The sequence below is a fragment of the Schistocerca nitens genome, chromosome 2, assembly GCF_023898315.1.
Source record: "Schistocerca nitens isolate TAMUIC-IGC-003100 chromosome 2, iqSchNite1.1, whole genome shotgun sequence".
In the NCBI taxonomy this organism is placed as follows: domain Eukaryota; kingdom Metazoa; phylum Arthropoda; class Insecta; order Orthoptera; family Acrididae; genus Schistocerca; species Schistocerca nitens.
Window position 1 is genome coordinate 557,434,793 of NC_064615.1, and position 144,179 is coordinate 557,578,971.

The window sequence follows — 144,179 nt, forward strand, 5'->3', positions numbered from 1 at the left end:
CAGTTATTGAACATTTCTGTACCATGTATGTAGTACTACAGAATAAAATTCATGAGTTGTTTTACAGAGAACATTTGCAGTCATTGCCTAATTATAAACCATCAGAAGTCATCATTGGAAACAGGAGCTAATAAATGACATAGTATTACAGAATAATGTACATAAATCGTTTTACACAGAACATTGGCACTCATTGCCTAATTATAAACCATCAGAAGTCATCATTGAAAACAAGAGCTAATAAATAACATAGTATTACAGAATAATGTTCATGATTCATTTTACAGAGAACATTGGCACTCATTGCCTAATTATAAACCATCAGAGGTCATCATTGAAAACAGGATCTAATAAATGACATAGTATTACAGAATAATGTACATAAATCGTTTTACACAGAACATTGGCACTCATTGCCTAATTATAAACCTTCAGAAGTCATCACTGAAAACAAGAGCTAGTAAATAACATAGTATTACAGAATAATGTTCATGATTCGTTTTACACAGAACATTGGCACTCATTGCCTAATTACAAACCATCATATATATATGTATATATTTTTTAAGCAATGCATTGCGTTGGGTAATTACTGAAGAATGAAAACATTTGCTTTTGAGTTGTTGCTGCAAATGAAGATGTATAACGTCATTCGTCATGAGTCAGCTGTAGCAAGATTATGAAACAATTAGAGTATATGTAATGACATTCATAAATGACATAGGTTTAATGAACAATTGCTTATAGCACATTAATTTTATAAATAATTTCTCCTGCAAAATACAAAAATGGATTATTAAACTGAAACAAGAAACGCATTTTATGCTGAAAAGTAGTGAATTTCGAATTAACAGGTAGTGAAAAGTGTATAAAAAATTGTGTTCCCTAGCTGTCCTTTTCAAAACCTTCAGTCAACGTACTATGCAATATAACACATACTGTCAAAATGAACTGCAACAAATACTAAAATAACTACATAGCATAAATACATAACTTCAACATTATCCTCATCTGTAAAGAAAAAAAAACTTCATTATTCATCACTTCATTATTTATATTATCATAACTCCATTATTATCATCATCTGTAAAGAAAAACTTCATTATCCATAGTAGCATATTCTTCATCATTATTCATCACCATTCATTATCATCTGCAAAAAAAAAGTCACTTCATTACTCATTACACAACTATTCCTTATTTCTAGCATATTTCATCACTAAAACTAAGATGTGTAGTTCTGTCTGACAGCCTGCATCAATCGCCATGTATTCTGAAAGAAAAAATTAGTTAAGACTGCTATTCTACGATGTGTATAGTATATTCTTGTTAATGCTTGTTAATCCTGATCCATTTACTCTTCATCACGAGGTATTGCATCCTCTTTCGTTCATTCCGAAGGTGAAATTCCCATTTCTGTTTAATTTATTTCGTTTACACGTTATTTCTTTCTGAAAATGATGAACAAAGATTAATGTCTTGCATTTAATTCATATACCCATTAGATAAAAACTGGTTTATAGTAACATAATTGAGCATACAGCATAGCATGACAGAAAACGTAATATGTCAAAAACATAGTGTTCAGAGGCAAAAATGTACCCAGTGTATCACAATGTAGCAGCAAAAAAAAAGAAAAATGTAAGGCAAAAATGTCAAAGTCAACTGGTGTTTGCTATATCTTAACTATTTCGTAGTGCATACAAACAAAACATGAAACAATCGTACATACATAAAAAAAAATGGAAAATATGCACTGTCTGATGTGTAACGACAAGAAGAGCGACCTGCTAACCTTACCTTGTCGGGCACTTGCCAAGAAAAAATACGAGTCATCAGTAAGTAGTCACATAAATATAATTGCATAATTGGTCATAAAATGTGTAAGTTCATCTGAAAAAATACGCACGGTCTGATGTGTAACGACAAGAAGAGCGACCTGCTAACCTTACCTTGCCGGCCACTTGCCAAGAAAAAATACGATAATCATCAGTAAGTGTTCATGTGAATATAATTGCATAAGTGGTCATAAAAAAATTAGGAAATGGCATTACAGTGTTATAAATCATAAAGTATGTTCATTCAATAAAAGCTTTGACGTTGGATACGTGGTGGTTCCCTTTGGTTTTTCTGGTTTTCAAAGTTTCGACGTGTACAACATTGGGGTGAGGAATGCTGCGAATCCGATATGGACCTGCGTATAGAAGTTCAAATTTATTGCACCCACCTTTTATTCTGTTGGATAAATAGTGTGTACGTACTAATATCTTCTGTCCAACGTGAAAGTCACGTCGTGTACAAACCTGTTTTTGCTGTCTTCTCCGGCGCTCTGCGGCGCGTTTGATGTTGTTCAGCGCAATGTCAATTATTTCATGGTGTCGTAGTCGACGAGATGTAGGAAAGTTTACTAATTCTTTAATTTTGTTAGTTGGTTCAACATTTTTCAGTATAACAGACGGAGATAGCATAGTAGATTCATTTGGTATAGAATTAATTACATCCTGGAATGAGAGTACGTGTGTGTCCCAAATTCTATCTGACGTGTTATTATTTTCAGGAGGATGTTGTGGCATTTCCACTATTTGTACTGTTCTGTTATTTCTTCCTGACGTATTACGCTATGGATGATACCTACTGTCTGGTTCATTCATGAGAATATGTTGTTGCTGATCATTTTGCTGCTGGTAAGACCGACTGTTATTAAACGTATGTTGATAAATGTGCTCATTGTTTTTACGTCTGTCGTGATAGTTATTTCTATACGGCGCATTGCGATAGGAATTGAAATAATGTGTTTTCTGTATGTAGTTATTTCCTTGCTGCTGTGCGTTACTATTTATTGGAGCTGAGACTATACGTGCACGCGGCGAAACATTAAAGCTTGGTTGACCTTGCACACTGCATTGTTGGTAAGGTATGCTAACCGGCTGACTTTCATGCTGTTGCGGAGAAAAACATTTATTGTTACTAAAATGTGGTTGCGACTGCTGAAAATTTTACACATACTGATGATTAAAATTTTATCTGTTATTAAAGTTACGCTGGTAGTTGTCATTTCGTGAGTGTCTAAAGAGAACTGTCACTTTCGGTAAAACTTGTCATATCAGATTTTCATTACACGTTTCTTAATACTAGATAGAGCAATAGTTAAAGAGCTGTTTTGATAGATATAAAGGATAGTAGAAGAGAAGGCAGCAGTGCAGAAAACTAAAGATGAAACAGCACTACTACGGCTCGGGGCCCTGTGCACACTACGGCACATATTCATTAAAGCGTAATGAATCCCCTGAGGTCAATCGCGCTGCAAATACATTTTAGTTTTTTCGTTACAGGCAATGCCGTTAAAAATTCAGAAGCAAATTGCTGTATCCATGCTAATGCTAATTGTAGTTTCTGTATTACAGGCAATGGTATTAAAAATACAAAAATAAATTGACGTATCCAGTTCAAAACGTGTACCTGTTTTCTGTCATTATTAAATTCCTTAGATTTTATTGCAGATAAAAATTGCTCGTAATCAACGTTATCGTCTCTGAATTTGAGAACACGTTCACGTTTGTGTGAGAATCTGTTTGTCTGTGTCATTTCAGATTTTAAGTCGCGTATCTTTTCGGATTTTAAGTCGCGTAGTCTCTGTAAATTGCTTAAGTTACACTGGCTGTGTGAGTGTGGCAAATGCTCGCAACGTGGCGTATTCTGTGACGTGTTAGTGACTGAAACATTTTTCATTTCTGTCGCTTTAATACGTTCGTCAATTTGGTTGATCCGTTGTTCACATTTCTTATCGACTTCCGTATCCACAGTGTATGAAAGTTCTGGTGACTTAAAATTAAACTCGTCGCGTATCTGTGTTGCGTTTTCTGAACATTGTTCAGTGACTTCATTAATTTCATCTCTAACTGATTCTTTGGTCGCTAAGGCAAAAACATTTTTTTATTTCTGTTACTTTAATACGTTCGTCACTGTGGCTGATCTGTTGTTCAAATTTCTTATCGACTTCCGTATTCAGAGTACGTAAAAGTTCTGGTGACTTTAAATTAAACTGGTCGCGTATCTGTGTTGCGTTTTTAGGACATTGTTCAGCGACTGCACTAATTTCGTCTCTATGCGATTCTGTTGTGCCTACACGTGTACTACTTAATTCCTGTACAACAAATGTAATTTCTTCATTACTGTTCCTAGCATGAGCCTTACTTTCTTCACATGATTATTCTTTCGTGTCGTGACGTTGCACGGTAGCAGCTGTAATCTGTTCACTAACTTGTTTGTTCTGTTCGTTAAGGTTGTCGTGTTTTTCGTTCGGCTGTTTAAGACTTTCATAAAATTGTTTTTTCTGTTCTCTAAATTGTTTGTTATGGTTGTCGGAACTTTCATTAAGTTGTTTGTAATGGTTGTTAAGTTGTTGTTTCAAATCTTCACTAACTTCTCGTATGAGATTTTCACTAAGTTGTTTAATCGACCTGTCATATTCTTCATTGAATTGTTTGAAATGGTTGTTTAGTTCTTCACTGAATTGTAGTAAAAATGCGATAACTTGATCCACAGTAACATTACCTACTCTATTCTCTGTGCTATTTGATGACGTACCTGCAATTGTCACGTTTTGTGTAACCATTTGGTTATTCTGTGATTCTTGAAAATGTTTGCCAATCGGATGTGCACTGTTAGTCACTACACCGGAATTAAATAAATCTGTCGTACTCCGATTACACTGTTCATTTTCATTAGAAAAATTTGCCTGTTCATTACGTAAATTATGCAAACCGGGTGTATCAAGCTGGGCAGCGTTCATTGTAAAAGAACGTCCCGCGTCATCAATTGTCGTCAAATTAACAGAGGATACAATTGAATTCGTTTGTTCACCGTTAAGATAATAATCATTATTAATGGTCGGTACGCACTGATTGTCAGTAAACGGAGGATTGTCATCATTACACTGTGTGTCACAAGTACTATCGTTCAAATTATTAGAATCGGCTATTTCATTCATTACACATCGCGATGTACTGTTAACAGTTTTTCGCGGCATTTTTACATAAATCACAATTATTCACAAATGAAACAAAGACAATGCAAAATCCAACAAACACAAATACAACAGAGAGCAACGAATTGCCGATGATCTGTGAAAGAAAGAGTGACAAATTAGTAAATGCGTTGCGCCAAATGCTAGTTACATTTAAGTAATTAAGAGCAGATATATGACTACTTCTCAGAAGATTCACAAAGAAATACGATCCTGGTCCGGATGTCGCCAAGTGTAACCTCCCAGCAAAAATAAGAGACAATGATAATGAAAATGTGAGCCAAGTGTAACCTCCCCGTAAAATTTATTGAAAAATCAATACTAGTGAAATTGTCCCAGATGTTGTCTTCCCACAAAATATCGTTAAGGAATGCAGATTGAGCATAAACCCACACAATAATATTAATTAACTAATGAACCATGTAGGAAATGTAACTTCGTAACAGAAATAATAATATCTGGTAAATTTTATAAGGACAGCAACGCTGACCTTCGGCCCTGTGAAATAATTGAACCTGATAAATTTTATAAGGACATCAGCGCTGACCTTCGGCCCTGTATTCTGAATAAAAAGCAAAAATTCTTACCTCAATAAAAACTGCATCTATATCTGCTCTTATCTATCGACACAGCTTCGTGCAATGCTGGTGTATATTTAATTTTGATTCTTGGAGGAAATGCATAGGAAATATTCTTTAAATTGGAATGAATGTTTTTCTTTAATAGAGTTACTTTATAAAAAATTATTATTGGGGCATTTTTGAACAAATTAATTACAATTAACATACATTATTAGATTTGCGCAATGCTGCGTCTTTACCTTCTACAACAATACATATCGTCCCGAATCGTGACCAGAGTCGCGAAAAGAACACGCCGCCGACGCATGCCGACTTCTGCTCAGTACTACCGTCCACTCGCTACTACTGTCGACTGACTACTACTGCAGACTCGCGCAGACTGACTTCTACTGCCGACTCGCTACATAGTACTACTGTTCCTGCCGACTCGCTACACAACTACTGACGACTCGCTACACACTACTCTGTCGACTCGCGCGGTCAAGCGCAGACTAGCAATGATAAATAACTCTCCGGTCAGAGATTCTGTCATGCCTCGCCATCGCTGGTAATGAATACATACGTCTTTCAAGATCTGCTGAAAAGTTTGAGTTCAGCTACTTATGCTATTAGGGTCATTGCAAATTTTGGCGATATACATCTCAGTAAATTAGCTTACCGTACCTATTTTCATTCTCTGCTTTCGTATGGCATCATATTCTGGGGTAACTCATCATTGAGTAAAACAGTGTTCATTGCACAAAAGCGTGTAATCAGAATAATTGCTGGAGCTCATCCAAGATCATCCTGCAGACACTTATTTAAAGAGCTAGGGATCTTCACTGTAGCCGCACAATATATATATTCACTTATGAAATTTGTTATTAACAGCCCGAACGAATTCAAAAGCAATTGCAGTGTGCAGGGCTACAACACTAGGAGAAAGGATGATCTTCACTACTCAAGGTTAAATCTAACTTTGGCTCAGAAAGCTGCCACAAAAGTCTTTGGTTACTTACCTAATAGCATCAAAAGTCTGACAGATAACCATATAGCATTTAAAAGGAAATTAAAAGAATTTCTGAATGGCAACTCCTACCCATTAGATGAATTTTTGGATATAATAAGTGAGTAATTTCCGCACCCCCACAAAAAAAATTTTAAGTGTCATGTAATATTTTGTGTAATGTAATATCTTGTATAGACACCTTTTATTAACCTGACACGTTCCACATCGTTACGAAGTGTCATATTCATGATGTATGGAACAAGTACTAATCTAATCTCTCTAACCTACAGTTGGGTATGATTTGTAATTTCTTCTGTCACTAATTCATAATAGCTGAACTAATCCAAGATGGGAAAGAGTTGGTGTAACATACTCTGAGTCTGCAAAATGCATCCTAGTTGGCAAAATGAAAAGCAGATAACCTTATGATTTATAACTCATAAATGAAGGCTTTTGAGGTTTTAGGAAAAAAGTTGTTAATAAAGAGCGTACCTGGATTCTTGTTTCACTTAGATGAAGAAAAAAATCACGTTCTTATTCCTGATACAGGTATTACCGAAAATGTTTCATATAAATTATCAGTGAGCTATTCATTCATTTACTATGATGCTGTTCTCCATAGGAAACATGTCTAATAGGATACACCAGATTTTGGCTGCCTACAACAACACTATTGAAATTTTAAATCTAAATAGTATAACCAGATAAGCTTCTGTTCCTTCATATGTAACAGTAGCTCTCATTCAGAACAGTAATTCATATCATAGTAAAATATTGGTTGTCACTGTAAGGGCTTAACATGATTAATAAGTATATATTCATCTCTCACCTCCTTCCTCCCCCCTCCCCCCCCTCCCCCCCTCCTCCCCCCTCCCCCCCCCTCCACACACACAGACACACCATCAGAAAATAAGAAAGCCTAGCCTAACCAAAACACTGAAAGAATATTTCTTATTAATTTCGTGTTAAGTCACCTCTGACTTGGCTGCTTGGTTCTCTAAAATTCTAGTCATCAGCATAAATGAGTCACAAACACAACAAAAAATACTTTGGGTATAACAGGTGATTGTTTACATTATTTGGTTGTTAAGACAGAACTACACTGTGAAGAGACTTTTTATTTGATCAACTTATACATAGAAGTGATTCCAAACTGTGTAACTAACAGCACTGTTCACGATGTATCACTATTAATATTTTCACACACTTGATCCCCTTCTAGATCAGACACTATTCTGTAAATTTCGTCTTTAGCTTGTATTTGCCGCAATGGGGACAATCTTTTTATACTGGCACGTATCCCTGAAAGAAGACTGTCAATGTGATCTCCCTTTGGCTGTGTCGCTAGAATATAATTCATCAGAGAAGCAGATGCAGAGTCTGTAGTTCTCCTCTTATTGCCACTTTGACTACGCTTTTGCATGACAGGCCTGCTTGTATCTGACCTCAAATCACTGTTATTTTCAATGTCCGGAATAGGTGATGACATCTCACTGTTTGATTCATCCTCTGAACAAATATCAACAGTTATGTTAGAAACTGTTTCCCGCTCCAGCATGTATGGGCGCAGGAAAGCCATAATCTCCTCATACTTCCATGGCTTCTTGGGTATGGCAGCTTGTCCACTCTTTGTTTTTTTAATAACACATTTTCTAAATTGGTCTCGCAGTGACACCCATCGTCGCTTGCATTCAGGGCCTGAAATAAGACAACATATACAGCTGTTAATAGAGTGCATGGATTAGTCTAACGCTTTTTCAGAAAATAATTAGGGACTTCCCAAACTTTTAACGGGGACACAAACACGGTTTGCTTTCATTTATTTTTACAACAGCTTCCCAATAATATGAGGTACTTTTCATTTGCTATGCTGTTAATCAGCACATAGGCAATAGACACCATTTCTTGGAAATCATCCAGGTTTCTATAAAAACATACTTTTGTTCAAAAATTTTCATGAGTAAACACACTCTACAAAATGTTCAATTACAGCCTACACAAAACTGAAGAAACTTTGTAAGCCTTATCTAGTAATTTACAAAACTGCTAACAAACATATTTGTATCCTGTGATCTTTTTCTAGCTCCAAATATATATGAGAATAAGGTAAGAGATTCTTTACGTACTAGGTACAAGAATGTCTGTCCATTTATTTCCTTTTCACATGAATCAATGTAGTAAGTGATTGTATATTCTGTCATCCCATTTAAAGGTTTTTTGGTAATTACCCAGTCACAATGTGTCTGTTTTACATAAAAGAAGTGTTGTTTCATTCTGATCAAACGTATAGAGAAATAACACTTTTGTAATTTGAAGAATACGAGTGGCCCAAGTGCATTGCCAGATTTTCTATATGATGTGTTATTTACATAAATATTAAATTAGTGCAATATTTCGAAATTATAGCAACAGTGTTACATTAGATACGATGTATTTTACTTTGAGGCTTTATACACTGCACAGCACAAAAGTGTCTGCTAAATTACTTTGTGCTACTCAAAAAAAAAATGGTTCAAATGGCTCTGAGCACTATGGGACTCAACATCTTAGGTCATAAGTCCCCTAGAACTTAGAACTACTTAAACCTAACTAACCTAAGGACATCACACACACCCATGCCCGAGGCAGGATTCGAACCTGCGACCGTAGCAGCCCCGCGGTTCCGGACTGCAGCGCCAGAACCGCACGGCCACCGCGGCCGGCTTGTCCTACTCCCTCAGATAAATACTGGGAATATACAGCCCAATAAAACTGACTGGAACTATTCTCCGTTACGTGTATACAGCATCCACGTGCAGTACATAATTTAAAGATCCTGAAATGCTAGGTGCACGTCAATACAACATAAATTCGGACAACACCAATGTATTTACGTTGCTGGAGTTTGTAAGTTTTAAAAAACACCTTGTACAGTATATAATGTTTTTACCGTGGAACGCTGCACACGGTACTCCACTCAAATATTCATCGTTGTAGCGAAAACTTTCGCACATACTAACTACGTACCACTTAACAATCCTTAGTAGAAAGTAAAATTAAATTGCGTTTCATTTACCTGGACGCCCCACCTCTTCTCCAATTTCCTTCCACAGTGTTTCTTTCCAAACGGAATCACTATATCTCCTATCAGTCATATTATATAGCTCTGAATGAGAACGAACTAATTCAATCAAATACTCGTCGAACTCCATTATGTAAACAAAATAATAAATACAACAGAAAACACCGGAACTTACTTGTAATTAGAATAAATAATAAAGAGAAACTCGGAACTATAAAAAATTGATTCTTACATGTTAGGTACAAGCAAAGCTTTCGAACCACATCCACCTAACCTCACTCTTTCCAAAATATATAAACAGGGGCCGAGTAAAAACATGGAGGCAGTCCTTCGAAAACCAGAGATTTACATCACGTCAACTCACCGTCATGACGGGAAACATTCTCCGAAAGAATGCGTGACGTTGACGTGACGGAGACGTTCCGGGAAACTGACGTCGAGTGTGAACACAGCCATTAGAAACACAGGGAAGAATGAAACTTCCTGGCAGATTAAAACTGTGTGCCCGACCGAGATTCGAACTCGGGACTTTTGCCTTTCGCGGGCAGGTGCTCTACCATCTGAGCTACCGAAGCTCGACTCACCCCCGGTACTCACAGCTTTACTTCTGCCAGTATCTCGCCTCCTACCTTCCAAACTTTACAGAAGTCCTCCTGCGAACCTTGCAGAACTAGCACTCAGGATATAGCGGAGACATGGCTTAGCCACAGCCTGGGGGATGTTTCCAGAATGAGATTTTCACTCTGCAGCGGAGTGTGCGCTGGTATGAAACTTCCTGGCAGATTAAAACTGTGTGCCCGACCGAGATTCGAACTCGGGACTTTTGCCTTTCGCGGGCAAGTGCTCTACCATCTGAGCTACCGAAGCACGACTCACGCCCGGTACTCACAGCTTTACTTCTGCCAGTATCTCGCCTCCTACCTTCCAAACTTTACAGAAGTCCTCCTGCGAACCTTCCAGAACTAGCACTCCTGAAAGAAAGGATATAGCGGAGACATGGCTTAGCCACAGCCTGGGGGATGTTTCCAGAATGAGATTTTCACTCTGCAGCGGAGTGTGCGCTGGTATGAAACTTCCTGGCAGATTAAAACTGTGTGCCCGACCGAGATTCGAACTCGGGACTTTTGCCTTTCGCGGGCAAGTGCTCTACCATCTGAGCTACCGAAGCACGACTCACGCCCGGTACTCACAGCTTTACTTCTGCCAGTATCTCGCCTCCTACAGGGAAGAATGTTTTGACGTGACGGACGTGACGGAGACGTTCCGTTAAGTGTGAATCGACCTTAAAGGGACGAAGCGATCACTGGAGCGGCAGTCTTGCGGCTCACTCTGAAGATGGCTGAACGTTATACAGCCGAAATATTAGAAGAAGGAGATTTCTTGCAGCTGCACACCCGAAACTTAATGGAACAGTCTTTGCACCGCCAAAACCTGAAGATTCACAATCCATGCTCGATTTCGTCCTCTAATTTTTCCGAAACTATAGGTACAGTATTGTTACTTGAATGTTAAACTCTTCTGTCTTTGTGTAGCTTCCTATTTCGCATACAACGTCAGTTCATGTCTGTTCGTCTGTTCATAGCCTTAGGGTTCCTTACTGCAATCGTAATAAAAATGGTTCAAATGGCTCTGAGCAATATGGGACTTAACTTCTGAGGTCATCAGTCCCCTAGAACTTAGAACTACTTAAACCTAACTAACCTAAGGACATCACACACATCCATGCCCGAGGCAGGGTTCGAACATGCGACCGCAGCGGCCGTGCGATTCCAGACTTTAGCGCCTAGAACCTCTCGGCCACTCCGGCCGGCAATCGTAATAGGAAAAGGCAAACTCTATTTGCAACCTTTGGTTGATTTGATCAACAAAATTCTTTTCGTGACTTATCTTTGTTTATTCCGATTTGTTTTCATTTTAAAAGCAGTCCCTGGCAGTATTGCCAATTATTCGTGAGTTTTTATTCTCCCAAGTATGAGCCTAATTAATTAGTGAACATCGATACATCTGTGAATTATTCTTTCCATATTGGACTGCTCTTTAGAAATCGGTGACAGCTCTAAGATTACATAAAATATCTGTCCACGCCAAACGTGCGCTGCTTGATAATTGCTAAGGAGCAACTGGCACTCGCCGAGGATCAACTACTAATTGCTGCAGAACAATCGACACTTGCTATGGAACACCCGACAAATATAGTAAAAGGAAATATAGACGGCGGGATTTGTTAACTGCAGTGAAGCCTGGACACGAATGCGTTATATGCGTTCGACAGTTCACGGTGTTTGACGAGGGTTGTTGTGGAATAGATTAGTGTGTCATTCCCTACGGTACGCCAACTGTCTGTTAGACATCATTTGATAGCTTACGTTCGTGGATGAACAGTTCGATGGCTCGAAACCGGCGTAAGTGTCACTGCAGTGGCAACAGTAAGGGGTGTGTTCAAAAGTGTCTTTCCGTGATTAAAAAAGACTGCTGAAGGTGGAAAAGCAATGTGAAAGCGTGCCGGTGGTAGCAGACAGACTACATCACAAGAGGATCCATGCATTGTCCTCGTGGCGAAAAGGAACAAACATCTCACTTCTAGGCAGATCGTTGCACACCTTGTAACCGGTACCGGTACACGCCTCTCTGCCAGAAGTATTTTGCTACGATTAAACCAGGCTGCTTTGTATGCGTGGAAGCATTTTAAATGCATCCCACTTCAACCACATCAGTGTCGAGAAAGAGTTCGCTATTATATGGAGAATGTTGGTTAGGATAAGTGGAGAGTGATGTTCTTCGATGACTCCTGCTTCACTGTGGGAAATGGTTCTGCCCACCAGTTAGTCCGGAGAGATGGGTGAACACGTTACCCACCACAGAATGTTCATGGACGTCATCATTATGGCCTAAACATTATATTGTGGGCAGGCATTATGTACAATGGCCGAATACCGTTGCATAGTTTTGCGCGACGATCCATTACAGCGTAGCGCTATTCCAGGGAGATTATTCTGGATCACGTGCTTCTGTTTATGGGTGCGGCAGGTCATGACTCTTTGTTTATGGACGACATTGCCCTCAAACCCAGGACCGCTGAGGTGTCGGACAAACTGGAAGGTGAAGATACTGAACGTACGGAATGGTCTACATACTTTCCGGACCTAAACTCTTTACAGCATTCCTGGGATACACTTGGGAGAAGTGTTTCTCAACCTCTCAGCGAATGTCTCCTTCCCGAACCGTGAAAGAACTGCAAACAGCCTTGAAAGAGTGGGACAACAAATCCCAAGGACTCCTCAACAGTTTGGTAGCCGGCACGAATGACCGGTGCAAAATGTTCATTATGCTTGAGAGGACGTAGTCCTTACTGAGAGCCGATATTGATCTTTATTTTGGGAGTATGACCTGTGTCAAACATGAAAGTTATTTATGTCTGTTATCCTGCTTTCACATGTGATAAGCCTGCCTTTGTGGCCGAGCGGTTCTAGGCGCTTCAGTCCGGAACCGCGCTGCTGCTACGGTGGCAGGTTCGACTCCCTCTCTGGCTCTGAGCACTATGGGACTCAACATATGAGGTCATCAGTCCCCTAGAACATAGAACTACTTAAACCTAACTAACCTAAGGACATCACACACATCCATGCCCGAGGCAGGATTCGAACCTGCGACCCTACCGGTCGCGCGGATCCAGACTAAAGCGCCTAAAAAAACCTCTCGGCCACAGCGGCCGGCGCTCGCAGGTTCGAATCCTGCCTCGGGCACGGATGTGTGTGATGTCCTTAGGTTAGTGAGGTTTAAGTAGTTTTAAGTCTAGGGGACTGATGACCTCAAATGTTAAACCCCATAGTGCTTAGAGCCATTTGAACCATGTGATAAAATCTGTATCATTTTTTTTTTAAGTATACCGTTCCATCTCTATTAACGTATCTTCTTTGTTTCATGTCGTCCATTATTACCTGTGATAACTCCTGTCCAACAGTGTCTCTTTTCCTTAGCATCTGTCAAGCAATGTGAAGTTTTTAGCAATATACGAGACGTGCTCCAAGGCTTACGCCCACCTTGAAGTTGTCGCAAGACTGCTGATGTGCTCAAAATTTTATGTTTCCAATGGACAATCCGGTTGTCCACAGTTCATTTAATTTTGCTGTAAAATAGTAAGTACATCTCTCATAGCACCCAGAATATGGAACTGAAGCGATGTACGTCAAATACTTGGTAATTTCTCCATCTTTTCGTAGAGTATTTTGCTGCAGCACCATAGCTTGCTTAGCCTCGTGATGACTGGGTGTTGTGTGATGTCCTTAGGTTAGTTAGGTTTAAGTAGTTCTAAGTTCTAGGGGACTGATGACCATAGATGTTAAGTCCCATAGTGCTCAGAGCCATAGCTTGCTTATCTCTTCCACTACTACAGTATATTTCTTTATTTATTCAGTCATAACTACACTGACAGAAAATCCAATATGATCCTAAACTTCAGACGTAAACCTCTTAAATTGTTTTCGCGGTTTCGTGAAGAATGTCACATGCATAAAGCAAATTTGCGTAACAAAGTTTTGCTTGTAGTAGCAAGGGAGGATTAACACGTCATTATCTCCCGTGAACTGAAATAGTCACTGTAGAAATCGTAGAATGTATTTCCTATTAAAAGTTGTACAAGTATCAGTTAATGCTTTATCTCGTGAAAGACGTTAATTTGTAGTTAAATCTTCATTTTTAATGTGAATAGGAAGTAAATGTTAATAGCCTAACTGACAGATCTTGGAAATCGTTCGCTTGTATGTTACGCGCAGATGTTAACCTGTGATTTGTCTGTCTGCAAGAGCTCCTGAATACGGGAAAGGAAGCGAGCGGCTCACCAGTCAATAATGTGTCTGACTTATTCACGAGCGCCATTGTTGTTGGGCAGGGCTCTCTCCTCGTTACTTGGTCTACAGGTTCATGGATAACCACCCGAATAAACCAATGGTCGTCCTTAAGACCATTGTATCTTTGTGTCTTTATGCTGACTAGGGCTTACTCTTTGTTCATATTTTTTACAGGTACGTTTAATAATGGAAATTTTAAAAGCACTATTTTGCTTCCATATATGTTATTATTATACTAGCTTAGCGCCCGCTGCTTCGTTCGCGTGACTGCATGAAAGGCGGAGATTTTTTTAAATTATTTAATCGAATTTTTATGTTGTTTACAAATTTCAATAGCTTGTAAGCTTTTCGCACTAATTAAGGCCAAACAAGGGTGGTCTTTTCCGAATGTACTACTGACCAACAAGCGATTCTGGTATCTAGTGTCCCAAGTTCTTGTTAATGATGCCTTTCGCATTCTTTTGTAGATATTTCCGTAGCAACTTTCATCCCCTAACAAATATTTCCTTATATCTAACTGAGAAGTAAAATGTAAATTTTCATAAATTTAGCTTTAATCTTTTTTGATGTAATGAAATATTTTCTTAAAATTTTTTATCCCTTATTGCACTCATTTAGGAGTTGAATTTCCTGGTACACTGAAACACGTATTTTTTGTTTTGTTTGTAACCGCAAAGTCAAATACCAATGTTCATAGATGTAGCTCTAAAAATACTTCAGTAGTTCTCTAATAATGATATGTTTTCAAAAAAGGCTGTCACCTACTATTTCACCGCAAAAGGATTAAATTCCCAAAAATGCTGAAACACGTATTTCTTCATTTCTGACAAAGAAACCACGTACCAATTTTCGTAGGTCTAGCTTCAAAATTATCTTAACAGCGACATTTTTCAAAAATCCCTTCATCCACCGCCATAGGGTTGGAATTTCGAAAAATGACTTCTTAAACGACGTCTACGGTATAAGATCCACACCTTTTTTAAATTTCAAGTTTGTGTCCTTAGCGGTTTGGCCTGGATGATGATGTGTCAGTCAGCCTGTCAGTCAGCCAGGACAGCCATTTGTTTAAAGAGACGAAGGTAACATCTAAAAATATGTAATAATGTTTATTTAGCATTAACATGTACTTTGGTTTTTACCGTTTATCTAAATCCACATCTACTCTCTGCAAACTACTGTGAAGTGCTTGGCAGAAAGTATTTCTCAGTCTACCGGTAATTACTTCTTCGTGTTTCATTCACGTATGTAGCTGGGGATGAATGTTTGCTTAAACGCCTCTGAGAGGGCTGTAACTAGTCTACGACCCGTACGGGAGCGATATGTAGGGGGCTGTAGTATATTCCTAGATCTTTCATTTAAAGCTGGTTTTTGAAACTCTGTTAGTCGGCTCTCGCGGAATAATGTGCGACCATCTTCAAGCGTCTGCCAGTTCAGTTTTCCCAGCATCTCTGTGACACTCTCTCTCTCTGGTCGAACAAACCTGTGACCAATCGTGCTGCCCTTCTTTGTATACGTCAATAGTCCTTGTTATTCCTATTCGGTACGAGTGTCACGCACTTGAACAATATTCTAGGATGTGTCGCACGAGTGTTTTGTAAGCAATCTCCTTTATAGACAGCATTTTCTTAGTTTACGGTACAGCCAATGAAACGAAGTCGGTCAGTTTCTTAACATACGAATGAGCCTAAGTAATCGTTCCATTCCATATCGCTAAAAATTTTTACACTAAGTGTATGTATGAGTAAACCGTTTCCAAATGCGACTTATTGATGCTTTAGTTACAAGGTATTGTGTTTTCTTTCTCGTCTTGTGAAGTGCACAGATTTACTTTTATGAACATTTAAAGCGAGTTGTCAATATCTGAAATTTTATCAAGATTTGGCTGAATATCTGTGCAGCTTTTTACAGACAGTACTTTATTGTACCCTGTCCAGTCACGTTAATGTGACCACCTGCGAGGGTGTGCAGGATTAGAGTCATTGGGGTTGAGGAAGGTACCGACAGGGATGTGGGGCCTTGCCGACTCCAGTACCGTGGCAAGCAACTGTAGATTTCTCGGTCGAGGATCCAAGGCGCGAACAGCCAAATCGTGGTTGTCTAACATATTTTCTATTGAATTTAAATCCGGGGGAGTTTGGTGGCTAGGGGGCTACGGTACACGCATCCTGGTGCTCTTCAAACCACACACGTACTCTAGGAACTGTGTCGCACGTTGCGTTATCAAATGGTTCAAATGGTTCTAGGCACTATGGGACTTAACATCTGAGGTCATCAGTCCCCTAGAACTTAGAACTACTTAAACCTAACTAACCTAAGGACATCACACACATCCATGCCCGAGGCAGGATTCGAACCTGCGACCGCAGCAGCCGCGTGGTTCCAGACTGAAGCGCCTAGAACCGCTCGGCCACAGCGGCCGGCGTTGCGTCATCCTGCTCGTAGATGCCATCGTGCAGAGGAAAAAAAACGAATTGTATATAGGGGTGGACATGGTTCCAAACAATACAAGAGATCTTGTGTTGATCTAGTGTGCCTTCCAGAATGTCATCCAGAGAATGCCGTGAAAACTTTGCCCACTTCATAACGTTCCCCCCTCTGGGCTGGAACCTTCCGACGAGTATAGCAGGGCCGTACGCGTCAATGGCCATTTGTCCAATGGTGCCGAAAACTTGATTCAACTGAAAAGGTAACCTGCCGCCAGTAACTGGACGTCCGCGCTACTGACGTGCAAAATCCAGCCTTCGTGGCTGGTGATGAACAGAAGTCAGCATTTATGCATGAACCAGATGCCTGCTGCGGAGGCCCATATGCAGCAACGTTCGCTGAACGATCGTTGAAGAGAAACTGTTAATAGCCCCTTGGTTCATCTTGGCGGTCAGTTACTCACCAGTTGCACGTCTGTTCGCCAGCACACATCTCCTCACCCCTGTCATCTATAGCCTGTGTTGCACCACAGCTGCCTCGTCGCCATGTTTTCACAGCTCCATTTTGCCAAGCACCGTATACTTAAACTACGGCCTCACGTGAACACTTTACAGCCAGAAAGGCAACGGTAACGTCCTTTTGGGACGTCAGATAAATAGCATAGTTTCAGCATTACGACAACGACTGCACTGTTTTCCGCGTCCCCTCGACACGCTTTATTACCCTCCACTGCTTGTGCTGCCTCCTGCCGTCAATGAGTAGTGGCTGGACCATGTAGATAACTGCGTTACCGGCGAAAAATCTGAGGATTTATTGAGATTGCCTGCATGATCCTTAACATACAAAATGAACAGCTACGGTCCCGACACCCTTGCCTGGGGAACACCAGAAGTTGCTTCTACATTAATATATAGGAGTATCGACCACATTTCATCCAAGATAACACGTTGCGTCCTCCCTAGCAAGAAATCCTCAGTCCAGTGAATAATATTGTTTGATTCCTCATGCAATCGTATTTTTGTTAATAAGCGTTGGTGCAGTACCGAGTTAGATCCCTTTCGGAAGTTAAGAAACACTGTAGGTACCTGGCTGCCTTGATCCATGATTTTCAGGATGTCTTATGAGAAAAGGTCAAATTGACTTCATGACGTTTGCGGATTCATGCTAACTGGCATGGATGTGTCATTCTCTTCGACATGCCTCATTATATTTGAATTAGGATATCTTCTAATATTCTAAAACAGTTGTATGTCAAAGATATTGTACAGTTGGTTTGTAGATCACTTCTGCTGCCCTTCGTGTAGACGGTGTCACCTTTGCTTTCTTTTACTCGCGATACATCTTTTTGCTCAAGGAACCTACGGAATATTATGATTAAAGTTGGCCGCAAATTCCGTATAGAATCTGATAGGGATCCATCGTGTCTTGGGGCTTTCTTCAATTTTATCAATTTCAGCTGTTCTTCAACGCCACTTTCTCTAATACCTATTTCATTCATCTTAGCAGTCTTGCCATAATTAAACTGATTCATCCTTTATTAAGGCTTCATGCATTGCCCTGATGACAGCCGAACACGTACACTATGTGATCAAAAGTATCCAGACACCTGGCTGGAAATTACTTACAAGTTCGTGGTGCCATCCATCAGTAATGATGGAATTCAATATGGTGTTGGCCCACCCTTAGCCTTGATGACAGCTTCCACTCTCGCAGGCATACGTTCAGTCAGGTGCTGGAAGGTTTCTTGGGGAATAGCAACCCATTCTTCACGGAGTGCTGCACTGAGGAGAGGTATCGATGTCGGTCGGTGAGGCCTGCCACGAAGTCGGCGTTCCAAAACATCCAAAAGATGTTCTGTAGGATTCAGGTCGGGACTCTGTGCAGGCACGTCCATTACAGGGATATTATTGTCGTGTAACCACTCCACCACAGGCTGTTTATTATGAACAGGTGCTCGATCGTGTTGAAAGATGCAGTCGCCATTCCCGAATTGCTCTTCAACAATGGAAAGTAAGAAGCTGCTTAAAACATCAATGTAGGTCTGTGCTGTGATAGTGCCACGCAAACCAAAAAGGAGTGCAAGCCCCCTCCATGAAAAACACGTCCCCACCATAAAACCACCGCCTTCGAATTTTACTGTTGGCACTACACTCGCTGGCAGATGACGTTCACTGGGCATTCTCCATACACACACCCTGTCGTCGGATCGCCACATTGTGTACCGTGATTCGTCACTCCACACAACGTTTTTCCACTGTTCAATCGTCCAATGCTTACGCTCTTTATACCAAGCGAGGCGTCGTTAGGCATTAACCGGCGTGATGTGTGGCTTATGAGCAGCTGCTCGACCATGAAATCCAAGTTTTCTCACCTCTCGCGTAACTGTCATAGTACTTGCAGTGGATCCTGATGCAGTTTCGAATTTCTGTGTGATAGTCTGGATAGATGTCTGCCTATTACACATTACGACCCTCTTCAACTGTCGGCAGTCTCTGTCGGTCAATAGACGAGGTCGGCCTGTACGCTTTTGTGCTGTAAGTGTCCCTTCACGTTTCCACTACACTGTCACATCGGAAACAGTGGACCTAGGGATCTTTATTAGTGTGGAAATCTCGCGTACAGACGTATGACACAAGTGACACCCAATCACATGACCACGTTCGAAGTCTGTGAGTTTAGCGGAGCGCCCCATTCTGCTCTCTCACGATGTCTGATGACAACTGAGGTCGCTGATATGGAGTACCTGGCAGTAGGTGGCAGCACAATGCACCTAATATGAAAAACGTATGTTTTTGGGGTGTCCGGATACTTTTGATGACATAGTGTATTAATTCAGCATCTCTGCACCTGTTGCCCTACACTTTGTTTTATACCTGTTATGCAGTAGCCTCTGTTTTTTAAAAGTTTCATTATAGTGAATGTACACCTCCCATCATGAACTATTCTTCAAGTACATGTCTGTCCAGTGCATGGTCAACTATTCTTTGACACTTGAGCCACACCTATACTACGGGCTCCTGTCCAGTTTTAAGAGCTTCAAATTCCTCATTGATGTATGATCTACTGCCCCTTTATCTAGTTTGCTGAACATATAAATCTTTTTAGTTACCCCTTTGTTCTTCGGTAATCATTGTTGCTACAGCTGCAACATTTTCACTGAAGCCAGTTTTTACGTGGACGTCCTCGAAGAGAACAGGTCTATTTGTTGTTATTAGTTCGAATATATTTCTCTCGTTAGCAGTCTTCCGAACTTCCTGTTTTCAGAGAATACATTTAGTATAAGGCATTTAGTATTGTTCTGGAGAAAGTCTTGCCGATCCACCAAATACCGAACTGTAATCATCCCAACTGCTTGTTGGATGACTAAAGTTTTCTTTGATGATTACAATATGATTAGGGAACATGCGTCCTGGCGAATTGCAGTTTCCATTAATTTTTCAGTTAAATCACGAGGTGCGTATGGTCGTTGATTGAAAGATGTAATTACATGTTTATGCTCGCCCTTGATACTGAGTCTTGTTCAATTAGTTTCGCATGCAGCGTGGATTCCTATGTTGGCGAGTTTTAGTTGCTTGTCTGTTGCCACAAATGCACCACCTGCATTACCCATTAGCCTATCCTTTCGATATACACTTTGATTTTTCTTGAAAATTTCGCTGCTATCAGTTTCGGATTGTAAACATCTTTCTGTGTTTGGTGTTGTATGAGGTCCATTTATTTTTAGGATCGCTTGGTATAGACGTTGCTAAGAAAAGAGAAACGAATATGGGTAAATTTTATGGCTCTGAGCACCATGGGACTTAACATCGGGGGTCATCCGTCCCCTAAAACTTAGAACTACTTAAACCTAACTAACCTAAGGACATCACACACATCCATGCCCGAGGCAGGATTCGAACCTGCGACCGTAGCGGTCGCACGGTTCCAGACTGAAGCGCCTAGAACCGCTCGGCCACACGGGCCGGCCGGTAAATTTTATCTTTGTGTTGCTGTGGAGACGGGAGTTAGAGTACCCTGAATCATTTTCTCTGCTGTAATGGCTATTCGGACACTACAAGTTTTGTATAATACAGAGGAGTAATAAAAGGGTGCTCACAAAGGGAGAGTATTACGTGAGATTCAATCTTGAACATTATTCTTGAACGTTATTAATAATAGTAAGAACCAATTTCAGAATTTCTACGCCGATACAGCTTGGGAGGGACAAAAATTTGGAAGACATCGCAACATATCGAAATTGTAAGGGTTTGCGGCCTTGTGGAGCGTTTCCAAACAGCTGTCTGAAGGTTATGGGTGACCAATACAATTAACCTGTTCGACAGTGATGGGGTAGCAGATGTCTAGCATCACACAAAGACTCCCTCAAACTAGTGTTGTGTCTGATAATATGATATGGACACCGAACGAAACGGGATCTGTATTCCCAGTCAAGGGAGCGGCGTTACTGGCATTCCGATAAGACGAATTCGATGGCTAATGAGTGTTCATCAAACGGTAGTCAGTCACATGGGTAATGATCGATGTGTTTGTGTGGATTGATGGATATCTAAAATGTAATGAAAAGTGCTAAAGCGCTGTTTACTAACATCGACTGGAACAAGCATGCACATTTACTATAAGGGCCTGACTCTGTTCATTACAGCAACATGGCGCTGCACTGCTAGTGGAATAGGAGGAGCGAACTTATTCAGACTAGGGATGGCGTCATCTCCTGAGACGGAGAGGCGCCCAGCGCGTCTTCAGACCGAATGACCTACCAATCGTCTGAAACGGAATCCGACAGTTGGTATACACTGAGATACTTTTGAGAGTGTAAATATAAAGTTAAATTCTCTCTCTGACTACAACGGCGACCAGTTGGTGAAGCGAACTTGCTGTCACCGCAATAAACTCTATTACGTCCCAAATACAGAGTATGCGTATTAATGTCGGTATAGCAGCTGAGAGTGGCATCACAGCTATAGTGAAAATTGAGAATGTATAGTGAGGTACGAGGGAGGACACCATTCAAATAGATCTGGAGAAGCTGTGAGGCAATCTGACATAAATATCGAAGGCAGCTGACGGCTGACTGCGACACATTCTCTCTCGGCACTCCCGTCTTCGGCAGCAGCAGTGTTAGTGCAGTATTTACTCATTGTGCTTGCTACGATGAATTTAACAGCTCAAGAGGCATCACATGACGTATTTCTAAAGCATCAGAGGCACATGCTCCGCAGTGATGTACTGTGTTGTAAGGGACTGGTCTTGTAGAAGAAGTTAGGTATGTAAGAGCGAGGTAAAAAAAAAATAAAAATTTTTTCTATAAAAAATATACTCCATTACATCTATTTTTATTACCTCGTATAACAGTTCTACATCATTATCCTCTTCCTCATCCTGCCCCTCCTCCTCAGGCATTAAGTACCATCTTGGTGGTGTTCCCTACGGTGGTGGTGGCGACGGTGATGCCGGCCTATCCGGTAACGCTTCCGTAAAGTAATAAAAATGAAATCAGCTCTACGGATCACACGTATACAAACACACACACACACACACACACACACACATACATACATACATGGGCGCGCGCGCGTGCACAAAATGCATCAGCTATGTACTGAAATGGTATTTTCTGCGTATTAGCAAACCTCACCTCAGACACCTGGTCATAACGAGTCAGACAATATCACTTTTATAATGGATCTCACATGTAGTAATCGGTAATCGTAATTGCACGAGCATTAATCAACAAGGGGTACGCAGAATCAGGAGACATCGATTGCGGCACGAATTATAACGAGCAGAGAGAGGAATGCTATCATAATACGTGAACCCGAAAATTGAAGTACAGATTTTTAATATTAATTATACAAGGAGGCCACTAAACGTATAGTATTAGAAACATACCTTACCATGTACGTGTACAAAGAAAAAAATGTTTGTACGTAGCTGTTAAGAGTCGTAAAAGGAAATAGGTGCATTCATATTTACAATTCTGATAATACCTTCTCTATGATGCATTGAAATCACCAATACGTGAACATCGGAAACTCCCCTGTCGCGCACTTCTGTGGTTGAAATGACACACGAAAGTAACAACGGTCATTGAAATCGAAACATAGGGACGTCCATGTTTACTTGATTCATGTGCAGTAACACATGCCTACCGGGCAGTTACAGTGCATCATCTGTTAGCTTTATGAAGTTTCAACGTTGGAAATAAAAATGTCGTAGTAACGAACGCGTCCCAGGCAGTAAACGTACTGAAACTTCCTGGTAGATTAAAACTGTGTGCCGGACCGAGACTCGAACTCTGGACCTTTGCCTTTCGCGGGCAAGTGCTCTACCATCTGAGCTACCCAACCACGACTCACGCCCCGTCCTCAGAGCTTTACTTCTGCCAGTACCTCGTCTCCTACCTTCCAAACTTTACAGAAGCTCTCCTTGTAGGACTATCACTCCTGAAAGAAAGGATATTGCGGAGACATGGCTTAGCCACAGCCTGGGGGATGTTTCCAGAATGAGATTTTCACTCTGCAGCGGAGTGTGCGCTGATATGAAACTTCCTGGCAGATTAAAGCTGTGTGCCGGACCCAGACTCGAACTCGGGACCTTTGCCTTTCGTGGGCAAGTGCTCTACCATCTGAGCTACCCAAGCACGACTCACGCCCCGTCCTCACAGGTCCCGAGTTCGATTCTCGGTCAGGCACACAGTTTTAATCTGCCAGGAAGTTTCATATCAGCGCACACTCCGCTGCAAAGTGAAAATCTCATTCTGGAGTAAACGTACTATTTATTATCGTCATTTTTCACTTGCTTTACTGTAGGAGTTGTTTTGCGCTCATTTACCTCCGTTACCACAAAATTTTAAGTAAGTTGACAATTTTCAGTTCGTTTACTTTGAATAGCCACGTCCTTCTCTCTTATATGGCAACGATGTTTGTTTTAGGTTATGCCTCGAAGAAGAAGACTAACATGTTGACTGAAAGACGAAGACTTAATGATGCACACTTTTGTGCAGACATAGTAGTAGGAGTAATGTGGTTGTTGATAATAATAATTCCATTGCTGTAATGAAAGATAAATTTAAATGACCACCTCACGTAATTCCAAATAATTTGAGGGTAATAACTGTGATTTGACGAATTTATAGTGAAACCTTACCGTCTCCTCTATATCTCGTTTTGTAGTCAAACCTTCCCGTCTCCTCTATATCTCTTTTGTTCCCTTCTACAATAACCTATGAAACCTTCCCTTAGGATTTCTATCTCTTGCTTAATAATAACAAATGAAATCTTCCCTTTGAAATTAATTCTCTTTCTAATCTTCGCATACAAATTTAAATGCTGCTTATTAAAAGTGATTTGCTGATTATTTCGACGAAACATAGAATTTGTCGTCGTCGTGGCCCTCAGTCGTTATCTGCAATAACCCAAAACTGTTCCTTACCTTTTTTACTGTTACTGGATCGCCATCTGACTGCTACATCGAACTGCGACATGAATTACTTACTCTGCTTTACTATAATCTGTTAACTGCTAGTGGGCTGTCATAATATGTGGCTGTATTTATTACCAAAGTTGACGTTATTCTTTAATAGAAAAGCTGACGTTATTCTTTAATAGCAAAGCTGACGTTATTCTTTAATTAATTTCACTTTTTCTTGACAACAATAAAATTTTGCAAAGTTTTACGTTGATGGTTTTTGGGATGGATTATAATCAGTAATGCAATATTGCTGGCAAAAATTAATTATATTCGGAATGAAACGATTTTACAAACGTTCAAATGGGACTTACTTTTTACAATAATCTTACAACTAGGATTGCGCAAACATACCTTCAGTAGTCTTGAGTTTCTCAAAAAAATAATTCAATAATATTAGTTCCTCTTACGATAATAGTTAACTGATGTCTCTGTACAACATACAATGCATACATTGACTTCGATCAAATTGAGAAGCGTATGATCGTGATACCTACATGTAGAATGAGAATCTGCGGTTAGGGGCTGCTGCAAACCGTCCTACTTAACTCGACATTAGAGCTACTTGTAATTGACGAACGCTCCATAACAAATTAATTTGCTCGATCTTGCAGAAGCATTGAGAATAGCGTTGATTAACAGCGGAAGTTGCATATTTCATCAGCGATGTAGTCTCGTTACTTATATACTTCTACATGTACGGATATCAACGCAGTGTTTCTGTGGTGAATTTCCTTTAGTACTGAAAATATGTTTATCAGTGGAGGTGTTTGAGTCACTTATATATATATATATATATATATATATATATATATATATATATATATATATATATATATATATATACTTGTAGGGTTTGAGTCGCTTACACACTGTGGACGCATCTTGTGTGTTTTGAGGAGGGGCGGGGGGGGGGGGGGGGGAGGAGGACGCCTGCAGCCCACTCATTCTTAAGGGCGCACACACACACACACTCCCATAGGAGCCCACCAATTATAGACAACAAGAGAAGTGTCGCTTCTACATGTGAGGCCGCCAAATAAGAAACAAAGAGCCACAGCTGCATTAGTCCACCGAAAATGAGTCCAATGCCTCGCTCGAGGAAAACATTGTTTGGCTGGTGTCAGATCATGGTAGAGAGGTCCACTTGTGATTCTCCACAGCTGACCAGAACAAACAGACGTCGTTTCGGTGCTCACCCGCAGAGCCATGTGGAGAGTGTACTGCGGGCATCCGCGCTGGTCGTTAACAAAGACAGAGAAATGCAACTCCCTACGTCTATTGCCTACTTCCTATGACAACAGCAATATTCCCCCCTTCCCCATGTAAAGACAGAGATATGCGCTCGTAACTCCCTACGTCCATTGCCTGCTTCCTATGACAACAGCAATATCCGCCCCCCCCCCCCCCCCCTGTAAGAGTCTGTATTTGGGATGTAATAAGTTTTTTATGGTGACAGCGAGTTCACTTCACCAACTAATCGGCGTCTGTATACCAACCATCGGATCTCGTGTCAGAAGATTCGTATGTCACTTATTGTGAAGACGCTGGGTCCTTGGTCTGAATAAGTTCGCTCCTCCTATTTCACTACGAGTGCAGCGCCATGTTGCTGTAATGAACAATCACACCGGTATAGTAAATGTGTGTGATCATTTCAGTCAAATAGTAAAGAGTGCTGTAGCACTTTACAATAGGTTTTAGATAAATAGCAAACAGTGCTGTAGCACTTTTCAATACATTTTAGATATCCATCAACCCACACAAACACATCGATCATTAACTGTGTTATTGACTATCGTTTGATGAATACTTCTTACCCATCTAATTCGTCTGATCCGAATGCTAGTTATGCTGCTCTCTTGACTGGGAATACAGCGCACGTTTCATTTGGTGTCCTTATCACGTAGTGCCGGACACTTTTGTTTTCCAACACTAGTTTGAGGGTGTCTTGGTGTAACATTAGACATCTGTTACCCCGTCACGGTGGAAGATGAGGTTAACTGTATAGGTCATCACCTTCAGACAGCTGTTTGGAAATCCTCCACTAACTCTTCCATATTCCATATGTTGCGATGTCTTCCACATTTTTCTCAATAAGAAACATCGCCTCAGTGTTTTATTTCTACCATCCTGTGTGTTGCAGGAGCAAAATAGTTTACACCATGTGATGTTCAGCTTTCTGTAGAAGCGAGTGGATTGAAACGTATTAATGTTGGTTTAGCATCTGACACAGACATCGAAGTCATGGTAGAAAAACAAAGTGTATGACGGTGTAAAAAGCAGTAGTCATACACTGCTTGAATGTGGTACAGCTGAAAAGCAATTATTAAACTGCTTATGAAACAACATCACAGGATCCCCCTCTTGTGATTGATAGTATTTTGGATTTGATCTTCCTCCAGTACAGTCAACAGGTCTGTGCAAAGACTTCGGCCAGTGATGTCAAAACTGGAAGAGAGAGACACAGTAAAATCTTATATGAGATTATACACTCCCGGAAATTGAAATAAGAACACCGTGAATTCATTGTCCCAGGAAGGGGAAACTTTATTGACACATTCCTGGGGTCAGATACATCACATGATCACACTGACAGAACCACAGGCACATAGACACAGGCAACAGAGCATGCACAATGTCGGCACTAGTACAGTGTATATCCACCTTTCGCAGCAATGCAGCCTGCTATTCTCCCATGGAGACGATCGTAGAGATGCTGGATGTAGTCCTGTGGAACGGCTTGCCATGCCATTTCCACCTGGCGCCTCAGTTGGACCAGCGTTCGTGCTGGACGTGCAGACCGCGTGAGACGACGCTTCATCCAGTCCCAAACATGCTCAATGGGGGACAGATCCGGAGATCTTTCTGGCCAGGGTAGTTGACTTACACCTTCTAGAGCACGTTGGGTGGCACGGGATACATGCGGACGTGCATTGTCCTGTTGGAACAGCAAGTTCCCTTGCCGGTCTAGGAATGGTAGAACGATGGGTTCGATGACGGTTTGGATGTACCGTGCACTATTCAGTGTCCCCTCGACGATCCCCAGTGGTGTACGGCCAGTGTAGGAGATCGCTCCCCACACCATGATGCCGGGTGTTGGCCCTTGTGCCTCGGTCGTATGCAGTCCTGATTGTGGCGCTCACCTGCACGGCGCCAAACACGCATACGACCATCATTGGCACCAAGGCAGAAGCGACTCTCATCGCTGAAGACGACACGTCTCCATTCGTCCCTCCATTCACGCCTGTCGCGACACCACTGGAGGCGGGCTGCACGATGTTGGGGCGTGAGCGGAAGACGGCCTAACGGTGTGCGGGACCGTAGCCCAGCTTCATGGAGACGGTTGCGAATGGTCCTCGCCGATACCCCAGGAGCAACAGTGTCCCTAATTTGCTGGGAAGTGGCGGTGCGGTCCCCTACGGCACTGCGTAGGATCCTACGGTCTTGGCGTGCATCCGTGCGTCGCTGCGGTCCGGTCCCAGGTCGACGGGCACGTGCACCTTCCGCCGACCACTGGCGACAACATCGATGTACTGTGGAGACCTCACGCCCCACGTGTTGAGCAATTCGGCGGTACGTCCACCCGGCCTCCCGCATGCCCACTATACGCCCTCGCTCAAAGTCCGTCAACTGCACATACGGTTCACGTCCACGCTGTCGCGGCATGCTACCAATGTTAAAGACTGCGATGGAGCTCCGTATGCCACGGCAAACTGGCTGACACTGACGGCGGCGGTGCACAAATGCTGCGCAGCTAGCGCCATTCGACGGCCAACACCGCGGTTCCTGGTGTGTCCGCTGTGCCGTGCGTGTGATCATTGCTTGTACAGCCCTCTCGCAGTGTCCGGAGCAAGTATTGTGGGTCTGACACACCGGTGTCAATGTGTTCTTTTTTCCATTTCCAGGAGTGTATTACAAGGAGTAGTGTGACTGGTTAAAGTTTGGAGGCAGAGAGTTCTTTCAAAACTACACCGATTTTGCTCCTAAAACTAATAGAAATGGGCTGTATCAATTCTTGTGGAATCGTGATTGTTTTTATTAATATCGTCACGATTGCGTGTTTCAAAATGGGTGCTATTGCAAGTCCTATGTTGTTTTATACTTCACAACCCCTAATTATAAAGCAAACACCATTTGCATTATATACTGAAGAGCCAAATAAATGGTACATCTGCCTTACATCGTGAATGGTCCGCGAACATGCAGAAGTGACGCAGCAAGATGTGGCATGGACTTGACTAATGTCTGAAGTACTGCTGGAGAAAATTGACACCATGAATCTCGCAAGGCTGTACATAAATCTGTAAGAGTACGAGGGGGTGTAGATCTCCTCTGAACAGCACGTTGCAACATCCCAGATATGCTCAATGATATTCACGTGTGGGGAGTTTTGAGGACAGCGAAAACGTTTAAACTCAGAAGAGTGTTCCTGGAGCCACTCTGTAGCAATTCTGGACGTGTAGGGTATCGCATCGTCCTGTTGGAATTGGCTAAATCCGTCGGAATGCACAATGGACATGAATGGATGCAGGTGATCAGGCAGGATGATTACATACATGTTACCTGTCAGAGTCGTATCTAGATGTATCAGGGGTCCCATATCACTCCAACTGCACATGCCCTCCACCATTACAGACGCTCCACCAGCTTCAACAGTCCCCTGCTGACATAGAGGACCCATGGATTCATGAGGTTGTCTCCGTACCTGTACACATCCATTTGCTCGATACAATTGGAAACAAGACCTGTCCGACATGTTTCCAGTCATCAATAGTTCAAAAATACTTGCACGAATACTGAAGACCGATGGACTCAACCTCCCGAGGAAACGGTGGACAACTTTTAACCATGTCAGGACGCGTGTTGGTAGGTGTAAGCAACTACTGGACAAACTGGCCCTGTCGGACAGTCCTGAATCTGAGTGCGAGCGAATCCAGTCAATGGACTATTTACTTGTGTGAGGAGGGATGGCTATTACAGTGATCTAAAGGACGTACACAGACTCTCCGACTCAACCATAGAGTGGCTCAAGAATATTTATAATATTGTATAATATTATAAGAACATATGTAAGTAATATTATAACTTAGTACAACGCTATCAGATTATTTTAGTTAATAGGTTATGTGTTGAATGTCTTTGTAAATGCCAAACGAGTAAATAAATAAATAAATAAAATAACAACAATGAGAGTGGCTGATACAGAAAGAATTTGTAAGTGTACAAATTACGAGTAGATGTTTTCTGGTATAGCCAGTTCTGGGGAAGGAGGTTTAAGTAGACTGCACCAGCTAAGAAAACTGAGAAATAAGGAATATCTGGTTGGAATGAATTATGTACAAGGGTAAATTGCGAAAAGGGCAGTAAATGTTTTATTCTTTTTCGTATTTATGAGTACCTGGTAGAAATAATTTTTATAGACATTTCCAATTATATGCAAAAATGTGAGTTGTATGGCGTATTTTATCTTTCCATATAAGAGGCTGTAAATGTGATGACTAAATAAAGATGCACTTTTCGCGTTATTCTCACAGTGTCAAATTCGTTTTGTCGTGGTCATGTTTGATTCATGACATAAGCGATACCGTGAGAATGATGAATTGATGTTTAGCTAGATGTGACTGTTAGCTAGCATTTTTAACGACTTGTTTGCGTGGTAATTAACTATTTGTTAGCTTGATAGCGAGCATGCTCTCAGACGGAACTTTCGTGACGCCTACAATAAGTCAAAAACACTTAGCCGTCTGCAGGTGGCGTGAGATAATGGACCGAGTCACGGCGTGTCCGGCGCACAAACAGATGGAGGAATATCACTAAACGACGAGTTTTATCTGCCCGAGACACTGAGTTTCCCAGATCGTAAGCTTCATTTAGACAAAAAAAGTTAAGTGTTATCATATATTTGTCGTTAAGACTCATAAATTATTTGATAGGAAGGAAAGAAAAAAAGAAAATGGCGATCAGTAATTACAAAAAGCTCACGGCAGAGAGATCATGTTTCCTGCATGGAACATCTTGTGTTATTTGCTGTTGTGGTCATCAGTCCAAAGACTGCTCTGATGCAGCTCTCCACGCTAGCCCATACTGTGCGAGCCTCTTCAGCTCCGAATAACTACTCTCTTCTCCTTCTGAATCTGCTTACCGTGTTCATCTCTTGGTCTCCCTTTGCAATTTTTACCACTCCTCCTCCTCCCCCCTCCCCCCTCCCCCCTCTCCACACACACACTTTCTTCAAAACTAAATTGATGATCACTTGATGTCTCAGAATGAGTCCTATTAACTGATCCTGTCTTTTGCTCAAGTTGTGCCACAAATTTCTTGTCTCCCCGATTCTATTCAGTACCTCCTCATTAATTACGTGATCTACCCATCTAACCGTCAATATTATTCTGTTACGCCACATTTCGAAAGCTTCTATTCTCTTTTTGTCTAAACTGTTTATCGTCCATGTTTCACTTCCGTACATGACCACACTAGGACTTCCTGACACTTAAATCTATATTCGATGGTAAAATGTTAACAAATTTCTCTTCTTCAGAAATGCTTTTCTTGCCATTGCCAGTCTACATTTTATATCTTTTCTACTTTGCCCATCATCAATTAGTTTTCTGCCCAAGTAGCAAAGCTCGACGTGTCTCGTTTCATGATCTAATTCCCTTAGCATCATCTGATTTAATCCGTCTACGATTCATATCTTTGTTTTGCTTATGTTGATGTTCATCTTATATCCTCCTTCCAAGACGCTGTCCATTCCATTCAACTGCGTCTCCAAGTCTCTTGCTGTATCTGACAGAAACACAATGTCATCGGCGAACCTCGAAGTTTTTCTTTCTTCTCTCTGAACATTAATTCCTACTCCAATTTTTTCTTAGTTTACTTTTCTGCTTGTTAAATTTCCATATTGAATGAGGTCAGGGATAGGCTACAACCTTGCCTCACTCCGTTCTCGACCACTGCTTCCCTTTCATGTTCCTCAACTTGTACAACTGCCTTCTGCTTTCTGTAAAAGTTGTAAATAGTCTTTCGTTCCCTGTATTTTACCCCTGCTCCCTTCACAATTTCAAAGAGAGTATTTCTGTCAACGTTGTCAAAAGCGTTCTCCAAGTCCACAAATGCTATAAACGTAGGTTTGCCCTTCCTTAATCTATCTCCTATGAGTGGTCGTAGGGTCAGTATTGTCTCACGTGTTCCTATATTTCTCCGGAATCGAAAGTAATCTTCCCTGAGGTCGGCCTCTACCAGCTTTTCCATTCTTCAGTATTCGTGCAAGTATTTTGCAACCATTACATATTAAACTGATAGTTCGGTAATTTTCACACCTATCAGCAATTGCTTTCCTTGGAATTGGAATTATTACATTCTTCTTGAAGTCTGAGGGTATTTCGCCTGTCTCATGCACCTTGCACATCAGCTAGAGGCTTGTCATGGCTGGCTATCAATAGTGGAATATCGTCTACTCACGGAACCTTGTCTTGACTTAGAGCTCTAACAAATTCTTCTCGGAGTATCGTTTCTCCCATGTCATTTTCAACTACGTCTACTTCCCTTTCGACAATATTGTCTTCATCTGCTTTTTATAGACCCTCCCCCATATACTCCTTCCACCTTTCATCTTTCCCTTGTTTGCTTAGGACTGGTTTTCCATCTGAGTTCTTGATATTCTTATAGCTGCTTCTCTTTTTTCAAAATGCCTCTTTAATTTTCCTGTAGGCGGTATGTACCTTTCTCCTGGTGAAATAAGCTTCTATATCCTTATATTTCGTCCTCTAGCTATTTCTCCTTCGCCATTTTGCGTTTCCTGTCAGTCTCATTTTTTAAACATTTTTATTCCCTTTCGCCTGCTTCATTTTTATATTTTTTTCTTTTATCAGTTAGATTCAATATCTCTTGTGTTAGCCAAAGATTTCTGGTAGGCCGTGTCTTTTTGCCTATTTGATTCTGTGCTGCCTTCACTATTTCATCTCTTAAAGCTACCCTTTCGTCTTCTACTTTATTCCTTCCCCTGTTTCCTGTGAAATGGAATGATCACGTCAGGTTGGTAGTAGTGAAGGCGGATGCTCGACTTGGTTTTATTCGGAAAATTTTGGAAAAGTGTAGTTCATTCATAAACGAGACGATGTATGGAACTTCTAGTGGGACTCACTCTTGAATACCATTCGAGTGTGTGGGATCTCATCAGGTTGGGTTGAAGACAGACATCGAAGCTATTCAGAAGCGTAGATTTGTTACCGGTAGGTTTGTTCAGGACGCAAGTGATGTGGAGACACTTCGTGAACTCAGATGGGAATCCCTGGAGAGAAGACGATGTTCCTTCCCCAAGGCACTGTTAGCGAACCAGCATTTGAGGCCGACTGCAGAACGATTCTACTGTCGCCAACGTACATTTCGCGTAACGACCACGAAGATAAGATGCGAGAGGGCTGGCTATTTGAAAGTCGTTTTTCCCTGGCTCTAGTTGGGGGTCGAAGAGGAAAGGTAATGACCAGTTGTGGTAAAAGGTCCCCTCCGCCATGTACAGTACAGTAGTTTGCGAATATGTAGATTGATGTAGATGTTGATGTAGAAGGAGTGCTGGTGGTAAGGAGTTCCGTTCCTCCACCAGCGTGATTGTCAGCTGCTGAACGGTCGTGGAGCAGCTTGACGTGCTGCGATACTCGTACATCTCCCCATTCTACCCACAAATGCTCGAAGGGATTTATGCCGGGGTAACAGGCAGGCCAGTCCATTCGCCGAATATCCTACCGTTCCAGAACTTCTACACCTGCGCTGTTCGGTGCTGCGCGCATTCTCATCCATAAAAACGAAGTCAGGGCCAAATGCACCTCTGAAATGACGCACTTGGGGAAGGAGCAAAGTGTACCGGCGAGTGTACCGTGTTCAAAGATCTGGAGGTCAGCACGCCCACGCAGCATTATGCCTTCCCCCACCATAACACCTGGACTATCTATCAACAGTTTACCTGCATGCATTATGTGTTCTGACCTTTCCTCATATGAGGGTACGTCCAGCATTTTTGTGGATGACAGTGCGCGACTGCTTTGAGCACTGGAGGTGGAGGAGGTTTTGGGACGAGAGCAGATTCAGCGACAGAACTGGCCTGACCGTTCCACCGATTTAAATCTCGTCGAGTTTATGTGAGATTCGTCGGGGAGACGTACAGCAGCACGCCCACATGCACCAACGAGCACCCAGCAGGTGTCAATTGCGCTGGTGGAGAAATGGAACGCCCCACCACAAGAATTCTTTTCCAAATTTATGGCCAGCGAAGGGACATGCTACAGAGCATGCACTGCCGTCCGCGGTGATCACACACCCTATTAACAACCATGTCCCGCCTTTTTTAATATTCAGGGGACCACGGTGAATCGCGATGACTTGAGTGTGATCTCTGTCTCTGAATAAAAATGTTATTTTCGTTCATACCATTGTGTATTTCTTTCAGTTACCTTCTGTATAGTACTGCAGCAGTTTTTTCTATGTTTTGAGCAAGTTTCGCCGAGATTTGTGATTTGCATGCGAACGTTACTTTCTTTCTTAGGTTTTGCACGCCAATGAATTTTGTACACATCCACGCTCTCAATAATGTCAATTTTCGACAAATTTGATTGACTGCTTAATTAAATTGATCAACTAATTAACTCCCACCCCTCTGGTAAACCTCTAAACCTCCCTTCCCCTCCCCTCTCCACTAACTAGAAATTGGCGGCTCTGTACTCGAAAGGAAAGATCTCACGAAAGGGAATTCAATACGTAGCAGAAAGTATATTTAAACAAATAAGCCCTCGGTCACAAATATTAAGTCAAAATTGGCCTGGTTTCGACGCTACTATGAGCGTCGTCTTCAGAATTAGACTAACTGTTCTAAAACATATTAGGTATATAGTACATTAATAAAATTAAAGTTTGTACTGGATGAGCTTTCACCATCAGATATAAAGAACATCTTTTGAGAAAGAACGGCACCAGTCCCCTAAATTCATCCTTTGCCGATCATCTCTTAATTACTGGACACGTGCCTAAAGCCATAGGCGATAACAATATTCTGTATATCGAAAAGAAGGGGCGTAGGTTAGATATCTTTGAGGAATTGGAGATTTTCAAACATCTCACTCGTCATGATGGCCTCATTCTCAACGAACAGCTGCAGCTGCGAAATAAAAACTTTTTTGACTGTATAAAGCCATTGCTTGATCTTTGATTCAGAATTCCTCATGCAGTTTACCAAAATTTTGTTTTCCTGGCATATCCTGTTTTCTTGTATGCCATAACTAACGTTTTTTACGTTACAAAATGTATCTCTATTTAAAGCAGATAAATATGTAACTTAATCCTGTTATTATTAATGCTTATGTTATGCCTGAATCAGCTGCATCACAATTTCATGTGTCTAATTTTGAATGTACAGTAGCCTAGTTGTTTCTGCGGCTACTAGATGGCGCTCGTAGCAACACCATGTTTACTTGTCCACACTTTCTAGAGTGGGCACCTCAGTCTCGTTGCAACCCTTGTTCACAGTACGAGCAGCCCTTAGCGGCTCGCGATCTCACAGCTGTTCATGACGTCGCCTTTCCGGCTCAGATCTTTTTTAATATGTGACTTGTAAGTACTACATCTTTTGCAGTCAGTAAAAACTTTAATTTTATTAATGTAGTATATACCTAATATGTTTTAGAACATTTAGTCTAATTCTGAAGACGACGCTCATAGTAGCGTCGAAACCAGGTCAATTTTGACTTAATATTTGTGACCGAGGGCTTATTTGTTTAAATATAATTCTGACACGGTCACTGAACCTTAGCAGCTATGTTCAAAGTTTTAGAAGGTATATTGTTTGTTTATAAAAGAATTATGTTTGCAGGGGTAGGATCTCTCTTGCTCATCATTCACTGTTGTCTGGTAAGATGCAGGTCTTGTGAAATACATCAAAAAGAAGTAATTCAATCGATCGCTTTTTTTTATCCTGAGTGTGCAATGAATACCACCATTAGACAGTCATCACATGTAATTACACTGTTAAAAGTCTTTCGATCGTGAAGGACGTACTGTCCACTGGTCGCCACAGAATGCCACCCACACAGGCTGCCCAGAGTGTGAGTGCTCCGGGGCCCCCGTGAAGTGATGTGTCAGCAGCTGTGCCACATTAGGATTAGCCCTAGCCCTGGACAGTGCGACTTGGCCCAGTAGCCTACTTGTACTACCGGCCAATAAACGGTGGGACACTATGTGTCCTCAGCTAAAGAGCGTTGTATTACCAACTGAGGGACTGCAATATACTCTACAGAATGGATCACATGTTTGACCCCATGCAGGACTGATTTGGTGTTTTAAAAACATTAACAAACGGTATTTACAATGTGCTTCTCTGCACTATCCGCCAATCACAACCCTGCGGTGTCAACTAACAAACAGCTGCTGTATTGCAACATTCTACTGTATGTCTATTGAGGTAACAGTGATACAAGGTTGGCTCTGAGCACTATGGCACTTAACATCTATGGTCATCAGTACCCTAGAACTTATAACTACTTAAACCTAACTGCCGGCCGCGGTGGTCTGGCGGTTCTAGGCGCTCAGTCCGGAACCGCGCGACCGCTACGGTCGCAGGTTCGAATCCTGCTTCAGGCATGGATGTGTGTGATGTCCTTAGGTTAGTTAGGTTTAAGTAGTTCTAAGTTCTAGGGGACTAATGACCACAGATGTTAAGTCCCATAGTGCTCAGAGCCATTTGAACCATTTAAACCTAACTAACCTAAGGACATCACACAACACCCAGTCATCACGAAGTGATACAAGACAGTTGGCTGCTGTCTTTGATGATTTCCTGGAAAAAGAGAACCATTTGCCTCTAAATTGACTTGCATCAGCGTTTAAGTATGACAGAAATTGGATGGAGTGATCAGTTGAGATGGAGTTGTAACGACTTGTGATTTAATGGTAGACTGGTGACGCATTCTTGAGAGAGAGGGATATGTTGCTGCAGGTCATTTAACCATTTATTTCCCTTGTTCTGCTGGGGTGTATCAGTTGTGTGGCATAACCTGCATTCGACTCGTATACAGCTGCGTGTTCTGTGTGTGTGACTTGCAATCGCTAAAGCAAACCTCTCAGTCATCAGAGGACTTCCAGCACATGTATGATGATGATGGAAATATGTCCTGTCGCATCTTAGGCATAAAACGAGTCTTCGGTTTCATAACTATGGTGACTCTAAGTTAGCGACGGGTGTATGTGAGATACTGCAATCCCTCTGTATACACCTGCTTGACAGATGTCCTATTTATGGAGTTAGTTGCAGCATGACTGCTGCTATGCGACTGTCTGTTTCCTTGTAAGAGGCGTTCTCTATTGTAAACGATCATTTTATGTAGGACTAATGTGAGCACAGTATAATTTCAGAACTACGATCGGATGTGAACAGTGGGTGCTGTACACCTCTGGAAAGCTATATTGCGCATGTATCACAAAGAATCGATGTGTTAAGGTAGCAGTTTTTTTCATTTTACAGTTCGTCACCATAGTTTATTGTAGATGGGAGTGTATGTCATGCCTTGGAAATATATTTCTTACATTGGGATATTAACAGCGTTGCATTCCACATGACTAATAGGTCAGAAGCCACATCGCTGTAGTGTTATAGCATGTTTAAGTGCAGTACTGTATAGCCTTAGGAGTGCATGTGTTTATGTTCTCACTTACCAATACCTTCCTGCTATTGACCTACGCACTACAGCAATATTTTAGAATGAATAACGCAGTGGGTTTTCGTAAAATACTTCAAACTCCATCCGTCTGGAACTCCATCATGCATACAAACCGCACATTTCTTCTTCTTAACCATTTGTTACATCATCACACCACTTCCATAGCTGGTATAAAGCGATAAGTGGCGCTAATGTCCTCAGCATGCGCGCATCTAGAGAAATTTGTCTACTTGGATGGGTGCAGTGAATAAGATTGGCGTGGAAGAGCAGTTACAAACTTGGCTTGCTCTGTTACTTCACGAGATGTGGTATGAAGCGGTCTACTTCTGGTCAGCTGCAAATTTAATCGGTGACAGTGTTGCAGGGAGCGTTGTTCAAAGACAGTGTGAGGAGATCTTTCAGTCTCTAACTTTATTCTAAGAGCGCGAGAACCCTCTGCGACTTACATCTGTATAGGAAAAGATGGGCATTTAAAATCATAAATAATGCACTATGATCGAAGTGCTAGAAATATTTAGGTCGCTATCTGTATAGTTTGGCGTAAATGTTCTAGAATTAACAATGAATGAACGTACTGCACAGTTTATCTATATTCGCATTATCTAACTATATTCGCAATCTAGTATATGGTACTCATAAAGTAGAGGAGGGGTGGTTTAGCAGTGATACAGAAATTGGGAAGCGTGCTGCCGCGTCAGTGGTCGATGTTGAAATTACGGAAAACTATTAAAATTGCTAAAATTGATTGCACTATCAACTACGATGCTTATTACAGTAATTCGATGGTGTCTTTTCCGTCCCATATGTCCACTTGTATGCTGTTGATTACCACATAATGATTGACTGACACCGTTTGTTTGAGATGAGGAAGGTGTGTCGATGGTGGTGCAACACCTTCTGGGGATGGCTAGCACCAAACGAATGATCACATGCATGACTGCAATAACATGAATCAATTGAAACGTAACATAGAGCCATCTGCTACTCCATCACTGTGAAAGATGAGTTTAAATGTAGAGGCTGTCAGTCACCTACGTACAGCTGTTTGGAAACGCTCCACAACACTGCAAAAGTCTTCCAGTTTCTGTAGGTTGTGATTTTTTTTTTACTTAAAATAATACTGTGGTTGTTATGGCAGCAACAGCAGCATAATTCACACTGTGCGATGTCCAGCTTTCAGTCAGAGTCAATGGATCAAAACGCGTTAATGTCAGTTTAGAGCCTGGTAAAGGCCTCGAAGTCGTAATTGAGAAAACAAAATGTATGGCGGTGTACAACGCTGTGTCATATGCAACTTGAATGTGTTACAGCAAAAAAAAAAAAAAAAAAAAAAAAAAAAAAAAAGAAAGAGTCCTCCCACAGTACAGGCGATGACACTTTACACTGGTCTTTGCAGGTGACTTCGATCGCTGATACACTATGTGATCAAACATATCTGGACACCTCGCTGAAAATGACTTACAAGTTCGTGGTGGCTTCCATCGGTAATGCTGGGTTTCAATATGGTGTTGGCCCACCCTTAGCCTTGATGACAGCTTCCACTCTCACAGGTATACGTTCAATCAGGTGCTGGAAGGTTTCTTGGGGAATGGCAGCCCATTCTTCACGGTGTGCTGCACTGGGAAGAGGTATCGATGTCGGTCGGTGAGGTCTGTCACAAAGTCGGCGTTCCAAAACATTCCAAAGGTGTTCTATAGGATTCAGGTCAGGACTCTGTGCAGGTAAGTCCATTACAGGGATGTTATTGTCGTGTAACCACTCCGCCTCAGGCCGTGCATTATGAACAGGTACTCGATTGTGTTGAAAGATACCATCCTCATCCATGAATTGCTCTTCAACAGTGGGAAGCAAGAAGGTGCTTAAAACATCAATGTAGGTCTGTGCTGTATAGAGCACGCAAAACTAAAAGGGGTGCCGTCTGCATGAAAAACATGACTACACCATAACATAACCGCCTCCGAATTATACTGTTGGCTCTACACAAGTTGGCAGATGACGTTCACCGGGCATTCGCCGTACCCCACCCTGCCATCGGATCGCCACATCGTGTACCGTGATTCGTCACTTCACACAACGTTTTTCCACTGTTCAATCGTCCATGTTTACGCTCCTTGCACCAAGTGGGGCGTCGTTTGGCGTTTACCATCTTGATGTGTGGCTTATGAGCAGCCACTCGACCATGAAATCCAAGTTTTCTCACCTCCTGCCTAAATGTCATAGTACTTGCAGTAGATCCTGATGCAGTTTGGAATTCCTGTGTGATGGTCTGGATAAATGTCTCCCTATTACACATTACGACCCTCTTCGACTGTCAGCAGTCTCTGTCAGTCAACAGGCGAGGTCGGCCTGTACGGTTTTGTTCTCTATGTGTCCTTTTAAGTTTCCACTTCACTATCATATCGGAAACAGTGGACCTAGGGATGATTAGGAGTGTGGAAATCTCGCGTACAGACGTATGGTACAAGTGGCACCCAATCAACTGTCCACTTTCGAAGTCCGCGAGTTCCGCGGTATGCCCCATTCTGCTTTCTCACGATGTCGCTGATATGGAATACCTGGCAGTAGGTGGCAGCACAATGCACCTAATATGAAAAAGTATGTTTTTGGGACTGTCCGGATACTTTTGATCACATAGTGTATTTAATGGCTGTCAGCGTATATGCTTGATGCCAGCATTAAGTTATAATTTGTTTTCGTTATATACATGCATATCGGAAGACAGGGACGCGGTAAAATCTAATCGAGTTCTCTAGCGGATGATGTTAGCGGAGTCTTTGTAGTTCATAGTTTTTTATTCTCTGCTGGATGGTACAAAATAACGATGACTGAGAGGATGTCTAGGTGACGCATGCGAATGCTTGCTGAGCATGCAAATCTCCTTCGGTCTACAGTACCTGTATGCAGTTTGAAGATGTTCTGCAATGTGGTAGCAAAATCCTCAGCTTTCTTCCACTTTCGTGTACTGTCTTTTTCTACTACTACCTCGTGTTGCAGGAGAAAGCTTCGTTTGGCGTTGGCCTTATACATCATACATTGTTGTGTGAGCTACAACATATTCCCATTTCCACTGAATGGTCAAAACACAGTCCCGTTGCATTAACTCAGCTCACCCTGTTTCTACATGAGCTGCAGAAGTGCAGAAGGTGGCAGATACAGCGCTGTCCGACATCTGTTCATTTCCAACTTAAATTGGGACGATCACATGCCCAGTGCTGCAGGGGGGGACATAGACTGAGGAACAGTTACAAGATGCATAGGGGCTGCCTAGAAAACCGTGTTGGGAGTTTCAATGTAGCAAGATAGGTTCGAAAAAGGTGACTTGTTTCGAGATATGAGAGTGCCATGAACTGGATTCACTGATGGCCGTAACTATTAAAAGACATCTCCATAGGATCCAATACAGATATGTGGTTGAATGGAAATATGTGAATCCAAATCGCAGACGGTATCTCTAGCAGAAAACGTAACACTATCGATCTGAAAAACCAGTGTACATTTCTTATTACCTCAATCTAGCGTTGCATTTTTTAAGTGATTCGTTGCATAGCACATCATCTACTGGACGTGATCATTCTCAATCAACTATCACCTATAACTCAGTGGATATGTTGCAGAACTTCTGACATGGCATCGAGATAGAATGTGTTACAAATACTGGAGCAATATCAAGCGACGGCATGAGGTAGTGGCAAATACCGGCTTCATACTACGTTCCTTAGCCGAATCACATTCTAAATTCGGTGATTTTATTACGGTATACACCGCTGACGACGTGCACCTACACTTCCCGTCTGGTAGTACACACCCAGCAATAACTATCTATATTCAATGTAGCGGTATTTGTGTGGAAGATCACTTCATTTGGAAGCAATACCATACCTCGATTTATAAAGCTTGTATAGTTTCTAATATGGATCTCGTTAATGATACTTGTGTTCGCCTATAGAACCGAGACCGCCTTTGACAGTAACATAGTCCTTGCGATCGTGTTTTTAACAATTGATGGCTTGCAAGACGATTACGTCTCTCTTCCAGAGACACACTGGTACCACTCGCAAGGAAAAAAACAATTGAGACATATCCCTCCATCACGGATTTTCGCTCCATATTGTTTGGTTTGCCTGCATTATTGGGGAAGTAATGCACTTAGTAGTGGGGGATGCATTACACATTCGCCGTGATCAGCAGGCTCATAAAGTAGGTGTACTGTGGTCAGTGTTCCGAGATGTGCAAGGAAAATGACTGTGTCCTGCCATAAGGGAAGGTATGGATTTGACATGAAAAATTGTGATAGCCGTAAGGAGAATGAAAGATTTTTTCCCGTGGAAAATTAAGTCTAGTCATCAGAATGGTACAGATATTTGCATTTCCAGAGCTACAGTCGCCAGGATGGGGTATTTCTGATACTTTGCTCATTTGTCATCAGATTCAGACTGCAATCGTAATATTTAATTGTACTCGTATGTACAATGATAAGATATATGTGGCTGGTTTGCTATGACGATTCTGCCTGGGGTGTGGGAGCGCACGTTGTGGCCATAGCCTGTGGCTGGAGCGACTGACATTTCCAGCTTTTGGGGGGAGCTGTCCGAGATAGAGAGAGCGGCAGGGTTGCAGGAATGTATCTGACCTAACTGTGTTGCCCTCTAAGTGGCTGAATAGCGAACTAATTGTCAGTATGTGTTGGGCAACCTTCGTGACCGCGTGTGTTCGCCATGAAAATTACAGAAGATTCAATATAGATGTGTGGTTGCGCTGGACCTTTCTTTCCTCCCATCTAAAATATCCGGTTGACTGCTTCTACATATTTCCCGTCTTTATTTGGTTGAGAGAACATCGATTGTGGTGTGTGTTGTATGCGCCTAGATGGGGAAAGACGGGTGGAAGACACATTTGCTGCTTCTCTAGACATGAGAAACACCTTCGTTGACTTTGTGAAGCAGAAGGATGATTTGGAATCTGTTATATTATTGACATAGGTATTTGTTAAAAAAAAATTACGAGTGGAATTACCAGTTTACTCTATTTTTCGCGTTTTTATGTAAAGATCTTCGTAGACGAGGTAAGTTTCTAGTCACTCAGTGGTTCGCAGCACATCCCCTCTTGCTGCACCTTGCTAAAGTTTCCGATTTCTAGAGATACAATTTCCTCACTTTATCTTCGGAATTATACTGTGCAAGCGATCTGTAGCTGACTGCTATGTGGCTGATATCGAGAACTATCGCGTAAATGTTATGACATTCTGATAAACCATGTGAAAATGCATATGTTCTTGTAATCCCAGAGTCTGGAGATGGCTGTAGAAAGCATGGTAGCAACCAAGCAGGCGGCTCGGGACTGGAAACTGTTACATCTTTATGCCAGGAGGAACCAACCCAGCCTTTTTACACCAGTTCAGAGAGTGAGTGTGGTCCTCTGAGGGCACTCTGGTCGGACGTCAGGCAAGCGTGTGTGGGGCAGCTTGACTCATGACCGTTGGCTGCAGTGGATGATGGACAGACCTCGTGAAAAATATCTAGTACTGTGAGGACTATATACAGTACATGTGTTTATGTTTTTTTTTGGGGGGGGGGGGGGGGGATCTGTTTGCTTCGCGGTATATGTACGAGTATCTGGGGGTCAATAACTATATGCAGGATGCATAAGTGATGATTTTGTATGGTGCAGGACACGAATTGTGTTTACTACATCAATATGATATATGGTGATATAGCCCAGTTGGAGATGGGTTTCTCTCTGAAACATTCGAAATTCCCTTCGCAGAAGCAGAACAGTGTAAGTGAAGAAGTGTCTTTGGCGCTAGTTTCCATATTTCATTACCTGTAGACCAATTTTACAGGGTTTCACTATCACTGCAGTATAGCTGCTGTATGTTTTTTTTCGATCTGTACAAAATAGTTTTGCCACTGAAGTCTTGTAATTTTCCCATTTGTAGAAAGTAGCGGACAGTGCTCCGTTAGCGGCGGCAGCAGCAGTTTAACAGGTAAATTCAGTAAGAACCAATCGGAATGTTCCATTCACAAAAGTTCCATGACGTCAGAGAGTCAAAAGACATCCTTTGTGTGGGGCATAGGAGCCTCTACAGACTGGTTCAAACAAGATGGGAGCAAGGTATCTACAGAAAGTTCTGTGACGTCTGAGAGTCACGTGATGTCTTCTTTGTCTGAGTGTTCAGAGACAATTCCTAGCAGACCATCCTCCACTGATTTCGTCAGGCGGGATGATGTCCCTCACCTGTCATTGTGGCTTTGAGCATCTCCAGACCAGCAGCTGTAGGACATCTAAAATTCACCGAAAATTCCAGCCGTTTTTCTCGTCAGTACGACAGTGCTTCGAGTTCTGTTTGTGTAATTGTTCTGGTTTTCCCGTCTGAGCTTAGACACCAGTGTGTGCTTCGAGAAATGAGGAAAATATTGTCTCTCAATCCAGCGGCAGCAAATGTAAAGTAACCGTTTCAGAAAAGTGATGAACACTACAGTAGCTGTAGGACGCAGAAATTTTTCTCTCTCTGGCAGTGCCTTCAAACAAGCAGCTAAAACTTGAAAAGTGGTGAGCGTCCTATTTAGGGTTCCACAGATATGTATTTCAACTTACAAATATTATCATTTTGGCGTGTAAAATCAGATACAGCAGCTGATATCGCTACTGGGATCTGTTTCGCACAAAAGCATGTTAAGTGTCCCAGGGAGGTTTCTCAAGTGTGCACCGATATTTTTTTTTTTTAGAGTCCATGTTTGCGTGTGGTGATATAAATCGCAAAATTGACGCAAACTACTGTGCAGTGATCTTTTTTTGAAAGTGTATTTAGATACTTATTCAATTTAAGCGCGCGAATTGTGTGAGGGACGGTTTCACAAATGTGCTGCGATCTGTTTTTTTTAGCATCTGTGTTCAAGAGTGGCGGTATACACTGCTTTTTGAAAGAGTGTCGCAATCTTTTTAGAGCCTGTGTTCAAGTGTGGTGGTGTTGGTATTCCTTGGAATAAAACGTGTAAGTGACTAAATGTTCTTGGGTCATCTACAAAACTCCAAAACTCTCTGTCACTCTTTGTGCAGTGGCACGTTTAGTTCCTGTGACATCTTCAAGTTACATATGTGACAACGTTCCACACATAGCTTAAACACCAGATTAATAACTCCTGAAGCCGTTCGTGAAATGCAACACAAGAAAGTACATCAGGAAAGCTGGTGAAGCTTGGAGCCCATGGCGGAATCGATTTTCAATCAGATATTTGCCTAGGAAGAAGTTCTTGCGTGCGTCGGTATTCCGCAGAGGCTTACAGGGTGAACGCTGTTTGTGGTTCGGTCTGACCATGACCGAAGGCACATGTGGGCCCACCAGTGGCACGCTATGGGAAGAGAAAGAGAGAGAGAGAGAGAGAGAGAGGGGGGGGGGGAGAGAGAGCACATGAACACATGTTTCGACAGGAATTTCTCGGGCATCAGGTATCAAAGGGTTGCCACCAGCTGATGCTTTTGTTTGGGGATTAGTGTGACACCCAATCTGTCAGTCGCACGGTCCGAGCAGACACCTCTTGGATACCAGCGTGTGGCACGGCTGCTGATGGACACGTCACTTCACGGGGACCCCGGTGCATCCACACTCCAGGCAGCCTGCTCGGGTTGCGTTCAGGGCAGGCCAGTGGATGGTATGTGCTTTGCGATCGACAGATTTCTAACAGTGTAATTAGATGTGATGACTGTTTCATGATGTTATTCCTTAAATAATTGGGATCATTCACAGGAGTGAATGGCGAGCAAGAGAGATTCAACCCCTGCAAACAGATTGTTTTTATAAATAAACAATATACCTTCTGCTATGTGATTGAATTTCCTGTTATGAGATCCTTCCTCTCCAGCACAGAGCCGCTAATTTCCAGGTATGGGAGAGGGAGAGGGAAGGGGAGGGGAGGGGTTAATTAATAGGCCAATGTAATTAAACAGTCAATCAAACTGATAGGGTGAGAAGGGGCTATTCGAATTACTTAGGCCTAAAAGTGTACCTGTATCAGTGAGGGGGATGAAGGTGGGTTGGAGGTTCTATGAGAGCTTGAGAGGAGGAAGGAGGGAGAGGGGTGGGGGGAGAGTTCTCAGAAGGACAGATTATCCCCAGGGGGTGTCATAATCCACTTAGCAGAATAATAGGTTAAGGAACTGTCAATCAAAAGAGAAGAATAGGTTAGCCCCTGAATGTACACTTGCCCCTGAATGTAGGCAAACCGCACTAACAAAACGCACCCTTGTTAGCCTTGCCCCCTTAGTGATATTCCACGTCGATACTGTTGAGGCTTAATCTCAAACACCTCGCCTTGTGTATTCCGACAATCCATTTTTTAATAATTTGGACTAATTCTACCTGAGTTACATCTTCAACATTCGGAAAGACAAAGTAAACGTTATAATCAAGACATTTCTTTCCCAGAAAATGATTTTATAAGTGTCATTAAAGATGTTATCAGTGTTTACCACTGAAAATCATGAGCTTTCTTTTCGTAGGAAATTTTACTATGGTGAAATTATTTTTATTGAATTTTTGGCCATCATCCTCAACGTGAATTCCCTCATTTTCATTTCGCTCTTGCTGTTCTACATCTCTGTTAAAAGTTCTGAAAATGGAATCGCAAGATAGGGACTCCCTGTTTCAGCACTGTCACTATCACATTCGATGAAGTCTGTGATAACAATAACCTTTATTTTGAGTTACCACTAAGTGCTTAGCTTGGCACGGAATTCCATTTGTTTCGTTCAAGCGAACCTGTTTCAAACGCATTTCTAAGGCTCCTGTCCAAGAAGCTTCTGGTGAGTTGGTAACATGTGTATCTGTTTCCTCTGGAAACTGTGAAATGGCGTTCTTGGGACCGAAAGGAAAAATTCCTGCTTTTCCAAACCCAGATATAGGTAACATTAGATTTAGAAGTGATGACTATCTTTTCAAAGGCCCCTTTAAACAGCCTAGAAAATTAGGATCTTGCTACCACCCCTCTATTGTTCCAGTCATCTAGCACATTTCTACACGCAAATTTTAGAAGTCTAAAAAAAAGCCACATGAAGTAGTTGACACAAATGAGTGCATTCAGGAGGACGACGGTTCAAACCCACGTCTGGCCATCGTGATTTAGGTTTTGTGTGATTTCCCTAAATCGCTTCAGTGAAATGCCAGGATGGTTCCTTTGAAAGGACACAGCCGACTTCCTTCCCCATCCTTCGCTAATCCGGTGGGACTGATGACCTCGCTGTTTGGTCCCGTTCCCTGAAATCAACCAACCAACCACGAACGAGTAGGGTTTGGTGGCAGAAGTAGAAATTGAATGTCATATTTCATACACAGTTGTAAGGTGTCAGGCAAACCCAGCACCTTCCATGAAAACCCTGACATGATAATCAAATCCAGTAGTATGTCACATAGCTCCGAATAAATCGTGACATTAAATTAACCAAAGTAATACGAGTAACGAGTGAGCAAATGTAATACCACAGACTAACACAAGAATGCCTAATTGCATGTCATACCTTCCCACCGTGAGGCAGACGCAGTTCCGAGGGGAGAAACGAGAACAGAAGCTGAGAGCAGAACTGTGTTAAGCTGGAAGGCCTTACGATAAGGGACGGACACCCACGTCGCCAGCTAACCGCTAGGACCACACCACAGCCGCAAGTTTTAGCGTGAGACTTTTTCGCGTCTCTGTTACGTCAGGACCATCCCCCAGCCCATGTTAAAAGCTAGAGCCCTCCAGAAGAACAGTATAGATCTTACGATAACACTAGAAAGACTACACCAGCTGCAAGTTTTAGCGTGAGACTTTTTCGCGTCTCTGTTACGTTGCAAACTATAAAAACATTGCCCCACCACGAAAAGTATAACGTTTCTCATTGGATAGACAGAATTTTTGTAGGCGGAGCTTAAGGTTAACATTGAGACCTTGACTGGTCAGATGAAAACACAGCCAGATAGTTTTTTTTTAAACCAACTTCGGTAAATTGTAGTAAGGAGAAGTTAGGAGAGGGTTGCTTCCGAGACGGCGAGGTGAGCGGAGCTGTGCTGCCAGCCGCCCCCTGACGAACACCGACAAGGTAATGAACGCACGCGATGCTGCATAACAGCGCATAAAGCTTCACTCAGAACTGCAGAAGTCTCATCTGTTACACCCCCTTTTTGCGTAATACTAGTGTCGATCGTCGATTAAAGCTCATGGTGTTCACATTTGCCACTTGAAGTAAAAATCTGAAACGCGATGATTTTTCTGTTATATAGTTATTGAGAAGCCACATCAGCCACTGTAATTTACGACAAGTTAGATAAATAATTAAAGATAATTGAGGGTCACTGTAGACCATTTTGATAGTTTTCTCTTTTGTGAAACTTAATTTAAACCTAGATTATAGATGTGATATGGCATAGGTCATCCTTCGATCCATTGTAGAACTTGGAAACCCATTCAGGGAATATTCGTTCACATTTTTGTTGAACGCAGTCGGTTTTTACCATCCTGTATTAAAACATTTCCTTTTATCAATAGTGTAATTTATAAACGATGTTTTGTGAGTAGAATAAAATTTCCAATGGTAAACTTAACTGCTTTTTCGACGTTATTTTACCAGGTAACTAAAAATAGGAAAGCCTTGAACCCCTTCCACTAAATTTAGTTAGTATTAAGATTCTTTTACAGGGAGTGCAGTGGAGCTGATGCTGAAATCATTAAGTATTTGTTTATATCATCGCTAGTCTCACTGAACTCTTCTGAATTCTACATGTCATGTGTGGTCTGGCGTCTCCTTACCAGCAACAGGTCCCAGGTTCAAACTAGTCAATTCCCTAACAAACACGCTCAGAGCGTGCGAAAGTGGTAGGGAGACACGATATAGAACAAACAGACACCACGCTAAATGTTAGACAGTCTAATCATGTTAAGTGACAGACGACACAAAACATTGTTTTCTACAGTTACTTTTGGTCCCGCTAAATGCCAGACATACGGCATGACAAATTCAGTAAACCACAATTGTTAGATAAAACTATTCTTTTTTATTCCTATTATAACATGCAACAGTTAAATTTCCTTCAGTGCAAATACAGTAGAGATATTTTGCTCTATAGGGTATGTACGATGGAATGACTTCGCCTCTGCAGCCACTGCAATCACAAAACTGGCACTTGAGTTAGAACTGTCCACAATCATTTCAGGTTGTCTTGTGCCTCGTTTCACTACAACGTCCGCTTCCAGGATATCACCAAAGTTAATCCCATCATACTTTGTAATGTTGGAGGGAGAAACACCATTCGAGGACACTTCAAGGTTGTTCAAATAATCACTCATTGTTTTTATTCCGACACAACATTTTTTATTAATTTGGACTAATTCTACCTGAGTTACGTCTTCAATACACGGAAATACAAAGTAAATGTTATCATCAAGACATTTCTTTCTCAGAAAGTGATTTTGTAAGTGTTCCTCAAAGGAAACTCCCGTTTCACGTAACACAATATTCCTTCAAAGAGATTTTTCATTCAGTATTGATCAACACTGATTGGCCTCTTTACATTTCACTTACTCTAACCGTTAGTTTTGTATTTCTTTCCAGAAAACATTTTATCCCGTTTGTCACCATGTCGACTATCACAAAATATTTTCTCTATCCGCCCTGCTTGATTAAGAAATACCTGTACGAAGTCCCTAACGTAACTATTCCTCAAAGGAAACTCCAGTTTCAAATAACACAATCTTCCTTCAAAGAGATTTTTCCTTCAGTATTGGTTAACACTGATTGGCCATCTACTTTATGTTTTTGCACTTTCTGATGACTTTGTTATTTGTTGTTGTATAAGGAACTGTGTATTGTTCTGAAACTATGCTAACACTTAATTTTTCTCATTTGACTGACGTTACAGTATTTAGAATAAATTCTGCACTGTAATTGGATTTCCTGGTTGGTTCTAGAACTTTCTTGAACGGATTTGTCCTAAAAATATGATTTTTTAATTAGATATGACTAGTGTCTAAGAGGTAGTAGCAAAGAACATGAAAATGGAACTGCATTATCTCAGATGTTCATATGCAAATAAAAATATTACATTTTACCAATTACACAACGGAAGTACCTCATGCCATCAGAAGTTTTCGTACTATGGTACAAGCTGGTCAGTAATAGACATCTTGCAGACAATGTCGTTAATCTTGCTATTACAAACTTTAGTCCCACTAATCTAGTCACTATCCACTGTCGTAGCCTGGGATGAACTATACCCGCTCTGTGATTGGACTGACAGACGCCAAACTGGAGCGTGAGTTTGTGCGGCTCTCTGGTCAGGGGTGATGGCCTGGGTACACGCTGTCGAGAGGGCGTTGGCGGCATGTTGCTTGTTGGTGTGTCTCTGGCCTCTCTCCTGATAGGCGCACTTGATCCAACGCCTGCTATCGGTCTTCACGTTACAAATCAAATGGCTCTGAGCACTATGGGACTTAACATCTGTGGTCATCAGTCCCCTAGAACTTAGAACTACTTAAACCTAACTAACCTAAGGACATCACACACATCCATGCCCGTGGCAGGATTCGAACCTGCGACCGTAGCGGTCACGCGGTTCCAGACTGAAGCGCCTAGAACCGCACGGCCACACCGGCCGGCCTTCACGTTACATCTTTGCCGATCTGTGAGCTGGTGACAGCTTACGCCAGCACGCCATTGTTATAGACAAATCAGTCAAGAACTCTCTACCATGATCAACTGCAGTGTTCTTGTTAAGGCGCCGCATCAAAATGTTCAAAAATAGGTAAATGTTTGGGTTTACACCACTTGATCGCATTCACCTCATTTTACGCTACATACATACTCTTGTTGACTGGACCCCTGTCAGGGCAGTTGGAGGGAGGCATTTTTGCTCGGGGTATGGGTAATGTATGAGAGGCGTTCAATAAGCAACGTGACGTATTTTCTTTCTCGAACAGTTTCAGTTGAAAAAATGTGGGATTTGTTGTGGGACAACGTGGAATATTCCCTTTTTAGATCCTATAGTTTCGTGAAGTTCCGGTGTGTTGCGATCCAAAACGCAGCTTTCAAAATGGCTTCTGTAATGGGGGTGTGTTCCAGGCAAAGAGGTATAATTGAGTTTCTTTTGGCGGAAAACCAGAGCATCCCAAATATCTATAGGCGCTTGCGGAATGTCTAAGAATGCGCGGTGAGTCGTTGGGCGAGGTTTCTGCCATTATCGCAACCTGTCCGGTTTCCCAAATGCCAGACAGCTGCACACAGCTGCAACTCCTGTAATGTTGGAACGTCCAGACACTTTCATTCAGGGTGATCGACAGATCACAATCAAACATCTCACTGCTCAATTGAACGTTTCTGTTGCTAATGCTGACACACTTGTCCACCAACTGGGGTGTTCAAAGGGGTTTGTCTGCTGGGTTCCTCGTCGCCGAACACAAAACCATAAAGAGCAATGAAGGACCACCTGTGCGGAATTGCCTGCGCTTTGTGAGGCTGATCGTGACAATTTTTTGTCGAACATTGTCACATGCGGTGAAACACGGATTTATCACTTCGAGCCGGCAACAAAACGGCTATCCATGGAGTGGTACCACACCACGTCTCCTCCGGAGAAAATGTTCAAAGGCGCACCCTCAGCCGGTAAAGTAATGGCGACGGTCTCCTGAGACTCTGAAGGGGCTGTTCTGTTTGATGTCCTCCCTCACAGTGCAACGATCAATTCTGAAGCGTATTGCGCTGCCTTCAGTACCTTGGAGGAAAGACTTCAGCGCGTTCGTCTCCAAAGAAATGCAAACGAACATCTCCTTCTCCATGACAACGCAAGCCTCATACAAGTCTGTGCGTCCAAGGGGAGCTCACAAAACTTCACTGAACTCTTCTTCCTCATCAGCCCTACAGCCAGGACCTCGCACCTTCTGTCTTCCATCTGTTTGGCCCAATGAAGGATGCACTCCTAAGGAAAATGGCTCTAAGCACTGTGGGACTTAACATCTGAGGTCATCAGTCCCCTCCTAGGGAAACAACTCATGGATGATGGGGAAGTTACTGATGCAGCAAGACGTTGAATCCGACGTGGACCATTAGAGTGGTACGATGCAGGCATCAGGTCCTCCCCGTAAGATGACGTAAGGTCGTCGCTTTGAACGGAGATTATGTTGGAAAATATGGTTTGTAGCCAGAAGAATGGGGAATAATACGGCATATTGGTATCCTGAATACCAGCAAGCCGATTTCAGAAAAAAGTGTGTTGCATTACGTATTGAAAACCGCGTATAGTACACTGTACACCTCATGGCTTTTACTTGCACTTACGGTTTGGGCAAAGAAGACAGTGGTCTTATCAACACATATCTTGTTCTTGTTAACCACATAAGAAATGTCAGTATTAACGTAAGAGCTAAAAATGAGTGTTGGTTTTGTTTCCCAAAGATACATTTCTATGTAAAACTATTCTCTCCTCTGCAAGGTCTTTGAGTGTTTATGGAGCTGTGTAACACATCGAATTTCTGTTTCGCCTCCGGTTTACAGCACAGAGTATGGATATGTACTGAAAGAGTCACCTGAATCTTGTTCGCACTGTTGCTTACTTTCTGTCTTAGATATAAGCTTTAATATTCCAAGCAGTTATTATATTTCCACACATTTATTTATTTATTTATAACAGAAATGGTGCTGAATTGTTGCTGCCACTGAAGTAATTCGAAATTCATCAAAGAAGAAAAATTTACTTTTCATAACTAGCGAGCTGCTAAACTTTGGTGTCACCTTTTATTAGTTCTTGTTACTTTACGATCTGAATTGGACTGATCGGGTGCGGCTCCAGAATACGTTTTTGAAAGTCGACAGTCACTGACATTAACATACCGTATGCCGGTTCTAGATCATTGAAAATGTCCATCAGTTGTATCAACTGTTCGTTAGTGGTGATAAAAATTACGGCTCTCTGTAACCATTTGTCAGAACTGTTATCAAATTACAGTATGTGCCGGCTTTATTGCTACATTCCATGCACGATAATTACTTCATATGGAGCTTACCGTTATTCCATGCACGATAATTACTTCATATGGAGCTTACCGTTTGTTTGAAACTAGTCAAAGTTGCTTCAACTGTTGTCTCTTGCTCCTTCGAAAGTCAGAGTAACTGTTTCTGTTCGTTAGAATAGGAACATCTATCTTCGCTTTAAAGTACGTAGCAGCATCTTCACTCAGTGTTCAAAAACAATACTTACTTAAGTCGCCCAGGAAGTTTAGAGTTCCTCATTTCTTTATATGGGATTCATTCCATACTAATTACCAATTAGCCAACTGCGCCTTTTCATTTTTCCTACTTTAAGGTGGCATATATGTTCTTCACTTGTGCATTCTGCTGCACTCAAACTACTTAATTCCATCAACAAAAACTCCTTCAGTCTGTTGGTATGAACTGTAAGATACGTATTTCGTTTCAGACAAATTTGTACGTCAGGCTCCTTTGTTCTTACTGCTGTGTACGGACCTCTCCATTTCACCGTTGTGGATCTTACTCAGATCTGCAGCGACGTACGCCCACATTGTACAACGGAACATTTCTCCCACAACGGGATTCCTTTCGATTCTATGTCCTATGACAGTATCCTTTATTCTTTGTTTTACACAGTGCATTACACGCTCTCATACATCGGTGCATTTCTTACATGCGCGTCTTTAGCTCTGTTACATAATCAGCAAAATTATACCTCACTTCAGCCGGATCTTTCTATAGTATCTCTGGAATGTAACATTTTCTTCCTGAGAACAATTCATGTGGCGTATAGCCTGTCGCACTATGTGGTGTTGTACTATGTACAAAAACCAGGAACTGAACCCAACTGTCTCTTTTTGTCTATGCTCTATTTACATAGTGTCACAACATCTCTGTTAATGTTCGATACGACCTCTCTAACGCTCCGTTTGTTTGAGGGTGGTAACTTGTCTGTAACTTCTCGATACGTAATAGTTTACCTTCACATGTCACTTAACAAAACTGACGATATTCCTTACCTCAATACAATGTTCTCAACTAGCAACCTCGCTACTGTGTCGGCATCTTTCCTTTTAATAGTTCAGCTACCATTAACTTCGTCAGCGCATCCTGAAATGCAAGGGTATACTTGTTCCCTCAGTCTTTCCAGTTTTGTGGACCCACTATGTCGATGTCACACCTTTCGAAAATGTGCTCAGACGTTTTCATGATCTCTAACTGCATATTTTTGTGTTTCGTAGTGACCTTATTTTTTGACAACTCTCGCATTTCCGGATATATTCTTCTATATCTTTCTTCATACCGTTCCATACTCTGTACCCCTTTATTCACTCATGGATCCTCCAGTGGGAGAATCATGGAACTGTTCTAATATTGCTGCTTTTTCATTCGCACTCCGTCTCTCCCAACTTAGCTACATCTTGCTTCCGGATATACTTTTCTGCATCCTTGACGCAGTTTTCGGATTCCTGAATAATATGTTTTACTGCTCTCAGATCAGCTGTTTCGTGTCCTGTGTCCTTGTCGGCCACGCCTGCCCCCTGCTCGCTTGCGCCAACAGCCCCGCTGTCGCCGCCTGCCGGTGGTCCCTGGCCCACGCCAAGGCTTCTGTTTCCATCGCGTCTTGACCTAGGCTACCTGTCACCTTCCAGTCGCGCACCTGGCACCCTGACCTCTCACTCACGCGAGTGAGTCAGCGACTTGATTTCATTTGCCACTCTTGTACAGGATCTGACAGTCATATTCCTCCAGCGTAAATGGATGGTAGATCTGATATACTACCTACCCATGTTACAGGTCTATGGTCAATAAATACCATGAACTTTCTACCAAATACATGTGATCTAAAATATTTCACTACCCAACAAATGACAACATCTCCCTCTCAATCGTGCTGTACCCTCTTTCTGCCTCGTTCAGCGTCCTCGACGCGTGTGCGATAGGTAAGTCACTTCCGATTTTTCTCTGACTTAAAACCACTCAAATACTTGACTGACTGGCGTCTGCGGTGATTATGAAGAGCTTTTCAAAGTCTGGGTGTTGTAGTATAGGTGGACCGATCAGCTTCGCTATCAAATACTGAAAAGCGTTTTCTTGCTAAACACCCCAAGTAAAACAATTCTTTCTTTAACAATTCGTGTAGCGTCTTCGCGGTTTCGTTGGAGTTGCTTATAAAACGCCGGTAGTATCCCACAAGACCTAAATACGCCTTTAATTGCTTCGCTGTTATGGGCTATGGGTACTCCTTTATGACCTTGACCTTCTGTGGATCTGACGTCAAGCCTTGGGCCGATAAAATATGGCCAAAACAGTTGTAAATTGTAAGCTTTCACGGCCAGAAATGTCACAGTTAATAAAATGTTTCGGGCTATTATGCCATGAACGAATGGATTTCACTTTAAAACCAACGTCTCGTCCCTATCTGCGGAGGACATTTTCAAAGAAGCTACGATCCCCCTTGAAAATGTTCTCCACAGATGGGGACGAAATGTTGAGTTTTAAGGTGAAATACATTCAACCATGGCTTAATAGCCCGAAACATTTTATTAATTATGACCAAAATAGCACACTTCCTTTCGCAAAAACTCGCACTTGTCCATTTGTAGCTTTAAATAGCGGAATCTAAGCCTTTCGAATACCTCTGTCAGCCGCAAATTAAGCTCCTCTAAGAAAGAGCCAAATATGACCACATCATCCAAATAGATGAGCAATTATCGTGTTGTAGCCCTGTCAAAAGAATTTTATTAACTCCTAAAATGTACTAGGAGCTGTTTTAAGACCCATGGCCATTCATCTGTACTCTTAATGCCCATCTGCCTACTGAAAACCGCCGTTTCTCTACCCTATTAGTCTAGCAAGACTTGATAATAGCCATTCACTAAGTACTTTGTCTTTCCTTGACCGTCAAGAATTTCATCTGTTGTTGGCAATGGATACACTGAATCTAGGGAGATCTCATTAAGTCGCCCGTAGTCCGCTACTATTCGCCTCTTTTGCTTTCCGCTGGCATCCATCTTTTTTGGAATTAAAATCGAGGGAAAATTCAAACCACTTTTACTTGGTACTACAATGTCACCATCTAACATCTTTTCAATTTCTTGCTGGAGTATCTCCTTTTGTTCAAAAAAATGGTTCAAATGGCTCTGAGCACTATGGGACTCAACTGCTGAGGTCATTAGTCCCCTAGAACTTAGAACTAGTTAAACCTAACTAACCTAAGGACATCACAAACATCCATGCCCGAGGCAGGATTCGAACCTGCGACCGTAGCGGTCTTGCGGTTCCAGACTGCAGCGCCTTTAACCGCACGGCCACTTCGGCCGGCTATCTCCTTTTGTGCTTGCAGTATTCTGTAGGGTCACACATATATCACCGCACCTTCCGCCTCTGGCAGAAGTTTAATTTCGTGCGGAATGCTATTTGTATAAGAGAATTTGTCTCCTGGAAAATGGAAAACGTCGCTGTACATGGTGTTTAGCTCTATAACTGCTGCCTTCTCTTCCCTGTTCAGATGATTCGTACAAATGTCCACTTTAGCATACTTATTCTTGATTGCAGCTGTGCCTTATTTTTACTGACATGGTTACACATTGTACGACTGCCGCAACAATGTCCGTTCTGTGACTACTTCTGCTACCACCCGTGGGCAGTCTGACACTCTCATCCGTAGTGTTCAGCACAATCGTTAGCCATCCTCCTGATTCTACTTTTACTAATGCGTCAGGTAAACACATGCCCTTGATGATTTCCTGTTTTGGAATGATAGCCTCTCTCATTCTATTCGCCCTTATTTTTATTCGACACACCCGTTCTGCGGTGTCGTCCGAACAAGACACAGCCAGGGCAAAAGCACCACAGGCGCAAAGATGCGAGTTGGTGCCATGGTGCCAATGCCACAGAGACTCGCCACTGCGCGAGTTCCACTTGCGCCACGGGCGGCGCTGAGGATGGAGATACCGACTTCGCCTCGGCCAATTACCGGACGAGTTGAATCCACCAATAACCGGACAACAACAGACGGAAGCCTACTCAGAAGATAGAAGAGCAGCTTTCGCCCACTTGATTATAGATCATCGCCCAGGGCTGATTTAGACACGGAACGTCGTTTAATGAACTCTTTGAAGCAACAGACAGCTGTTGTAAATTGCATTTGCTATGTACAAACAAGTTTACCTACGATCTTTTGCACTTAGTCATTTATGGCCTCTTTTGTGTTATATTTCATGCAGTGTTGCAGACTTCATTATTCAAAAAGTCACTAAGATAAGTAAACCTTTTTAACTCATTTGTGTGACTTTGTCACTAATTTGTTGGAGTAAAGTAGAACCTTCGTTTTCTTATCCTATTACCTGACCATGGGCATGACTGTGTAATAGTGGCAGGGAGAAATCGTCTTCGCGGTGCACTGCACCAGAAGCCGTTTCACGAACTCACAAACTCGGTCTACCGTAACAACAGTGGCAACACGGCTTCCACAGCAGTAGCGACGAGGCCCTTACAAAACTGGCGACGATGATTTACAAAACGTTCCTCCCTGGGTCGTATTGTTAATGCTGAAACAATTTGTTTGCACCCTTTTTAGTTCTCCCCAGCATTACCAGCCGGCCGAAGTGGCCGTGCGGTTAAAGGCGCTGCAGTCTGGAACCGCAAGACCGCTACGGTCGCAGGTTCGAATCCTGCCTCGGGCATGGATGTTTGTGATGTCCTTAGGTTAGTTAGGTTTAACTAGTTCTAAGTTCTAGGGGACTAATGACCTCAGCAGTTGAGTCCCATAGTGCTCAGAGCCATTTGAACCATTTGAACCAGCATTACCTTTTACCTGCCTCTGTTGCGTTCTGACAGTTAATGAGTTTCTGTCACTATTCGCTCTTGCCTTTCCGCATATTTCTCTCTTTGTGCTTAAGCGTCTCATATATATATATATATATATATATATATATATATATATATATATATATATATATATATATATATATATATAATGTGATCAAAAGTATTCGGACACCTCCAAAAATAAACGTTTTTCATATTAGGTGCCTAGTGCTGCCACCTACTTCCAGGTTCTCTATTGCCAGGTACTCATGTCAGCCACCTCAGTAGTCATTAGACATCGTGAGAGAGCAGAATGGGGCGCTCCGCGCGACTCACGGACTTCGAACGTAATCAGGTGACTGGGTCTCACTTGTGACATATGTTTGTTCGCGAGATTTCCACACTAATAAAGATCCCTAGGTCCACTATTTCCGATGTGATAGTGAAGTGAAAATGTGAAGGGACACATACAGCACAAAAGCGTACAGGCCGACCTCGTCTATTGACTGACAGAGACTGCCGGCAGTTGAAGGAGGGCGTAATGTGTAATAGGCAGACATCCATCCAGACCATTACACAGGAATTTCAGACTGCATCAGGATCCACTGCAAGTAATATGACAGTTAGGCGGGAGGTGAGAAAACTTGGATTTCATGGTCGAGCGGCTGCTAATAAGCCACACATCAAGGTGCTAAATGCCAAACGACGCCCCGCTTGGTGCAAAGAGCATAAACATTTGACGATTGAACTGTGGAAATACGTTGTGTCGAGTGACGAATCTCGGTACACAATGTGGCTATCCGATGGCAGGGTGGGGGTATGGCGAATGCCCTGTGAATGTAATCTGCCAGCGTGTTTAGAGCCAGCATTATAATTCGGAGGCGGTGATATTATGGTGTAGTCGTGTTTTTCACGGAGGGGGGTTGCACCCCTTGTTATTTTGCGTGTCACCATCACAGCACAGGTCTACATTGATGTTTTAAGCAACCTCTTGCTTCCCACTGTTGAAGAGTAATTCGGGGATTGCGATTGCATCTTTCAACACGATCGAGCACCTGTTCAAAATGCACGGCCTGTGGTGGAGTGGTTACATGACAATAATATCCCTGTAATTGACTGGCCTGCACAGAGTCCCGACCTGAATCCTGCAGAACACGTTTGGGATGTTTGGAAGCCCGACTTCGTGCCAGGCCTCACCGACCGACATCGATACCTCTCCTCAGTGCAGCACTCCGTGAAGAATAGGCTGTCAATTCCCAAGAAACCTTCCAGCACCCGACTGAACGTATGCCTGTAAGAGTGGAAGCTTTCATCAGGACTAAGGGTGAGCCAACACCACATTGAATTCCAGTGTTATCGATGGAGGGTGCCTGGAACTTGTAAGTCATTTTCAGCCAGGTGTCTGGAAACTTTTAATCACATAGTGTATATACATACAGGGTGAGTCAGGAGGCGTCTTGTAACGGTTCGCGTGGCTCCCCCCGTCGGAGGTTCGAGTCCTCCCTCGGGCATGGGTGTGTGTGTTGTGATTAGGATAAGTTAGTTTAAGTTAGATTAAGTAGTGCGTAATCCTAGGGACCGATGACCTACATAGTCCTTACGACAAATTTCCAAAAATTATGAGTCAGGAGGAAAGGTACATGCTCTGAGGGGAGACAGTATTGTTGATTCTGAACAAAAGACTTTAAAGCTTTATATGGACATATGTCTTATTCTGAATGGTTTCCGAGATAGAACACATTTCTTATCACTTCTGTACATTTTCTCTTGAGTATATCGAAGACCACTCTCTCCAGCGAAAATGAGTCGCAGCACAAAATTAAGCTATGTCAATTTTTCCTACAAAAAAGTGCCTATTCATTTATTTGTCTAGCACTAATAGTTTTTGAGAAGAGAGCGCGAGAATATTTAAAATCTCGCGCAATGCGCGTGCGCTGTAACTTAACGTAGTTTTTGTAGGCCAATTAGAAATAGCTTTCCGATTTGATAGACCACAAATGTCCCTTATCATATGGTACGTCTCAACTTCCTCTGCAGTACTGCGTTACATTGTAAACAATGCCAATGTTTGAAAATACAGAAAATAAAACACAATGTATATTAAATGTGTTATACCTCAGAAACTGTTCGGAATAGGGCATATATGCAACTGATGTTTGTTGTTCAGAAACACTATCACCATTCAAAGCTTGTACTTTGCCTCCTGGCTGGCTCTACATAAAGTGCGGGAAGACTTTCAATTATTTATTGCACAAGAAAATGGTTCAAATGGCTCTGAGCACTATGGGACTTAACTGCTGAGGTCATCAGTCCCCTAGAACTTAGAACTACTTAAACCTAACTAACCTAAGGACGTCACACACATCCATTCCCGAGGCAGGATTCGAACCTGCGACCGTAGCGGTCGCGCGGTTCCAGATGTTAGCGCCTAGCGCCGCTCGGCCACCACGGCCGGCTATGCACAAGAATCAAACATTGTACAGATATCATACATATGTCATTTTGAAGAGAAACCCTGAAACCCGTCACAACGGAGTTTGGTAATTTGCCGATAGTCAGTGCTAGTCGCAAATATGGCGAGTTCAGGAGCGGAGCGAGCTGTTTCATGAAATGGCCTCCCCGATCACCAGATCTCACTCCGTGTGAAATTTTTTCTGTGGAAACACATTAAAGATCTGGTGTATGTACCGCCTCTACCACGTGATGCAGCAGAGCTCCGGAAGAGAGTACGGGAAGCGATTGCTACAGTCGATGCCATGCTGGGAGGGGTATGGCAAGAATTCGATTACGGTATTGACGTCTACCGGGTAACTCATGGTTCGCGTATCGACTGCCTGTTAAAAAAAAAAAAAAAATCGTTTCAGAGTACCTCTTCAAAATGCAATATGTTTGACGTCTGTACAATGTTCAGTTCTTGTGCAATAGATAATTGAAAGTATTCCCAGACTTTATGTACACCCTGTGCATACATGTAAGGGATTGACAGAAAATGTGGAAACACCAGAAACACATTATCTTGCCTAATACTGCATAGAAAAAGCGTTGGCATACAGAATAGCTCCCAAACGTATCGGAATGCATAAATAACGACCTTGACGCAAACACAATCCTCTTACTTCTTGTAAAGTAGTGGCAAGTTGAATTAACTATGATGGAAGACGCTAGCGATCACACACCCTCCTCTCCAAAGTAGCCTGTAAAGGCTCAATAATATTCAGATCTGGTGACTTTGGTGGCCAGTGGAAATGCGAAAATTTATCCTCATGCTCACAAAACCAATCCTGGACAATGTGAACTGTGTAAATAGGATTCGGCTTGGAACACAGTCTCACCAAAGAGGACTAAAATCGCACCATGGTGTCGACCTGATCTTACCACGATATCGCTGCCCTCATCATCGCCGAACTCTGCCATGTTTCACTCTTGGGACTCCAGAGCGTAGCAAGACGAATCAGACCAAATGATATTCTTCCATTTATCCACAGCCCAGGTTGTATTACTTCGACGCCACGTTCGCTTGTTTCGAGGATTTGCATCACTGATGAGTGGTTTTGGAATTCCAGCTCATCCTGCACTTCACTGCTTCTGGAGCTCCCTTTTGTTGTTTTGATGGTGATACGGTTCATGAGAGCGACATTCAGTTCTGCAGTGACTCGTGCAGCTGTCGTCCTCTTATTTTATCAACGCTATTCTCTTCAATGACCTTCTGTCACGATCGCTCAGCACACGCTCTCGCCCGCATCGTGACTCAGCGCCAGATGGGGGTTTGAAGAGTCGCCTTCCCGTATACCACTGGTTCCCAACCTGGGGGTAATTACATCCTGAGGGGTGAAATGGAATTTTCTGAGTGGTAAAAACGAGAGGTTTTGATTGTGTTTGCATCAAGAATCTAAATTCTTGAAAGATCTTTACTAAAGTCATTATTTCGTAAGACTGAAATACTGCCTACGTGGCTTAGCAATAGTTATATATACACTACTGGCCATTAAAATTGCTACACCACGAAGATGACGTGCTACAGACGCGAAATTTAACCGACAGCAAGAAGATGCTGTGATATGCAAATGATTAGCTTTTCAGAGCATTCACACAAGGTTGGCGCCGGTGGCGACACATACAACGTTCTGACATGAGGAAAGTTTACAACCGATTTCTCATATACAAACAGCAGTTGACCGACGTTGACAGGTGGAAGGTTGTTGTGATGCCTCGTCTAAGGAGGAGAAATGCGTACCATCACGTTTCTGACTTTGATAAAGGTCGGATTGTAGCCTATCGCGATTACGGTTTATCGTATCGCGACATTGCTGCTCGCGTTGGTCGAGATCCAATGACTGTTAGCAGAATATGGAAAGTGGTTGAGTTTACAGCTTGTGAAGCAAATGTATGAACATCCTGCTCACATATTCAAACCACTACACATTTACTTTGCGCTTGACACCACGCAAAATGAGACATATACGTCACATATTCTTAAATATCTCATGAAAATGCCTTCTCCGATTTGTAGATCCCACAATTGCTTCGTTATTCACTTAGCATCGTTAAATGTACTAACTGATAGTACAACACGACACAACAATGTGATGAGTAGAGCCTACGAATTTTTTAATTTTCGTATTGACCAACTATGATCACGTAACAACCTCAAGCCCTCCTCTTTACTTGTTTTGTATTTTTTTCTATTTTTCCGATACTCCTTCATCTTCTCCCAATGTTGTCTTTCCCTTTCTTTTGTGCACGTTGTTCCCGATTGATTATTTCTTCTGCATTGAAAGCCTTAAAGTTAACGTTTTGTTCTTAAAAAGATTTCTGTCTGTTATTTCCGGTTCTCTGATGTTGTTTCTATCTAGAATTCCGCCATCCTGGGTCCTAAAGGTTCCAAGGTTGCCTGTCACAAGCCAGGATGAAGGAGGAGCGATAGAGGAGTAACACCCCTCAAAAAAAACCTCCGCTCAGCTGGTCGGGCTGATAGTGCCACGTAAGGGCCCCTTGCCAGGGTTACGGTGAAGACCTCACCGGCAGCGAAGACGGAGAAGGTGGACTTCTGTAGGCGGAGCTGGAGAAAGAGGCAACCTCTTGTCCGACGCTAAAGTGTAAAGAGGGTATGGCTATTCCACATGTTAGTGGCGGCACCTCGGCAGCGTCTGTTCCATATGTCAGTGGCGGTACCCTGACAGCGTCTGTTCCACATGTTAGTGGTGGCTCGGTCAGTAATATCCCAGGCTAACAGCCTGGTACTAAATTGGCAATTCCAGTATAACCCTGGATTTCCTACTCTATACAATTTACAACTTCAGATCAACTACCCATTATTATTTTTATTATAATTATTTCTGTTATTTTAATTATCAATTGCAGTGGTGCTTTCTTTCAGTTCAGAAGTAATGGTCCAGCAGTTAAGTGATTTACACACAGTAGACTTAAGTATAGTGCACACATTTTAATTTTTTTCGTTTTAAATGGGTTTACAGGGTGTGGGTGAGGCTAGTGCCGCTTAGGGAGACGAGTGGTGCAGAGGAAACACGCTTATATTACCTCACCACTCTGTAAAAAAGGGTTTTAGAAACAAGGGTTACCAGTTATTGAATCATTAATTCGTTGTTTCATAAAACTTCCAAAAACTGAATCTCATTCATCTTTAATTATTTTAAAAATGGAAGTAGTCAAAGAAAATTATTTTTCACTCTAAAGTTCAATTACGCCCTAATACTGATGATGGTGGAAGGAGGAGGGGGAGGGGGAGGAAGAACGTCTGATTACACTCGAGGGTAACGGTTTCAGGAAGTTTGGGAAGCACTGCCGTATACAAACGACTCCAGTGCGTTACCATAGCTCCAGTTCGCTCGTTGCGGTGTACAGTCATTATGGCATGGGACTCCTTTTCCAGGATGTTGCAAGTTTCAAACACACTTCCATCCAGACTATTTCTGATTATTACGATTTTCCTACAGCAGTTCAAGCAAATGACGGAATGGATCTCTGAACATTATCATCTTCATACTAGGCTGTAATAACTCTTTGCCAGAGCGCTAGGTTTGGTGCTTTTTGAAAATTTAAGAGAATTTTTTTACAGGATAAAGATTGCAGGTACTTTATTGAATGTAAGCTGGCCCCTTAAGCGAGACTACTAACGGACGCCAGTGTAATTTCGCTGGGCTCAGAAGTAACCGGTTCGGTACTCGTGGTAGGAGAAAATCCCCTCATTCTGCATGGGTGACAGGGGAAACAGAAATACTATCGTATGTTACTAATCACTAGGGTGTGCACTAACATCTTCGATTAAATACCTACCGCACTCAGAGAGAAGGGTTGTGCCACTCATTCTGGTGGACCTTTCAAACACTGCACTCTGATAAAGCTGGAACTCCATTTTAGTACACCTCGTGAAAACTTGGGAAATGCATCCCACAGTCGTGGTTTAAACGAATGATTAGCAGGAGACGTTTCTTAGAATATAAGATTAACGCCCTACACATTCTACAAGAAAATAGCTACCATAAACATAGCAAACTTACCGTATTGTCTAATTATTCCTGTAGAATAGTGAACGGATAAACACCATTGAAAATTTTTTTACTAACAATTAATACAAGGTAAAAAAAATATTGTGGTTATCTTTCCTTAACAAAATTGAAAAGGTATAATGAAAATCAAAACGTTATTGCTTTACTGCATTATTAGCATACTCGCGTTGCGTAGTGTGTCTGTTTGACCGCCGGCCGAAGTGGCCGAGCGGTTCTAGGCTCTACAGTCTGGAACCGCGCGACCGCTACGGTCGCAGGTTCGAATCCTGCCTCGGGCATGGATGTGTGTGATGTCGTTAGGTTAGTTAGGTTTAAGTAGTTCTAAGTTCTAGGGGACTGATGACCTCAGAAGTCAAGTCCCATAGTGCTCAGAGCCATTTGAGCCATTCTGTTTGACTATTATTTCATGGAACAATATAATTGTAACAAAACATTTTTCCATTTATTCTGTCCGTCATTCGACAAAACTGCATTCCCCGAAGGGCTCTTAATGATCTTAGTTTTCCAGCTCATGAACGTTTACCGACGCGCACAGCTATGAAAGCCAGCCGGGGTGGCCGAGCGGTTCTAGGCGCTACAGTCTGGAACCGCGCGACCGCTACGGTCGCAGGTTCGAATCCTGCTTCGGGCATGGATGTGTGTGATGTCCTTAGGTTAGTTAGGTTTAAGTAGTTCTAAGTTCTAGGGGACTGAGAACCTCAGAAGTTAAGTCCCATAGTGCTCAGAGCCATTTGAACCACAGCTGTGAAAAACCACTATGTCCGTTTCTGGCCGGAACCAGCTGCGATAATTTTTATTTAAATTTTCCGTAAAATGGTCGATTGAAGATAAGCGTCAAAAGCGGATTAAAAATAGAAGTCAATTGTTTCTATCGGACACCTGCATCAACTACCGAAGTGATTATAAACACTTTCCAAGCAAGCGTGGAGGGTGTGTTGTAGCAGGTGAGAGATATCTCACGCAAACATGTAGTAGCGACGCAAGGTCAGGGAATTTATGTTTACTGTCTTTTCCGAGAATTATCTAGAGCAGTTAATTAGTCAAGCTACTCGCACATTATACACCTGCAGGGGAAGATTTGTGGAATAATTTTGTCCTTGCTGCACTTGAGTGCCATGTGTTTCCTAACTTGGCGCAAGCCTTACCATCAGGCACATCAGCGGATTGTGCTGATTTCCTCTTCTTCTACTTCATCTTTATTCAAGCGTTAGACATTTGTCCACTACGTCTTCTTGTTCGGTGCCTCTGTTTTTTGTGGTTACTTGTTATTGGTTCTCTCCATTTCTTTTTTGGTCTACCTATTGATATTTTCCCTATTGGTCGATAATTCATTACTGTTTTGGGATTCTATTTACATTCGTTCTTGTGACATGGTGCCTCCATTGATTTCTGTACTTTCTGATCTAATAATTTGTTTTTAAATCCTAGTTCTTGTCTTATTGTTCTACACTCTTCCATATTAGATAATCTACACCCAGTAGCTGTTCTTAAAAATCTCATTTCGCAGCTCGTGTTCTTCGTTCTTTTCCAGCTGTTATTGTCTTAGAATCGTTGACATAAAGTATAGGTGGAATGACCATTGTTTTGTAAGGCTTTCTTAATATTTCTCTCCTCAACTTTTTATACAGTATTCTGTAAATGGTCCCATTAATATATTTTAATTTTTTGGATCTTTTATTTTTGAAGGAGATGGTATTTCCCAAGAAATTGATTTCACACACTCTATATTTCCCCGTTGTTTATTGAAGTTTTGCTTGTGACCCGTAATTGACTTTTAAAAGCGAGGACTTTTGTTTTTTGGGTCGAGACTGCTATGGTATAGCGCTTGGATGTAATATTAATATATAAATGAATTTCTGAAGGATGTCAATGCTGTCAACTATAAGAAGTTGGTCATAAGGAAATAGTGTTGTCACAGAATAATTACGTTGGATAATGTTGTTCATCGTCATATACATTCATGGACTTGGTTCGAGGAACATGTTCCAGCTTCAGCGTCTTAACTACATCGATTCCTGGGCCAACTTACATCCGTTACCCCTCTGTGTATACATTTTATTTTATTTTATTTATTTATTGCTTATTTAACTTGACCAGATTAGGACCTTACGGCTCTCTTTTACACATGATCAAGGACAACACATGAAAATATTACATAGTAGTCAAAATAATAATAATGTGCAATATTAATGAAAATAATAATCATCAATGATAATAGTAACACTAATGATGATGATAACATAATGGAAAAATAAGAGTGATATTAATAGTTAATAAATAACAAACTCAATAATAACAATTTGTATTATTAACAAAATATTATAATTTGCAATAATAATAATAATAATAATAGTAACATAAATAACAATAATAAAATAATAGAGCCATAAAGAATGATATTGATTAGCTTAGGCCTTTTGAAGCCTTGTTTGGTGTTAGAGGAAGTGGAATGGATAATGAAAGGGATAATGGCTGCTATGAAGGAAGAGGATTTCAATAGAGAACTCTGTAGACAAGGGCTTGCACTTGCACTTGTAACTGAAAGTCATCAGCATATGAATGATACTTGCAATGGTAGATAATACGCGACACATTATGCAAATTCGTGTGTAGTCAGGAGGTTCATTGGTAGATTACTTTTTCGGCAGAGGTTTTATGAGTTCTTTTTTCCTGGGCGTTGGGAAGATAACTGGAGGTCAGACAATGGTTAAAAATATACGTCATTCTCGGCAGTAATGCACGACGTGGAACTGTCCTGCAGCTGCAGAACGAATTCGCGCGATTAATATGCTGGAAAGTGTTATGGTTTGTACGGAAAAAAATGGCTCTGAGCACTATGCGACTTAACTTCTGAGGTCATCAGTCGCCTAGAACTTAGAACTAATTAAACCTAACTAACCTAAGGACATCACACACATCCATGCCCGTGTTCGAACCTGCGATTCGAACCTGCGACCGTAGCGGTCACGCGGTTCCAGACTGAAGCGCCTTTAACCGCACGGCCACACCGGCGTTGCTCAAGTAGAAATGTAGGCGTGGCGAAATACTCATTTAGATCCTAAGTAGAAACGAGAGATTCAGCTGGAGATTGAGGTTTTCCTACTCCTAGCCCTTGCAGATTTTTCCACAAGACGGAGGGCCTGTGGAAGTCTTCAGTTAACGAGTGGTCATACCTGAGTTTTGCATTTCTCACCGACTGATTAACTTAATTGCGTAGTCGCTCGTAAGTGAGATGATTCTCAGAGGTCTGGTGCCGATTATATTCCTGTGTGCTGCGTCTCTGATACTCGAAAGGTGTTTGATTTGATCAGTAAGGCATGGTGCAAAAAAATGGTTCAAATGGCTCTGAGCACTATGGGACTTAACTTCTGAGGTCATCAGTCCCCTAGAACTTAGAACTACTTAAACCTAACTAACCTAAGGACATCACACACATCTATGCCCGAGACAGGATTCGAACCTGCGACTGTAGCGGTCGCGCGGTTCCAGACTGTAGCACCTAGAACCGCTCGTCCACTCCAGCCGGCAGCCATGGTGCATGTTTTGTCCTAAATCCTGACTTTTACTATTCTAGATATCACCCTTGTTGCATTCTGTCTACATATTGCTTCCATTTCTGCTTATACATGTCGATTTGTTCTGTTATTGCAAACATTTTATGCCCATTTCTAATATCTTCGTTTTTTATTCGTCTTCTGCAAGTAGTTTACATCCTTTAAATGATCTGAAGAATTTAATTTAGACCACACCATTCGAATTATGTCTTCCTTGTTTGCTATTCAATTTTCAAATCCATGGAACAGCACTGGAACAGCCAGTGTTTTCTATAATTTCAGTTGCGTTTCTTTATTTGCTGTTTTGTTTACTGTTATTTACCTCGTTCCATGGATTACCTGTTTTATGCTTTATATCTCTTATAAAATGGAAATGCTGTGTGCGGAGGGCCTCCCGTTGGGTAGACTGTTCGTCTGGTGCAAGACTTTCGAGTTGACGCCACTATGGCGACTTGAGTGTCGATGGGTTATGAAATGATGATGATAAGGACAACACGAAACCCAGTCCCTGAGCGGAGAAAATCCCTGACCCTACCAGGAATCGAAACCGGACCGTTAGTTATGACATTCCGTCGCGCTGACTACTCAGCTACCAGGGGCGGACATATCCCTTGTTATAATCAGAGAAATGCAGGCCAGGCAGTTAAACTTACCTACTTGATCAATGATTTTGTTTTCTTGTTTTGAGTGCTCATTTTCTTTTCCTCGGAACGCTATTATTTTTGTCTTTTATATCGCTACTTTGAAATTATAACGCTGCCCAATTTGATTTAATTTGAAAATATATCTCTGCAATCGCTCTTTTCAAGTGATTATTATAGTCCGGTCGTCAGCTCACATTACTTTTTTTTATATAACAGTCCTTTTCTAGTTTTATTCCTTTGTTAATTTTTGCTCCTCGTTCCATTTTTGATCATGTCATTTCATGTGAACTGCATAAAACTGGAGATAGACCGCAACCTGATTTAACTCCGTGTTTTGCCATAATGCTATTATTACTTATTTTCTTCCCTATTTTTACAAATTTATTTTCATTGTATAAGCTTCTTATGACCCACATGAAGTGTCGTGGAATTTCATTTTATTGTAACAACGATCAGAGTTTCGTCCTGTTTAATCTGTCAAGAATCTCTACATAATCGATTAAAGCTATGTGTGTCTCATTATTTTATTTAACATTATCTTCCAAGTAAATATATGAACCATTGTTGTTTGTCCAAATCCAAATCCTCTCTGGTCTTCAATTAAAATTGTTTCGCCTATTGGTCTTAATCTTAAATTCCAAATTTTTGTTTATATTTTATGCCCAGCTGTGGAAACCCCTATTCGCCTATTCTAGTCTTGTTCCCTGTACCTCCAAAGCTGCCTTCTGAACACTGCTACTTATATTGTGCCATTCTTCATTAATATCCTCAGCAGTGGGTGTCATTAGCAATATCTCATGTATGAAAGAACGAAGTTTGTACACTTTTATCCCATAATAAAGCACTCCGTCTTCAGGCCATCCAACCGCCGTGTCATCCTCAGGTGAGGATGCGGATAGGAGGGGCGTGTGGTCAGCACACCGCTCTCGCGATCTTTATGATGGTTTTCTTTGACCGGAGCCGCTACTATTCGGTCGAGTAGCTCCTCAATTGGCATCACGAGGCTGAGTGCACCCCGAAAAATGGCAACAGCGCATGGCAGCTGGATGGTCACCCATCCAAGCGCCGGCCACGCCCGACAGTGCTTAACTTCGGTGATCTCACGGGAACCGGTGTATCCACTGCGGCAAGGCCGTTGCCATATCCCATAATAAACGTACTTTGAATGTTTTCGATCTTCTTGCTTAAAAATCTAGTACACAGCAGCTATTGATTAGATTTCCAGTATTCTCGCTTTCTCCCAGCATAAATTAAGGAAATGTAAAAGTCTTACTTTTTTGAGACAGTTCCGCCAGATTTTAATAACACGCTGTTACTTCAGCTGTATTAGTTGTCTTTCTGTTAGTCACTGATTTTAAAGCTTTTTCCCAGTCTACTAATGTCAATCCATCTATTACTTTCCCCTCCTCAAACATTTCTGCTGGTTTCATTAAATTTTGGTGACACCAAAACTTATAATAATATTCTTCCGATTGTTTTTCGTTGATTGTGTTAATGTTTAATGCATGTTTTTGCTGTCTATTTCAATGTTTGATTACTTTATGGGCAAGTGCTTGTTGTTTATGGATGTCATTTTCTAGCTTATGGTACCGTTATATCTGTCCCAGCTTGATCTGTGTGCTTTTTCGCATTCTCATTTAGCAGTTGCTCTTCTTCGATTATATTCTGCTCTTAAGTCTGGCATTTTTTCCTTTTTAGGTATTTAAGATAGGCTTCCTTTTTCTCACACGAATTTTTCTAATTGTTTGTACTATATTCTTAATCCCTTCCTAGTCTTGTTCCCTGTCCCTCCAAAGCTGCCTTCTGAACACTGCTACTTATATTGTACCATTCTTCATTAATATCATCAGCAGTGGGTGTCATTAGCAATATCTCATGTATGAAAGTACGAAGTTTGTACACTTTTATCTCATAATAAACGTACTTTGAATGTTGTTTCTTTATTTCTGTAAGTGTTCCCTTTGTAAAACTATTGATTTTAGAAATTATTAAAAATGGTCACAACAGATGTTACTTCTTTGACACACTCTTGATCGCTTATCAGTGATGATTTCTTAACTATTACATAATGAATTAATGACCTTTGACCTCTAGCTGACCATGTACACTTATGAATATCCTTTTCTTAAGAAACAGATTAGTATTTTTCAAGTTATTAAAATTGTGATTTGTCTTAATTCCTGTTAATTTTTATTTAAAATCCTTTCCCTTTGGGTGGCAATTATGTTATTTATAGATTGTTTCCCTACAGTTACGATAAAATCTCCAAGTAATACCATTACTTGTTGTTCAACATCTCCAACCAACTGTCCAAATCCTAGACTCCCACAACAAAGGTAACAATCACTTCCTGCACTGGCTCTCCACTATTCCCTCACCCTTACCTGCCGGATCCCTACCCATCATGCAACCTCCCTAGACACCAACATCCCTCATGCCCATGACCTTGTGGCAACTAAACACTATCTGTCCCTCCGCCCTGCAGGTTCCACACCCACCACTTCATTCCTCATATGTCTAACCAACTACATCCTAACCCATAACTACTTCACCTTTCAAGGGAAGGTAAACAAACAAATTTTTAGCACAGCCATGGACACCCACATGGCACCCTTCTATGCCAACCTCTTCATGGGTCACTGAAGGAAACATTCGTAGCTTCCAAAAATCCCAAACCCTTGATCTGGTTCAGGTTTATTGATTACATCTTTATGATCTAGACCCATGGCCAAGACACCTTATTCTCATTCCTCCACAACTTCAACACCTTGTCTCCCAACCATTTCACCTGGTCCTCCTCTAGCTATCGAGTCACCTTCCTAGACGTCGATCTCCTACTTTCAGATGGCCCCACCTGCACCTCTATCCACATCAGACACACCAATCACCAAGAGAACCTGCACTCTGACAGCTGACACCCATTCCACACCAAAAATGCCCTCCCAGATAGCCTAGCCATCCATGATAGACACATCTGAATTGATGAGAACTCCCTCGCCCATTATGCTGAAGGGCTCACAAATTCCTTTGCAGACAGTTAGTACCCTCCAGACCTAATTTACAAACAGATTTCCCATGCCATACCCTCACACACACACATCCCTGATCCTCACATCCATTCCAGTAATCAACCACAAAGAACTGCACCCCCCCCCCCCCTTGTCACCCAATACCACCACAGAATGGAACAACTGAACCATGTCCTTTGTCAGGGTTCTGATTATCTGTCATCATGTCCTGAAATGAGGTACATCCATCCCAAGATACTTCCAAACCCTTCCAGAGTTGTGTCTCGCCACCCTCCCAACCTCCACAACATTCTAGTCCATTCCTATGCCACACGCATCTCAATCTCCTACCACAGGGATCATATCCCTTTGGAATACCCAGACGCAAGAGTTGCCCAATCCTTCCACATAGCACCACATACTCCATTCCCATCAGACGCTAATCCCGCCCCATCAGAGGCTTGGCTACCTGTGAAACCTGTCGTATTATATACCAGCTCTGTTGCAACCAATGCACAGCATTTTTAGATTGGTATGACACACAACCAGCTGTCAACTAGAATAAATGGCCACCGCCAAACTGTTGCCAAAAACAAGGTGGACCATCTAGTGGCATAATATGCAGCAGAGCACAACATGGCAATGGCTGCTTCATAACCTGTGCCATCTGGATCCTCGCCACCACCACCAGCTTTTCTGAGCTGTGCAGATGGTAGCTGTCCTTACAGCACATCCTTGAATTCTGTTACCTTCCTGGCCTAAACCTATCGCCCCTCCCCCCCCCCCCCCTACGCCCCACCCAATAGTGTCTGTGTATGTGTGTGCGTGTGTGTGAGTGTGTGTGAGTCAGATGAGATTTTTTTCTGACTATATAAATTTTTCATTAAAGGAAATGATGCCTGGTTGCGATATTATGCCATTGATATCTTGTATATAGGTACGGTGTTCTCAAATCATTATGGATAAAGGAAAGGTATTTTACTGAAGTATAAGTCATCTTTGAACAAGGTAGCTGACAAAATCATTGTCCAACCAATTCCTCAGTGTAACTTCCAGTTTCGTGGCCTTGTCAGAATTACCGGAAAAGAATGAGAATATTTAAAGAAGACATTAACGATTCGTGGAGATGATACTTCTGCAGTTATGTACAGTCTGCTAAACGACATATGTACTCTGTATAACAGGCACTGAAATGAAAACGAGACAGATGGAAGAAAAGTACTTAAACATTTTATTATCTGAACAGTAATCGCCATAACTGTTAATATATTTGTCCCACTGCAGGACAAGATGGACAGTGCCTTCATAGCAAAATATTTACAGTTTGCAACGAAAACAAGATTGTACCCAGGCCTGCAGATCTTCGTCTGATGCAGATCAACAGCCACGAAAGTCTTCTTCAGGCCCAAAAAATAAGGAAATCACATGGAGTGAGATTAGGATTAGTGGAGGATCTTTAAGGGCTTTCCAAAGGCACAGCCATGTTGAAAGGCAGCACCATTCTGTTGCTGAATAATGCCCTGACCACATGAGCACTGGGGAAAGGGACCTAGGAGCACACTTTTGATATCAAATTAACTGATTCATTAATTAAAATGATCTATTAATTACCTCTAGCCACTCTGATAATCCTGAGTCCCACCACCCCTTCTCCCCTTTCCTCCCCTCACCACTACTGGAAAAAAGTTTGCGGAAAAAATCGTTCAGTCTGTGCTGACCTGTTGGAGGGGATAGATTTTATGAGACAAAATTGAAATCAGTGCTAATTACATTGCTTAGAATAAATTTTTTATTCATAAAATTCGATTTGCATAATCTTTATTCAATCAATTTACGAGAGAAAGGGCTCCTCTCCTCTCCTCTCCTCTCCTCTCCTCTCCTCTCCTCTCCTCTCCTCTCCTCTCTCCTCTCCTCTCTCCTCTCCTCTCCTCTCCTCTCCTCTCCTCTCCTCTCCTCTCCTCTCCTCTCCTCTCCTCTCCTCTCCTCTCCTCTCCTCTCCTCTCCTCTCCTCTCCTCTCCTCTCCTCTCCTCTCCTCTCCTCTCCTCTCCTCTCCTCTCCTCTCCTCTCCTCTCCTCTCCTCTCCTCTCCTCTCCTCTCCTCTCCTCTCCTCTCCTCTCCTCTCCTCTCCTCTCCTCTCCTCTCCTCTCCTCTCCTCTCCTCTCCTCTCCTCTCCTCTCCTCTCCTCTCCTCTCCTCTCCTCTCCTCTCCTCTCCTCTCCTCTCCTCTCCTCTCCTCTCCTCTCCTCTCCTCTCCTCTCCTCTCCTCTCCTCTCCTCTCCTCTCCTCTCCTCTCCTCTCCTCTCCTCTCCTCTCCTCTCCTCTCCTCTCCTCTCCTCTCCTCTCCTCTCCTCTCCTCTCCTCTCCTCTCCTCTCCTCTCCTCTCCTCTCCTCTCCTCTCCTCTCCTCTCCTCTCCTCTCCTCTCCTCTCCTCTCCTCTCCTCTCCTCTCCTCTCCTCTCCTCTCCTCTCCTCTCCTCTCCTCTCCTCTCCTCTCCTCTCCTCTCCTCTCCTCTCCTCTCCTCTCCTCTCCTCTCCTCTCCTCTCCTCTCCTCTCCTCTCCTCTCCTCTCCTCTCCTCTACATCTACATCTACATCTACATCTACATCTACATCTACATCTACATCTACATCTACATCTACATCTACATCTACATCTACATCTACATCTACATCTACATCTAAATCTACATCTACATGATGACTCTGCAATTCACATTTAAGTGCTTGGCAGAGGGTTCATCGAACCACAATCGTACTATCTCTCTATCATTCCACTCACGAACAGCGCGCGGGAAAAACGAACACCTAAACCTTTCTGTTCGAGCTCTGATTACTCTTATTTTATTTTGATGATCATTCCTACCTATGTAGGTTGGGCTCAACAAAATATTTTCGCGTTCGGAAGAGAAAGTTGGTGACTGAAATTTCGTAAATAGATCTCGCCGCGACGAAAAACGTCTTTGCTTTAATGACTTCCATCCCAACTCGCGTATCATATCTGCCACACTCTCTCCCCTATTACGTGATAATACAAAGCGAGCTGCCCTTTTTTGCACCCTTTCGATGTCCTCCGCCAATCCCACCTGCTAAGGATCCCACACCGCGCAGCAATATTCTAACAGAGGACGAACGAGTGTAGTGTAAGCTGTCTCTTTAGTGGACTTGTTGCATCTTCTAAGTGTCCTGCCAATGAAACGCAACCTTTGGCTCGCCTTCCCCGCAATATTATCTATGTGGCCTTTCCAACTGAAGTTGTTCGTAATTTTAACACACAGGTACTTAGTTGAATTGACAGCCTTGAGAATTGTACTATTTATCGAGTAATCGAATTCCAACGGATTTCTTTTGGAACTCGTGTGGATCACCTCACACTTTTCGTTATTTAGCGTCAACTGCCACCTGCCACACCATACAGCAATCCTTTCTAAATCGCTTTGCAACTGATACTGGTCTTCGGATGACCTTACTAGACGGTAAACTACAGCATCATCTGCGAACAACCTAAGAGAACTGCTCAGATTGTCACCCAGGTCATTTATATAGATTAGGAACAGCAGAGGTCCCAGGACGCTTCCCTGGGTAACACCTGATATCACTTCAGTTTTACTCGATGATTTGCCGTCTATTACTACGAACTGCGACCTTCCTGACAGGAAATCACGAATCCAGTCGCACAACTGAGACGATACCCCATAGGCCCGCAGCTTGATTAGAAGTCGCTTGTGAGGAACGGTGTCAAAAGCTTTCCGGGAATCTAGAAATACGGAATCAACTTGAGATCCCCTGGCGATAGCGGCCATTACTTCGTGCGAATAAAGAGCTAGCTGCGTTGCACAAGAACGATGTTTTCTGAAACCAATGCTGATTGCGTATCAATAGATCGTTCCCTTCGAGGTGATTCATAATGTTTGAATACAGTATATGCTCCAAAACCCTACTGCAAACCGACGTCAATGATATAGGTCTGTAGTTAGATGGATTACTCCTACTACCCTTCTTAAACACTGGTACGACCTGCGCAATTTTCCGATCTGTAGGTACAGATCTATCGGTGAGCGAGCGGTTGTATATGATTGCTAAGTAGGGAGCTATTGTATCAGCGTAATCTGAAAGGAACCTAATCGGTATACAATCTGGACCTGAAGACTTACCTGTATCAAGCGATTTGAGTTGCTTCGCAACCCATAAACTCATGCTAGCAGCTGTTTGTGTTTCTAATTCTGGAATATTCCATTCGTCTTCCCTGGTGAAGGAATTTCGGAAAACTCCGTTCAATAAGTCCGCTTCAGCGGCACAGTCGTCGGTAACAGTACCTCTCCTCTCCTCTCCTCTCCTCTCCTCTCCTCTCCTCTCCTCTCCTCTCCTCTCCTCTCCTCTCCTCTCCTCTCTCCTCCCTCCCCTCCCTTCCCCTTCCTCCCCTACCCACCTCTCTCCCCTCCTCCCCTACCCTCTCCTCTCCTCTCCTCTCCTCTCCTCTCCTCTCCTCTCCTCTCCTTCCTCCCCTCCGCTCCCCTCCCCTCCTCTTACTCTGCCCTCCCATCCCCTCTCCACCCCTCTCCACCCCATCCTTCCTTTCCCGACCCCTTCCTTCCCCCATCTGGAAAAATTGCAGGAAATTGAAAATAAGTGGGATATTCAAAATTGATGGGAAATTAAAATTTTCGTAGTAAATTTGAATGCTAATTAAACTGCACTGCCGAGGACATAGTAATTATTATTATTATTCTTTCTTTACTTTCTCAGACATTAAGTCTGGTTAAGAATGGAAAGTGACGCGGACCTTGATCAAGCGTCACATCCTATTAACTGTACGGTATGTGTTATATTGAATTTAGGAACTTTCGGGTAATTGAACATGTATCAATAATTACGTATTTCTGTAGTTGTATATATATGGTTGGATGTAGCTGTATTGCATTGATGTACTGGTGGATATTGTGTGGTATGACTCCTGCAGTTGATAGTATAATTGGTATGATGTCAACTTTATCCTGATGCCACATGTCTTTGACTTCCTCAGCCAGTTGGATGTATTTTTCAATTTTTTCTCCTGTTTTCTTTTGTATATTTGTTGTATTGGGTATGGATATTTCGATTAGTTGTGTTAATTTCTTCTTTTTATTGGTGAGTATGATGTCAGGTTTGTTATGTGGCGTTGTTTTATCTGTTATAATGGTTCTGTTCCAGTATAATTTGTATTCATCATTCTCCAGTACATTTTGTGGTGCATACTTGTATGTAGGAACTTGTTGTTTTAAAAGTTTATGTTGTAAGGCAAGCTGTTGATGTATTATTTTTGCGACATTGTCATGTCTTCTGGGGTATTCTGTATTTGCTGGTATTGTACATCCATTTGTGATGTGATCTACTGTTTCTATTTGTTGTTTACAAACTCTGCATTTATCTGTTGTGGTATTGGGATCTTTAATAATATGCTTGCTGTAATACCTGGTGTTTATTGTTTGATCCTGTATTGCAATCATGAATCCTTCTGTCTCACTGTATATATTGCCTTTTCTTAGCCATGTGTTGGATGCGTCTTGATCGATGTGTGGCTGTGTTAGATGATACAGGTGCTTGCCATGAAGTGTTTCCTTTTTCCAATTTACTTTCTTCGTATCTGTTGATGTTATGTGATTTAAAGGGTTGTAGAAGTGGTTATGAAATTGCAGTGGTGTAGCCGATGTATTTATATGAGTGATTGCCTTGTGTATTTTGCTAGTTTCTGCTCGTTCTAGAAAGAATTTTCTTGAATTGTCTACCTGTCCATAATGTAGGTTTTTTATGTCGATAAATCCCCTTCCTCCTTCCTTTCTGCTTAATGTGAATCTTTCTGTTGCTGAATGTATGTGATGTATTCTATATTTGTGGCATTGTGATCGTGTAAGTGTATTGAGTGCTTCTAGGTCTGTGTTACTCCATTTCACTACTCCAAATGAGTAGGTCAATATTGGTATGGCATAAGTATTTATAGCTTTTGTCTTGTTTCTTGCTGTCAATTCTGTTTTCAGTATTTTTGTTAGTCTTTGTCTATATTTTTCTTTTAGTTCTTCTTTAATATTTGTATTATCTATTCTTATTTTTTTGTCTGTATCCTAGATATTTATAGGCATCCGTTTTTTCCATCGCTTCTATGCAGTCGCTGTGGTTATCCAATATGTAATCTTCTTGTTTAGTGTGTTTTCCCTTGACTATGAAATTTTTCTTACATTTGTCTGTTCCAAAAGCCATACTTATATCATTGCTGAATACTTCTGTTATCTTTAGTAATTGGTTGAGTTGTTGATTTGTTGCTTCCAGTAGTTTTAGATCATCCATGTATAGCAAATGTGTGATTTTGTGTGGGTATGTTCCAGTAATATTGTATCCATAATTTGTATTATTTAGCATGTTGGATAGTGGGTTCAGAGCAAGGCAGAACCAGAAAGGACTTAATGAGTCTCCTTGGTATATTCCACGCTTAATCTGTATTGGCTGTGATGTGATATTATTTGAATTTGTTTGGATATTAAGTGTGGTTTTCCAATTTTTCATTACTATGTTTAGGAACTGTATCAATTTAGGATCTACTTTGTATATTTCCAATATTTGTAGTAACCATGAGTGGGGTACACTATCAAAAGCTTTTTGGTAATCAATGTATGCGTAGTGTAGCGACCTTTGTTTAGTTTTAGCTTGATATATCATCTCTGCATCTATTATCAGTTGCTCTTTACATCCTCGTGCTCCTTTGCAACAGCCTTTTTGTTCTTCATTTATAATTTTGTTCTGTGTTGTATGTGCCATTAATTTCTGTTTAATGATTGAAGTTAATATTTTGTATATTGTTGGTAGGCATGTTATGGGGCGATATTTAGCTGGGTTCGCTGTGTCTGCTTGATCTTTAGGTTTCAGATAAGTTATTCCATGTGTAAGTGTATCAGGGAATGTGTATGGGTCTGCAATGTAACTGTTAAATAATTTAGTTAGATGTGAATGTGTTGAGGTGAACTTCTTTAACCAGAAATTTGCTATTTTATCATTTCCAGGGGCTTTCCAATTGTGAGTAGAATTAATTGCTTGGGTGACTTCATGTTGCAAAATTATCACTTCAGGCATTTGTGGTATCATATTGTATGTGTCTGTTTCTGCTTGTATCCACCATGCATGCCTGTTATGTTGTACCGGGTTTGACCATATGTTGCTCCAGAAGTGTTCCATGTCTGTTATGTTTGGTGGATTGTTTATTTTAATGTGTGTGTTATCTATTGTCTGGTAAAATTTCTTTTGGTTTGTGTTGAATGTTTGGTTTTGTTTCCTTCTATTTTCACTTTTTTTGTATCTTCTGAGTCGTTTGGCTAATGCTTGTAATTTCTGCTTCTTTTCGTCTAATTTCTCTGTCGCTTCTTGCTGTGAGATTTTACCTAACCTTTTTCGTTTTTTTCCGAGATTTCATTTCTTATAAATTGTGTTAGCTGTCCGATGTCTTTTCTCAGTTTTTCTATTTTGATCTGTAGCCTGTGTTGCCATGCTGGCTTTGTGGGTTTCTTCTGTGTGTTGGTTGGTTCTGATCTCTGCCTAGTGTGTATATTAAGTGTAGTGAGTGCTCCTATATAAGCCAGTAGTTGTAACTCTTCCATAGTTGTGTATTCATTTATTTTGTTGTGTATGATTGTGTTGATAGTTTTTATTGTTGTTTCGACTTGTGGGTTATTTGGTGGTCTATGTTAGAATGGTCTAATGTCTGTATTTGTGTCTTTGTATTCTATATATGTTAGCTGAAATTTTTCTTCTATATCTAACATCTGTGTCACTTCGTGTTCTATTTGTGCTTGTTCTGGTGGCTGTCTTACGATTTCGTTTTCCTCTGATTGTTTAATTGGTGCGTGTTGTTCTTTGTTTGTTTGCTCTGGGATGTTTGAGTCCATTACTGTATTTTCTTCTTCTTCTGGTTGCACATTATTTTGTTCCAGTATTTGTTGTACTTGTTGTTTGATGTTTTCTAATTCTGACTGGGGTATCCTGTTATTTTTGATTATTACATGGATCTGATCAGCTAGTCGTTGTTCTGTTAAAAATTTTAATTCTGGGTATCTGGTAATAAATGTTGTGTATACTTGTGATCTGTATCCAGTTGTGTTGGTTCCTAGGTTTGTTGCTTGGTAATAACAGAACATGAGGTGTCGATTAACTTCATCTGACCATCTCATCCTCTGTCTTTGTTTTCCTTCTAGAGTGGTTGTAGGAAGCATATCCTGCAAAACACCTCTATTTGGATTTAAATCATTTTCCAGTTGGCTAGCAGTGTCGTTACCAGTGTGGGCGGGCATAGGGTTCAAGCGTCGTCCCCGACCATGACGGCGCTTGTCCGAGGCTTCTTTAGTTCTGTCCTGAACCAACTAATCACACTAAAAGGGGGGTTAGCCCTATTAGTGGTTTGTTCTTTTCGTCGCCTTTTACGACTGGCAGAACATACCGGAGGCCTATTCTTTTCCCGGGCCTCCACGGGGATTATTATTATTATTATTATTATTATTATTATTATCATTATTGTCATAATTACTAAAAATATATATACGTTATTTACAAAAATTCAACTTGCATGTCACTGTTGTGGTTGGATGTAGAGTACTCTCCTTATTTCACCATCTTTCGAATACTGACACTGTGTAACTATGACATCACAATCCCAGATGAGTAACCCAGAACCCGAGTGCAGTCCAACTCCCTTTGTCCTATTGGCAAGAAGTTCAAACATCGGCCGGAAAATTCAAATTATTTCCTCTGGCTGTGAAGAATGGGCATTGGGGAAGGATAGTTGCTATAGACTGAGCTCTAGAGTAGCTCTAACCAGTCTTGTTAGTAAGTGTTGGATGTAGAAAGGATATTTTCGCCATTACTCTAGCAGTAGATAGTTGTTCCAGTCATTCCAGCCAATAGCCCTATATGAGCAGGACGGGTAATAATAACAGAAAAGGAAACCATCACTGAAGTCTAGAGGAATAGCCTCATACTCATCTGGAAGTGTACAAGTGAATACCCGCTGAGTGAAACATAACGCTAGAGTTTAATATTACAACAGAGACTCACCGCCCATGTGCTGTTTTTTTTATTTTTTATTATTATATTTCAATTCTTCATTCAAAGTTGGGCTGGCACCATTGTAGGCGCTGCTCTGCAGCTGAGAGGTAGTACAAGTATATAACAGGAAGACATTTAAAACAACATAAAGGAGAAAACATGACGGAACATAGATATAAAGAGGGGGAACATAAGGAAAGACAGCATACAAAAGGGGGTGACTGTAAAAATTGAGATAATAATCTAAAAGGTATTTTACACAAAAAAACCACACACTGTAAGGATTAAAAGACACAAGGCGAAGTATGGCCAGAGCATAAAAAGTTGCAGAATGATTAAAACAGATACATAATGGGTGGCGTAGCACAGAACAATCGCAGACAGCAAAACTATATAAAAGTCGAGCACATGATTAAAACCACATCACTTGATGTCACTGTAGAATGGCACCAAACACAAGAATCATGCAGCACACTTATGACAAAGACCAAGCTGGGAGGATCTGCCAGGGGTAGGGATACGAGGGAGAAGGGAAGAAAGGGGGAAAGGGGTGGTGCTAGAGGAGGGAGAGAAGAGGGTATGGGGTGGGAGGCACACTGAAGGGGGCTGAGCAGGGAAGGGCAGAAGAGGAAAACTACCGAGGAGGCAGTGTAGAGACTCAGGGGGGGGGGGGGAAGGAGGAATAACTTATCTGGGAGAAGGAGGGGAGGGGAAAGGGGGGCCCTGAGGAGTTGGGGTGGGGGGGAACAAGGCCAGGCTACAGTTGGTAGGAAGGGTAGATGTCACAGAGAAGTTCATCATTCAGAAGGGGGAGGTGCTGCAAATTGCCCTCACAAAGGAGATGTAGGGTGTGGCGGTGGAGAGGGGGGGATACAGCGATAGAGGTGCAGCAATGAGCGGGGATTGGAGAGAAAGGAGGACACAAGGGGGTGGGAGGATCAAGCCTGCGGACTGTGTAAAGGATGCAGCTATGTTGGAGGTAAAGGATGAGGTGGCGGAAGGGGATGAAGTCATATAGGAACCATGTGGGAGACAGAAGGCAGATACAGAAGGCAAGGTGGAGAGTGTGGCCTTCAAGGATTTATATGGCCTCATATAAGAAGGGGGGGACAGAGATCCAGGCAATGCTGGCATAACAGAGGATAGGATGGATGATGGATTTAAAGGTATGGAGGATGGTGGAAGGATGCAATCCCCATGTCCAGCTGGACAGGAGTTTCGGGAGACAGAGATGGGTAAGGGCTTTCTGCTGGATGCTCAGGAGATGAGGGATCTAGGTAAAGTGATGATCTATGCTGAGACCAAGGTACCTTAGGGTGGGAGTGAGCTGGATGTGATGACCATAAATGGTTAGGTAGAAGTCATGGAGATGGAAGGAGTGGGTGGTGCGGCCTATGATGTTTGCCTGGGTCTTGAAGGGGTTGATACAAAGGAACCACTGGTTGCACCAAGTGGTGAACTGGTCAAGGTGGATTTGGAGGGTATGTTGGACCACTGAAGGGTAGGACAGAGAGCCAGGAAGGCAGTGTCAGCAGAATATTGTACGGTGTGTACAGGTGGGGTTGGCTTCAGCATACCAGCAGTGTACAGGAGATAGAGGAGAGGGGAGAGGATGGACCCTTGGGGGATGTCAGTGGTGAGGGTGACACAGGAAGGATGGCATGAGAGGAATGAAGCGACCAGACAGACAAAATTGTTAGGTAGAGTGTAGGTTTGGAGTTTAAAGAGGACACCGGGATGGCTTATACGGTCATAAGTATTTTGGATTCGAGGGAAACAAAAATGGCAGAGTGATGGGAGTTAAGTTGGAGGGAGAGTAGGTAGATGAGGTTAAGGAGTTGGTCTTCAGCAGAGAAGGTGGTCAGAAGCCATACTGGGTAAGGGGGAGGAGGTGGTGGTGATTAAGGTGGTAATGGATATGATGGGAGAGGATGGATTTGAAGACCTTACTGAATATGGATGTGAGGCAGATGGGATGATAGGAAGTGGTAGCAAAAGGGAGTTTGTTGGGTTTGAGGAGCAAGAGGACACAGAAACTCTTCCACAGGTTGGGCTAAAAGCTGGTGGAGAGGATCACATTGTATAAAGTGGCAAGGGCAGTCAGGAAGGAGAGGGAGCACTCTTTGAGGTGGCGGTAGGTGACACGGTTGTGACTAGGTGCCATGTTGCGTTTTGACCGGAGGATAAGTTCAATGTCTCGTGCTGTGATTGGAGTGTTAATGTCAGAGGAGGGTAACCACCCCAAGTACTGGAGACTGGGAGCAAGTGGTGCAACCAAGGTATTGGCACATTCCATGCTGGTGGGGAAAAGGGAATAATAAAAAGTGAGGATCACTGGGGATGGAGAAGGCCTCAGAAAGATGGGCAGCAAAGTGGTTGGCCTTACTGAGGTTGTTAGGAAGGGGGCAGTCATTATGGAGAAGGAGGTGATGGAATGTGTGTAATGGAACCAGTAAGGCGTTGGAAGCCCAATCAGTACTTGGAGGAGTTTATAGGGAGGGTGGTGTTGAGTCACATACAGGTCTGGCGCCAGTCTCGGAGTTTCTTTGCTGTAATCAGGTTCTGAACATGTTGCTGGAGCTGCCGGTTGTGGTGGAGTGTATCTGTGTCACGAGTGCACAGGAAGGAGTGATAAGGGCAACAGGATTGATGGAGGTGGAGGACAGCCCATGGTGGGAGAGTAGGACAGTGGAGGTGTATGGTTTTAGTAGGGACATGAGTCTCCACAGCATCAGTAATGGTCTTCTCAAGGAAGGACGAGGGGTGGGCGGTGTTGTCGGGATGGTAATAGGAAAGAGAGTTGCTTTCGACCAGGGTGGTGATGGATTCCTAGTAGGCATCCCTGTTGACACGATGATAGTCGTGGACTACCTTGAGAGGGGGTGCAGGGTGGGGGGATGGGGGCAGGTTGTGAGCAGATGTTATCGTGAGAAGGATGGGAAGGTGGTCACTACCTGTGGGGTCAAGGATGTCCATGACGATATGCCCAAGGATGTTGGCAGAGGCAACGACAACATCAGAAGTGGTTTGCTTTTGGGACGGGTGTGCTGAGGAAGAGGAACTAGGTCACCTCAGATTGTGAGGAGGAACTGATGCCACCGCCAAACAGCGACAGGGGTGTGGCGGTGGATGTTGACATTGGTGTCAGTCACATAGGTGGAGAAGGTGCGGTCAATGTGGGAGATGAAGTCACAGGGAATAGGAGCAGTGGAGTGGACATAGATGGTGGTGCAGGTGATGGTGAGGGAGGGGATAAAGACACTGAGGATGAGGTGTTCAGTGGGGTCATTGAGGAGGGGTTGTGGCCAGTCAGGGATGTACTTCAGGTGGCCAATAGCGACTCCACTCTGTGCTTGGGGACCAGGAGCATCAGTTCAGTGGAGGAAATAGGGAGAGATGCAGACAGAATCGTGGGACTGGAGGAAGGTTTTTTTCAGAAGGAAGGTATCGACCTGGTGTTGGGAGTGGGTGTTCATGGGGGAGGTACTTGTTGGTGCAGAAATAGTGGATGTTCTGAAAGAGGATGTAACACTTGTGCTAAACCATGATGGGAAGAGAGGGGGGATGAAGGGAGAAGAAAGGAGAGACTTAAGAGACTTAAACTAGATTGTCTAGGTGGGTGAAGGTGAATTGGGCTTGATTGTGGGAGTAAGTGGCGAAGGTGTTGAGGTGGAAGGTGGAGTGGGCAGTGAGGAAGATCTGTTGAAGGGTGTGGGGGTGATGGAAAGGGTGGATGTTTCGGAGGACTGTGGTTAAGAAACGGATAATGTCTTCTGCCATGGGAGACAGATGGAGAGAATTGTTGGGATGGATGGGGGGGTTGATGGGACAGACATGGACGGTAAGCTCAGGAGAGGCAGGAGGTGGTTTAGCCTTACTTTTGTGAGAGTAGGTGGGATGCAGTCCATTGCAGGTGTTAAGGAAGGAGGCTTAGCGAGGTTGGGACAGTTTTTAAGAAAATGGGAGGCCTTGCAGTGGGGCCAGGTAGGGGTTTCTTACAGTTAGGGGTCAGGTGATCATTGTACATTAAGCAGCACTGGCAGCAGTGGGATTGGGGAGGGGATTTCGAGGCTTCAATTGGCTGGTGGCAGTGTAAAATCAAGGTGCCCTGGGTGAGGAGGTGGTCGATGGAGGGGGCAGATCCCGAAAAGACCCATATGAGGAAAGTGGGACTGGAGGCATTGTAGATATGGCAGGCAGAGCGGATTTCAAGGTCTGGGTGAGAGTTTAGTTCAGCCAGCACTTCATCCTTCGTGATTAATGGGCTGAGCTTGATGATCACTGTGGTATAGGTTGGGGAGCTGGGGCTGGTGAGGAGAGGAAGAGGAGAGGAAGGGAGTCAAGGACACATGGGGGCCAAACATGATACATGGGATTTTTCAGAGGAGGTCTGTATGAAAGGAGGGGGAGAGGGATTTGATGAGGACTGAGTCCCTACAGGGAATTAGTTGGGAAATGGGAACACCTGGGAGATACTTTCATATCTCTATGATGAGGGTATGAGCTTCAAGGAACTTGGGGCCCTGGGTCGACAGGGCAAAGGTGTGGAGGGTGGGAGCTGGGATATGGGTGACAGGAGGGGGGGGTGGTATCCATGGAAATGACGGCGGGAGGGAGTGGGGGCGGTTGGAAGTGTTGGGAGCAGAGTTGGCATTGACGTGTTTCTGGGGTTTTTTGGTGAGAGCAACTTGGGAGGAGGGGAGAGGGGCGGGGAGGAGAAGGAGATGGTGGGCAGCTGATCCTTCTGGTGTGGTTGAGGTGCTGGGACATGCAGTTGGTTCCATGGTGGCATTTGTGGCCTGGCGTGATGTGATGCGGGTGGGGAAGGCAGAAGATGAAGTGACAGGGGGTGTGAGAGGGGGGATGCCAACCACCTGGGGGGTTGCAGCGGATGTGGCAGTTGAAGCATATGTGATGGCAGGGGCAGAAGTGGTAGCTGTTGCTGGTGTGGAAGCTGGGGGGAAGCGAGTAGAGGTGGGGATAGACTGCAGGGGAGGAGATGGTGAATGGGGGGACAGGAGGCGAGGTGGAGGGGAGGAGGCCAGAGTTGGCACCGCAGGAAGTGACAGTGGAAGTGGGGGAGGAGGGGGTGTAGATGACATTGGAGATGGGAGGGCGGGTGGCAGCAGCGGTGGCGAGCAACGGGCAGCGGCTGGCAGACAGACGGACGGCTGCAGCGGCAGACGGCTCTTCCAAAAACGTCGATTACACCCTGAGAGTAGCCCCAGCGATGTAATCTTCCAATTTGGAAGTTGAGAGTATCTGACCACATGATGAAGTGCTGCTTTGAATCCATGCTCCCTACATAAAGGAGTTCTGTAGCAACAACATTGGGAATGAAACACACTTATAGCTACTGATGAGGTGCAAGTCACATCTGAGCCAGCAGAAATATGGGAAATGCATCGTACGATATTTTCTATGAGTGTAGTACCCATTCATTATCTTACTCGAGCACGGCATCTCGAGACGAGAAAACTGGCCAGTCACCTCCAGTCTACTCCAGCGCTATCTACTGAGTGTATTGTGTATATGAAGCCCGTCACGACAGGCTAAGCCGCAGCTTCTGATCGACTGAGCCTCTGTGACCAGGTCTGGCACTGGCCACGGACGAGCGTCTCTAACTCCTATAATTCAATTCTTTTATCTTGGCGGTTCGCGCATGCCCACCCACACACGGGAGATTGCTGTGTTGCCAGTTGCACGACACAAGAGAAGCAGCGCCATAGTATAGTTCGCAAACTTACGTTTAGGGGGGAGCGCGCAGTTTATGAAGTAAAGACACCACGGCCGCATTAACCCTTTCGCTGCTACAGAGACGGGCTCCCCGCATTCCGCTCTGTGTGCAACTTTGTCATCACTGCATTGCTCGCTCGCCTGTGCAGACACATACATGGTGTTTCGACTGCTTCGACACACTTCATCAATCGATTTCACAAAAACTATTTGACCCAAAAATTTGATTTTTACACATCGTGACTGATACCTTCCCCCCATAAATGACTTAATTTTGTTTCGATGTCCAACGCAGTTATTGTGCAGCATTACATGTAGTAAACCATTGCACGAAATTTTGAAGAGGTTGCAGAGGTAAAAGTCCATAGCGTATACTTCCCGTATGGTCGATTTTAGTGGCCACTTGAAATTTCAAAAAATTACATTCAAACGAATAAAATTCATGAAGTAATACACTTCGATATTGTTTTTAAATAATGAAAATATTAATCACGGAACAAAGTTTGAACTCAGAACCTTCAACTTCGCAGCCAAACACTTTAACCATTACTCTAATGCAGCTCGCCACCCAATAGCCCTCCTGGAGCACTTAAAATACCAACAAACATTGTTGATATGACTATGAATTACTCACGTTTCGTCGAAGTACAATAGGAAATAAACAATTACCGCTGTTCTTTATTGCGAAAAAGCGGTTAGTGAGAACGATACAAACACCTCTCCTTGCTATCGCCGGAATTAGGAAGCTTATTGCTTGTTCGGTTTAAGTAATTAATAGAATATGAAGCAATTGGTATAAAGAATGCTTTTTCCAAACTTTCTATAAAAGAAAGTCTGCTATCAAGACATTGCTTTTGTTCAATTACTTTATTTATGACTAAACGTTTCTAAAACTGAAGACACTCGTCCGTGCTCTGTACTGCAGTCGAGCTCTGGCAACGTCGTTCTCTGTTCATTGGCTGACTGTGTTTTGTGACGTCAGATGCGCAGAACGAACCTAAACTCGGCCGCCGTCGTAAATGACGCGCACTTTAGGACACTGCGAGACAAGCAGGCACAGCTTGGCCATAGAGTTCTAACTGCCATTTCACCCACAACATAGACTCCCCAGTTTAAAAAATTAACTTTACCCTATCTAAGATGGGCACACAGCGACTTCCTTACATGAAATTTAGATTCTTCTCCTTTACGCGCGTTGTTTTCGAAGACAGAAGAAATCGGGACATATACACGTTTTCACCTCGCCAAAGTATCGTTACTTGTCGACTCTTTGCGTGAAAATCTTGTACGACAATATAGAATAGGCTATATTTCCCCTGAGTACTCTCATATTTTGGTAAAAATAATATTTTATTATCTGCTTAATATCGGTTACGCGCTGCATCATATGACTTGAATATTAAACCTGTTTTTGACTTTTTTCAGAGTGCTAAGAGCACTTCTGTCATAGGATGCCTGCTCGTTTTCGTACTCTCTTAAGGTATTAAAGTGCTCATCATCGACGAAATCCTTTAACGCAGTCAAATAGCAGCACAGAGAAGTTGTAAATATTTGGTTAATAATACGTATCACTTTATAAATTCGGTAATATAGATGATTTTGTTACGATGTGCATCTCTGCCTGTGTAGATGAGAGATTCAAATTTCATTAAAAGATTTTGCGTCTGCAAAAGAAAACCTGATTACCACTCCAACTCGCGAATGATATCAGTGGCACTGTTGTCCACGCTTCCACCTGCCGGCAACGCGTCTTTGATACAAAATGACTAAATAATTAATAAAACGTATCATGAGAGTCCCTTTGCATAGTGAGTAATTTTTTTCCTGCAGTCCGATTACACACACCAGGTAAATCAAATGTGTAACCTTGGAGGGAAGGCGATGTACTTTTGAGGAATGTTGATGAAATTTAGAGAACCGACATTCGGCGCTGACTGCAGAAGGATTCTACTGCTACCAACATACATTTCACGTAAGGCCAACGAAGATAAGTGAAATTAGCCCTCATATGGAGGCTTACATGTGATCTTTCTTTCCTTTGATCTGTTTACGAGTGGAACAGGAAAGGAAATGACTAGTGGCTTGCAAAGTATGCGTATAGATGTAGATATAAATGTAGTCACCTATTAAGTTCTCAGTCCATCCATTTATAGGCACACAAAACTCGCAGAAGGATGTAGTCTCCCATTTTTCGACAAAACAAAGGATGGGACTTCTGCTGCTGATTGTCTCTTAGTAATAACCTTCGTACGAGCCTCTAATTTTCTCACTGCAGTCACTTCACGAGACGTTTGGGAGAGGCTGTAATATATTTGCCCTTAATACTTAGAAGATGTGGTACAGAACTCACCTCTGATATCCCCTTTTGTCAGAGTATGGCTTATCCTCCAGAGCCGAGCTGTGCCAAGCCATGCTGTCCAGGACTGGGCTGGGCTAAGAAGAGCCGAGATGAGCTGAGCCGCTAATCGGTCTGCACCAGTGGTCAGCCCAGTTACTATTCGCATAGCAGTTGAATCCTCACCTGCTGTCGAGACGATGGAGTCTCGCCATAGCCCTCAATGGTTCACAACCCCACAACAGGCCACAGCAGTCCACCCACCACCGCAGCCCCACACCGAACCCAGGGTTATTTTGCGGTTCAGCCGCCAGTGGACCTCTTCCCCCCTCCCCCCGCCAGGAACGTCTCATACCAATCGAGTGTAACTCCAATGTTTATGTGGTAGAGTAATTATGGTGTATGCGTATGTGGAGACAGTGTTTGCACAGCAATCGCTAACATAGTATAACTGAGGCGGAATAAGGGGAACCAGCCCGCATTCACTGAGGCAGATGGAAAACCGTCTTAAAAAGCATCCACAGCCTGGCCAGCACACCGGACCTGCACACTAATCCGCCGGACGGATACGTGCCGGGGACCGGCACGCCTTGCTACTCAGGAAGCAGGGCGTTAGATCGCGCAGCTAGCCGGGCGGGGATAAGATTTTGCTTGCTTCTCTTGTATTTTAGCTTGAACAGATGATCGCATTTTCATTGCTAATTTGTTGTTGTGGTTCTTGCATGTATTCCAGGAGAGGAGCTGCAGAACTGATTAAATTTCTCTTTTCAGAGACTTTGCTTGCTTTTTGCTATAACGTATTTGTGTAAACCTTGAATTCCCCGTCCCCTCCACCCCCTGCCATTGCGCCTCAGCTGCAAACGAATGGATCTAACACAAGTTTTTCAGTTTCAGAACCAACAAGCTGCTACCTTGCTGACGACAGTACAACAACTACTGGCTGCACAATCCGCGTCGGTTACACATCCGATCAGCCAACAAGTCCAGCTGGTGCCGGGTATACCACCGTTCCGGCAATTTAAGGATTCAGAAGAGGAATCGATCGAATACCTGAATCAGTTCCAAGCATATTGTCAAGTTCATCGTTTTCAAGGTACTGTACAGTTACAATACTTCCATTCGATTGCTTGGTCCACAGTGTTCAGGTTATACAAAAAATTTTCCAACCGCGTCTCTGGCGAACTCAGCTATGGCTAAGTAATCGCTGCATTAACTCAATACTATGACCAGAAAGTCCAAGTAGCTGCAGCTAGGTATCAGTTCTTTCGTTTGCAGAAAAAGCCGGAACAGACGTACCGTCAGTGGTACACGGAATTAACGGGCATGACTAGGAAGTATAAATTTAAGTGTAGTTGTGGCAACTTTTACAGTGATCTCATGATACACGTGCGATGACATTTAGTGTCCCAGATAGTAGAATACGGGAACAGATCTTAAAGTACTCTGATCCATCACTCCCCCAAGCATTGAAAATCTTAGAGAAATATGATACGGGTGCCATAGCGGCCGACAGATTTGAGCAGGCCTCGTTAAGGACGAGTCCCCCCCCCCCCCCCCCCCTTGTTCGCGACCGCCCAAGCAGCCACAACAACGAGCGCGTTCACACTACACAGACGCGCGGACAGCCACGTAGGCAGGTAAACAGACCTGTGACTTAGTGAAAACTTGCCTTAGATGTTTTGCCCCCCATAAAAGTCAGGATTGCCCATCACGTAACGCAATGTGTTACACGTGTGGAAAAAAAGGCCATGTCCAAGCAGTTTGTTTGCAACGGTCCAAAAACGCCAATTTTGCCAGCTCCCAGAAAAAAAACAGGCTCGTGCACATGCAGTGAACATTGTGTTTTCAAACCCTACAACAGCATCTGACAAAGGTAAGATTAAGGTTGTGCCTCCTTCTCGCCCTAGTGTTGTGCAACGACTTTCTAACGAACTATACGTCGTATTACGAATTGCTCGACGTCGAACGAACTTTCAGTTAGAAACAGGTGCCTCAATTACTTTGCTTAGTCGTGCCACGTACGAACAGTTAGGCTAACCACGCCTTCTAAATCTAGCAAGCAACTCACTGCTCACAAAGGACAGGAAATTCCAGTGCTGGGACAGTGTAGTTTACCTGCCACTTACAAATCTCACACAGGGACAATAAATTTTACTGTGCTGAAATCAAGAGACAGTGGGAAAATATTAGGATTAGATGCCTTTGATTTGTTTGGACTTAGCATCCAAGACAATGTACTTAAGTATCAGCTTTTGCACCAAAATACAGTGTCACTAGCTTGCTTAAAGAATTCCCTGAACTATTTTCAGAAGGACTGGGAAAAGCTAATAACTTTGTAGCGCATGTTACATTGAAAGACAATGCACAGCGTAAGTTTTTTCGGGCCAGCTCCGTTCCAACTGCTTTAAGAGACAATGTAGCCACTGAATTGAAGACATTAGCCGGCCGGAGTGGCCGTGCGGTTCTAGGCGCTACAGTCTGGAGCCGGGCGACCGCTACGGTCGCAGGTTCCGATCCTGCCTCGGACATGGATGTGTGTGATGTCCTTAGTTTAGTTAGGTTTAAGTAGTTCTAAGTTCTAGGGGACTGATGACCACAGATGTTAAGTCCCATAGGGCTCAGAGCCATTTGAACCAAAGACATTACAAGACAGTTGTGTAATTGCTCCCATTCGAGCTAGTCAACGGAAAGTTTCTCTTGTTTTGTTGCCTAAGCCTTCTGGTCATATTCGTATTTGTGCTGAGTTCAAGTCTACAGTCAAACCACAGACATTAGTTGACACGTATACATTACCTCGCCCCGAGGAGCTCATGGGTAGGCTTGGAGCAGGACGTTACTTTTCTAAGATAGATTTGCGTGGTGTCTACTTGTAAATCCCACTGGATGAAGAATCACAGAAAGTGTTTGTTGTATATACGCACTTAGGACTGTTCAAGTATTTGCGTTTGCCCTTAGGCAGTGCTTCCGCGCCCGTCATTTTTCAACGTTACTTGGAACAACTGACTGCAAAAGTGCCATTTTGTTCAAACTACCTTGACGATATTGTTGTCTCAGGTCGTAAACCAGAGGAACACGTTGCCAATTTGGGTAGTCTTTTTCGAGCGTTGTCAGAAGCAGGACTCAAGTGTCGTATCGAAAAGTGTGCCGCCGCGCGGGATTAGCCGAGCGGTCTGGGGCGCTACAGTCATGGACTGTGGCGCTGATTCCGGCGGAGGTTCGAGTCCTCCCTCGGGCATGGGTGTGTGTGTTTGTCCTTAGGATAACTTAGGTTAAGTAGTGTGTAAGCTTAGGGACTGATGACCTTAGCAGTTGAGTCCCATAAGATTTCACACACACTTGAATATACGAGGGGCGTTCAGAAAGTAAGCTCCGATCGGTCGCGAAATGGAAACGACTATGAAAATCCGATAAAGCTTTGCACAGATGTGTTGGGTAGTGTCTCGAGTATAACCCCAGTTAGCATCACGTCGCTCTTCTCATTTCTGAGCTCGCAGTGAGTGCGTAAAGATGTCTAGAAAATAGTGTCTGCCGCCAAGTACGAGGGCCTGGTGAGAAATTTCGCCTGAAGCTATGCAGCTAACATTACATAACTGTCGTGCTGTTTCTTCTTAAAGACAATTCTCAGCCGCATTCTGCAGGGGCAATGAAGATGCTCCTGCATCGTTTTCAAATGGAAATGTGAGATTACCCACAATACAGTCCGCAATTGTCTCCCCCTGAGTTTCATCTCTGGTCACATGAACCGCTGTCTTTGAAGACAACATTTTGACACAGACAACGAGGTGTAGGCCAGCGTGGAGAATTGGCGGAAAGCACTGGCGGCTGCCTTCTATGATGAGGCTATTGAAAAGTTGGTACAACGCTATGACAAAAGTCTAAGTCAGAACGGCGACTACGTAGAGAAGTAGCTGAAAGGTGTAGCTAATTGTTATAAGTAAAACATTTCTGATGCTCACTGTGGTTTCAATTTGGCAATCAATCGGAGCTTACTTTCTGAACAGGCCTCGTATTTGAAAAGTGTGCCTATTTTCAAACTGAACTACAGTACTTAAGTCATGTGATAAACAGTCAGGGTGTGCACCCCCTCCAATCTCATTTGCTTGCAATGCGTGACCTGCCTATCCCTCACAATGTGTCTGAACTGCAGTCAGTACTAAGCAAGCTGACATACTGCATTCGGTTTATAACGAATGCCGCTAGAGCACGGCTCCATTGCATCGCTTGCGTCCAAAAATGTACCTTTTCTGTGGACTAAAGAGTGTCAAGACGCGTTTCAGAAACTCAATAATGCTTTGCTCAGCGACAGATGTTTAGTGCGTTTTGACCCAGCGAAGCCGGTAGTTTTGCAAGTCTACGCTTCTACCTACGGAATCGGCGCTGTGTTTCCGCACAGAATTGGTGCACAAGACACACCTATGGCTTTGCCTCAAAGTTGTTAACTCAAAATCAGTGCAATTATTCTCAAACAGAAAAATAGGCTCTCGCTATTGTGTGTGGTTTGACAAAATTCCATCACTACTTGTATAGTCGCAAGTTCTATTTAGTGACAGATCACAAGCCTCTGCAGTCTTTGTTTCATCCGTCAAAGTCGGTTCCTACACGCACTGTTCAAAAATTGCAACGGTGAGCTTTATTGCTTTCGCAGGATCAGTGCGAAATTGTGTACAGACCTACGGCAAAGCATGACAATCCGGTCGCCCTATCTCGGCCTTCGATTGGTCCAGACTCTAATTTTGATGCATCTGCCATCTAGTTGTCAAATCGATGCGCAAGACTCTGAATTGCTGGAATCTTTTCCCTTGCACTACAGAAAAATTGCACAGGCCACGGAAGCAAACCCAGCTCTCAAGATATTGTTGCATTATATTCGCACGTCTTGGCCTCTTTCATTGAACAGTATTTGTGCGCCTATACTTTGCACGTCGGCATAACTTTTCAATTCAACAGGGTGTGATTGTAGTTCCTAATAACAGTTGACAATCGCGTATGCTTATTCCCAAAGTGTTGCAAACGGATGTGTTGCGATTGCTCCATCAAGGACATTGGGGAATCGTTCACACTGAACAGTTACCGCGGCCGCACTGTACTTGGCAGGGCATGGACGCCCATATTGAACAGATGACGCCACAGTGTCGCGCATGCGCGGAAAACCAATCAGCTTCGCCACAGACATTCTCAGCTTGGCCTAAACTCAATCGCCATGGCAACGAGTGCACATTGACTTTGCAGGACCATTTTGGAACACTCTGTGGCTTATAGAGGTAGACTTTCCGTCCCGATAGCTGAATGGTCAGCGTGACGGACTGCCATCCTAAGGGGCCGGGTTCGGTTCCCGGCTGCGTCGGGGATTTTCTCCGCTCAGGGACTGGGTGTTGTGTTGTCATCATCATTTCATCCCCATCCGGCGCGCAGGTCGCCCAATGTGGCGTCGAATGTAATAAGACCTGCACCAAGGCGGCCGGACCTGCCCTGTTAGGAGCCTCCCGGCCAATGACGCCAAACGCTCATTTCCATTTCCATAGTGGTAGACTCTTTTAGCAAGTTTCCATTTGTGGTGCTTATCTCTTGTACCACACTATGTACCACCATTCAAGCCTTGTCCTCCATATTGTGCATAGAAGGTTTGCCAGAAGTACTTGTGTCGGACTATGGACCACAGTTTACATCATGTGATTTTGAACAGTTTTGTGAACGAAATAGTTTACGCCATCTAACAAGTGCTCCATTTCACACCCAGTCCATTGGAGAAGCACAATGCTTCGCACGGATTTTTAAACAACAGATGGCCAAGCTTTGTACACCCCCCCCCCCCCCCCCAAGCACTTGAGAACGGGCGCTGCAACTCTTTCTCGCCATCTTTCGATCCCACCCACGAGACGGACCATCGCCAGCGGAACTTCCGCATGGCAGCCGCCATCAGACGCTGCTCCACTTGCTACACCAAACGCAGCTTCCAGCGCCACCAATGGTCCGCATGTATCGCTTTGCACTGGGCGATCTTGTTCTTTCCAGGGCTTATAGCAACCGTGGGCGCTGGGAAAGAGGCATGATCCAGGAACACACTGTCTCTTTTATGTACCTGATTGCATGTGCCGATGGTTTGCAGCAATGCCGCCAGAACCAAAGTCGTGCGTGTCATTTTCCCCGTGATTCTACTGCTTTTGTTCCCCCAAATTCATGGCCTCACGGGACCATGCGACCTTCGCAGCCACCCGCTTGTGCCATTAGGGCACCCTAGGAGGACCGGAAGGACGATGCGTCCTCGCCCCTGCCGTCCCCACTCGCCCTCCAGATGGACCTGGACCCGCCATCGCCGTCGTCGTCGCCGTCATCGCCCCAGGACAGACCCTCAGGCCTGGGTGTGTGCCCTGGCAACAGTTTTCCAGAGGATTTTCCTATGGCCTCGCAAGCCAGATGGCGGGGTATGGTTGGGAGTATGCCATCCTCGACAGCCACAGCTCTCGGGTTATATCTGTGTCCAATGTCCTGCAATCCCCCCTCTTTTGTCGTTCGCCTCTTCCCTACAACACAAAAATTGGTTCAAATGGCTCTGAGCACTATGGTACTTAACATCTGAAGTCATCAGTCGCCTAGAACTTAGAACTCCTTAAATCTAACTAAGCTAAGGACATCACACACATCCATGCCCGAGGCAGGATTCGAACCTACGACCGTAGCGGTCGCGCGGTTCCAGACTGAAGCGCCTCGAACCTCTCGGCCACATCGGCCGGCCCCTACAAGACAACGGTGTGGCATTTCGGGGGGAGTAATATGCTGACGTAAGCTGCGGCCAGCACACTGGTCGGCGAATATGTATTGCAAAGATCGATAGTCGGCGATCGATCAAGTGTGCCCATCATGAGAGAGGCTAGAGACAGACTTGCAAGCAACAGGCCGCCAACGCGCTCTCGACCGCAAGTATTTAGGCCACCGCCGCTGACCAGAGGACCTCAGACATCGAATCATTCAACTGGCTCACTGACTCTTGTAACAGCAAGAATACCGATAATGTCTGCAAAAGTACTATTACTGATGAGCTCGTGCCACAGAACATGGACGCTATTAAAGTTAAATATCTGGTACAAGTAAATAAAGAACCATATTAATTCACGTGTGCATTTGTGTTGTATAAAGAGAATACCAGCCACCCATAACAACATCCTTTCCCTTGTTTCCTGTGTTACGAGATTCTACAGTGACGATGGGGATACTACATCAGGAAATCTGACAAACAGTTTCTAGGTGCTATCTGTGGCTGACAATTCCCTTAGCCAGATGCAGTCGCTTGTCCTGTTTTAGAGGAACCTCTCAGTGTGCAAGAGCTGGGCAGTCACAGAAGATGAAAGTATTGCTAACTATGAGCTCCAGTGTTAGGTATGTTTTGGGGTCCCTTAGTGACATGGCTGCCAAGGACGGGAAGAAAGCTGGTGTGCACTCAATGTGCATACAGGGTACAACCATTCCAAACCAGGAACCGGTCTTTCTGGATATCGTGAGGAGCACAGATGCATCCATTGCCCAGTAGTGGTTCATGTCAGTATCAATGGTGTGTGTCAGTTTGGATCATCAGAGATTCTCTCCAGTTTCGAGCGTGTATCAGAAGGGATAAAGGCTACTAATCCCACTTGCGAGATGAAAGCAGATTTTACCATTTACAACATAGTCGACGAGGTCGATAATGGACCTCTGATAGCCAAGTGGTGGGTCTGAATTGGCTTCGACGGTTGTGCGACCATGTAGGCTGCAGATTACTCGACATGCGCGATGGGTGGTGGGGTTTCGGGTTCCGCTAAATAGGTCAAGAGTCCATTGCACGCAGGAGGCGGCTACACGGGTAGCGAGGCCTGTGTGACGTTTACTGGGAGGTTTTTTCAGGCTAGAGGGCCTCAGGGAAGCACAGAAAGGGCTTCGGTCTCACAATGTGTAGGTCAAACACAGGAAGAATGTAGATCTAGTAGGCATTAGCATAACAGTTGTAAACTGCCATAGGTGTGTTGGGAAAGTATCAGACCTCCAAGAGCTAATAGAAGGCACTGATGCTCGAATCGTTATATGTACTGAAATCTGGACATACGTGGAGATAAGTTCAGCCGAATTATTGCGAAGGACCTAACGGTGTTCAAAAAAGATAAGCTACACAATAAAATAATAATTGGATCCTCTTTACTGACTTCCTAGCTTAGATGATACAATTGCTGAAAGGCTCAAAGAAAACTTGAGTCTACTTTCAAACATGCACCTGACACTTACAGTCATAATTGGTAGGGACCTCAATTTACCCTCCATTTGTTGGCGAAAATAGATGTTTAAATCTGGATATAAGCATAAAATATCATCCGAAATAGTGCCAAACGCATTATAACAAAGTTATTTTGAAGAATTGTTCATGAGGTCACTCAAATAGTAAACTGTTGTGAAAACACATTTGAGCTCTTAGCAACAAATAATCATGAGCTAATACCGAGCTTCAAAACGGATACAGGGATTAGTCAACACAGGGTTGTCGTAGCGAGATTGAATACTATAACTCCCAAATTCACCAGAAATGAACGAGAAATACATCTACTCAAAAATGTAGATAAAAATGCGCCTGACGCCTTCCGGAGAGACAGTCTACACCATTTCCAAATTAAAAATGTTAGTGTAGACAAGATGTGGCTTGAACTCAAAGAAATAGTATCGACAGCAATTGAGAGATTTATACCAAATAAATAAACAAATGAAATAGCTGATCCCCAATGGTACAAAAAACAACTCGGAACACTTTTGCGGAAACAACTGCAATAACATACCAAATTTCAATGAACGCAAACCCCTTAAGATTGGCGATCTTTTACAGATTCTCGAAATTTAGCGTGGAGTTCAATGCGAGGTGCTTATAATAGTATCCACAACGAAACTTTTTCTCGAAACCTGTAGAAAATTCAAAGAGATTCTGATAGTATTAAAGTATGCTAGCGGCAAGACACAGTCGATGCCTTCTCTGCTCGATTGCAATAGAAACACTGTCCATGACAGAGCTGCTAAAGCAGAGTGACTAAACACAGCCTTCCCAAGTTCCTTCACCAAAGAAGACAGTAAATACTACATAATTCGAATCCAGAACAGCTGCCAACATAACTAACTTAGAAGTGGATATCCTCAGAGTAGTGAAACAACTTAAATCAGTTAATATACATGTTGTGTACATAGTTCCGCGTAGTCAGCGCATACACAACTTTCCCACTAGAGCGCGCCCCGCTAAGCACAACAGTGCAGGCGCAGCGCTCGTCCGTCTCTGCACTAGGAGATGGCGCTGCCTTAGAGACGGACCAAATTCTGCTTCCGCCGATCCGCCATGTAATGCAGTCAATGAGATTGCTGCTAACGTAGAACCTTTTCTCCTCGCGGATCACACTCGCGCAGTGATACATGAATGCGCGAGGTATTATAACGAGTGTACAGACCTCCGATTAGTCAGTCTGCATTTGTCTGCACCAGTCTGTACCAGTCTGCATTAGTCTGTGCCAGTCTATAGTCAAGCTTCAGTCTGCACCTAAGAAGATTATCATATTCCTGTACATAACCATGAAGATAAATGTATAGACACTTTGTCAAGTATCAGAGATTTGTGAGAATGAGAAAAACGAACCAAGACCAAAGGAACTTCAGATTTCAATTGTAAATAGCATCCAGAATCAAGTTGCATAATGTTTATGCTTGTTATTATTTTAATAAATGTGTGTGAAAATTAATCAAGTTCTGTTTAAAGTTGGTCACCGTCGATCTGCTACTCTAAGCGTACAAGTGGCATTTCTATCGTCTGACCTAATGGCAGAAGATAAACACGCCACGATAAGACCACGAGACATATTGCTGACACTCGCCTACTTCGTCAGAGCGACAAGTCAAATAATCTGATAGTGTGTGTACCGAAAACCTTACAGTACGCACACCACAATACAAATAGGTTCCTTTTAGAGCATGCTGACGCAATAGCTCCATACTTAACAATCATACACATCTGGTCACTCGACGAAAGATCCGTACCCAAAGAGTGAAAAGGTGCACAGGTCACACCAATAGTCAAGAAAGGCAATAGGGATAATCCACTAAATTACAGGCCCATATCATTAACGTCGATTTTGGAACATATATTGTGTTGGGATATTATGAATTACATGGAAGAGAACGGTCAGTTGCCACATAGTCAACACGGATTTAGAAAATATCGTTCTTGTGAAACACAACTAGCTCTTTACTCACAGGAAGTGTCGAATGTTATCGACAAAGGATTTCAAATTGATTCCGTATTTCTAGTTTTGCAGAAGCTTTTTGGCGCCGTACCTCACGAGCGGCTTGTAATCAAATTGCTTGCTTATGAAATATGTCTCACTTATGCGATTAGGATCGTGATTTTCTGTCAGAGAGGTCACAGTTCGTAGTAACTGACGGAAAGTCATCGAGTAAAACAGAAGTGATTTCTGGCGGTCAGTTCCGCATGTACGAGTATATAAAAAATTTAGGAGGTAATCTGAGCATCCTTCTTAGGTTGTTTGCAGATGAAGCTCTCATTTATCGTCTAATAAAGTCCTCAGAAGATCAAAACAAATTGCAAAAGGATTTAGATTGTCAGTTGACCCTAAATCATTAAAACTTTGAGGCCATTCACTTAAGTGTTAAAAGTAATCCGTTAAACTTCGGTTACACGATAAATCACTCAAATCTAAAGGCTGTAAATTCAACTAAATACTTAGGAATTACAAACAACTTAAATTGGAAAGAACACGCAGAAAATGCTGTGGAGAAAGTGAACCAAAGACTGTGTTTTATTGGCAGAACACTTAGAAGATGCAACAGATCTAGCAAAGAGACTGCCTACACTACCCATGTCTGTCCTCTTTTGGAGTTCTGCTGACCGGTGTGACATCCTTACCAGACACGATTTTTAGGAGTACATTGAGAAAATACAAAGAAGAGCAGCACATTTTGTATCTTCAATAAATAGGAGAGAGATTATTAGTGACATGATAGAGGATTTGGGGTGGACATCATTAAAGAAAAGGCTTTTCTTGTAGCGGCGGTGTCTTCTCACGAAATTTCAATCATCTTTGAATCATCAGCTTTCTCTGCTGAATGCGAAAATATTTTGCTGACACCGTCCTACACAGGGTGAAACGATAATTATAATAAAATAGGGGAAATTAGCGCTCGCATGGAAAGATGCAGATGTCCGTTTTCTCCGCTAGCTGATCGAGAGTGGATAACGAATTATTGTGAAGGTGGTTCGATGAATACTCTGTGAGGCACTTAGCAATGTAGATGTAGATGATGATGATTATGATGATGAACAACTTTAATCGACGGTAAGTATCCAATGACAACATTCTTTCCTGGTGACCGTCTTCTTATAGCTGACAGCACGGACAGTCTTCAAGAATTCATTTATAAATCAAATATTACTGCCAAGAGCTGGATCCCAAAAATAAAAGTCATCGCTTTTAAAAGTCAATACGGGGCTCCATGCAAAACGGTAATGAACATCAGGAAAATAGAGTGAGCGATGAATTCAATTTCTTGCGAAATACCATCTCCTTCAAACATAAAGGATATGTACCGAAATCATTAAAATACTCAGTTACGTAAGTGAGACCATATAAAAATGGTGAGGAAAGAAATTCAAACAAAACTTTACAAAGTAATGGCCATTCCATCTATACTTTACATCACGGAGTCTAGGACAATAACAACTGCAAAAGAACGAAGAACACAAGATGCGGAAATAAGATTTTTAAGAAGAGCTACTGGGATTAGACAATCTAATACCAGAGGTTGTAGAACAATAAGACACGAATTAGGATTTAACAGCAAACGAATAGATCAAAAAGTACAGAAATCAGTGGAGACACTATGTCACAAGAATGAATGAAAATAGAATGCCAAAAGAGTAATTAATTATTGACCAAATAGGTAGACCAAGAAAGGCATATAGAGAACCTATAGTAACTGACCACAAATAAGAGAGGAACTGAGCAAGAGAACATAGTAGACAAATGCCTAACTCTTGAAGAAAGATGAAGTAGAAGAAATCAGCAACAATCCGCTGGTGTTGTGTCTGATGGTGAAGACTGTGGCAGGTTAGGAAACACATGGCATTCAAGTGCATCAAGGACAAAATCATCTCACAATCCTTTCCTCGCAGGTGGGTAAATGTGCGAATAGCTTGACTAATTATCGCTCTAGATAATTCTCGGAAAAGACAGTAATCATAAATTCCTTGACCTTACTTCACTACTGCATGTTTGCGTGAGATATCTCACACCTGCCACAACACAGTCAGAAGATTCACACGCGACGCCATCCAAGCTTTCTCGGAAAGTGTTTATAATCACTTCGGTACTTGATGCACGTGCCTGATAGAAACAACTGGCTTCTATTTTTAATCCGCTTTTGACACTTATCTTCAATCGATCATTTTATGGAAAATTTAAATAACGATTATCGTAACTGGTTCCGGCCAGAAACGGACATAGTGGTTTTTCATAGCTGTCCGCGTCGTTAAACGTTCGTGAACCGGTAGACTCAGATCATAAAGAGCTCTTCGGGAATGCAGTTTTGTCGAATGATGGGTAGAATAAAGGGAAAAACTGTCTGGTCACAATTATATTGTTCCATGAAATAACAGTCAAACTGAGACCCTACGCAACACGAGTACCCTAATAATGAAATACAGCAACGTTTTAATTTTTATTGTACGTTTTCATTTTTGTTAAGGAAAGATAATACGCTTCCCAATATTTTTATTAACCTTGTATTTGTTATTAGCAGAAAATTTTTATTGGTGGTTCTCCATCACTGTTCTATAGGAATAATTATACAATACAGTTAGTTTGCTGGGTTTATGGTAGATACTGTCTTGTCGAACACATTGACGGGCATTAATTCCACATTCTAGCAAACCTCTCCAACTAATCATTCGTTTGAAACAGAACTGTGGGGTGCATTTTCACCTGTTTTCGTGAGATGTACTAAAATGGAGTTCTTGCTTTTCCAGAGTGCAGTATTTGATTGCACCATGTGAGTGTCAGTAAGTGTTTTGGTTGTCATAACGAAGTAAGAGGAAGAGTGTAGAACTCCATGCCTCATACATTCTTCTGCTTTTGAATGTCACCCAAGTGGCCATTGGGCTTAATGTTTCCATCCAACGGACAGTCCATCATAAAGAGTGTCACAATCCTTCTCTCCAAGGGACTTGAATACGGTAGGTATTTAATCGAAGATGTTAGTGCACACTCCAGTGATCAGTAATGTACTATAGCATCTCTCTTTCCCCTCTCAGCCACGCAGAAGTGAGGGGATTTTCTCCTACCACAAGTACCGAACAGGTTACTTCCGGGCCAAGTGCAACCACAGTGGCGTCCGTTAGTAGTCTTGCTTAAAGAGCCAGCTTACCAGCACATAGCGTACATTAATTAAAGTAACTGCATCCAACCAAGCGCTCTGGCTAAGACTCATTACATCCTAGGATGAAAATGATAATGTTTGAAGATCCATGGTGTCATTCGCCTGAAGTGCTTTAGGAAAATCGTAATAATCAGAATTAGTCTAGGAGGAGGCGTACTTGAACCCTGCGACATCCTGAGGAACACTCCGGCGTCATAATGACTGTACCATCGCAACGACCGAACTGGAACTCTGGTAACGCACTGGAGTCGTTCGTATATGGGAAGACGATCTTTCAAACGCCCATCTGGCACTCCAGATATAAGTTTTCCGTGATTCCCTCTGATCTTTTAAGGCGAATACCGGGATGGTCCCTCTGACAAGGCTGACGAATTTCCTTCCACAAACCGAGCTTGTACTCTGTCTCCAGTGACCGATTCGTGGACGCGGCGTGAATCCCTAATATTCCTGAACGCGCTGATGCGCCTGCTTCGTCTTAATACCAAAAAAGATAAAGTCGCACGACGTCCGTTGACGTAGTTTGTTTGTCGAGGAATTCTAGAATTTCTGCCAAAAGTGTCTGTTGACATTGTCCGAGGTTTCTGATGTTACCATATTTTATGGTACGCCTACAAGCGTTTCTCTTGGCGAAGACTAATTTCATAGAGGAAAATTTTGCAACGCAAATAATCCATGCTTGAATATAAATGTGGATCCTAGGCTTGTCTGTAGGTTGCGCCGTTGTATCTGACCACGAACAGCGCCTGTGCAGTATCCTCAATAGGTTGCAAGTGTGAGTCGTAGTCAAAACATCCTTTTATGTGGTTGTGAGAAGAGTATGTCGGAAGTAAGTGAACTCGAAAATGGGCAAATACGGTGCGCGTATAGTGGGAGCTTCCGTAACCAAAGTAGCCGACGTGTTTGGTGTTTCGCAACGCACCGTATCGAAGATTTATACCACATACTGGAAAAGCAGACCATCCGCCAAGTCACAATGCAGACGACAGTGTGTGCTGAGTGATCGTGACAGACGGTTGTTTAATCCGGACTACGGATAAATTTAAAAACGTCGTTTGGTAGGATGATTCTCCTTTCGCTCTGTTTCCAACTTCGGGACGAGTTTATGCGAGACATGGCGGAGTTCGGTGATGATTTGGGCAGCCCTATCGTGGTATTCCGTAGTTACTCTGCAAGGTGGCATTACTGCCAAAGACTATGTGACCATTTTGGACTATCAGCTCCTTCCCATGTCGCAAGATTGATTCCCTATGGTTATGCTGGTTTCCAAAAGAATCCCTATTTACACAGCCTACATCGTCCAGGGCTGATTTTGTGAGCACGAGGATTAATTACCACCTTTCCCCGGGTAACCAAGGTTACCAGATCATAATATTATCGAGCCTTCATGGGCTACTTCGGAGAAAAGGGTATGTGATGGCTATCCACTTCCATCACTGTTACGTGAACATGCCACTATTTTTCAGGAATTATTATATAAGACTCCCATGAAAACCATACAGGATCCCTCTCTTCCTCACCATATGGCGCAGGAAAAGTGTTGGCATTCAGAATAGCTTCTAACAAGCCTCCAAACTCCACATTCTTGGAAGAGCCATGGACTTCCAATCATTTTGCACTTAGTGGTTGTTTCATTGTCCTTCTACCTCTTTCCATATGTAGTGTTGCGGAATAGTAAAGAGTTGGAAACGTGGAATATTGTCAAAGTTTCGTTGCCTATGCCGAGAGCCAGAGGCAGTAGGTTAGCCAAGAGGTAAGAGGATTGCACATGTATCGGAATGTGTCGTCTCGCAGGGGCAGTGACCTGGTTACACACAACAGGCGAGAGAGAATTGCTTAGCACGCGGGTTTGTGTTAGACGGAGACTTTCGTAGAGTGTAAGACAGAGGTATAGCGTCAGCTGTACTGCGTTTCATAACTTCGCCTAAGTCTGCCATAACAACACGTAACTCTGTCAAATGGTTCAAATGGCTCTGAGCACTAAATGACTTAACTTCTGAGCGCATCAGTCGCCTAGAACTTAGAACTAATTAAAGCTAACTAACCTAAGGAATCACACACATCCATGCCCGAGGCAGGATTCGAACCTGCGACCATAGCGGTCGCACGGCTCCAGACTGTAGCGCCTAGAACCGCACGGCCGCTCCGGCCGGCATAATTCTGTCGCAAGATGAATCAGCAGTATAAGTGGAACGAATGCGTTCATTGCAAACAAGCATGACGTCAGGACGTCGCTCATGCTTCGTTTAAATACGCCAGCTTTGATAGCAACAAGGCACTCGCAGTTACACTTGCAGTTAGATGTGTAGTGGGTCGCTGCGTAGCGCTCAGCTCGGTGATCGACATGTTTATCTTTATTAAGGAGATATTGCAGTAAGGGTGGCCCATCCAGCAGCATACATGAGGGGACAGTACCAGCTCTGGTCCTCTCTGCCGCTGCTGTCAATCATCAACACAGGATTAGCAGACATCGCGGCAGACTCGCTCGCCGCCAATGCTGACCACATCAGTGAGCCATCGTCAAGATCGTGCGGGACCTAGGCCCTGTGCATCCGCCGTCACAACCGGGTGAGCTGACGATGCTGGGGGACTGCAGCCCGTTCTGCCCGTTCACTGCGGACGATCCACCAGGAGGAGCAGGGAAGAAGACGGGATGGGATAGAGTACACTCCGCACTAAGAGCACGCCTCTCATGCCGACAGCGCCGGGACTCCAACCCGGAGCCTCCTACGCGCAACAGCCTGCTGTCCGCTGCCAAGCCGGCCGGCCAGCCGGGCGCTGCCAGCCACGCGCGGCCGAAGTAAGGGCATTCCACACTACGTCACAGCACACGACGCTGCGCTAGCAAGACTGGTGCGGCCCAGAGCTGGTGTCATCGCTCCGAGTCAGCGAGGACTTGGGGAATGTCATTGATATCATCAAGCTCAGCCAGCCTGTGTTACGCGGGCCACATTGTACTCGGTAGGAATAAAGGTGTCATGAATTAATAATGTTTCTTTGGCGTTTCTGACGCGTCCACAGTCATTTCCTAGCATCCTGTCAACTGGAGAGGTCACCGCTCGTCTTCCAGTCCACCGTAGGCGACTGGGACCACTGGGGTGCCTACACATAGATGTTCACGACTTTGGTACATGAAAATTCGCCCAGCTTCGACGTTTTCGAGATACTCATTCATAGGCTCTGTGTAATAATAATCTGCCCTTTGTCGAAGTCGCTTATCTCGATGGATTCCCCCATTTGTAGCCCATACCTTCACTAGGGCGATCCTCCATCCGTGTCTGCTCCACTTACATACTTTTCTTACCACGTCAGGTGCCCACAACGCCACCAGGCGGCATCGAAGTCGCGGTGGCCAGTGGTCATGATGTTTTGGCTTATCAGTGTATGTGCGTGTGTGTGTGTGTGTGTGTGTGTGTGTGTGTGTGTGTGTGTGTGTGCGCGCGCGGGCGCGTTTGTAAATGTGCACTTCTCATGCTAAAAGAATACATTTTGTGACTTTAGTTCCTGTAAGGGCATTTTTACCTGCACACATAAAGTTAGCAAATATGCTCTCAGTTCGATTCAGCTACATAGGCATGGATTTTTACTTCCTCTGGGCTGTGATATTCTTATGCAGAAATAGAAGTGTAGTTTGAAGAAGTGACCCAAAGTCATCACACTGACCACTTGTACAGACATGTTTCCTTGGATATCCATTGCTGCCAACTATAACATAGCCACAAGAATAAACAAACTTACTCTAAAATATTCACATATAGTTTTTGTGAACCACAGTGGGGATATCTCTGGAGGGAGCATTTACATCAGCAGATCATACATAAACATTAACAGCCACATGAATGTGATGCAGCGCAGGGTTTGTCCATAAACGTCCTGCCTCTTTTGAATGTCATTAAATCGTTAGTACAGACAGGATCATGTACTTTGTTCATGCTTTTCATACCATCTTAATAATTTGTGTTCGACATTTGAAGTGATTGCTCAAAATTCGTATACATTCATCAATTTGACTGGTAACATTCGCCCACAACTACATACTGTTTGTAGCACTTGTCTTGTAAATGGGTGTCTGTATTTTCTTGCACTCTTCAGTCCAAAGGCTGGATAGATGCAGCTCTCAACACTTGACTATCCTGTGTAAGCGTCTTCATCTTTACATAAGTAACTCAACATACATACATCTGAATCTGCTTACTACATTCGAGGCTTGGTCCCTCTCTACAGTTTGTATCATACACTCTTCTTTTTAATAGCAAACTGATGATTCCTTGCTGTCTCGTGACATGTCCTATCAACCAGTCCCTTCTTTTAATCAAGTTGTACCATAACTTCCCCAAGTCGATTCAGTACCTTCTAATCAGTTATTCAATCTATCCATGTAGTGTTCAAAATTCTTTCGTAGCATCACATTTAAAAAGCTTCACATCTCTTCACATTTGATCTGCTTATCATTTTAGTTTCGCATTTGTTAAAGGTAGTACTCCAGAAAAAATACCTTCTGAAAAGATTTCCTAAGACTTGCGTTAATATTCTATTTTACCTAGCTTCTCTTCTTGAGAAATTCCTTTCTTGTTATTGTCAGTCTGCATTTTATATCCTCTATGCCTCTGACATCATCAGTTATTTTGCTTCAAAAATAGCAGAACGCATCGTCTTCTTTGAGTTTCTCATTTTCTATCCTTATTCCCTCAATATCCTCTGATTTAATTCGACTGCATTCCATCACATTTGTTCCATTTTTGTTGACATTTATCTTACAACCTCATTAAAAGACACTATCCCTTTCGTTCAACTGCTGTCTCTGAGAAAATTGCAAAATTTGACAATACCTTATTTCTTCTTCCCAAACACTAATTTCCTTTCCAAATTTGTTCTTGCTGTCCTTTACTGCGTACTCAGTACACAGATTGAATATCGTTGGGGATAGGCTGCAAGCCTATATCACTCTCTCCTCAATTACTGCTTTCCTCTCATGTCCTTCGATTCTTATAACTGCTTTCTGTACATGTTGTAGATAACTTTTCGCTCCCTGTATTTTATTGCTGGTGTCTTCTGAATTTCAAAGACATATTGCAGCCTACGTTGTCAAACGATTTTCCTAAACGTAGAAATTCTATAAACAGAGGTTTGATCTCTTTAGTTCTGTCTTCTTATATGTTCATATAGTCACATATATTCGCCCTACGATTTTGTGCCTTCATAACGTTGTGTTTTGAGACTACAAGTACGTTACTATAATTAGGCCTTTATGGTACACACTTATGATAAGTAACTTCAACTTCTTTGATGAACTTCGGATTGTTTCAGTAGCAGCAACAATTCAGCAACATTGGTGTTATAAATAAATAAATATGTGAAAATACAATAATTGTGTGGAATATTAAAGCTTATATTGTAACTTACCTACAACAAGTAAATGATGTATCTACAATAAATATGACCTACGTTCGTCTGTGAAAATGGACTCGATAAGCAACCCGAGCTATCAGTAATCAGAACCTAACCTGCATAACACTGGGTGCGTAATGTATGAGTGTCAGTGTGACTGCCATTTAAGACCTCAACAGATCGTTACATGAAAAACAAAAACTAACATTTGGATAAGCTATCTGACTGCGTATTTGAATAAGAATTTATAAGTGATACAGAATCTGGCTTGTGCAACGGAATTTGCTGGACTAGAGTACATGACATGTTGTGGTGTGTCGGTGTCTCTGTTTTGGCCCTAAGTTTTGCACTCCCCTCTTTAGATGACTGCCTTTTTCCAAGTGGTTTACAACAATTCGAAACAGCATGCAGCAGCAGCGACTAAAGCTTATTGTTACTAAGAATGAATTTAATAAAAAGGAATTTGCTTGATTCCTGTTGATTACTAAATAACTTGTGAGAAGGGATTTCATAAATTAAGTCTTTTTAAAAACTTGTAAAATTATTATGACCAATAATAGTTTGACAGGTATTAATAATGGCGAAATGCCTAACAATGACTATAATTGTCAAGTGTCTGAGGGCCAGATTTACAATTTATTTCAATTTTCAAGTTATATTAACATTTAAAAACCATAGCATATTTATGAATGGGATGTGGAGAGTAATTATTATTTGGAGGATAAGGAGACTTCTTTAACAGAGAAGCAAAACATGGGATTATTGCAAACTCGGACTAACAACACGAGCCTAACCCTCCAATTGCGCTCCACACTATGCTTGCAAATTTTATCTTGAATCTATCTTCAAGTGTAGTTAAGCCATCTAAATCTCTCCTGGCTATATAAATGAAATCAGGCCTTGAGTGTGGTAGATCTACCATCACCGACGTGAGGGCAGTGTGGAACGTCTTCTGTTTCCGAGCTCTCGACCAACACTACTGACTCGTCTCACAACAATGCTTAGAATCGCGCTCTCATGTTTCATCCTCAGACTGTTACTATCGATACCCGAGTGCTTACATAATGCAAAGAATACCCTTAAGTTGGCAATATTGTTTTCGATACTCAATGTAATATTTAATCAATGTAATGGAGAGTTGCGACACACTCCTTACAATATCTAACACAAAATATAACCAATAGAGCGATGCAGCGTCAGGCGACTATTTAAATACATTTGCGCTGTAAACCGAAGCCAAATCAGAAATTCGAACTCCATTACAGACTCGCACACATTGCAGGGAACACTTAGTAAACATACGTAGAAAACATATATTTTGAAAACAAAATTTGTCCAAACTGTAAGTGCAAGTAGAAGTTACCTGGTGTACAATGTACTCTGAGGGACGTTCAATAAGTAATGCACACATTTTTTCTGTAACAGAGTTGGTTTTATTCGGAATTCCAATATACCGTATTATTCCCCACTCTTCTGGCTACAAAACCCTATTTTTCAACACAATCTCCGTTCACTGCTTACTACATGCCACTCTACTGATCGACGTCGGACCCAACGTGTTGCTGCATCAATAACCTCCCCACCATCCACGTACTGCTTCCTGCTTTGTGCATCCTTCATTGGGCCAAAGAGATGAAAGTCGGAAGGTGCGAGATCCCAGCTGTAACATGAATGAGGAAGAACAGTCCAACGAACTTTTGTGACTTACACTCGAGTTTGCAGACTTATGAAGAGACCTTCTTTTGTCACAGAAAAGGAGAAGTTCGTTTGAATTTTGTGGCCACGAACACTTTGAAGTCGTTTCATCAATATCTTGAGGTACACTTCCGAGTCGATCGTTACTCCATGACGGAGGATATCAAACAGAATAACCCCTTCAGAGCCCAGAAAGCTGTCGCCATCGCTCTATCACCTGACGGTATGGCTTTGAACGTTTTCTTCGGAGGAGAAGTCGTGAGGTGCCACTCCACGGATTGCCTTTTTGCTTACGGTTCGAACTGATGAACGCTTGTTTCATCGCCTGTGACGATTTTCGACAAAAAATTGTCACGACCAGCCTCGTAACGCGCAAACATACCCGCACAGATGGTCCTTCGCTGCTTTTGCCGAGAAAGCAAATTCGAACTCTCAAGAAAGTTTATGATTGGTCAATAAGCAATAAAGTGACTTTGAACATAAAGAAAACTAATGCCATGAATTTCAGTTTCAAGAGGAAAAAATGACAATGTCAAATTAAATGTAGATGGCAACTCTGTAGAGTATGTAATAAATGCAAAATTTATAGGAATGAATATTGATTGTCAGTTGAAGTGGTGTGAACACACAAAGGTACTTGCAAACAGAATGTCATCAGCATGTTATGCCCTTAGAATCCTATCATCAGTGTGTAGCATGTAGTGTCTTTTAGTTACATATTATTCAAATGTACACTCAATTCTTGGCTATGGCATTCCTTTTTGAGGGACAAATGCACAAAATATGAACACAATTTTCAAACTCCAGAAAAAAGCAGTAAGAATAATAACCAAAAATACTAGTCGAGCTCAATGAAAAGATCTGTTCAAAACACTGGGGATTTTAACTGCTCCATGTGAATACATTTACCAGTCAGTTGTACACATAAAAATTACTGCACAGACAGCTCTATCCATGACCATGCAACAAGATATAGACTCAACTTACATTTACCAAGAAAAAATAAACATAAAACTCAAAACAACATTTTCTACCAAGGAATAAAACCGTACAATAAATTACCAAAAGAGATTGAAGAAATTTCAAAAATACACTTATTTAAAAAGGCAGCTAAAAAGTACCTGTCATCCAATACATTTTATACATTGAGGGATTACTTAACTAAAACAAAGTAGGGGTTCGATAAAAAAGTGTTATACAAATATATAGAAATAATGATTATAAAACATCCAACATAACACCTTCAATTTATGTTTTTTTTTCCTTCTTTTTTTTGTGTGTGTAGTGAGTGAATTGTTATGAAACAATGTGTGTGTATTGTGTGCAGTGACTGACTGTGAGATGAGTGAACAGTGTGGCATTACATTATTTAATAAGTTCTTTGTAAAATAAAAAGTATTGTATATGAGGAATAAATCTAATGATTGTCTCTAAGTAGAAGTCTGTAAATATGTGTGTATATGAATTAGCTTATTTTAAATTGATCTAAATTTGTAAATTCTTTGATATGTCCTATATCCTTGTAAACAGAGATCTACGGGTGAATATAGCTACTACTAACACTACTACTCTTTATGATCTTCTGTTGGATGATGCGGAACCCAGAGGGCACACAACTCTGGGTACAGCAAATGGTGGACAGGGGTGTCAGAAGTACCAACAGAGACGTCCACTTGTGCAGCGAGGTGTTTGATTGTTATCTGTCGATCACCTAGAATGAGAGTGGTCGCATGTTCCAACATTGCAGGAGCCACACCTTCGTGTGGCCCGCCAGCACACGGGAGATCATACACGTTTGAGCAACCTTGTTGCGATGATGACAGACACCTTGCACAATGACTCACAGTGTTTTTGTTCACAACCAGGACTCCGTAGACATCCTGTAAGCGCCTATGGGTACCTGCCATGCTTTGATTTTCTGCAAAAAAATAAAATAATAATAAAAAAGACACCAAGACGCCATTTTGAAGGCTACATAAAGGGGCGCCACCTACCGGAACTTCATTAAACGATAGTGGCTGAAGCAGGAATATTCCACCATGTCCCAAAACAAATTTCACATTTTTTCAGTCTAAACTGGCCAAGCAAGAAAATGTGTCGCGTGAATTATTGGACGCCTCTCGTACATCTGTTGCAAGCATTAACGAGCAACCAGATCTCCCTCCAAATTGTCACATGCTTACAGTCAACAAGAGTACACATCACATGCACCATAAAATGAGGTGAATCCGATAAGGTGGTGTAAAACGAAACATTTACCTATTTTCCAACATTCGGATATCGAAGCACGTCATCTTACCAAGATCACCACAGATGATCAAGTTTGTGAATTCGTCTATAACAACGGCGAGCTGGATCGCGCGGTACCAACAGATATCGTTGTCAGTAAATAAGTAATTCATGTGCTGTCCTTGTAAAGTAAATACGTCAGTGCTAAAACTTCTGCTAATATGAGGTACTTCCCCTGCGTAATTGGTAAGTAGTAAAATGTTTACTTGCATATGAAAATCTGAAGCGATGTTGTTCCATTTTTATGTTCTCTGTTAATACCGATTAGACAATATGCATGCCTAATTCTCAGAAAAAAAAAAACATTTTTAGGGCGAATCCGATCAGGTGATTACACAGGAAGGTTGTAGAAACAACGTGGAAATCCAATTACAGCCCGGAATTTCTTCTACTTGCTGTAACGGCAGTCAAATCAGGAAAATTAAACATTCGCATAATTTCAGAACAATGCGCAGTTCCTTATACAATAGTAAATGCAAAACCATGAAAAGAAGCAAATATAAAATAGACGGCGAAGCAATTTTAACCAATAGTGAAGGAAAAATCTGGTTGAAGCAATATTGTGTTCGTGAAATGGGAGTTTCCTTTAAGGAATAGCAATGTTACGGACAACGTACAAGTATCACAGCAGGAATGATTGCAAAAAGATTTCGTGATAAACGATCTAGTCACGAACGGTTAAACTGTTTCCTGAAAGAAATATGGAAATAACGGTTAGAGTAAGTGAAAATGTTAAGAGCACAAGGGCATCAGTTAGACGAAAATAGTAAATGATTATCTGAAGAACCTTCAAATGTCCTTGAATAGTGTCCCTCCCTCCAACATTATAAACTATAACGAGACTAACTTTGTTGATGTCCTGGAGAAGCGGACGTTACAGTGAAACGAGGTACAAGACTTCCCGAAAGCATTGTGGTTAGTTCGAAGTCAAGTATGAGTATAGTGATAACAGTGGCTGCAGACGGCGCATTCATCCCACCGCACACAGTCTATAGAGCAAAATATCTCTACTGTATTTGCACTGAAGAGATTTAACTGGTGCAGGTTATAGCAGGAATCAAAGTGGTTGGTTTGACCTACAATGTTTGAATTGTGGTTTACTGAAATTTTCGTGCCATATGTCCGGCATTTAGAGGGACCGAAAGTAAGCGTAGGTGACAATGTCTCGAGTCATCTGTCACTTAATGTGATTACATTGTGCCAGAAACATGATATTCAATTTTTACGTCTACCACCAAACATTACTCACTTGCGTCAGCTACCTTATTCGGTCTTTTTGAGACTTCTAAAACTTACCTAGAGAAATGTGCTAGATGACTGGAAAAGGAAAATAGAAGGGTGGTAGCAAAACCCTAATCTTCTAGGCTGTTTAAAGAAGACATTGAAAAGCTAGCTATCACTTCTGAATCTAGTGTTACCTATATCTGGATTCGAAAACCCCGGAATTTTCATTTCTCTGCCGATAAAGTCATGTCACAGATTCCATAAGGAACAGATGTACATGACACCACCTCACCAGAAGTTTCTTGGACAGCAGCTTTCGAAATGCGATTGAAACAGAAATACAGACAAAAGGAATTCCGCTCCGAGCAAAGCGCTTAGCGCTAATTCCAGAAAAGATGTTATTATTATCAGGGACTTCAACGAACGTGATATTGACATCAGTTATCGATTTTCCTACGCGGGTAGTACAGAAAAGCTGCAAGCTGCACACTGATAGATAATGTTTCTACACTCCAATATAAATTTAGTCAAATAAAAGCTTCTCCTGTTAAGAATGGTCTTTCTGAACATGATGCTCAGCTAGTTACAGAATATGACACAGCTCTGTGCAGTAATGCAAAACAATCCTCCACAATTGTGCATTCAATTAACGATTTAACAGTTGTAAATTTTAGGGAAAGCTTGCAACAGTTAGACAGGGGTGAGATGTACAGGGAAAATGATGCTAATTTAAATTTAACCTATTCATGATACCTTTGTGAGTATATCTGAAAACTGTTTCCCTTAGAAGACAGTGAAACATAGCTGTAAGAAACAATCCCAAAAACTATGGCTTAGTAGAGGACTAAAAATATCTTGCAAATCAGAAAACGGTAATATATCTTATAGCCAGGCGGAGTAATTATCCTGAAACAGTCAAACATTATGAAAACTACTGCAGTATAATAATAAAAGTTTTTGAAAGGTCCAGATGTATGGGCATTATGCCTGAGATTAGCATCTCTAATAATAAAATTAAAGCAATTTGGAATATTGTTGAAAGCTATACATGCCAACTGAAAGCATACAAATACTCTATTCCCATCAAACTTAATGAAAAGTCTATTAACAAAAAGTCAGAAGCAGAAAATATTTTAACAATCGTTTTTACATTTTGTAGAGAAAGTAGAATCCAGCTGTTCATTAGAAAATGGAAGACTATATAAGAAAGAGGTAATACCTATGTAATTTGATAAGGCTGAAATTCAACCCACCTCTCCTACAGAAATTAGCAAAGTAATATATTCACTCAGAAGCAAAAGCCCACATGGAATTGATGGCATTTCAAGCAGAGTACCAAAAGTTTGTATCCTGCAGATAAGTAGAATTCTCAGCCACTTATGTAGCAGCTCACTGGAACAGGGTATCTTTCTAGATGCTCGATAGACTGTAATATGCTATTGTTAAACCACTGCATAAAAAGGAGGGTAGGTCTGATACTAACAACTACCGCTCAATCTCACTTCTGACAGCTTTATCCAAAATTCTTGAAAAAGTAATGTACTGAAAAGTAGCCTCACATGTTTGTAAAAGTGAAGTACTTAAGAAATGTCAGCTTGGTTCTCAGAAAAGCTTTTAGACAGAAAATGCCATACATACAAATGATGAGATATTAAATGCTCTGAATAACCTAACATCACCCAATGGGATTTTTCATGGTCTCTCAAAGGCTTTTCACTTTTTCAATCATGAAATCCTTCTAGATAAGCTTAAGCAATGTGTCATGACTGAGACAGTACACAAATGGTTTAATTAATATTTAACATGGATAATGCAGAAGGTTGAAATTAACAGTGCAGATAGTTTGCAAAAATTAGCAAAGTTCTCTAACTATGGAGGTGCCAAGAATGATGTCCCACACGATTCTGTCTTTTGTCCTTATTGTTCTTTTTACATATTAATGACTTGTTACTCTGTATTCATGTATTCATGAAGATGTAAAGTTATTTCTTTCTGCTGATGGTACGAGTATAGTAATCACACCCAATAAACAAGAATTAGCTGAGCAAATTGTAAATAATGACTTTCAGAAAATTAATTAGTGTTTCTTTACAAATGGACTCTCGTTAAATTTTGAGAAAACAAAGTATGTAAGTATATCTACAGCAAATGGCATAACACCATTTTTAGATATAGACTTTGCACAGAAGTCTGTTGCTATGGCAAAATATTCAATATTTCTGGGTGTGTGCATTGATCAGAATTTGAATTGGAAGAAACACATTGATAATATGATGAACCATTTTTAATTCAGTTACTTATGCTGTAAGTAGCCTGTTTGTATGTTGGCAGCGCTATAGACTGTGTTAATATCGCTGAAAGCGCTCTACACCCTCGGCAAGAGATTCTGGACAGACTAGCAGTTAGTGAGTGGACAGAAAAGTGTATGGACATGATATTCTTAGTGGAGACTCTGTGTTGGTAGGACATGCATTGTAAAGTGAGATGAAATGATGTGTTCATAAGAAAATACGCAAGGAAATAAATGATGATGGATATTTGACAATGTTTGGGCAGTGGAATTATTGGCAACTATATAATTTTTGGAACTGGATGTCACGTGACTAAGGTAAAATTTTCTAAATACATTATTTGTTCTTCAACAAAATCTTTCTTTCACTAACCATATGCCTCCTAGTAGTTAGAGCCTATTGTAGTTACAATCTTTTTATTTAGCTGGCTGTAGTTGCTACTTGCTGTAATTACTGTACTTCGTGTTATGAAGATTTTCTGTGAGGTAAGTGACTTACGAAAAATAATGGGGTTTTCACTGTTAGGATTCATGATTGAAATGAGTTTAGGCAATTTACAGAGTTGGAGGTAGTCTCATATTTCTTTAATTTCATATTTTTTTAATTCTATTGTTGTTAGGATTTCTTGCAATTCAGGGCCATTCTTTTGTGTTAATTATTGGAAGTCATGTTGTCAATGTATAGCAGTCAGATGGTGTAAGGCTTGTATATTGTGGGTAATAAATGAATAGCGTAAGTTTGAGTTGCGTCCGTATGTCAGTGTTCAATAAAAATAATTGAAGCGCTAGTTTCAATGCTATTAGGGTTATTACAAATTTTGGTGATAAAAATGCCAGTAAATTAGCCTACTATGCCTATTTTCATTCACTGGTTTCGTATGGTGTCATATTTTTGGGTAATTCATCAACAAGAGAAAAAATGTTCATTGCACAAAAGCGTGTAGTCAGAATAATATCTGGAGCCCACCTAAGATCACCTTTCAGATATTTATTTAAGGAACTAGAGATATTCCGAGTACCTTCACAATACATATATTCACTTTTGAAATTTATTATTAATAACATGTCCCAGTTCAAAAATAATTCCAAAGTGCGTAACTAAAACGCTAGAAGAAAGGATGATCTTTACTATTCTGGGTTAAATCTGACTTTGGCCCAGAAAAGGGCAAATTATGGTACCACAAAAGTCTTTGGCCACTTACCAATTAGCATTACAAGTCTGACAGATAGCCATCAGCATTTAAAAATAAATTAAAAGAATTTCTGAATGAGACCCCTACTCAGTAGATGAATTTTTAGATATGAGTAAGGAAAAAAATAAATTTGATTACATCATGTAAAGAAACGTTATGTTAAATACAAGCAAAACGGTCCTCATCATTATGAAATGTCATATTCATGATCTATGGAACAAGTATTAATGTAATGTAACAATCCCGAAAACAGGGAGTCCCTATCTTGTGATTCAGCTTCCAGAACAGTTAACAGATGTAGAACAGCATGACTCAATTGAAAAGAAGGAATTCACACAGAGAAGGATAAATATGAACAAGAATTTGGGGAAGTGAAATTTTCTACAAAAAGGAAGGTGTATGATGACATCTTTAATGATATTCATGAAATGACTTTCTGAGAATGAAACGTCTTGATGGAAATGTTCATTTTGTCTTTCCAGAAACCGAAGACGTAACTGAGGTAGAAATACCTCAAATTACTAAAAAAGCTATGTCAGAAGCCAGAACGCGAAGTATTTGAGATTCAGCCACGACAGTATCAGCATGGAATATTTTTCACGTTGATAGTCTCACTGAATTACTGAAACTGAAATTTGTTTGTCAACTTCCCTGAATGAAAGTATTTTTGGCAGTGATAACGGAATTTAATGTACCTCTGAAAACTAGTTTAGCCAAGAAAACGTAATACGTCCAAATACACCACTATATCAATAATATTCACCTTCACTACTTATAACAGTCTGCCAACGTTGGGGTAACTTTTCAACTCTGCGACTGTAGAAATCAGGTGGTTTTGCGACGAAAAACTCGTCGAGCCATGTTCGAAGCACATTTTCATCCGGAAATGAAATTTTTTGAAAGTTGTTCGATAGGGAGTGGAAAAGGCGAAAATTGCGGGTGCAGTGTGAGGTGAATAATTTGAGTGTGGAATCACTTCCCATCTCCAGTACAGTGTTTTTTGTCGGTCTAGCAGAATGCGGGCGGACGTTATCGTGGTGTAGCATCACTTCACCCAGACTTCCTGATCTTTAACTGTACGTGCAAGACGTCTCATTTGTTGACAATAAATGTCAGCTGTTCCACTAGATGCATAACATTACCTATTGTGGTTGCTCGCAGATCTTTCGGCAGCAGCTCGCTGCGCAACCATTCGTTTCTTTCCCTTATGTTAGCATAAAGATACCATTTCTCGTCACCACTAAAGAAAACAGGACGAGAATAGTCGGTGTTGCTCACGAGCCAGTTGATGACGAGCAAGCAGACACACTCATATGATTTCTGTGATTTTGGCTTAGAGCATGCTGTACCCAAACACCCGATTTTTGAACCTCCCCCAGCTGCATGGAAATTCCGCACGATGGTGGAATGATCACAGGTCGTAACATCTGCCATTTCTAGAGTACACTGACGTGGATTTTTGGTTTAATGCGTTTGAACGATCTTCATCAAACCCCGGAGGTCTCCCTGAATGTAGAGTGTCACCAATGTCAAAATGATTCTTCTTAAAAGCGGAAAACCATTTTCTTGCCTTGCTCTGTCGAGTGGCATTATCCTCATACACGGTGCAAATGTTTCTTGCTGCCTCCGCTGCTATCACCCGTCTATTGAAGTCAAACAGAAGAATATGTCTGAAACATTTTTCCACTTGGCACTCCATTTTATAGCGTCCACAGCTCCATTCACTACCTCCAAATGACGATATGTAAACCCAAATAGCAACAGTGAACTATAAAAAAATGACAATCGATAATTAAACCCACAGCAGCCAGAAGACCAACAATTGAACACAAAAACGCTATTAACTAATGCACCAACATATTGTTACACTATTTACTATTCAAAATAGTGATCAGATCCACACGGAAGTTCTGGCTGTAGAGAAGCACTATCACACGCGCTTGTTTAGAGAAGCTGTAGAAATACAAAAACACGCGAACAGTTTCAACAAGAAAGAGGAAAGCCTTAAGGTAAACGGATCCTGGCTTCCCGTACTGCAGCGAACGACCGTCGCAGGTAGCAAGAGGAGAACCGCACCGGAAATGACCGCGGAGAAGCCCTCGGACGTTAGCGCGCCAGGTACATATAGTCTGCGGCCGCGAGCTCGGCTCCAGTTCACCACCGGCAATGGAGGGTGAAGCTTTGACAATGCCAGCCACTCGTGCTGGCGAAACGTCAGAAAAATCATTAGATGAACGTCGGCCGAAGAACCCGAGACAGAAGCCAATAGGCAGTTTGTCAACAAGTAGCCACGAAAGCCTTAACAATTTTGTATTCTGAAAATAGTTCGACCTGATCACAGTCTCAGATACGTTAAGGGTATGTCCTTTCTCCAAGGGGTGATAACCCCATAGGCTCATGGGAGAGCCTCTCGGATAGCATAAATGGCACGCAGAGCCCGCGAAACACAGGATTCCGGATTCGAGTCATAGTTTGACACACAATTTTAACGTGTCAAAAATGTTCACAGCGTCACATGCAATGCTAAAAGTAAAAGAATAACGACTTATATTTGTAGTGGTTGAGTGACATTGAAATTAGCACAGGTGAATTGCAATTTCGTTCACGATTGAAACATCTTATGATGATCCGTTGCTCCTTTGAAAAACTAATCTACATTAAAGAATTAAAGGAAAAACGTTAGTTTTATTAATACAGGAGCCTATAAAACAATTCAAGAGTGGATGTGGAATACATGCTAAGTGCCATCTTTTCACAAACGGTATTTTCAATGGTACTACGTTCTCGGTAGTCTGACACATCTCTCTAGGCATGACCCAAGGAGGTTAGGCTTGAACTAGGTGTCAAACCAGGGAAAAAGTCTTTCACAGATATGTTAATAAACGGCACACGGTATTTGCACCAGGGTGGGTTTCCATCTGGAAGTCCAAAATTTAAAAGATAGGCCCATGATAAGAGATTTTGCTGATTACAGTTCTAGTGGTTAAAAACGCATGGTGCTATTTTTGTACTTGTACTATCACAAATAAGACGTAGTGCCTCAGTATTAATGCCATTTGGAGCTAAAACTTTCTTTAGGCTATTTTGTTGAAAAGTTAGTTTTTGAGACCGTGACTGTGTACAAAATTCATTGGTGTGCAAAACCTAAGACAGAAAGTAACTTTCGCATGATGTGTCACTGCGAAGTCACATATTTCAGCGAAACTTGCACAATACATAGAAAGAACTGCCCCAGTGTAGTACATAAGGGAGCTGAAAGAAATAAACAATGGTATGAACGGAAATGAACCATGGACCTTGCCGTTGGTGGGGAGGCTTGCGTGCCTCAGCGATACAGATGGCCGTACTGTAGGTGCAACCACAACGGAGGGGTATCTGTTGAGAGGCCAGACAAACATGTGGTTCCTGAAGAGGGGCAGCAGCCTTTTCAGTAGTTGCAGGGGCAACAGTCTGGATGATTGACTGATCTGGCCTTGTAACATTAACCAAAACGGCCTTGCTGTGCTGGTACTGCGAACGGCTGAAAGCAAGGGGAAACCACAGCCGTAATTTTTCCCGAGGACATGCAGCTCTACTGTATGATTAAATGATGATGGCATCCTCTTGGGTAAAATATTCCGGAGGTAAAATATTCCCCCATTCGGATCTCCGGGCGGGGACTACTAAAGAGGACGTCGTTATCAGGAGAAAGAAAACTGGCGTTCTACGGATCGGAGCGTGGAATGTCAGATCACTTAATCGGGCAGGTAGGTTAGAAAATTTAAAAAGGGAAATGGATAGGTTAAAGTTAGGTATAGTGGGAATTAGTGAAGTTCGGTGGCAGGAGGAACAAGACTTTTGGTCAGGTGATTACAGGGTTATAAATACAAAATCAAATAGGGGTAATGCAGGAGTAGGTTTCATAATGAATAAAAAAATAGGAGTGCGGGTTAGCTACTACAAACAGCATAGTGAACGCATTATTGTGGCCAAGATAGACACAAAGCCCATGCCTACTACAGTCGTACAAGTTTATATGCCAACTAGCTCTGCAGATGATGAAGAAATAGATGAAATGTATGACGAGATAAAAGAAACTATTCAGGTAGTGAAGGGAGACGAAAATTTAATAGTCATGGGTGACTGGAATTCGTCAGTAGGAAAAGGGAGAGAAGGAAACATAGTAGGTGAATATGGATTTGGGGGAAGGAATGAAAGAGGAAGCCGCCTTGTAGAATTTTGCACAGAGCATAACTTTATCATAGCTAACACTTGGTTCAAGAATCATGAAAGGAGGCTGTATACATGGAAGAAGCCAGGAGATACTGACAGGTTTCAGATAGATTATATAATGGTAAGACAGAGATTTAGGAACCAGGTTTTAAATTGTAAGACATTTCCTGGGGCAGATGTGGATTCTGACCACAATCTATTGGTTATGAACTGCAGATTGAAACTGAAGAAACTGCAAAAAGGTGGGAATTTAAGGAGATGGGACCTGGATAAACTGAAAGAACCAGAGGTTGTAGAGAGTTTCAGGGAGAGCATAAGGGAACAATTGACAGGAATGGGGGAAAGAAATACAGTAGAAGAAGAATGGGTAGCTCTGAGGGATGAAGTGGTGAAGGCAGCAGACGATCAAGTAGGTAAAAAGACGAGGGCTAATAGAAATCCTTGGGTAACAGAAGAAATATTGAATTTAATTGATGAAAGGAGAAAATATAAAAATGCAGTAAATGAAGCAGGCAAAAAGGAATACAAACGTCTCAAAAATGAGATCGACAGGAAGTGCAAAATGGCTAAGCAGGCATGGCTAGAGGACAAATGTGAGGATGTAGAGGCTAATCTCACTAGGGGTAAGATAGATACAGCCTACAGGAAAATTAAAGAGACCTTTGGAGAAAAGAGAGCCACTTGTATGACCTCAGATGGAAACCCAGTTCTAAGCAAAGAGGGGAAAGCAGAAAGGTGGAAGGAGTATATAGAGGGTCTATACAAGGGCGATGTACTTGAGGACAATATTATGGAAATGGAAGAGGATGTAGATGAAGATGAAATGGGAGATACGATACTGCGTGAAGAGTTTGACAGAGCACTGAAAGAACTGAGTCGAAACAAGGCCCCGGGAGTAGACAACATTCCATTAGAACTACTGACAGCCTTGGGAGAGCCAGTCCTGACAAAACTCTACTATCTGGTGAGCAAGATGTATGAGACAGGCGAAATACCCTCAGACTTCAAGAAGAATATAATAATTACAATCCCAAAGAAAGCAGGTGCTGACAGGTGTGAAAATTACCAAACTATCAGTTTAATAAGTCACAGCTGCAAAATACTAACGCGAATTATTTACAGATGAATGGAAAAACTGGTAGAAGCAGACCTCGGGGAAGATCAGTTTGGATTCCGTAGAAATGTTGGAACATGTGAGGCAATACTGACCTTACGACTTATCTTAGAAGAAAGATTAAGGAAAGGCAAACCTACGTTTCTAGCATTTGTAGACTTAGAGAAAGCTTTTGACAATGTTGACTGGAATACTCTCTTTCAAATTCTGAAGGTGGCAGGGGTAAAATATAGGGAGCGAAAGGCTATTTACAATTTGTACAGAAACCAGATGGCAGTTATAAGAGTCGAGGGGCATGAAAGGGAAGCAGTGGTTGGGAAAGGAGTGAGACAGGGTTGTAGCCTCTCCCCGATGTTATTCAATCTGTATATTGAGCAAGCAGTAAAGGAAACAAAAGAAAAATTCGGAGTAGGTATTAAAATTCATGGAGAAGAAGTAAAAACTTTGAGGTTCGCCGATGACATTGTAATTCTGTCAGAGACAGCAAAGGACTTGGAAGAGCAGTTGAACGGAATGGACAGTGTCTTGAATGGAGGATATAAGATGAACATCAACAAAAGCAAAACGAGGATAATGGAATGTAGTCAAACTAAGTCGGGTGATGCTGAGGGAATTAGATTAGGAAATGAGACATTTAAAGTAGTAAAGGAGTTTTGCTATTTAGGGAGTAAAATAACCGATGATGGTCGAAGTAGAGAGGATATAAAATGTAGACTGGCAATGGCAAGGAAAGCGTTTCTCAAGAAGAGAAATTTGTTAACATCGAGTATAGATTTAGGTGTCAGGAAGTCGTTTCTGAAAGTATTTGTATGGAGTGTAGCCATGTATGGAAGTGAGACATGAACGATAACTAGTTTGGACAAGAAGAGAATAGAAGCTTTCGAAATGTGGTGCTACAGAAGAATGCTGAAGATAAGGTGGGTAGATCACTTAACTAATGAGGAGGTATTGAATAGGATTGGAGAGAAGAGAAGTTTGTGGCACAACTTGACTAGAAGAAGGGATCGGTTGGTAGGACATGTTTTGAGGCATCAAGGGATCACACATTTAGCATTGGAGGGCAGCGTGGAGGGTAAAAATCGTAGAGGGAGACCAAGAGATCAATACACTAAGCAGATTCAGAAGGATGTAGGTTGCAGTAGGTACTGGGAGATGAAGAAGCTTGCACAGGATAGAGTAGCATGGAGAGCTGCATCAAACCAGTCTCAGGACTGAAGACCACAACGAATGAACGGAAATGTCACTTTTATTCAAAGACAATGATTACGCTGAAGTCAGCGTGATCCACTGTGGTCCTCTGAAAATTGTAAAAGGCGGGACTTGGTTCTTACTAGAGTGTGTAATCACCACGGACTGCAATGCAGCGGAGTGTGCGCTGACATGAAACTTCCTGGATGATTAAAACTGTTTGCTGGACGGAGACTCGAACTCGGGACCTTTGCCTTTTGTGGGCAAGTGCTCTACCATCTGAGCTGTCCAAGCACGACTCACGGTCCGTTCTCGCAGCTTTAATTCCGCCAATACCTCCACTCCTACTTTTCAAACTTCACAGAAGCTCTCCTGCGAACCTTGCAGAACTAGCACTCCTGGAAAAAAGTATATTGCGGCTTTGCCACAACCTGGGGGATGTTCCCAGAATGAAATTTTCACTCTGCAGCGGAGTGTGCCCTGATATGAATCTTCCTGGAAGATTAAAACTGTGTGCCGGACCGAGACTCTAACTCGGGACCTCTTCCTTTCGCAAAGGTCAGGTGGTAGAGCACTTGCCCGCGAAAGGCAAAGGTCCCGAGTTCGAGTCTCGGTCCGGCACACAGTTTTAATCTGCCAGGAAGTTTTATGCTGGATGGTTGTTGGTGCACATTGACTTGCTGCACTGCGTGTTCACAACGCATCCCACAACTCGATGAGATTTAAGTCCATTCGTCAAATATTATCTCGTCCCAAATGCTCATCCATTTGCAGTGTTTGAAGTGGTCACGCATTACCATCCACAGCAGTGCTGGACGTACCCTCATATTTTGTCGAGAGGTGGGAACACATAATGCACTCAGGTACATAGCCGAACTGGATCGTTTAGGTACTCCAGGTGTTACGGTGTGGGGATGCTTAATGTTGCATGTGTGTAATGACCTCCAAATATTTGAACACGGTACACTAGCCAGTAATTTTTTTTTTTTTTTGTGACACTTTGCTCCTTCCGCAAGTGCGTCTTTTCAGGGGTGCATTCGACTGATGGCCTTAGCAGTTAAGTCCCATAAGATTTCACACATTTTCAGGGGTGCATTCGTCCCTGACTTCGTTTTTGCGGATGACAATGCGCGACTGCATCAGGGCAGCGCACGTGGAAGAGTTCTTGGAACGATAGGGTATTCGGCGATTGGACTGGCCTGCCTGTTTCCCCTGCTTAAATGCAATCGGGCACGCGTGGAACAAACTTCTGCAGCATGTCCACATCCACCGACAGCCCGTCCAGCAACTGTCAACCGCCCTACCACAAGCACCCCTTCCACGTCTACACACGGACTCTGCAAACCACCATGACGGCGCACGGCAGTGGGTACCTTGAACCGCTATTATTGAAACGTCCCCTTAGAAAAATTAAGAATGACAGTGCTGGAAAAATTCTTACGTTATTTGATTTTCAAGCAGCTGAGCAAAACTGAACATACTCAGACAGTTCTCTCTTTACTTATTCTGATAATCAATAAACTGACACACAATATCTTTTTACCGCAACGCAATCTGACTTTCAATAAATCCTACAAAAGAATGGCTCCGACTAACAATAATCTATACCTTTCATGAATCACTTACCTCACAAAAATCTTCGTTACACGAACTACTGCGATACAGCGAACGCCAATACTGCCAGCTAAATAAAAGATTCTAACTACTGAAGGCACTAATTAATTATAAGTACAGTTAGCAAATGAAAGATTTTGAAAGGGAACAAACAATGTATTTGCTTAATAATGTTGTGGATGTGGAGAGAGAGATGCTAGAGTTTTGAGAGGTTACTATGAGCAAACGATTTGGACGTGTGTCGGACACACGTCCAAATCGTTTGCTCATAGTAACCTCTCAAAACTCTAGCATCTCTCTCTCCACATCCACCACTGCTGGCGGCTCACCTCCAACTGCACAACTCTACGCGCTGTTCACATCCAACTGCCAAACACTACAACAGCGAATATTCCAACAATGAGTCCAACCAGCCACAGACTGCACGCAGCGCAGTCAGCGATTTTCATGCGTGGCGTTATCTTTCCTATTCTACTCGCAACGAGAGCGAGGTAAAATCGACTGTCTAAAATCCCCCGTACGAGCCCTAATTTCTCGCATCTTATCTTCATGGTTCTTACGCGAAATTTACGTTGCAGTCGGCCTCACGTGCTGATTCTCGAAATTTGCGCAATAGTGCCTTGCGGAAAGAACATCGTCTTCTCTCCACGGATTCTCATCTAAGTTCACGAAGCGTCTCCATTAACACTTGAGTGCTGATCGATCCTACCGGTAACAAATCTGGCAGCCCACCTGTGAATTACTTCGAAGCTTTCCTTTAACCTGACCTGGTGGGGATCCGCAACATTCCAACAGTACTCAAGATGGGTCGCACTAGCGTTCTGCACGCCCTGGTCTTTATAAATAGGCTACACTTTCCCCAATTCTCCCAATGAAACTACGTCGAACATCCGCATTACCTACTACCAGCCTGATGTGCTCATCCCATTTAACATGGCTTTGTAACGTTAAACCTAGATATTTAATCGAAGTGATTCTGTCAAGCTGCACCTTACTAATGCTGTATTAGAACGTTACAGGACTGGTTTTCCTACTCATTCGCATTAACTTGCATTTTTCTACATTTAGAACAAGCGACCACTCATCACACCAACTATAAATTTTTTCCAAGTCGTCTTGTGTATTCCTACAGCCACTCAACGGTGGCACATCCCCGTACACCACAGTGTCATCGGCAAACAGCCGTAAACGGCTGCTCACACGGCCCGTCAGATAATTCACGTATATAGAGAATAAAAGCGGTCCTTTCACACTTCGCTGAGGCGCTCCTGACCATACCCTTGTCTGTGATGAAAACTCACTGTCAAGGACCACGTACTGGCTTCTATTACTTAAAAAGTCTTCGAGCCACTCACATATCTGAGATCCTACACCGTATACTCGGACATTTGTCAACACTCGGCCTCGGATCGCCGTATCAAATGCTTTCCGAAAATCTAGAAATTTGGAAACTGTCTGTTGCCCTGTATCCAAGGTTAGTTCGATTTTATGTGACAAAAGGGCAAATTGAGTTTCCGTGCTGGGTTGTGGACAGAAATTTATTATAGTCGAGCTCAGAACCCCTCACCAACCTGGTGATCAGTACGGGAGCATCTTGCCGAGCATGTACTGCATTTATTGGTGATCACACTGCCTATGAGGAACCATGTCGCGCCATTTGCAATGTCCGTGGCAATTTCTTTGCGTATTTCTTTTAGTTATCTTCTGTACTACGCTGTATGACCGAAGTTTCATCAAGCTATGGTACTTAGCATTCACACATCATGCGAAAGTTACTTCCGTCCTTACGTTTTTCCCACCAATGTGCAATTTGATTCTGGCAAAGAAGAAAATAGAACCCAACCAGAGTTAATACTGCTATAATTACGTATGTTTTCGCAAACAGGCCGTTACCAGTTTCGAACTGACAACTTCGCAATCAGACGACTGTTCACGTTCGACATTTGTTGTTCTTTACATTAGGTGTTGAAAAAATCAACCAACATCTGGTGTAAACAAGAACAAATGTAAGAGGAACGTCAACCGCACGACAGTTCGAAACGGATAACGGCGCTGTTTGTGTAAAGAAACAGCATTATTAACAGTGGCTACTTTCTGTTTTCCTGTTACGGCAATCACAATGTTCTTAATAAAGTATTTGTTTTCTAGTTTGTCCCATTATCTTTTGCGCTGAGATGTTAAGCAGCAGAATTTAGTGGTACCAGAACACCTTCTCAATTTTTTTGGATACACACCAGGTTTGTACAAACAAACACACATTGTTTTTTCATTCTCCCGACAAATGTCAGGTTTGACACTTAGAATGTTTTCCATTTCCACGCTTTAATTGTGAACATGTTGATGAGTACATTCAAAAATGTTGAAGATTTTTCCTTACTTACTGCTTTCTGAAATTGGTCGATTTATCATTTGCATCAGTATTTTTGATACGCACAACATCTCTTCGAGGAATCGTTAATTTGAAACTTAGCACATGATATTCTTGTATGCTCTATCTCGAACACTGTTTTATTGATGTCTGTATTAGGATTGATTACTACACTCGTTACTTCATCATGAATTACTAATTCTGGTTATTTTCATCTATGTGGAGTTACTTACAAAGATTTATGGTTCTAACCAATGTTTCATACTTTAATATTCGCTTGAGCTTATTCACTGTTCGAACATTGTCCCTGTGAGCGCAACAGAAACGACACATACGCGGTAAGCTGGGCACTATTTATTTGTACGGCTTCCGAGTCCCGTCATTTCCATGTTTAACGCACTTGTGAGAAATAACGTTTTGCAGCCAGATGACAGTGAAGGTCCTTCATCAATTTGTTTCCATGCAGGGAAGATACGAACTTTTTTTTTTAGTTGCAGATCACCATTTGCTCCTTTCTTTACTTGAAATCAAATAATCTATTAGCTCTATCGACATGTGCATGATAACGTTTAAAGTGTGCTTGTCTAAATGAATCTTACGATCTAGGAAGTTGAGTGTCTCGGGCTGATAAAAACTCACCATCTGGAGATATTACCCCACCTGTTTGCGTGCCGAACGTGGCGCCAAGTCCGTGACACGGCTGCATTGTCTCATGCCACCTGCAGACAATCAAGTGTTTGTGACTGCTTGTAGGCATCGTGAGAGTTCTAGCTGAGAGCATGCTCGCTTTCAAGCTAACAAACAGTTAATCACTCGCACCAACAAGTTGTTAGAAATGCATGGAAACAGTCACATCTTGGTAAATATCAGTTCGTCATACTCAGTAGAGCTAATGTCGTGAATCAAACACGCCCATGGCAAAACGAATTTAACGTTGTGAGAATAATGCGAAAAATAAATATTTTTTTCTTTCATAATATTTACAGCCTATTAAGGTAAACCTTCATCAAAGCGGAACGTGTAATATTCGGAAGTCTGCCCAAAGCATATAAGTACCTTAGTCCCGATGCATTCATATACTTTTATATGCAATTTTTTTTATATTCGGAAATCTGTCCAGAGCATATAAGTACCTTAGTTCCGATCCATTCATATACTTTTATATATATATATATATATATATATATATATATATATATATATATATATATATATATATATATATATATAACGGAATACGTTGTATACATGGAAGAAGCCTGGAGATACTGACAGGTTTCAGATAGATTATATAATGGTAAGACAGAGATTTAGGAACCAGGTTTTAAATTGTTAGACATTTCCAAGGGCAGATGTGGACTCTGACCACAATCTATTGGTTATGAAATGTAGATTGAAACTGAAGAAACTGCAAAAAGATGGGTATTTAAGGAGATGGGACCTGGATAAACTGACTAAACCAGAAGTTGTACAGAGTTTCAGGGAGAGCATAAGGGAACAGTTGACATGAATGGGGGAAAGAAATACAGTAGGAGAAGAATGGGTAGCTTTGAGGGATGAAGTAGTGAAGGCAGCAGAGGATCGAGTAGGTAAAAAGACAAGGGCTAGTAGAAATCCTTGGGTGACAGAAGAAATACTGAATTTAATTGACGAAAGGAGAAAATATAAAAATGCAGTAAATGAAGCAGGCAAAAAGGAATACAAACGTCTCAAAAATGATATCGATAGGAAGTGCAAAATGGCTAAGCAGGCATGGCTAGACGACAAATGTAAGTATGTAGAGGCTTATCTCACTAGGGGTAAGATAGATACTGCCTACAGGAAAATTAAAGAGATCTTTGGAGGAAAGAGAACCACTTGTATGAATATCAAGAGCTCAGATGGCAACCCAGTTCTAAGCAAAGAAGGGTAAGCAGAGAGGTGAAAGGAGTATATATAGGGTCTATACAAGGGCGATGTACTTGAGGCCAATGTTATAGAAATGGAAGAGGATGTAGATGAAGATGAAATGGAAAATATGGTACTGCGTGAAGAGTTTGATAGAGCACTTAAGTCGAAACAAGCCCCGGGAGTAGACAACATTCCAATAGAACTACTGACAGCTTTGGGAGAGCCAGTTCTGACAAAACTCTACCATCTGGTGAGCAAAATGTATGAGACAGGCGAAATACCCTCAGACTTCAAGAAGAATATAATAATCCCAATCCCAAAGAAAGCAGGCGTTGACAGATGTGAAAATTACCGAACTATCAGTTTAATAGGTCACAGCTGCAAAATACCAACGCGAATTCCTTACAGACGAATGGAAAAACTGGTAGATGCCGACCTCGGGGAAGATCAGTTGGGATTCCGTAGAAATGTTGGAACATGTGAGGCAATACTGACCTTACGACTTATCTTAGAAGAAAGATTAAGGAAAGGCAAACCTACGTTTCTAGCATTTGTAGACTTAGAGAAAGCTTTTGACAATGTTGACTGGAATACTCTCTTTGAAATTCTGAAGGTGGCAGGGGTAAAATACAGGGAGCGAAAGGCTATTTACAATTTGTACAGAAACCAGATGGCAGTTATAAGAGTTGAGGGGCATGAAAGGGAAGCAGTGGTTGGGAAAGGAGTGAGACAGGGTTGTAGCCTCTCCCCGATGTTATTCAATCTGTATATTGAGCAAGCAGTAAAGGAAACAAAAGAAAAATTCGGAGTAGGTATTAAAATTCATGGAGAAGAAGTAAAAACTTTGAGGTTCGCCGATGACATTGTAATTCTGTCAGAGACAGCAAAGGACTCGGAAGAGCATTTGAACGGAATGGACAGTGTCTTGAAAGGAGGATATAAGATGAACATCAACAAAAGCAAAACGAGGATAATGGAATGTAGTCAAATTAAGTCGGGTGATGCTGAGGGAATTAGATTAGGAAATGAGACACTTAAAGTAGTAAAGGAGTTGTGCTATTTAGGGAGTAAAATAACCGATGATGGTCGAAGTAGAGAGGATATAAAATGTAGACTGGCAATGGCAAGGAAAGCGTTTCTCAAGAAGAGAAATTTGTTAACATCGAGTATAGATTTAGGTGTCAGGAAGTCGTTTCTGAAAGTATTTGTATGGAGTGTAGCCATGTATGGAAGTGAGACATGAACGATAACTAGTTTGGACAAGAAGAGAATAGAAGCTTTCGAAATGTGGTGCTACAGAAGAATGCTGAACATTAGATGGGTAGATCACATAACTAACGAGGAGGTACTGAATAGGATTGGGGAGAAGAGGAGTTTGTGGCACAACTTGACTAGAAGAAGGGATCGGTTGGTAGGACATGTTCTGAGGCATTAAGAGATCACCAATTTAGTATTGGAGGGCACCGTGGAGGGTAAAAATCGTAGAGGGAGACCAAGAGATGAATGGAAGTGAAACATGGACGATAAATAGTTTGGACAAGAAGAGAATAGAAGCTTTCGAAATGTGGTACTACAGAAGAATGCTGAACATTAGATGGGTAGATCACATAACTAACGAGGAGATACTGAATAGCATTGGGGAGAAGAGGAGTTTGTGGCACAACTTGACTAGAAGAAGGGATCGGTTGGTAGCACATGTTCTGAGGCATCAAGGGATCACCAATTTAGTATTGGAGGGCAGCGTGGAGGGTAAAAATCGTAGAGGGAGACCAAGAGATGAATACACTAAGCAGATTCAGAAGGATGTAGGCTGCAGTAGGTACTGGGAGATGAAGAAGCTTGCACAGGATATAGTAGCATGGAGAGCTGCATCAAACCAGTCTCAGGACTGAAGACCACAACAACAAAACGGAATACGCCTAACGCGGAAATGGAATGCAAATTTTAATTAACAATTCATTGTACAATGTGGAAAAGAGCTTACACAGTACTACTGTATTACAGTACACATTGTTATTCACGACTCTACCAGAGCATTACTTTTACCACAACGACTGTGCAGCCCTGTGAATACTAGTAAGCGATGCAAAATCGAGAAAAGAGGTTGGGCGCTTTGGTTGTGGATATCAGACCGCGTCGCTCAGTGCAACAACGAACAAGTTCCGCGCAGTGTCGGTACATCAAAGGTATTGGGGTTTGCACAGCTGAATAAGTATTAAGGAGAAAAGAGACATCTTACTAATAACTATATTTGCACATTCAAGAACAAAACAAGATTACAGCGATCACAACACAAGAATCCACACACACAAAGAGTGTTAGGCAATGCCAAAGAGGTCAAAGAGGTCTATTTTACACAGTGCACTTTGCTCCGTCACACACGAAATATATTGTTCACACAATTCCAACACCCCTCCTTGAACTTATATTTTGTGTGTTGCTTCCACAAGATAAACCAAATAGTCCCACAATCTTCTCAAACTTCTCCCTTTCCAAGGGTTTGGTCAGAAGGTCAGCTAACATGTCTTCTGTACGCAGATAGTCCACGGCAATGTTCTGTCGTTCTACGTGGTCCCGAATGAAATGGTGCCGTATATCAATATGCTTTGTCCTAGCACTAGTAACATCATTTTTAGCTAGGTTTATGGCTCCCTTATTGTCACAGAAGATGGTTGTAGGTTCCTCAATTAAATTGGGTTCTATTTCACTTATTAATGTTCGTAGCGATAATGCTTCCTGTGTGGTGTAGGATAGTGCCATATACTCGGCCTCTACGTTGCTCAATGCAACAGTTTTTTGCTTTTGACAGGACCATGATGTCAGGCCCCCCCATTAATTTAAAACAGCAGCCAGTGGTGGAGTATCTGTCTCCCAATTCACTCCCCCAGTCCGCATCGCTATATCCCTCTAGTTTTGCGTTACCATCTCTATGGTATTTTAGCTCATAGTTTGAGGTTCCTCTTAGGTATCGGAATATCCTCTTTACAGCTTTCCAGTGCTTTTCCTTTGGGTCTCTGCAATATCTGCTCACTGCATTGGTGGCAAAAGCAATGTCGGGTCGTGATGTTTGAGACAAATATAACAGACTCCCTACTGCTTCTAAATAAGGAACATTCTTGTCACATTCCACATCAGTCTCATTTACACTTAACTTCACTCCTACTTCCATTGGAGTACTTATGGGTTTGCAATCACTCATGCCAAATTTCTTTAATATTTTTTCCGTGTATGATGATTGACTTATGCTCAATTCTTGTCTTTCTTCATCCTTAGTAATTTGCATACCTAAATAACGTTTAACTTCTCCCAAATCATGCACCTTAAACTTGCTTTGCAGCTGTTTCTTGAAAATTCTCATTTGGCCTTCACTTTCAGTCAGGATAAAGAAATCGTCCACCCATGTCGTCATTATTATTATTTCTTTTTTTCTCCCTTTACTCCCTTTAAAGTAAATGCTGGGATCTGCCTTGGATTGCTTCATATTCATATTTATTAGAGTTTCATGTAGATATCGATTCCAGCAGCGTCCACTTTGTTTAAGTCCATAAATACTTTTTCTCAAACGCCAAATCTTTTTACTTTCTGACCTGGTTTTTATGGCTTCCCTTGGTGGAATGACATATATCTCCTCCTCCAATTTCCCATTTAAATATGCCGTTTTAACATCCATATGATGAATTATTAAATTTCGTTTTACTGCCAAGGCTAAAAGATATCTCAATGATGTATACTTGACTACAGGTGAAAAAGTTTCTTCGTGATCTACCCCTTGTTTTTGTGAATATCCTTTTACCACAAGTCTTGCTTTGTATTTTGGTGGTGAGCTTTCAGGGTTCTTCAGATTGAATACCCATCTTGCCTGCAGTGGTTTCTTATCTCCTGGCATATCTACCCATTCAAAGGTTTCGTTTTGATATAAAGATTCTAATTCTCTCTTCATCGCTTCTTTCCATTCTTGAGAGTTTGGGCCACTCATTGCTTCTTCTGCTGTTCTTGGCTCATCATTAAAAGACTGTGCTGTATACATCTCAAAATCCGGATATTCCTTCGGTTTTGGTACACGAGAAGAACGCCTTACATTGGTTTCTTCATGTTTTTCATCTTCTAACTCATTGTCATCATAAATTGCTTCCATTTGTCCTTGGCTGTCGTCTTCCTCTTCTTCACTTCCTATTTCCTCACACAAGGTTTCACCTTCTGAACTAGGTGCAGTTGACTTAGTGGTTTTGCTCTCTTCTGAGTCTTTTCTATTTTCAAAGAATATTACATCTCTACTTGTGACAATCTTTTTAGTCAATGGATCCATTAATCGGTAGCCCTTTGAATTTTCACAATAGCCTACAAAAATATACTTTTTAGCTTTCGGATCCCACTTAGCTGTTTTGGAATATGTGCCATTGCATCACACCCAAAAACCCTTATATTGCTTAGATCAGGTTTCTTTCCTACCCATATTTCATAAGGGGTTCTACTCTTTAATGCTTTTGTAGGTGATCTATTATTCAAATATACAGCTGTTGACACTGCCTCTGCCCAAAAATCTTTGGATAATTCAGTGTCAGTCATCATGCTCCTTGCTTTCTCAACAATGGTCCTATTAGCCCTCTCAGCAACCCCATTTTGAGATGGGCTGTACCTTATGGTAGTTTGATGACTGATTCCCTTTTCTGTCAGAAGTTTCTTCAATTTCTGGTTAATATATTCTCTCCCATTATCAGACCTGATGATCTTGATCTTCTTTCCTGTCCATCTTTCAACCATATTGCAATATTCCTCAAAGATATCACTCACTTGGTCTTTAGAACTAAGAAAATAAACATGAGTATATCGTGAGTAATCATCAATAAACGTAAGAAAATAATTATTCCCACCTATGGATTCACACTCCATCGGACCACATACATCTGTGTGGATTAACTGTAAGACTTCTGTGGATTTACTCTTACTAGTCTTGAAGGGTAACCTTGCTTGTTTTCCCTTTATACAAGTCTCACAAGGATCCTTGGACACACTAAAATTCTGTATTCCCTTTACCATATCCTTTATTATAGACATACTCTTTCTATTTAGATGTCCAAGCCTCCGGTGCCATAAAAAAACCTTCTGCTGAATATACTGAATCACTAACATTTTTATGTTTACTGTCAATGATATCCAACTTAAAAATACCCCTTTCGTTACTTGCTGTAGCTATAACTTCACCACTTTCACTGATTACTCTTGCACCCTGCATGTCAAAGGTGACTGTATTTCCTTTCTTGACAATTTCCTCTACAGACAGCAGGTTAGTTGCCACATTTTTTACATAATGAACATTGTGTGCTGTAACCATATCTGATTCACCATTTACACTTACATGTAGATCTAGTTTCCCAGCCAGGTGACACTGGAGTTTGTTGCCATCAACAGTAGATATTCCCATATGAGTCTTATCTTTGATGTCATAAAGAAGTGATTTATCTTTAACAATATGCACAGATGCACCTGAGTCTAAAATCCATTCCATATCACGGTTGCTCATCCCATCAAAAGGATAAAAACATGAGAGTGCTTTACCTTTGTTATTGGTCCTTCTCTCTGGGCTATCAGTAACATACCTCCTTCGCTGAGTGTCTGATCCTGGGCTTACTTTTTCTTTGCACTGAGACGCAATATGTCCCATCCTGTGACATTTATAGCACCTCACCGGTTTCTTATTTTTGTTTTTTGAGTAGAGAGCAGACGCACCTTCCTTCTCCAATGTACAACAGCTTGGAGCACTCTTTACGTCCTGCAGGATTTTCACCTTAACACTGTCGCCTGTGATTGTTATACCCGAGCTTTCAAGTCCCATAATCATAGGTGCATACCTTTCGGGCAGTCCTGCCAAAAGCAATGTTCCTATCCATTCTTCAGCGATCTCGAATCCGATGTTTCTCAGTCGGTTCGACGTGGTTAATATTTTGTTAACGTATTCGTCTACACTCTTACATTTGTCCAGACGAGTGGTAATTAACTCGCGTAATAATCCTACTTTTCTCGTAAGACCACCATCCTCGAATGCACTTCGTAAATTGTCCCAGACTTCTTTCACTGTAGCAGCTTTTTCAACGTGAACATAATTCACCGAATCAATCAGCAATATCAATTTTGATTTTGCTTTCCTATCCTTACTTGAATAATTCTGATCTGTGGATTTCATTGTCCCATCTACCACGTCCCATAGGTCGTCTAAACGTAAATACGCTTCTACTGCGAATTTCCAGGTTGCATAGTTTTCGCGACCTATAAGTCTTTCAATCTGTGGAATTTGTGCCGCACTCATTCTTAACGGTAACTTGCTTTTTATTGCCGTAAAGAACACCGAAAAATAATGCGGAAAAAAATTGCGATCGTCTTGTAAGGATCACTCGCACTTCACGTAAAGTCTTGTAAGGATCACTCGCACTTCACGTAAATTGGAACTTTTCCAATACTTTCTCCTTACTATTTTGTTGATATACTTATTCCAAATGCACGCTGGGCCCATAACCTATTGGGGTTTGCACAGCTGAATAAGTATTAAGGAGAAAAGAGACATCTTACTAATAACTATATTTGCGCATTCAAGAACAAAACAAGATTACAGCGATCACAACACAAGAATCCACACACACAAAGAGTGTTAGGCAATGCCAAAGAGGTCAAAGAGGTCTATTTTACACAGTGCACTTTGCTCCGTCACACACGAAATATATTGTTCACACAATTCCAACAAAAGGAAATGGTTCGTTGATGAGCGCCCTGTTTGTCGGAGTTCCTCGTTTTTCAAAGAAATGCACTGCGTGTATCATTTTCTGCCAGTTTCAGTTGACTAGTAGCTCTTTATGTGATAACTTGATGTCAAACAAAAAGTATGTGACGCTAACGCTTAACGAAAAATTTAAGGTAATCGAGACGAGTAAGAAAGACAAACTCTTCTTGTGCGGAATAACGTTGCGTTTCAAATGCGGTAAAACACAAACGCATGCTACTTTACGGAAAAGGGTAAGATACGGAATGAACTCATGAAAGGGAACGGGCAAATGAAAAGAAAGTCGAAGAAGAAGGGAAATGAAGAAATGAAGAAGACAGTGTGAGAATGGTTCGAAAGTGCGCTGGCAAAAAAAACTTATTTTGTCTGGACCCACGCTGCAGAGCGAAGCTCTGAAAGTCGCAAAAGAACTTGGAAAACCGTTTCAAAACTGGGCACAACATCGTGTGGAACGAAGTATGTTGGGAGGCTAATAATGTGCAGAAAAGTGTAACAACAGAATGGAAGACAATACCTAAATACGAATTATGACTCTAAGACGTGCCCATTGTCGATGAAACGGGACTGTTTTATTGCGCACTGCCTTCAAAATCTCAAACAATTCGAGGTGGAAAGTGTACCGGCGGAAGAGGACCAAAGGAAGACTCACTGTACTGCAGTATGGAAACGTGTTGGGTGAAACAGATACGCCACTGGTGACTGGAACGGCGGCAAAACAGCGTCGTTTCAAAAATACAGACAGCAGTAAGCTTCCATTCACATAGCCAATCAATAAAAAGGTCTGGATGGTGAGTGGTCTTATGGAAAAATAGCTGGCCTCTTTCAGTGCCAAAAGGAAAAACAGAAATCACCAAATTCTCCTTTTCCTAGCAAATGCAATCTGCCAATTAAAAGTAAAGTTATCAAAGGCGAATTTTTCTTGGTTGCCGCCAGGTTCTACCAGCCTCACACAATCCATGGATCAGGGGGTTATTTGCGCATTCAAGTCCCATTTTAGGAGATTACTTAGTACTTGGTACTGATGAAGCCGAAATGCATTTGCTCTTGCCCGGTCATTTCCTGGCCCTTTTTTTTTGTCATCAGTCTACTGACTGATTTGATGCGGCCCGCCATGAATTCCTTTCCTGTGCTAACCTCTTCATCTCAGAGTAGCACTTGCAACCTACGTCCTCAATTATTTGCTTGACGTATTCCAATCTCTGTCTTCCTCTACAGTTTTTGCCCCCTACATCTCCCTCTAGTACCATGGAAGTCATTCCCTCATGTCTTAGCAGATGTCCTATCATCCTGTCCCTTCTCCTTATCAGTGTTTTCCACATATTCCTTTCCTCTCCGATTCTGCGTAGAACCTCCTCATTCCTTACCTTATCAGTCCACCTAATTTTCAACATTCGTCTACAGCACCACATCTCAAATGCTTCGATTCTCTTCTGTTCCGGTTTTCTCACAGTCCATGTTTCACTACCATACAATGCTGTACTCCAGACGTACATCCTCAGAAATTTCTTCCTCAAATTAAGGCCGGTATTTGATATTAGTAGACTTCTCTTGGCCAGAAATGCCTTTTTTGCCATAGCGAGTCTGCTTTTGATGTCCTCCTTGCTCCGTCCGTCATTGGTTATTTTACTGCCTAGGTAGCAGAATTCCTTAACTTCATTGACTTCGTGACCATCAATCCTGATGTTAAGTTTCTCGCTGTTCTCATTTCTACTACTTCTCATTACCTTCGTCTTTCTCCGATTTACCCTCAAACCATACTGTGTAGTCATTAGACTGTTCATTCCGTTCAGGAGATCATTTAATTCTTCTTCACTTTCACTCAGGATAGCAATGTCATCAGCGAATCGTATCATTGATATCCTTTCACCTTGTATTTTAATTCCACCCCTGAACCTTTCTTTTATTTCCATCATTGCTTCCTCAATGTACAGATTGAAGAGTAGGTGCGAAAGGCTACAGCCTTGTCTTACACCCTTCTTAATACGAGCACTTCGTTCTTGATCGTCCACTCTTATTATTCCCTCTTGGTTGTTGTACATATTGTATATGACCCGTCTCTCCCTATAGCTTACCCCTACTTTTTTCAGAATCTCGAACAGCTTGCACCATTTTATATTGTCGAACGCTTTTTCCAGGTCGACAAATCCTATGAAAGTGTCCTGATTTTTCTTTAGCCTTGCTTCCATTATTAGCCGTAACGTCAGAATTGCCTCTCTCGTCCCTTTACTTTTCCTAAAGCCAAACTGATCGTCACCTAGCGCATTCTCAATTTTCTTTTCCATTCTTCTGTATATTATTCTTGTAAGTAGCTTCGATGCATGAGCTGTTAAGCTGATTGTGCGATAATTCTCGCACTTGTCAGCTCTTGCCGTCTTCGGAATTGTGTGGATGATGCTTTTCCGAAAGTCAGATGGCATGTCGCCAGACTCATATATTCTACACACCAACGTGAGTAGTCGTTTTGTTGCCACTTCCCCCAATGATTTTAGAAATTCTGATGGAATGTTATCTATCCCTTCTGCCTTATTTGACCGTAAGTCCTCCAAAGCTCTTTTCAATTCCGATTCTAATACTGGATCCCCTATCTCTTCTAAATCGACTCCTATTTCTTCTTCTATCACATCAGACAAATCTTCACCCTCATAGAGGCTTTCAATGTATTCTTTCCACCTATCTGCTCTCTCCTCTGCATTTAACAGTGGAATTCCCGTTGCACTCTTAATGTTACCACCGTTGCTTTTAATGTCACCAAAGGTTGTTTTGACTTTCCTGTATGCTGAGTCTGTCCTTCCGACAATCATATCTTTTTCGATGTCTTCACATTTTTCCTGCAGCCATTTCGTCTTAGCTTCCCTGCACTTCATATTTATTTCATTCCTCAGCCACTTGTATTTCTGTATTCCTGATTTTCCCGTAACATGTTTGTACTTCCTCCTTTCATCAATCAACTGAAGTATTTCTTCTGTTACCCATGATTTCTTCGCAGCTACCTTCTTTGTTCCTATGTTTTCCTTCCCAATTTCTGTGATGGCCCTGTTTAGAGATGTCCATTCCTCTTCAACTGTACTGCCTACTGCGCTATTCCTTATTGCTGTATCTATAGCGTTAGAGAACTTCAAACGTATCTCGTCATTCCTTAGTACTTCCGTATCCCACTTCTTTGCGTATTGATTCTTCCTGACTAATGTCTTGAACTTCAGCCTACTCTTCATCACTACTATATTGTGATCTGAGTCTATATCTGCTCCTGGGTACGCCTTACAATCCAGTATCTGATTTCGGAATCTCTGTCTGACCATGATGTAATCTAATTGAAATCTTCCCGTATCTCCCGGCCTTTTCCAAGTATACCTCCTCCTCTTGTGATTCTTGAACAGGGTATTCGCTATTACTAGCTGAAACTTGTTACAGAACTCAATTAGTCTTTCTCCTCTTTCATTCCTTGTCCCAAGCCCATATTCTCCTGTAACCTTTTCTTCTACTCCTTCCCCTACAACTGCATTCCAGTCGCCCATGACTATTAGATTTTCGTCCCCCTTTACATACTGCATTAGCCTTTAGATATCCTCATACACTTTCTCTATCTGTTCATCTTCAGCTTGCGACGTCGGCATGTATACCTGAACTATCGTTGTCGGTGTTGGTCTGCTGTCGATTCTGATTAGAACAACCCGGTCACTGAACTGTTCACAGTAACACACCCTCTGCCCTACCTTCCTATTCATAACGAATCCTACACCTGTTATACCATTTTCTGCTGCTGTTGATATTACCCGATACTCATCTGACCAGAAATCCTTGTCTTCCTTCCACTTCACTTCACTGACCCCTACTGTATCTAGATTGAGCCTTTGCATTTCCCTTTTCAGATTTTCTAGTTTCCCTACCACGTTCAAGCTTCTGACATTCCACGCCCCGACTCGTAGAACGTTATCCTTTCGTTGATTATTCAATCTTTTTCTCATGGTAACCTCCCCCTTGGCAGTCCCCTCCCGGAGATCCGAATGGGGGACTATTCCGGAATCTTTTGCCAATGGAGAGATCATCGTGACACTTCTTCAATTACAGGCCACATGTCCTGTGGATACACGTTACGTGTCTTTAATGTAGTGGTTTCCATTGCCTTCTGCATCCTCATGTCGTTGATCATTGCTGATTCCTCCGCCTTTAGGGGCAATTTCCCACCCCTAGGACAAGAGAGTGCCTTGAACCTCTATCCGCTCCTCCGCCCTCTTTGACAAGGCCGTTGGCAGAATGAGGCTGACTTCTTATGCCGGAAGTCTTCGGCCGCCAATGCTGATTATTTATCAAAATTTAGGCAGTGGCGGGGATCGAATCCGGGATTGAAGACGTTATGATTATGAATGAAAGACGCTACCCTTTTTTTTTTTTAATCTCATTTTGTTCGTTTTAGTTCGTTGCAATTGTTCTTGGCGGACGTCCCCTGACGCCCATTGAAGTTCGTTATTGATCCATTGACTCAGTTTTTTTATTACAGAGGGCAAATAGCCCTCCGACCGAACACGCTGAGCTACCGTGCCGGCACCCCTAGACCACAGATGCCATTCCGGGCCTGGCAGCAGTAAATTGGATTGTCTTGGCAGTAAGGGAAATAAAGCCCGAAACTGTTACCAAGTGCTTCAACAAACAGGATTTGGAGGTGTATTAAGAGGAAGACACTTCCTTGGCCATAAGCTCAAGAAAATGTAGCAGCAATTGCTGAACTGAGTAAAATGCGAAACACGTTTCATGTAGTGCAGATGACTACATTCGAAATGATGACTTTCTATTAACTCGATCCACTTTTACTTCAGCAGTAGATTTAATGAAAATACTCAGCACAGAAAAAAGGTCAGGAAGAAGCAAAGGAAGGAGAAGAGGAACAAAATATTGTCTCTAGGAAAATTAATACAACTGAATAAACTATAGCGTGCATACACGATGTGAGCATTTTGCATCAGACATAAATTCTCCCAAGGTGTTGGAACTTTGCATAGTGCAAAAAACTGGGTAGAACAAAAAGTTTTAAATAGGAAATTCGAACCAATTTTCGTCCTTGACATGTAGAGAAGAAAGTGAAATGTAAAGCAAATAAACACGGGAATAATATGAATGCGCATACGATAGTAAACGAATTTAAAATTAGAGTGAAAATACAGAAATACCTTATTATTTATCAGTTAGTGTTGAAATGTCCCGTTAGAAAAATTATGAATTACTGTGCTGGTAAACTTCTACGTTATTTGATACAAAGAAAGCTGATTGCTATATCGTCCGCAAGACTCTTCGATGGTGACTGTTCAGCCGCACAGTCGTAACAGATGGCTGCTGGTCATCTCTACAAGGACTACAGTGGGTCTGCACCTTTGATGGCCCACCAATACCATTATTTCCACAAGGAATGCAGTGGGACTGCACCTCTGGTTGCCCACCAATACCATAATCTCTAACAGGACTACAGTGGGTCTGCTCTGTGATGACCTACCTACCAATATTCTTCAAAACTTCGACTGACTCTGCTGTGGGTTTGCTCTGTTGTAGCCCATTACCTGTCTGCATGTCAAGAGTTAGCACTGTCTTTCCATTGGAAGGACAACACCACTTCCTCAAAACTGCATCGAAATCCACTACTTCCGTGTGTATTTTCTTTTACTGATCAGACTTCGTGCAATGTAATTACTACTGTGACGAATGATCAGGACTGTCTTTATGGACAGTGGTCAATTTTTGCTTTTGACCAACAGTGTATCAATAAGTGTGTGCATTTGATATATTTGTTATCGTTAATATTAAAACAATTTAACAAATATGTATTGGTCATTGCCCAAAACAATTTGTAAAATTTTTTTGTGGGGAGCATGGGGGCTGTGTAAGTAGGCTGTGTAAGTCTTGATGTTGGTAACGCCACGTAGCGCTCTGTATGAAAATCACTGACTGTGCTGTGTGCAGTCTGTGGCTGGTTGGACTCATTGTTGCAATATTCACGTGTATAGTGTTGGACAGTTGGATGTGAACAGCGCATGGCGTTGTGCAGTTGGAGGTGAGCCGCCAGTAGTGGTGGATGTGGAGAGAGAGATGCCAGAGTTTTGAGCGGACGATCTGGTCGTGTGTCCGTCAGAAAAATGAAATTTGTTTAATTGGATGTCACAAAATTATACATATGTTATGACTTTTGAACACTATTAAGGTAAATACATTGTTTGTTCTCTATCAAAATCTTTCATTTGCTAACTATGCCTATCAGTAGTTAGAGCCTTCAGTGCCTCAGACATCCCAAAGAAATTATGGTATCATGTAAAGGGTGTTAGTGACACCTACGTTAGTGTCCAGACAGTCATACATGACACAGGGACTAATATTAAGAGCAGTAAGAAGTCAAAAGCAGAAATTCTTAAACGCAATTACAAATTTCCTTTCTTTATAATGGATGATCCAGTTTAATTCTCGCAGAACTGCTAAGATGAATGAAATAGGTATGAGAGTCAGTAAAACAGCTGAAACTGACAGAATTAAACAAATCCCCAGGTCACGACGGTTTCCACTGAGATTTTATACGGAATTTGCGCCGACTTAGCCCATCCTTTAATCATAATATTCCGTAGGTCCCTTGACCAAAAAGCTATACCTTGATTAAAAGAAAGTAAAAGTGACACCCGTCTACGTGAAGGGCAGCAGAAGTGATCCACAAAACGACCCTCTAGTATCTTTGGCATCCAATTGGACAGATCCTGAGCTCAGACATAGGCACCTCGAAGAGAAAGACCACCTGCAAGCCAATGAACATGAATTCCGCAAACATCTGTCACTTGAAAGTCAGCTTGATCTTTCTAAGTATGACATCCTGAAAGTCATGGATCACGGCAGTCAGGTACATACCTTATTTCTTGACTTCAGAAAAACAACCGACTCGGTACAACAGCAACACTTACTAACTGAAGTACGAATGTTTCAGGAATCAAACGAAATTAGTGACTGGACTGAAGATTTCTTTGTAGGGAGGACGCAGCGTCTTATCTTGGATGAAGTTTGGTCAACATAATACGTAGCAGTAACTTCAAGTATTCCCAAGGAAAGTGTGTGTCCGTTTATACTGTATTTTGATGACCTTGCAGACAATATTAATAAAACCTCAGATTTCGCGCCAGTCACAGTTATCTATATTGAAGTGCTGTCTGAAAAAAAGCTACACAAGTAAGATTTAAAAACTTGAAAACTTGCTGTAAATTTTCATAAAGACTACAACGGCGCTCGTGAAGCAGTAATGTACATTACTGTCTGGCGAGACGTTTTCTTTCCTTTCTTCAGGACTTCTTTTGCACAGACTGATCACGGGTTAACAACCGCATGTAATTTATAGATGAATGACTCCTAAGACCTAACAGTACGACTATTAATATTTATTTCCTGTTCACATTAAAAAGGAGGCTTAACAACAATTTGACGTCTCTTAGCAAATAAAAGATTAACTGAAACTTCTAAAACTTCAGAATAGAAAATGCTTTCTCCGATTTCTATAGCGAATTTTCAGCTGGCGGGGGCAAGTGTCGTATCAATCCTCCCCTGCGACAGCAAGCAAACGTTCATTATGTAAATTCGCTTTATGCAGGGGTCATGCTTCACAAAATCCCATAAACCATCATGTACGAGATTAAGGTTGGGTGTTTAAGATCATCTTGGAAAAATGGCTCAAATGGCTCTGAGCACTATGGGACTCAACTGCTGAGGTCATTAGTCCCCTAGAACTTAGAACTAGTTAAACCTAACTAACCTAAGGACATCACAAACATCCATGCCCGAGGCAGGATTCGAACCTGCGACCGTAGCGGTCTTGCGGTTCCAGACTGCAGCGCCTCTAACCGCACGGCCACTTCGGCCGGCAAGATCATCTTAGATTGGAATCTTAACGGTTAATATACAGGAGTGCTTGACAATACGTCTTCGGCTTTGAAACTAGTAGTGACTGAATAAATAAAGGAAAAAAGTACAGCTGTAGTAGAGTTAGTCAAGCAACGGTCCTGCAGAAAAATTTTCTCTGAGGAACTGGAGAAGATTTCCAAATATTTACAATATGTATTCTCTGTAAAGATGGAGAAGAGTACCAAGTATCCTCCCTATATTGCTTCTGTTCCATATTCTGGATGCTATGAGAGTATGCTTACCATTTTACTGTAAAATTAAATGAACTGCGGACAATTGGCTGCGTCCATCCGAAATACAAAATTATGAACACATCAGCAGTTTTGTGATAACCTGAAGGTGTGGGCGTAAGCGTCGAGACAAGTTTTACGTGTAGCTAACAACTTTACGAATTTCGCAGAGAAATATTTTATGTAATCTTAGAACAATGGCTGTTTCCTATCAGTCCAGTATTGAAAGATTAATTCACAGATGTATCGATGTTCACTAATTTATTAGGCACATACTTGGAAGGAAAAAAACTCACAACTAATTGGCTACTATGCCAAAGAATTTTTCCCAAGATAAAAACAAATCGGAACGAACAAAGCTAAGTGCCCTGCCAATAAAACGCAGTCTTTGTTTTGTCTTCCCCACAACAATTTCTGTGTGTTCCTTCCAGTTTAAGTTGTTCGTAGTTGTAATTCCTAGATATTTCGTTGAATTTACGGCCTTTAGATTTGACTGATGTATCGTGTAACTGGAGTTTAACTGATTCCTTTTAGCACTCATGTGGATGACCTGACAGGAAATCACGAACCCAGTCACAAAACTGAGACGATAATCCATAAGAACGCAATTTAACTACAAGCCGCTTGTGCGGCACAGTGTCAAAAGTCTTCTGGAAATCTAAAAATACGGACTCAATCTGAAATCTGTTGTCAATAGCACTCAACACTTCGTGTGTGTAAAGAGTTCGTTGTCTGTTCACAAGAACGATGTTTTCTAAATCTATGTTGACTATGTGTCGATAGACCGTTCTCTTCGAGGTAATTCATAATGTTCGAAGACAATATATGATCCAAAATCCTTCTGCATATCGCCGTTAATGTACATGGGCCTGTAATTTAGTGGATTGCTCCTACTACCTTTCTTGAATATTGGTGTGACCTGTTCAACTTTGCAGCCTTTGGGTACGTATCTTTCGTCTAGCGAGCGGTTGTATATGATAAGTAAGTATGGAGCTATGGCATCAGCATACTCTAAAAGAAATCTACCTGCTTTTAATAAGTGATTTAAACTGCTTCACTACTCCGAGGATATCTACTTCTAAGTTACTCATGATGGCAGAGTATGAAACTCATGTAAAACAAGGAAACAATTCACAAGTTGCAAATAGAGTCTGTGTTTTCGTACACGACTATGTTAGGGATCTCTAACGCTATGAATAGACGTACTATTGTTGTGTCCGAAAGAGGGACCAGTACATAAGTTCGTAGCGTTTTTCTTTTGAATGTTGGTATTCCGATTGCTATGGATCTATTTTATCGATTGCCATTTTTCATATGTAGTTCACTGTTGCTATCTGAGATCACATATTGTCATTTTGTCGATTGGGAGTAGTGAGTGGAGCTGTGAACGCTAGGAAATAGAGTGCCAAGTGGAGAAATCAGAACATTTCCGACATATTCTTCTGTTTCAGTTCAAATAGAGGGATGGCAGCAACGGAGGCAGCCAGAAACATTTGCGCCCTGTATGGGGATAATACCATTGGACAGAGCACGGCAGGAATATGGTTTTCTCGTTTCAAGGAGGTTGACTCTCCACGTTTAACGTTCAGAAACATCT

General features: G+C 42.1%; 1 protein-coding gene across 1 annotated transcript; it reads right to left on the reverse strand.

The window, feature by feature from the left end:
* Positions 1-7,747: 7,747 nt before the first annotated feature.
* LOC126236586 (uncharacterized) lies at positions 7,748-85,258 on the reverse strand. The gene is made up of 2 exons (XM_049946007.1): positions 85,138-85,258; positions 7,748-8,293 (listed from the first exon to the last, which is right to left on the reverse strand). The coding sequence occupies exons 1-2, from the start codon at positions 85,148-85,150 to the stop codon at positions 7,770-7,772; spliced, it is 537 nt and encodes a 178-aa protein (XP_049801964.1). The 5' UTR covers positions 85,151-85,258; the 3' UTR covers positions 7,748-7,769.
* Between the last annotated feature and the right edge of the window lie 58,921 nt (positions 85,259-144,179).